The sequence below is a fragment of the Lotus japonicus genome, chromosome 2 (assembly GCF_012489685.1).
Source record: "Lotus japonicus ecotype B-129 chromosome 2, LjGifu_v1.2".
Taxonomy (NCBI): domain Eukaryota; kingdom Viridiplantae; phylum Streptophyta; class Magnoliopsida; order Fabales; family Fabaceae; genus Lotus; species Lotus japonicus.
Genome location: NC_080042.1, coordinates 68,652,825 through 68,797,003, shown reverse-complemented (window position 1 = coordinate 68,797,003; position 144,179 = coordinate 68,652,825). Strand labels below are relative to the sequence as shown.

Here is a 144,179-nt window from a genome sequence, read left to right as displayed (position 1 = left end):
GTAGGATACTATACTTCACGAATAAACTGAGCTTTAATTAATTTATCGATTTCTACTTGCACCGCCTTATCCTTTTCTTCACTCATTCGTCGCCTTGTCTGCATGACTGGTTTCGCTCTTGCTCGTATAGCCAACTTGTGAGTGATTATACTAGGATCAATTCCGGGTACATCATTAATCGTCCAAGCAAATAGATCCAAGTTATCACCTAACAAGGCGATCAACCGTTTCTCTTGATCCTTTGACAAGCTACTGCCGATCTTCAATACCTTATCTTTGACTTTTGCGGATTTAGTATCTTCCAAAGGCTGCGGGCGGAAATCATCAACATCGTCTCTTGGGTCCAGAGTAAACCCTTCCTGTGGGAAAATTTCTGTAGTTCGATGACTCTCCTTGGCGGCCTTTCTCCCATAGAGAGCCACACTCCTAAGATAGCATTCCCTTGCTGCATTCTGATCCACATGCAAAATTCCAATTTTCCCGTTGCACACCGGATATTTTATGGTTAAGTGGGCGGTTGATATCACAGCACATAACTTGTTGAGAGTGTCTTGCCCCAAGAGAGCGTTATAATTTGCACGACATGCTAATACCAAATACTTGACTTGGAATTTTTTTGACAAATTCCCCTCTCCAAAAGTAGTTGGGATTTCCACATAGCCTCGCACATTGACACGATCGCCGGTGAATCCAACCAAAGTCCCTGAATATGGTTTTAGATCTGATTCTTTTAGACACAGGCGATCGAATGCATCACCATAAATAATGTCAGCCAAGGATCCCTGGTCCAAAAATACTTTCTCTGTTTTGTAATTGTTGAATCTGATTGTTACCACTATCGGATCATTGTCATGTGGGATTACATGAGCAAAATCTTGAGGGGAGAATGTGATCGGTGAGTGATTCAACCAGCATGCTCCTCCATATGCCTCGTGCACCGAGTGCATCGCCGCTACATATCTTTTTCTGGCTTTGCTGGAGATCTCGCCGCCACCAAATCCGCCTGCGATAGATGAACATTCACCCACAGGATCGCCTAATTCTTCCACCACTTCCTTGCCTTTTCCTCTGTCACTCTGAGTCGCCTTGGCGGGCTCTTGTGATGAAGCATCCTTAACAAAATTTGCCAAATGTCCTACTTTAATCAATTGATCGATCTCTCGCCGCAAGGTCCAACAGTTATCAGTGGTGTGTCCTAAAACTTTGTGAAATTCACACCACCTGTTAGTATCGACATTAGATGGGGGTCGCCTTGGCGGTGGTGGATATTGCACAACATTCGTTTGACCCACAACCCTCAGTATTGTGCTCAACGACGCATTTAGTTTGGTGACTGAGGCTGCATTTGGTGAGGCAGCTGGCTGAGTCGCCTAAGTTGGGGAAGCTCCTTGGGAATTCCTGTGCCAAGTGTTGCTTTGGAATCCCGGTTTTGAATTCTGATATGGGCCAGGTCTTGGTTGGCGTGGAGTGAATGATGGCCTTGCGTTTTTTCCCATCTTGGGCTTTTCTAGTGGAACAGTGCCTGGCTGGGCACCTTTTCTCCAATCTTCTCTCTCCTTCTTGTTTTAATCATTTTGCTCTATCAAGATAAATTCTTGAACTCTGGCTCGGAAGTCCATCATATCACGCGCCGAGCGCCTTGTCAAATCGCGATTCAAAGGTCTTGCCCGAAGTCCATTTTTGAAGGACGCCACACATACATCTGGTGTAACACCCCGATTTCGGTGGCGTCACTTTAGTAACTCAAAAATAAAATAAAGCGGAAAAGCAGGTATATTTTTTTTTCTCGTTTTGTTTAAATAAAATGACTTGTCGAAATAAAGACTCAATCCAATCGCGATTAACAACGACTAATATACAATATAAGTACAGTCCTCGCTGTAACTAAAAACATCGTCACGAGTGTCCTCAAGTGACAGAAAGTAACACCAAGTAACTGAAAGTAATGCCCGTAGGAAAATAAGTGCGACCCATAGTTAGAGTCATAAGTTTTATAAATACAATCCTCCAAGAAAGTAAGTCAGCCCAAAACGGCCTCCAAAAGACTTCCTACGTCCGACAAACTCCCTGTGATCCTCATGGAAGGGAATCACACAAAAAAGCTAATAGTCGGGGACCTACCCTAACCCAAAATAAGAAATGACCATCAGAGCTATGACACTAACACCCAACCTTAGTAGGCTCTAAACACCCATACCCTATACTTCCATCATCGACCCTCATCCGGTCATGCATTCAGTCCGAGTCCACGTCGAAGGCTCAATAGTAGTCATTCCGCTCCGGTTCCTCCCCGAATGATGAAGCATCACGAAACAGCTGTTGAGCGTCTGGCAGCAGGCAGACCGCCCAAACACAAACATACACACAAAGCCAAGGCGCGAGGGTCAAATCACAGAATATAATTGATAATACAAACAACATGTGAAGAGTAAGGGGGTATATATATGTTGTATATATACATATAACTTATGTATTGCCTACCCTAAGGTATATACATAGCATATTTATCAACATCAAATCATCAAGATATATCACGATGTTTATCAACATCAAATCACAAATGACAATTGGATCTTCAACACATCAACAAATATAGTTAGGTGCATGGCGTGTCAATGCAATGTCATGCTCAAAAGATGATCCGGATAAAATGTCACCATCTCGATGGATGGGACGAGCCAAGCATCTCGCTCCGCTAAATCATCTCGCTTTTATGAAGCATCTCGCTCCTGTGAAGCAACACGCTCCTGTGAAGCACCTCGCTTCAATAAAGCATCTCGCTCCGATGAAGTCCGATCTGAGATCGTCCTTCGGAAAGCAGCACACTTCCCAAGAAATGTATGCATGAATGCAATATGGTTAGCCAAACAACGAATCTTCCTCACCAAGGTACGCGTGTCTAGCTAGAGTACATTGTCTCTACATACCCTAAGGTACACAAGGAAGTGCTAGTCGCACTTGGTAACTTCCCTAGTCACTTTGGCTCACTGTCTCGATGGCCAACCAAACTGCTCCACGAGCAAAAGAATGCATCTCGCACTCAGTGACCTTTCAGGTTACCCTGGCTCACCATCTCGATGGCCAAACAACTCATCAACGATTAGAGAGAATGCTGCTCGCATTCTGTGACCTCTCGTCACAACAGCTCATCCTCTTGAAGACTTAACCAAATGCTCAAGAAGCAAGGAGTGTCATCCGCACTCAGTGACTGTCCCAATCACAACGCTAGGATCGCCGACACTTCCCGTTTTCAAACTTATTTCAGATCCTAAGTCTTTTCCAAGAAATTGTTATTACTATTTGAAGATGTTCTATCTTTGGTTAATGCATTATGAATTTCATTTATGAAGTCAAGTTTCGTTTCTCTTTTGTTCCAAAACTCTATAAGTAAAAAGATCCCAATAAACCCAAGTAATTCCCCGGGAAGGTCTCGATCCTAAAATGACTATGGCTTAGACCTCCGGTCAAAGCCTGCCTAACATTTCCCAAACCTCGTCATTAGCATAGCATAACATCACGTTTTCCCCACACTTCGAAATCATATAATCAAGTACTATCTCAAATCAGTACAATTCAATAGAGCATATGCAAAACATCATAAACTCAGCAGAAATAATGGCATATAGCTCAGTTCAATAACAATATCAAAATAACAATAATTCGGTGCGGAAATCATAAGACGGAAACCAGTAAACGGCCGAAGCCTCTCAGAAAACGGAGACACACGTATCATATAAGTTCACTCGGCCGAAGCCTCCAGAAAACATTTTCCAGTTCAAAGCGATAAACAACATTCAATGCAATCTTCAAGATCAAGCAGTATTCAAGTTGAAGTTATCAACGCCTACAACACAAATAGCTAGTAAGTAAGTTGCCCTAACCTCTAGTTCCTCCAGAATCACGGTGTAAGTCACGCTCACAAGCTTGCTCAGTCAAGCCCAATGTTTCCTCAACCGAACCTTAGAGCGAAAACCACAGAATTCAATCACAATCAGTCAGAAAATCAGTAAACAATAATTACTAAGGTTACACGAAGCATCATAAACTCCGAAGTACGATAATCTAACGCGATAAGACAAGTTTTCGAAAAAGAGAAATTCCCCCCCCCCCCTAAAGGGTGCTCTCGGCCACACACATGCAAATGTGTTCGCCGCTTTTTCTTCGATCAAACTTGGTTCCTAGGTTATCATTAGTCGTAACTAAGGCGAATTAAAGCTCGGAAAAATTATCGGATCGAAAACTGTCGCAGGGGTATTTTGGTTAGTGTTTTTAGCTCGGAATTTCAAAATTGGAATTTCGAAAAACAAATTAGATGGGGACGCCACCAACGACGTTTATGACAACTAATCCTACTGGCGCTAAGCTCAGTCGAGAGTTTTGAGTCTAAAGGACGAAGCTTTGGTCAAAAATGGGTTTTTCGAGCAGAATTGAAACTCGGCGGCAATTCGGCGAGATTCGGCAAAATGTAATCCGCTAAACATGCTCTTGGGCACGCAGGGAATAAGTTTAGACAGAGAAATCAAGTTATTTGGACAGTTTTACAAAAAGCTCAAAACTTTGAGCACGGAAAGACATAGAGAAAAATGACAGAATTGACGATCAGAAGTAAGGAATAGCATCTATACCTCGAGGTCTACGCGTAGCAACGAACGGTGCAGCGATCAGGCAAGAAACGGTGAAAATATTTTCTCCCCTCCTTCTCCTCTTGCTCACGGGTTTGGCAATGGTGGTGTGGAAGAATTTTGATTTTTTTTTTCAAGCTATTTATAGTTGATGGAAAATGCGGAAAAATGAAAATTTGGCGATTCCGATTTTTCCTGTGCCTTCCTCTGTGAATTCTAAGATAGGTTCTGGCGACAGAATTCCAGAACTCAAAATAGGTTTCTTGGAATTAAGACAAACGATCCAAAGTCGGTGTAAATTTATTTTACCCGAAAAACTACTTTTTGCTGTTGATGTCGGATGAGAAAACTTCTTTCTGAAGAAAGATTAGAAACCTCGAAAGAAATAGGTATACGCGTGTGGAATCTTCGTTTGAAGCTCCGAATAGAAAAGGTCTTCATCGACCGTTTATTTTAAGTTTCTTGAGCTATCCGGGATTTAGTTTCGGCAAACCTCCGAGAACTAGAATCGGACGTTCGTACATTCCAGGGTTTCGTATCGAAACACTTGTCATGGGAAGATTAAGAGAAGCTCTAACATTTCTCTGAAGATTTTTGGAATTAGTTTCCATCGTGTCTTTAAGTGCAAATTAGTCGTTTACTAACGCTCTCGTCCTAGGTATAAGCGAATACTACTTGCGCTATAACTTATATCGACTTTAATACTATCCTTAGCCTTTTTCTGAACTTTCTCCTTCATAAATTTATTCCATTTGATAAAAACTTGTTCAGGTTTTTCCTTCACGATACATCGAACCTAACCGTGAATAGGAATTTCATTCATTTATTCTAAGCTTAAAAACTTGGGTCTCACATCTGGGCTATCCTCCTCTATTTGAACAGCCATCTTGCTGAATCGTGCCATGTATGTTTTAAGTTTCTCACCTGATTGTTGATGTATATTAATTAGATAAAAAATAGTTGCTTTTGTGGTCTTGTTGGCTGAGAATTGAGTTAAGAACTTAGTAGATAAATCGGTGAAATTGTCAATTGAGAAAGGTGGCTGCTTAATAAACCATTACCATTGCATCTCCATGCCCTTAAATGTTGATGGCAACAATCTACATTTCACCTCACCTGTCACCCCGCCAATAACCATTTTGGTGTTGAAGTACCTCAAATGCTCCATGGGATCAGAGTCGCCCGAATAGGTTGCAGATGTTCGGGTATTTCAACTGTTGTGACGACGAGTATGAAAGGTTGGAATTCAACTACATCCTCAGCTTCCAGACGTTTTCCACGCTTGAAATCTCTCATTTGGTTCAAATACTCCACCTAAGCTTCCAAATGTTCATACTGACGTTGAACATTTTGCAAAGTATCCAGCATATGCTTTAAAGCTACTGGCGTGATGCCTGTTATCACCTCTTGTTCTTTCACAGGGTTGCTAGCCTTTAAGTCATCCAGATTTATGTGTACGGGCGTCGCTGGCCGCCGCCGGACACCTGGATCTGACTTAGCCAGCAGATCTGAAGATTTGCCCGGAGTTGGTTCTGTCGCCGGTGACGGTTGTGACGGCGCCACCGAGTGAACACCCTCCGAGGAAGCCTCCTGCTCTGGTTAAGAATGTATGACATGGTTATCATCTCGATCGCCGTCGTGTCGGTCGTGACGACCTCCACCTCTACCGCGGAAGTAACGACGACCTACACCACACGAACGAGTCTCCATCAACTGTAGCCCTCACCTTCTACGTCACGTGTAGATCTAGGTCAGAGCCACAGACGACGCCAATGTTTTGTACTAGGATTATCTTAAGTAAGAAAGGTACAATGAGGAAACCCTAGCAGAGCACAAATATAGACATGATGTAATAAAAAGGAAATATTCTCATTAATGATAGTAAAGTTGTCAGATACAAGGTAAAAACCTCCCTTTTATAGAGGGTGTGGTCATCATCTAGATTGTTCCTATATTTGGGCCTTTACAAACAAGGCCCAAATCCCTATGCAGATAGGACAAACCCAAAAGGATCTTCCAGCTAGCAGATGGGACCACCGGTAAGACGGTTGACCCTCAGATCATCCATCGTCGCCCATGATCTTTGCCAGACCGATGTGTCGTCCTGTTCCGTGAGTGTCATGGGCGGGCATGAGGTTCTTTTCATGTCCCGCCCAGTCCAGTGCTTAATATTGTTGCCTGAGTTGTTTGTCTGAAGCTTACTTTAATTGCACTAAGGGGAAAAGTCGATCCAGGAGCTTCCGCTGAATTGTTATCTAATTATATTATTTGTCATCCTTCCCCAACAACTGGTATCAGAGCTCCTTGGTTGGAGTTATGTTTGGTTCTCGTAAAATGGGTGAAGGTGATGTTGCTTGTACTATGCTGAAATTGGACTCTTCCAATTATTCTATCTGGAAATCCCGAATGGAAGACTTATTGTTCTGTAAAGACTTGTATGGTCCCATTAACGGAGATGGTACTAAACCAGCAGATAAATCTGATGCAAAATGGACAAAGACAAACAAAAATACTATTGGTATGATCAGGCAATGGATAGACCAGAGTTTCTATCATCATGTGTCTAGTGAGACTAGTGCCCACAGTTTGTGGAAGAAATTGAAGGACATGTTTGAGTCCAAAAATGCACAGAACAAGGTATTTCTATTTCGAACACTGGTTAATCTAAAGTACAGGGATGGTTCTTCAGTGGCTGAGCATATGAGCAATTTCCAGAATATTGTGAATCAGTTGACTACTATAGAGATTGATTTATCTGATGAGATATTTGCATTGTTGTTTCTTAGTTCATTGCCAGAGAATTGGGAAACACCGGTTGTATCTTTGAATAACTCCACTAATGGGAAGATGAGTCTTAGCACTGTAAAAGAAGCTCTTCTGAATGAAGAAATCAGAAGAAAGGGACACAAGAAGTCTAGTTCATCGGCTCAAACAGAAGCTTTAGTTGTTGAGTCACAAGGGAGAAGCCAACATAGAAATTTTCATCAGTCACATGACCGGAGCAAGTCAAGAGGAAGTTCAAGGACCATAAAAGACATCAAGTTCTTCAGTTGTAATAGAATTGAACATATGCAAAAGGAGTGCATATTTCTGAAAAGAGGTAAATCAAGGGAAAGAGGCAATGTCAAGAAATAAGATAAAGAGACTACTGCAGTTGTATCTAATGGTGAAGTTGTTGTTGTTTTTCAAGATGATTATGTTAATCTCACATGCCAAGATAATGAATGGGTTGTTGATTCTGCTGCCTCATTTCATGTTACTCCTCATCGTGAGTATTTTACATCCTACACTACTGGAGACTTTGGGCAGGTGAAGATGGGTAATCAAGGGGTAAGCAAGGTTGCTGGCATTAGAGATATTTGGATAGAAACTAATATTGGATGCAAGATGCACTTGAAGAACGTCAGGCACATTCCTAACATGCGCCTGAGCTTGATTTCTGTACAAGTGCTTGATGAAAATGGTTACCATAATTTCTTTGGTGATGTTAAATGGAAGTGCACCAAGGGGAATTTGGTGGTAGTAAAAGGAGTGAAGAAAAACACTCTTTATTGGACTTACACAAAGATGACATCACCTCAGGTGAATGCAATTGAGGATTGTTCTACATAACTATGACATAAGCGGCTCGGTCACTTGAGTGAGAAGGGACTTGCTACTCTTGTAAGGAAAAATCTGTTTCTAGTGAAAGGTACATCTCTTAATACTTGCTCTGATTGTATTGTTGGTAAACAACATAGAGTTTCTTTTCACACACACCCTCCTCACACGAAGCCATATATCTTGGATTTTGTTCACACTGATGTTTTCTCTATAGATGCTAAATCCCTTAGTGGTTATTCATATTATGTTACATTTCTTGATGATCACTCTAGAAAAGTGTGGGCTTTTGTTTTGAAATCCAAAGACCAGGTACTTGATGTGTTCAAACACTTCCATGCAAGTGTGGAAAGAGAAACATGTAAATTGTTGAAATGTGTCAAACTAGATAATGGTGGTAAGTACAGGGGGCCATTTGAGCATTATTGCAGGGAACATGGAATCAAGCTTGAGAAGACAGTTCCAAAGACTCCACATCACAATGGAGTTGCAGAGAGAATGAACCGCACAATTAATGATAGAATCACGTGCATGCTCTCTCATGCCAAATTGTCTATAACCTTATGGGGTGAAGCATTGAGAACCGCAGTAGATCTTATCAACCTTTTCCCTTCAATTCCTCTTGATGGTGATGTTCCTAAGAGGGTATGGCGAGGGAAAGATGTCTCATACAATCATTTGAGAGTATTTGGCTGCAAAACATTTGTTCATATTCCCAGAGATGAAAGGTCAAAGCTTGATGGTAAGTCTAAGCAATGTATCTTCTTGGGTTATGGTCGTCATGATTTTGGTTAAGGTTTTGGGATCCAGTTGACAAGAAAGTTATCAGAAGCATATATGTTGTTTTTCTTAAAGACAAAAACCATTGAAGATATTGACAAGAATGAGAAGTAGAAACAAGTTGTCAACAAGTACATTGATGTTGAGTCAGAGCCTCTTACCAATCTCACTAATGATGGGGTAGATGTAAATGCAGATGTGGGCAATGTAGTTGATGTTTCTGAGCCCCAGGTTGATGAACCTGTTGAGAAAAATCCACCACAGGAATCTCCAGAGCCTCAGGTGACAAGATCCACTAGAAAGTGTCATCCTTCACTGAGATATCATCCTCATGAATATGTGATGCTAACTGATCGATGGGGGAGAACCGGAAAGCTATGAAGAAGTAATGTCACATGAAGAGAAAGAGAAGTGGACCAAAGTCATGCAAGAAGAGATGAAATCCTTGCATGAGAGCCACACATTTGAGTTAGTGAAGTTGTCTCATGGTAAGAAAGCTCTCAAGAACAAGTGGGTGTTTAAGTTGAAATCAGAAGAAAATAGCTCACAGCCAAGGTACAAGGCAAGGTTGGTTGTGAAAGGTTTCAGTCAGAAGAAAGGTATTGATTTTGAAGAAAGGTATTGGAGAGGCTTAATATGAGCATTCCAATTCAGTTGGTACTCCACTTGCAGGTCACTTCAAGTTAAGCTCTAAGCAGTATCCTACAAGTGAGAAAGAGAAAGAAGAAATGCAGAAAATTATGCATGCATCTGTAGTTGGCAGTTTAATGTATGCGATGGTATGCACACGACCAGATATTGCTCATGCAGTTGGCGTGGGAAGTAGTTTCCTCTCTAATCCTGGTAAAGAGCATTGGAAAGTTGTGAAGTGGATACTCAGGTATCTTAAAGGTACTTCTGGATTATGTTTGTGCTTTGGAAGTGGTAAGCCTGCACTAGATGGTTTCACAAATGCAGATATGGCTGGTGATGTTGATTCCAGGAAGTCTACTTCTGTATATATGGTGACTTTTATAGGAGGAGCAGTGTCATGGAAATCCAGATTCCAGAAATGTGTTGCTTTGTCTACTACAGGAGCAGTGTATATTGTTACAACAGACGCTACAAAGGAACTCTTGTGGATGCATAAATTCCTACAAGAGTTGGGTCTCTCTTATGAGAAATATGTTTTATACTGTGACAGTCAGAGTGCAATCCATCTTTGCAAGAACTCGACTTTTCATTCAAGGTCGAAGCATATTGAGGTTCGGTGTCATTGAATACGTGAAGCGCTGGAGATGAAGCAATTTTCATTAGAGAAAATACATACTGATGAGAATGGTTCAGATATGATAACAAAGATCTTACCTATGGATAAGTTTTCTACTTGCAGAAAGAAAGCTGGTTTGGTTTCTTATGGCCTCACTTGATTGGTGAGGGGGAGAATTGTTGTATGTGGGTCACCAATAAGTGAGTCCACAATTACATCAATATATATTAGAAAAGAAGAACTCCTATCAGACTGATTTAGTGACGTGTCATTATCACGTTGATTCTCGGTGACGTGTCATTCCCACGTTAATTCTCATAAAAAAAATTCCACGTGTCATTCTCAGGTTAATTCTCATAAAAAAATATATTTTTAAATTTTAGATTTGATTAGGATTTAGGTTGTTTATTTCTTGATTTTATCTTAATTTATTTTGAGATTATTGATTAATTTTTATTGAATTTTCGGATTTTTAATTAATTCAGGATTTTATGAGTTTTTATTGTGATTTGCTAGATTTTGATAGTTTTTATTAATTAATTTTTATGGTATTTTTATTGAATTTTCGGATTTTTAATTAATTCAGGATTTTATGAGTTTTTTATTGTGATTTACTAGATTTTTGTAGTTTTTATCTATCTTTATTTATTACCTTTTTAAATTTTAGATTTGATTAGAATTTAAGTTGTTTCAGAAAAAACTAAAAAGATATTCAATGGGTAAATATTTTACATCTTCTTTTATTTTAACCTTTAAATTTCCTTTAAAACTAGCAATTTTAAATAAAAATAAAATTTATGATAAGTGATTTAAATCAATAATACATCCATCAGCAAAAACCCTCTTAAAACCCTGCCTACCCCCACCATCTCCTCCATGGAATTCTCATCCCACAACCTCTCATACCTTGCCCAGCTCCACCACTTCCGGTTCACACTTTTCTCAGCCTCTCTCTTTAACACATTCCATTCTACACACACACAGTGTCTATTGACTCAGTTCGTTAGCCGCATTTCATACCATTAAAAACCCTTTCTCTGCCTCCTCTGTCGACTCACCATGTCCACCGTCGACTACCACGACGCCACCGCGCTCCCCTAGACCTCCGTCGTTACCCCAGGTGCACCATCTCCTCCATGCAATTCTCATCCCATCTCTCCACCGAACGGAACCACTTTGTCATCGACTTGCAATCCTCATTCCTCTGCCACATATTTGCCATCGACTTGCAATCCCCATCCCTCCGATTTGCTGCCTTGGATTGATTGGGAATGTTTCAGATGGAGGTAATTTCAAATTATTTTCTTCCATTGCTTGAATAGCTAATTGTACTTTGTTTTGGAGTTGTTTCTGTTTGGCTTTGATTCGCTGATGTGTATATATTAGAAAAGAAGAACTCCCATCAGGCTGATTTAGTGACGTGTCATTCTCACGTTAATTCTCATAAAAAAAATTCCACGTGTCATTCTCAGGTTAATTCCCATAAAAAAATACATTTTTAAATTTTATATTTGATTAGGATTTAGGTTGTTTATTTCTTGATTTTATCTTAATTTATTTTTGATTTATTTTTAGAGTATTAATTAATTTTAATGGTATTTTTATTGAATTTTCGGATTTTTAATTAATTCAGGATTTTATGAGTTTTTATTGTGATTTTCTAGAGTTTGATAGTTTTTTATCTATATTTATTTAGTACCTTTTAAAATTTTAGATTTGATTAGGGCTTATGTTGTTTATTTCAGGATTTTATCTTAATTTATCTTATTATTTATTTTTAGAGTAAATAAATAAATTAGATAGCAAATTTCACATGTCAATTTGTTATATAGCTATATAATATTTTTTACAATGTATTTAATATTTGATTGGTTGTAAAAGGTGTATGATGGGCAAATAAATATTGATTTTTTTAGTTAAAAACATCATTATTAGTTTTATTTTTATTTTTTATTTTTTTTATTTCTAAATCAAATAGATATGATTTTTTAAAAAATTTATAGCATCAATATTTTTTTATTCAAAAAAAATATCATCAAATTTAATTAATACTCTACAAATAAACTTTTTCTTCATCTAAAATTTATTTCCATAACAAATCTTGAAACCGATTTTTTAAAGGTAATTTTGAAGAAAATTTTCAAACCCAATATGGAAGCTGATCACATTTTATCCCGGTTGAAGGCATTCAAGGTTATGCATGTTTCTCTTAGTAGCTTATAGCTTTACCCAACTTTAATTTTGTAGTTGATAGGGTGTATATACCATAAAATTTAATTAATACTTTAAAAAAAACTTTTTCTTCACCTAAAATTTATTTCCATAACAAATCTTGAAACCAATTTTTTAAAGGTAATTTTAAATCTGAGAAACTTTTTCATAAAATATTAAAATTTTAAAAGATTTGCCCTAATTATCTAAGATTTACCTAGATTAAATAAAAAACTAAAAATTCAATAAAAATACCAAAACAATTAATTAATAAAAAGTACCAAATCACAATAAAAACTCATAAAATCCTTAATTAAATAAAAATTCGAAAATTCAATAAAAATAACTAAAAATTTAATTAATACTCTAAAAATAAACTTTTTCTTCACCTAAAATTTATTTCCATAACAAATCTTGAAACCGATTTTTTTAAGGTAATTTTAAATCTGAGAAACTTTTTCATAAAATATTAAAATTTTAAAAGATTTGTCTTATTTATCTAAGATTTACCTAGATTACTCCTTACTAATACTGCATCAGTCATCTCCTCCCCTATGTGCCTCTGCTGTGAAGCGGTTGGCATGGAGGAAAAATGACGAAGATCACTCGAGTATGCAACTTGCTTCATGTGGTGCTAATAATTGTGTAAGTTGATAATTGTGTAAGTGTTTGACATAAATGTGGTTGAGTTATTAGATTATTTTCATCATCCTCTTTTGATATATTTGTTAGAATGATTTTCTATTCTTATAGCTATGGCTAAGGAAAATATATCCGTACTTCCGTTGGTCTTCAAAAAAAATATATACCCATCAAACACTCATCCTAAATCATCTTTTCTCCACCTGAAACTCTCATCACCGCTACTCACAGCCACACTGAGTCGCCGCCATGGTTCTTCAGTGCCATTGTCAGTCACGTGTTCTGTTACCTGCCTCCCGTCCCACCAATTAGGTAATTTATCCTTAAATTTCTCTTCAAATTATGTAATCTATTTATCCCTTAAATTTCTCTTTAAATTAGGTATTTTATTTATATTCTATACTTCATATTTGTTGTGCGAATTGTATTGATATTAGGCAAGATATATGTGATCTGCAATTCAATTCAAAATTTGAATACAAGATTGAATAATTACTGAGCATAAAATCAAAACCGAATTTTTCAGAGCTTCAAAATTTAATCAGCCAAACTATTAATCAATGGAGTTATAATGGATTTACTTTAATGGTGAACCAGAGGCGTTCTCAAACTTCATTGACTAGCTGTCTCTATCAACTTATTTCTTTGTTGTTGTTGTTGTTATTGGTTATTTGTAGTGTGACTTTACATGTCAACAAGAAAAGCAGGAGGTATGGAAGAAAAGAAGTGAAGAAAGGAAAGGAATGACAAATTATGGACATTAAGAACTCCAATGGAAAATTTTATAAAGGTCGGTATTATTTTTTTTCAAAATTAATTATTCATTGCCCTCTATTTTAAGCATTAGACTTTCTTTCGAATCCTTTCTACTGCAAATTTTAGCACAATTTTCTCTTGACTTTTTCTACTTCCAGTTCTCTCATGAAAGTTGATGCATGCTTTGACTATACAATGAAGGCAACTATATGCTTTTCTAGAAATTCAGTTCACACCAAACAATTTGCTAAATCTCACTAATTCTATTTATGAAGAAAATACTCTTTTATATCATTTCTGGATCTCTTGAGCCAAAATCGCCACTAAATGGAGTTTACTTTTAGAATTTTGCAGGAGGCATTGGTATTAAGCGAAGTGCAGAATGATTGGTGGAAGTTATGTAGAGTTTACCATTCCTATTCCAAAGACCAATAAAGGTACTACAAAGTACAAATAAGTTGTTATACATAGAGTGGTTGGCATGAACAATATTTAGCAGCTTTCAGGATAAATCACTCACATTTGTTGTTAAAAATAGTTAGTCTTACAGTCAATACAATTTCTTTTGAGTGTTTTCAGATGTAGAATCCATACGGTATTCGAGCTACCATTTCAGATAACGAGAGGGAGAAGGATATGAAGTTTGAATATTTGTGAGTCTTTATCACGCCCAAGGAAATAATTGAGCTGGATTTTTTGCAGGTATTGGTAATTTTGAATTTATAGGTAAATCAAATGTAAAACAAGCAATGAAAATTTTGTTTTTGATAATCTTGGTCTCCCTCAATGAGTTTATAAACACGATTAGTAAGTACTCATGGGTAAGTTTAAATCTGATATCCTGCATTGCCTAAGGATGAAGTATTTAACTTTGCAGTTTTTATTGTAATTAGAATTTGTTTTATGAAACTGCAGACTCAGAGGCTTGAGACTCCATTAAAGTGATGCCAAACTGTTGAAGAATAAGCCAGGACAACAGTTGAGCCCAAGTGTTTGCTAACCAAAATCGTTGTGATGACTAAATTTTCTTTTGCGTATAGTGTATTGTAGTGCTTAAGATAGAAGAGAGCTCTTAGAATCCCTCTTATGTGAGTGTAAGAAAGAGGAAGCTGCACCTATATATTTAAACAACTTTAGTCATTTTACTTATTAATTGGTGTGTACAAATTTTCAGATGGCTTTTTGTCTATAAATAATTGTTCAGGAATTTTTACTTATATGGATCATAATACTTTCAACTCTAGCATTTTTTGGTGATGCTAGAAGATTCATATATAATCTATTTTTATTTTATTTTGTTCAAATTACAGGGCAAAAAGCTCCTACGGAAAAGAACATTTTAGCATGAAAATGCTTTAATGTCAAACATAATAAGAAAATAACATTTCATATATGATTTAAGTACATTGTTCATAGTTTTTCTAATGATTTTAGGAGTAAATATACATAAAAATTATGTGAGATTTCACGAGGTCTGTGGTATTTCATTTGTGTTATGGAGTTGTTTTATTGAATGATTATCTTTGTTAGTTTCTTAATTCCATCAGGTAAGAATCTCAACAAATAGTGTTTTCAGCATGTCAAATTTGTATACACCAAGGTATTGATTCATGCCTCAAACACAAGAGAAAATTTCACTGTAAAAACCCTAGAAGGATTTGTTCTGGGGATGCACACAATTTTCTACTGCTTATCCTATTAAAGGGACAGTTCCTACCACTTGAGCTATCATACGGGGATACGAATTTCAATCTATGCGACAAAATTTTCAATTTAAGACTTTTTGTCCACTTTACTCATCATTTCTGACTCTTCTATTTCATTTGTTGTTTATTATATTTTTAATAATCAATGAATTGATTGATGTATTATATACAATAAACATATTCCCCGTGCAACGCGCGGGTAAAAAACACTAGTATATTAGAAAAGAAAAAAAAAAAAAGGAGACAAGAGCAGGTGGGTCGTAGCCCATGTTTTGGTAAAAGGGGTTAATACCCTTATTTCTAGGGGTGATCACCGGTCGGATTTGGTCGGTTTCGGGGCCAAAATGTCAAACCGATCACTAACATTTCAGCCCTTTCCATTTCCAACTTTGGTGGCTTGTCTCTGTTGAACGATGGAACAACACAGCTGAACAGAGGTTTGTAAGATCAAGATTTGGTCATGTGGTACAACTCTATGTTTTGATGATAACAAGTATTTATTTGTGGATGAAAAATTATGGTACTCTAACATTTGTCTTAAGTGTTTTGACAAACAGGTTCTGATTCTGACACCAGAAGATATATTCATCAGAAGATCTGAAGATCAGAAGTTCTGAAGATCTGAAGACCAGAAGATCTGAGGATCAGAAGTTCTGAGGATTAGAAGATCTGAAGACCAGAAGCTCTGAAGGATCAGAAGCTCTAAAGGTCCAGAAGATCTGAAGGTCCAGAAGCTCTGAAGGTCCAGAAGCAGAAGTTACGAAGGTCAAAGGATCCAAGCTTCCCTCTGACTCTGATCACCAAGCTTCACAAGTTCCAACATGAAGCGTCGTCAGATCAGAAGTAATTGGTTAAAGGCAAATGTCACTATCAAGAAGTACAAGAGCAGTATACTATTCTGACAAGCCTACCTACCAAGGTTCAGCCACAACGGGTTCTGGAAGTTCCAGAAATGCCCTCCAACGGTCATATTCTCTCAACAGAAATATCCTTTGCACCTTGGACTATTTAAGGCTGAAGAAAAGAAGAAAGCTAAGTGAGAGAAACCAAGAGCTGCAATACAAGAAAAGATTCAAGCCTCCACTTTCTTCATATGTTCTTATTTAGTTTACACTCAGCTTATTCAGAAGCAAACCTTTGTAAACACTAACCTCAAACAGTTGTTTGATTTTCCTTAAGGGACCGGGTAGGTCAGTATCCTTAAGAAGACTAGGATCTGTGTATCTTAGTGGGGATTCCTTAAGGGACCAGTTAGGTCAGTATCCTTGAGAAGACTAAGAGAGTGAATCTTAGTGTTTACTAAGTCAGTGTATTGTTAGTCACTTGTAGGTTTCAAGTGCAGTTGTAACAATTATCTGATTTGTGGATTGCCTTCATTCTAAGAAGGAAGAAATCACCTTAACGGGTGGACTGGACTAGCTTGAGTGATTCATCAAGTGAACCAGGATAAAATACTTGTGTGCTTTTCTCTTCTGTCAATCTTTATCCGCTGCCCGCTGCACCTTCTATCTCAGAGAAACCGAAAAGATTTACTTTAAATCTTAAGGGGAAAGTTTTTATATTCAAAACTCTATTCAACCCCCCCTCTTCTAGTCGTTTTTCACACCTTCAATTGGTATCAGAGCGCAAGTTCTGATTACCACACTTAACAGTGTTCAGTAGATCCGGGCTAGTGTGAAAAACTCATGGATTCCACTACTACTACAAGCAAATATCAATACAGTGCAAGACCACCTATCTTTGATGGTCAGAGATTTGATTTCTGGAAAGACAGAATTAAAAGCTTCTTTCTTGGCTTTGATCCTGATCTTTGGGATTTTGTTGTTGATGGCTACACCCCTCCTGTTGATGAACATGGTGTAAAGATCCCAAGGGAGAAGATGAGTGACTATCAAAAGAAGGAGTTCAGAGATCATCACTGATCAAGAGCTATTCTGCAAAGTGCCATTTCATATGAAGAATATGAGAAAATTACTGATCGTGATTCTGCTAAGTGTATCCTTGACTCCTTGAAGATGAAGGAATCAAAGGCGTTGGCCTTAATCAGAAAGTATGAATCCTTCCAAATGGAGTCCAGTGAGTCCATTGAGGACATGTTCTCCAGATTTCAACTACTCATTGCTGGAATTATACCTCTCAACAAGAGCTACACAACAGTTGATTATGTCATGAGAATTCTGAGAGGCCTTCCTGAAAGCTGGATGCCTCTGATAACTTCTTTGGAGCTCACAAGAGATGTTGATCAGATGAGTCTGGAAGAACTCATAAGCATACTGAAGTGTCATGAACTGAAGCGTTCTGAACATTAGGATCAGAAGAAGAAGTCTATAGCCTTGAAATCCAAATCTGAAAAGGCTAAAGCTCTCCAAGCAGCTGCAGAAGAATCTGAAGAAACCTCTGAAGATTCTGATCAGGATGAGCTAACCCTGATATCCAAAAAGCTCAACTGCATCTGGAAGCACAGACAGAGCAAATACAAAGGCTCATCAAAGGACAAAAAGTCAAAGAAGCATTTCAAAGCAAAGAAAGGCCTCATGGTGACTTTTGATGAATCAGAGTCAGAGGATGTTGACTCTGATGGAGAAGTTGTTGAAGGACTCATGGCTATTGTCAAGAACAAAGATGCAGAGTCTAAGGATGCACCTAATGTTGAATCTGCATCAGAGGAAGAGCCAGACTCTGACGATGAAAATGAGGTATTTGCCTCTTTCTCAACTTCTGAACTTAAAGATGCTTTGTCTGAAATTATGGATAAATATAACTCTCTCGTGACTAAGCATAAAAAGTTGAAAAAGAATTTCTCTGCTGCCTCTGAAACTTCTTTTGAACATGAGAAAAAGATTTCTGAATTAAATGTGAGTAATCATGCTTTAGTTAACTCTAACTATGTGCTTAAAAACCAAATTATCAAGTTAGAAGAAGTTGTTGCATGTGATGCCTCTGATATAAAGAATGAATCTAATTATGAAAAATCCTTTCAAAGATTCCTGGCTAAAAGCGTAGACAGAAGCTTAATGGCTTCAATGATCTATGGCGTAAGCAGAAATGGAATATATGACATTGGCTATTCTAAACCTTCTGAAGTTTCTCCATCATCTCTTAAGAAAGGAACTTTCTCTATGTCAAAATATCATGCCCAAATTCCTTTATATTATCCTGCTGAAAGACCCAAAGTTGTCAGAACTTCTGGGCTAACTAACAAGAAAGGACCCAGAAAGTGGGTACCTAGGGATAAGATTATATATGTTGCAGATATCTTCAATAGGTCCATCGAAACTCCAACCATGGAACCTGGACATTGGATGCAGGCAACACATGACGGGAGAAAGGCATATGTCCCAAGATCCAAAACTTGAACCTGAAGGTGAAGTTGATCTTGGAGGCATCAGTAGAGTAAGATTTGGTCAAGGAATCATTGGTTTTTTTATAAGAACCCCTCTGTTGATATTCTGAACTCTATTCATGTTAGAATTAATGATAAGATTGACTCTGACAAGTCAAAGCTAGCTGAAAAAGCTTGCAGAGATGAGCATGACCGTTTCGGAAAGAAACAAAGACTCAGAACTTGACAAACCAGAGCAACAACATCAGAAGATGCTACTACAACTTCTGACTTGCGTCATCAGAAGAAGAGTAGGTTCATAGCTTCTCATTCTGAAGCATCTGAAGATGGAATTTTGTCCAGAATGGAGATGTCACCAGAACCTCTGGACTTTGACTCTTCTGCTCTCATCAGAAGATATACTAATCAGAAGCCAAGTGTCACTTGGTATTCCTTCTGAGGGGGAGTATTTCGTTTTATGCTCTTACTAATTTTTTCCCACCTTCATTCTTTTTGCTTATGACAAAAAAGGGGAGAACTAATAGTATCTTGACAACTCTCTTATGTGATTAATTTCTATGCTCTGACGATACATTCTGATTGATGTCATCTCTTTCAATGCTATGATACATCTTATGACTCAATTAACTCTGATCACATACTTCAAATATAGCTCAGAATCTAGATACTTCTAACGTGGTTGATATTAAGTATTAGATTCAGGGGGAGCTTAGCTCAGAATCAAGCTCGAGTCTTGGATTTAGAAGGAGCAAGATAAATTATACACATCAGGATAAGTTTTAACTCTGATACCTTATACTCTGAGTGTATTTAGTTTATTTGTTTAGAGTTGTTCATCAAAATACATGGTTTTGTCATCATCAAAAAGGGGGAGATTGTAAGATCAAGATTTGGTCATGTGGTACAACTCTATGTTTTGATGATAACAAGTATTTATTTGTGGATGAACAATTATGGTACTCTAACATTTGTCTTAAGTGTTTTGACAAACAGGTTCTGATTCTGACACCAGAAGATATATTCATCAGAAGATCTGAAGATTAGAAGATCTGAAGACCAGGATAAGTTTTAACTCTGATACCTTATACTCTGAGTGTATTCAGTTTATTTGTTTAGAGTTGTTCATCAAAATACATGGTTTTGTCATCATCAAAAAGGAGGAGATTGTAAGATCAAGATTTGGTCATGTGGTACAACTCTATGTTTTGATGATAACAAGTATTTATTTGTGGATGAACAATTATGGTACTCTAACATTTGTCTTAAGTGTTTTGACAAACAGGTTCTGATTCTGACACCAGAAGATATATTCACCAGAAGATCTGAGGATCAGAAGTTCTGAAGATCTGAAGATCTGAAGACCAGAAGATCTGAGGATCAGAAGTTCTGAGGATCAGAAGATCTGAAGACCAGAAGCTCTGAAGGATCAGAAGCTCTGAAGGTCCAGAAGATCTGAAGGTCCAGAAGCTCTGAAGGTCCAGAAGCAGAAGTTACGAAGGTCAGAGGATCCAAGCTTCCCTCTGACTCTGATCACCAAGCTTCACAAGTTCCAACATGAAGCGTCGTCAGATCAGAAGTAATTGGTTAAAGGCAAATGTCACTATCAAGAAGTACAAGAGCAGTGTACTATTCTGACAAACCTACCTACCAAGATTCAGCCACAACGGGTTCTGGAAGTTCCAGAAATGCCCTCCAACGGTCATATTCTCTCAACAAAAATATCCTTTGCACCTTGGACTATTTAAGGCTGAAGAAAAGAAGAAAGCTAAGTGAGAGAAACCAAGAGCTGCAATACAAGAAAAGATTCAAGCCTCCACTTTCTTCATATGTTCTTATTTAGTTTATACTCAGCTTATTCAGAAGCAAACCTTTGTAAACACCAACCTCAAACAGTTGTTTGATTTTCCTTAAGGGACCGGGTAGGTCAGTATCCTTAAGAAGACTAGGATCTGTGTATCTTAGTGGGGATTCCTTAACAGACCAGTTAGGTCAGTATCCTTGAGAAGACTAAGAGAGTGAATCTTAGTGTTTACTAAGTCAGTGTATTGTTAGTCACTTGTAGATTTCAAGTGCAGTTGTAACAATTATTTGATTAGTGGATTGCCTTCATTCTAAGAAGGAAGAAATCACCTTAACGGGTGGACTGGACTAGCTTGAGTGATTCATCAAGTGAACCAGGATAAAATACTTGTGTGCTTTTCTCTTCTCTCAATCTTTATCCGCTGCACCTTCTATCTCAGAGAAACCGAAAAAATTTACTTTAAATCTTAAGGGGAAAGTTTTTATATTCAAAACTCTATTCAACCCCCCCTTCTAGTCGTTTTTCACACTTTCAAGGTTCGTAAATGGAGAGACGGTGAAGATGCATATAGCAGCGGGGTGGAGGAGACGATGACTCTGCTAAACTTTGAGAAGAAATGAGATGAACTACCAAAAATATATGTTTCATATATACTTTTAGGAATTAGAACCGGTGAAGTTAGTATACATATCCATTTAATATTTTATAATTATTTTTCATATTAATATATTGACAAGACAAACCACTGAAGCCTATTGCCTATGCTGCAAAATTTGTCATGCCTATTGCGTAAGCCACTAAGCAACATATGTGCCCAAAGTAAAGGCTAGTGCAACGTGGAAGAACCATAAGCCACAATTTCAAAATTTGCATTTTGTACTATATATATATATACTACGGTCGGTTTCGGATACCACGAGAATAAAAATTCTCAAACCGCACCCGCCCGTGTGTAACCGTCCAAACTCTATTTTTCTAACTGTCCAGCCCGAAGCCCGTTTCTACTTGACCGAAAGCCTTAAATTCACTTCGGATTTCTCGGGTTGTGGTCGGTTCAGTTATTTTGCCCAGGCCTACTTATTTCCTTGTCTGCTGATATAGTCACGTGGTGATGAGAATTTATAATTCTCTAGATTGGAGAAAATTGAAGAGTGAGACACAGTAGCCGAGAGTGTGCATTCTCAAGGAATTGATTAGCCGCTGGATAGTACCGTTGAGAGGAATTTAGAATTCTCTATAAAAAGAGAATTGTGAGAGACTCTGTAGTAAGCGAGAGACAGAGAGAGAAAAAGAAGCCTCGCAGAAAAAGAAAAAAAGGGACGACACAGTGTGTGACGGAGAGGAGAAGAAAAGAAGTACTGGTTACTTGACATAAGAGTGGTACTGCTAACGTGCTCTGATTTGGCTGATTTTTGAGTGGGTGGATCCTGTTAGTGAGCTAGTAATATTAATATTTTTCTTCTGGTGTTTTGCCTTCTCTTTGTATTATTTCAGTGTATCCTTAGGGTGAGATTTATTTTGTTGTTATCCACCTTATTGGTCAGAATTGTATTTGCTTGTTGATCCCTGGTGATTACAGGGGAACTTGTGGTGTATCTCATTCATTTATTAGTGGAGAATTTTACTGGCTTGGTCCCATGAGTTTTTTTACCTCTTTGAGGGTTTTTCCCACGTTAATAATTCTGATGTCTCTGTCTTATTATTTGTTATGTTATGTGCTTAATATTGTTGCCTGAGTTGTTTGTCTGAAGCTTATTTTAATTGCACTAAGGGGAAAAGTCGATCCAGGAGCTTCTGCTGAATTGTTGTCTATTTATATAATTTGTCATCTTTCCCCAACAAAAGTAAAGGAAATTAAAAGAGTAAAGAAAATTCACTGAAATAAAATGAGGAACACATACTCCACTTCTCTTATCTGTTTGTTTGTCACACTTGTTTGAGATATAAGCTTATGATATTTTTCGAGCAAAGTAAACTTCCTTACAACAAGATATAGCCTTTCTATTTATATGTCGGAGGCAAGATGTGGAGGATGGGTTGTCGGGGGTGATGATGTTGGTGATGGTGATGGGGCACTGGTGGTGAGAAGTGGTGGAGAAGTTGTTGGACAAAACCTGTTTGCAAATTACAAAATCCTTAAATACCGATGAAATTTAAAATATACCACTAAGTATTATCAATTTGATGTACCAGTATGCTTCCTACTTTGATGTTCTTGTTATCTAGTTGGAGACTTAGTCAAAGCTTTATACTTACTCAAAGGGTTGCCAAATCACATTTATTCATGTGAAAATAAATCTCAAAGAGCGATACCGGAATGCAAACATATCTCGCTTGAACATGATGCAAAACTTCAAAGGTCAGCAAAAGAATATAAAAACCTGAAAATTAACAGAGAAACCAATCAACTTCTGAGAAGAAAGAACTTTAATCTTAGTTTTTAATCAGCGCTCTAATTTTAACAACTCATCCAACTCTGCTGGAGTTGCATCCTCGGGGACCATAAACGATAGAGGCATGCAAGATTGATGAGCTAGTGGTTTCCTTTGAAGGACGCGACTTTCGTAAGGGAAAAATGGCATCTAGACCGAGTTTGGAGCCACGACCAAGTCTGTAGGCTTCCTCACAAAACATCTCTAAAGCCTCCACGTGCACGATACCTCGCCCAAGTTTTCCACAACCACTTATGTCATTTGTCATTACGGCCAGAGGGAAGCTTCCAGTATTTTTCTAAATTTATTTTTGTGATTCTATGAAGAATGAAAGCAAATCATCCCATAATTTCTAAAAGAAATAAGAAAATTATCAAGGAAGCCCAAAACGTGGCTTTAGTGGCACCAATGAGGGTCCATCCAACACTGACAACATAGAGAGAAGAGGTCTGAAAATTCGAAACAAACAGAGGCAGAGAGGTGGAAGCAGCAAGGACGACATCAACTGGTACGACAGCGAAGTTGGAGGCCCGTGAGAGAAGGTCGTAATATGGGACTAGAGCGATAGTAGAAGGTGGCGATAAGAAAAAGGAGAAGTTGTAATGGATGGGGTTGATGGTCACAAGGGTGTATATCGGTGGCCACAATGCTGAAGGAGGTGCTGTGGTGGTAGCAAGGGAGTGGAAAAAAGAAAATAAACCTACAATACAAAAAATAAAAGGAAAAAAACTACTTATTTAAGCAGTAAGCCCACCTAAAAGTGAAAGCGAATTTGTTTTATCTGTTGTGGTTATGTAACTGTGTCCAAGATGGGCTATTTGTTGAGCCTTTGGCTCTTGGGGTATGATTATTCTATATATATAATGTTGTATTAATTACAAATTTTAAAACAAAGCTAAAAAGGATTCAAAGAAGGCAAGGACGATTAGTAACAACAAAAAGCTAATAATTGGTAAATCCGCAAGTGTACGAAACCACCCGATTTTAAATATCGAACCACAGGGATTGTGAGTAAATAGATTCAGCTTAAGCCTTGAGTTTGAAGGTTGGTTTTATTGAAACAGAGATATGTCGAAGTAGTAATAAGTAAAAATAAACATAAACTCAGAAAAGAACATGCTTTGGGTCCTTGCTCAACTAGTCAATTTAAGCACATCATTCTAAGCACATGAACTCATGAATCTCTCCTTGATGTTATAGCCTAAGCAACTACCTATCGATGCCTCACATAGATAATCCTGCAAACCAAAAGATAAGCCAAATTCCTTGTGTACTTAAACATTTGTTAGAAGCATAAAGATTACAAAGTTCAGGCCAACAAACCCCAACCATTCCTCTATTCCTAGTAGCCAAGATAGAAGGGGTAATCTCATATCAGTTCCCTAATCTATAACAAACTTCCATTCTGATTATAGAAAAGCATAAAGCAAGCATGCATACAAGCTTAGATTGAAATTCAAAAAATGAGATTCAAGGGAAGAAGAAGAACATGTGGGAAAGAACTTAAGATTATAACTTAAAGATGAAAAGTCTTACAAGAAAACCAAAGCAATAGAAAAGAGATTAGCCAAGCAGGGCTCTAAGAACCTGAATTACAAGCTTGAAAGCCTTATCACACTCTCCTAGATGCTCCTCTACCTCTGAACTTATGTAAAAATGGAATGAGTATCAAAAATTACAAAAGAAAACCACTAAAATCCTATTTATAGGCAAAAGGGGCGAGTTTTCTGCCACCAGGGCGCTCAAGCGCCAGCATCAAATGTTGGCAGAAAACACCTACTGTTTAGCTGGTGCTCAGGCCTGAGCGCCCTTGCTCGCCCAAAAACCTCTTGAGCTTCATTTTTACTCCACTTTAAAGCATCCTTCAAGTCTCCAAGCCTCTATACCTTCCCTCTTCAACCGTTACAACCTGAAAATTTGATGACAAAGCTTGAGGAAAATATCAAGAAACTTAAAGGTCAGTTTTGCACAAAGGCTCCAAAACAAGTGGAAATTGCCTAAGACTCCTAAACTCTAATAAAATGCAACTAAAGTCCCTATAAAACTACAATATTACCAAAACAAAGTAAAAACACAAAGAAAGGTAAACATGCATGCGAATGCATGAAACACTACATGAAACACAAGAAAAAGACTCAAAACCTACAAAGAAATGACCCTAAAAACAAGACTAAATCCGGATCATCACTAATCACCCCTCGACATAAGGTGGTCCCCAAAAGACAACAAGCCAAAAAGTTACACAACAACAAAAAAAACCCCAAAACCAACCAAAAACAAAGAAAATTCAATACATCAAAAGCCATCCCAGAAACTTGAAGACCAAAACTAAAGATCGGAAGAACTCAAATGCTAAAAAACAACCCGCCACATCATAACTATAGGATAAATCACTCAACTCTGATTAGAAATGCCAAGCCACCTACAAATTCCTTAAGGAGGCCTTCGTGCATCAATCCGTGCCGCAATTTGATTCAAAGCAGGGGTGGAGCCACCGCCTGGCTAGCTTGGGCGCATGTTCGGGCTCCGCCACAAAAAAAAATCGATTTGGGCCGCAAGGCCCTTTTTGGGCAAAACAAAATTGGCAACCTGGGCAAAAATAATTGTCGCTCATTCTCTCTAGCGTTCAAGCACTTGCTCGATTGCTCTTTCTCTCTCGTTCAAGCACTTGCACGGCGGCACCGCAGAGAAAGAGAGACATAGGGAGGACAGGACCGTTCGGCGGGATAACAGTTTGCACTTGTGTTGTCTCGTTTTTCTTCAGATGGTGATTTTCTAACTAAAATTTGCACCTTTTTGGTTTTTCTATTTCTGGGTTGTTGTGCAGAAGAGAACAGAGACAAAGTGGACGAAGAAGGGAGGAGGAGATAACACTCTGACTCTGTTGCTGCAAGCCACCCACATCGCGAGCCTCCTATATTCTTTGGCTGTATCCATGCTTTGGTCTGTTCCATCGCCAGTGACCCGTCCCACACCATGAGTCTCCGCCGGTCTTCAGCTGCATTTGTGCTTTCATGCTTCACAGTTCTAGAAAGTAGATCAAGAGAAGAAGATGAAGCATTTTTCTTCTAATAGATTTACAACAAGGCCGAATGAAAAAATGAAATTAACTTGGGATGGGGATGAGCTGGTTTGCTCGAATGGAAGAGTGTAGAAGTTTTTCTATAGCTGATAAGACTAAAGAGTGTTGAGAAGATTGAGATAGAGGTGGCAGGCTCAAGTTTCAACTTTGAATTCAAGTATATATGATATTATATTGTAAAATTGTGAACTATGTTGGTGGGGAACGAAACATTTTCCTTGATCTTCCGCATCAAGACAAAAAAATGTATTTTTCCTCTATTCAAGCTTGAAACTTTTTGGTTTTCCCCTTTACATAGATTTTCTAATGTTGATTTTGGTTGTAAAGTTTGGTGCCATTTTACAGTATCTAAATATTTTATTAAGAATTTTAAATTCGACACTTATGCTCAGTGATGTATCCAATGATTTCTTAGTTGTGGAAGCAAAATACACACACATACATATAAAAAATTTAGTGGGAGCAAATAATATAAATAACATACATTTTTTTGCTATACTAGCAAAAAATATAGTATAAAATATTTAAAAGGAACTTAGAGAACAATAAAAAATTTGTGGGGGCATTTGCCCCCAAAACCACCAATGTTGATCCGTCCTTATTGATGTCTAATCTTGCCAATGCTCAAAACAAATTTTGGCTTCGCCACTGGTTTAAAGCAACCTCATCCGCACAATCATACCTCATGCCAAAGTATTTTCCTATCAGTAGAGCACTCCTCGCCCTAGTCATAACACCATGTGGTTCCAAAAACTCTACTGGCAGAAGCATCAGCTGACTCCCTTCGTGAGACCTTAGAGAGGTTGGGGCTTCTACTACATCTAAGCCCTTATATATATAATTAACGTTCGCAAAAAAAAAACAAAGAAATAAGGGTTAAATAAGTTTTTGGTCCCTAAACTATGGCGAGAATTTGGTTTCCGTCCCTGAATTAAATTTTTGATGGTTTCCATCCCTTTACTTATAAATCTTTTTATTTTAGTTATTTGACCATTTTGACCGCTGATGTGTGCTGCGACCATGTAGGACCGCAAACATGTCAGTAAATTAGCAGGTTTAGTCAGTTTTTAATATTTTTTGATAACACATCTACAATGACTTGGAAAATAATTTAAATTTTTAATTAAAATGCATAAAAAATAACCATTTTGCAAGTTTTCATCACCATTTCAAACATCATGTGTTGGTCTCCCTCATCATTGTTTTCATCATCTAAAACAACAAAACATCAAACATTAACCCAACTTGGAAGAGCTTATTTAGATTATTTTATAGCATAAACGCTTATACATGTGCTAGAGAAAGTTTATGTAAGTAACTCATACTTATCTATAAACCTTTTTGAGCTTATTTTCATTAGTTGCTCAGAATACCTTATGAATAAAAATTTATATTTATCTATAACATATAAAACTAATATAAATATGTTTTCAAATTCGCATATGAATAATCATTTATGCGATAAACCATTATTTTTATTAGTGTTCAATAACCTGTTTACCCAAACATACTTTTAATATAGGCTTAATTGCACTTTTGGTCCTCCATGTTTGGCGTATGTGTGGAAATTGTGAGACCCAAGTTTTTAAGCTTAGAATAAACCGAATAAAATTCCTACTCACGATTAGTTTCGATGTAACGTGAAGGAAAACCTGAACAAGTGTTTATCAAATGGAATTAATTTATGAAGGAGAAAGTTCAGGAAAAGGCTAAGGATAGTAATAAAGTCGATATAAGTTATAGCGCAAGTAGTATTCGCTTATACCTAGGACGAGAGCGTTAGTAAACGACTAATTTGCACTTAAAGACACGATGGAAACTAATTCCAAAAATCTTTAGAGAAATGTGAGAACTTCTCTTAATCCTTTCCATAACAAGCATTTCGATACGAAACCCTGAAATGGACGAACATCCGATTCCAATTCTCGGAGGTTTGCCAAAACTAAATCCCTGATAACTCAAGAAACCTAAAATAAACGGTCGATGAAGACTTTTTCTATTCGGAGCTTCAAATGAAGATTCCACACTCATATACCTATTTCTTTCGAGGTTTCTAATCTTTCTTCAGAAAGAAGTTTTCTCATCCGACATCAACTGCAAAAAGTAGTTTTTCGGGTAAAATAGATTTATACCGACTTTGGATCGTTTGTCTTAATTCCAAGAAACCTATTCTGAGTTTTGGAATTTTGTCACCAGAACCTATCTTAGAATTCACAGAGGAAGGCACAGGAAAAATCGGAATCGCGAAATTTTCATTTTTCCGCATTTTCCATAAACTATAAATAGCTTGAAAAAAATCAAAAAAATTATCCAACACCATAGCCAAACCCGCGAGCTTGAGGGAAGAAGGAGAGATAAGAGATTTTCGCCGTTTCTTGCCTGATCGCTGCACCGGCAGTTGCTATTCGAAGACCTCGAGGTATAGATGCTATTTCTTACTTCTGATCGTCAATTCTGTCGTTTTTCTCTATGTCTTTCTGTGCTCAAAGTTTTGAGCTTTTCGTAAAACTGTCCAAATAACTCGATTTCTCTGTCTAAACTTATTCCCTGCATGCCCAAGAGCATGTTTAGCGGATTACATTTTGCCGAATGTCGCCGAATCGCCGCCGAGTTTCAATTCTGCTCGAAAAACCCATTTTTGATCAAAGTTTCGTCCTTTAGACTTAAAACTCTCGACTGAGCTTAGCTGAAGGTATGAAAAACGGTAGAAAGGGGGGGGGGGTTTGAATAACGTTTTTAAGATAAAACTTCCACCTTAAAGATTTTAACAAATCTTTCGAGAACTTAAGTGCTAAAGATAAGAGATAGAAAAGCACACAAGGATTTTTATCCTGGTTCACTTGATAAATCCCTCAAGCTAATCCAGTCCACCCGTTAAGGTGATTTCTTCCTTCTTAGAATGAAGGCAATCCACTAATCAGGTAAACTGTTACAACTGCACTTGAAACCTACAAGTGACTAACAATTACACTGACTTAGCTCACACTAAGATTCACTCTCTTAGTCTTCTCTAGGATCCGATCAACCTTGATCTCCTAAAGGTAACTAAACAAATTGTTTAATGAAGAATGTTTACAAGAGATTTGCTTCTGAAAAGCTAATAGTAAACACAATGAATTCAGATGAAAGAATGCTTAGAAAGTTTGAGTATAGCTTGCGCGTGTGTAATTCTTCCAACCGCATCTTTCAATCTTCAGCCTCTATTTATACTCCAAGGATTAGGTTTTGAACGCTGCATGGAAATGCTACCGTTGGAGGGCAGTTCTGGAAATTCCAGCTTCTGCTGTGGCTGATACAGTTAGGTAGGTCGTCAGGATAGTACTGTTGCTTTTGTACTTTGAAAGTGACTTGACCTTTAAACCTAGGAGACTTCTGATCAGGGGAATGCTTCATGTTGGAACTTGTGAAGCCAGTTGATCAGAGTCAGAGGGAAAGCACAGATCCTCTGACCGTTGTATCTTCTGATTCTGAACTCAGAGGGAAGTACATGGTCTACAGAGTTTCTTGCTTCTGGACATCAGAGTTTCCACTATTCAGCTTCTGGATCTTCAGAGTCTTCTACACCATCAGAACATCTGAACCTTCAGAGTTTCTTGGTTGTCAGAACTTCTGGATCTTCAGAACTTCTAGTGACTGAGTCCATATCAGAGCTTGTGTAACTTCAGATCTTCTGAAGCATTTCTACTGTTCATCGCGAACATAGATGTTGCGAAAGCGTTGCTTGGGTCACTCTTTATGCACAGTGCTTCTGATTTGTGTGAGATTGAATTGAGGTCAGAGCCTGTAAATAGCACACTCAGAAAAACACGTTAGAGTACCATAATTGTTCATTCATACTCAAATGTTAACTTGTAATCATCAAAACATAGAGTTGTACTACTCAATCAAAACTTGATCTTACAAGCGCCAGTAGGATTAGTTGTCATAAACGTCGTTGGTGACGTCCCCATCTAATTTTTTTTTCGAAATTCCAATTTTGAAATTCCGAGCTAAAAACACTGACCAAAATACCCCTGCGACAGTTTTCTATCCGATAATTTTTCCGAGCTTTAATTCGCCTTAGTTACGACTAATGATAACCTAGGAACCAAGTTTGATCGAAGAAAAATCGGTGCACACAATTAGTGTGTGTGGCCGAGAGCACCTCCAAGGGGGGAGGAAAAATTCTTTTTTCGGAAACTCGTCTTATCGCGTTAGATTATCGTACTTCGGAGTTTATGATGCTTCGTGTAATTTTAGTAATTGTTGTCTGCTGAGTTTCTGACTGATTGTGATTGAATTATGTGGTTTTCGCTCTAAGGTTCGTTTGAGGAATTCCAAGGAGCGGAAGGAGGAGATTGTGAAGGAATGCTTCAGGATCACACTGGAGGAGCAAAAGGTGAGGGCTACTCACTGAATACTAGATAATGCTTTAGTTGTCGACGAATTCGACTTGATTTATTGTTTATGCACTTGATTGTGATTGACTGGGAAATGTTTTCTGAGGCTTTGGCTGACAATGATGATTATTTATCGCTGGATTTGTTTTTGATATTGATTCACATGCTATGTGCTAAATGGTTAATCTAGGATGTGTTGATATTGATTTACATGCTATGTGCTAAATGGTTAATCTAGGATGTGTTGATATATGTGCCATGACTGTTGGATTGTTTTATTTTGATTATGCAATTACACATATATCTGTTGTACGTCAGAGTGAGGATAACGGGCAGTTATGCCACACTCATCATGAGATTTGGGAAAGTTTGACGGGACGAACGGAGGTTCGGGACTTGTTATTGTTTTAGTGGATCGAGACCTTCTCTGGGAGTTACATGGGATTATGGGATCTTTTAAACTCATAAGATTAGAGACAAAACTAAATGGAAACTATTTTACAAGGAAAATTCATAAGACACTAAACAACCTCTGAACCCTTTAAATTATGATAACAACCTCAGATGGAAGCTTAGGGTACGGATATTAGTTTTGAAAAATGAGAAGTGTCGTCGAATCCAAGTTTTGGGAAAACGGATAAGTTTCTGAGTATGTTAATACTCTTTTGCTCGAGGAGCAGTTTTATTGTTTGGCTATCTAAAAGATAAGCCGGGAAATTAATAAATTTCTGAGTACGTTGATGCTCTTTTGCCCGATGAGCAGTTTATTGTTTGGCTATCTAAAAGATAAGCCGAGAAACGGATAGTTTTCGAGTATGTCGATACTCTTTGCTCGCTGAGCAGTTTTTGACCATCAGATGGATATGAGTCGGATGATTCGAGAAGTCATCATGAGATAATACACTTTTTATAATTAATTGTCTTTTGTCGCAGAATCGACATTTACCTTAGGGTATTCCTTTTAAAGACAATAAGTTAGCTAGAACACGTGACGACGTGACGAGTGAGGTCGGAGACGTTGTTTGGCTAATCACTTTGCATTTCATGCACACATTTCTGGGGTTCATACACGGTGGGATGCCGGACCTCGGTGGATTCCAAAATGGTCATAAGACCCGGATTTCCACATAAGAACACTGCGGTGATTCTTAGTAGCAGACGGAAATGGCAGGCCTGCGGGTATACTGCTGATCTGACTACATTTTGTTTGGTATAAGAGACACCCGAGCGGAAATGGTCCCACTTTGGCCGGTGCTAGGATTGACTCGATGGTGCCCATCCTTCCGGATTGCATCTTGTTCTTCGTCATCTCATTCATGCACCATGCGTACTGACTTAGTTGCCGAGTGTGATTGATACTTGTTAATCTTACTTGATATACGTTAATTGTGATTATTTGTTATTCATATTAATTGGAAGATATACAATTTACAATGCTATCACAAACTTCTAAGCCTAAGTAGCTATCCTTTAAACTTTATCTACTGGGTGTATTACTTATGTAATTCTTTGGAGTTGACCCTCGCGCCTTCTGTTTGTGTTTTGGCGGACTACGCCCATTGTCAGATGTCCATGGCGGATTGGTTCACGATTGTCCACCCTTCGGGGGGGACTAGGTTTGAGATGCTTGATCAGGAGATCCCCGGCTCATTGGTGGTCGACCCTGCTGGCCACAGAGCGATCTACTCGGGGAGAATAATGGAAGATCGTGTCGACAGTCTGGGACACTTGACGGAGGGAGTTCTGAGGCATTACACTATCAGCTTCAACCTGCCACCCGGCGTGCACTGTGGACCCGGTGTTGGAGTACCACCACCACCGTCGTCTTCCGACGACGAGGACCCCTCGGAGGAGGAGCCTATGGGAGGGACTTCATCGGACTCTAGCTCACCTACTGTTGCTGTTGCTGATGACCTTGGTTCGGGTCCTGGACCCGTGAGACCAGCACAAGAGCATGTTGCAGTAGCGAGAGGAAGGATGGTTGCAGACATTGACCTAGTCGTCCTGGATTCTAATTCGGACGATGACCACGCCAGTATGTAGTCGTGAGTGCTGGGGTGTACTCCTCTGGACAGGATTAGGGTAGGAGTAGAGTTATAGCTCTGGTCGTCATGTTCGTATTTTGGGGCAGGGTAGGTTCCCGACCGTTAGCTTTTGTGTGGTTTTCTTTATGGAAATCACAGAGAGTTGGTTGGACTAGGAGGTCTTATTCAGGCCGTTTTGGGCTGACCTACTTTCATTTTGGAGGACTGTATTGCGAACACTTGACCTTTCGATTGGTTTGTACATATTGCCCACGGGCACTACTTTCGGTTACTTCCCGTCACTGGAGGTTACTCGTGACGTGGTTCTCTACTTACAGCGGGGGCTGTAAATATATTGTACATTAATTATGTTTATCTTTCGTTGTAGAGTCTTTATGTCGTCGAGTCTTTAAATTTATTATCTAAACAAATCGGAAAAAAAAATATTCACGTTTTTCCGCTTTATTTTCTTTTTTGGTTACTAAAGTGACGCCACCGAAATCGGGGTGTTACATTGTGGTAACAGAGCCTGGTTGAGTCTTTCGGGAGTCCTTGGGGAATAGGTCTTCTTTGCTAGGTTGTGTGACTCTGCCAAGAGTGAAAATTGATTGTCTGCAAGCGATTTTTCGCTTAGAATTGATTGAAGTTATTGCTTAATCATAATGTATAGTTATGCCAGATACTGTCTTGTGATGAGTACTAACTGTTTGTTTGACTTAACAGAATATGGTGAACTCTAACCAACTAGCTGAGATGATGGCCACTATGGCCCAAGCTGTGACTGCACAGGCTAATGATAATGCGATCAGGCGTGCGACTGAGGAAGCACGTGACCAACATCAGCATCAGAGAGAAGTGACACTAGATCATAACAAGGGACTGAATGATTTCAGGAGACAGGATCCACCCGAGTTCTCGGGTGGTACTGACCCGGACAAAGCGGATCTTTGGATCCAAGAGATTGAGAAGATTTTCGGTGTTCTGCAGACTATTGAAGGTGCCAAGGTGGGCATGGCAACTTATCTACTACTTGGTGATGCTGAGTAATGGTGGAGGGGCACCAGAGGAATTATGGAAGCCAATAATGAGGAGATCAACTGGAACTCTTTTCGAACTGCATTCCTGGAAAAGTATTTTCCAACTAGTGCTCGGGACGAGCGGGAGGCACAGTTTCTGACACTTCGTCAAGGGGGTATGTCTGTACCTGAATTTGCTTCTAAGTTGGAGTCTCTGGCGAAACACTTCCAATTCTTCAACGATCATGTTGACGAGCGCTACATGTGTAAGCGTTTTGTCAATGGACTGAGACCTGATATCGAGGACTCTGTGAGGCCATTAGGAATCATGCGCTTTCAGTCACTAGTTGAGAAAGCCACAGAGGTGGAACTGATGAAGAATAAGAGGTTGAACCGTGTTGGGACTGGAGGACCAGTGAGGTCAGGTTCTCAAAACTATCAAGGTAGAGGAAAATTTCAAAACAGGAAGCCGTATCAACGTCCTACTGGGAGGGGATTTACCTCAGGATCTTATAGACCCATGACTGGTACTGCTAGTGGTTCTGGAAATCAGACTTCGAACAGGGAGGTGACTTGCTTCAAATGTGGAAAGCTGGGGCACTATGCTAATACTTGTCCAGATACGAGACCTCAGTGCTTTAATTACAACAGATTGGGACACACTGCCAGTCAGTGCAAGGCACCCAAGACTGAACCGACTGTTAACACTGCTCGAGGGAAGCGCCCTGCTGCCAAAGCAAGAGTTTACACCATGGATGGTGAAGGGGCTGAAGGAGTCGACGGTCTGATCAGAGGAAATTGCGAGATCGACGGTAATCTCCTAACTGTACTTTTCGATTCCGGTGCAACGCATTCGTTTATCTCTAGGGAATGTGTGACCAGATTGAAACTTCCTGTTACTGCTTTGAGCTTTGATCTTATTGTTACAACACCTGCTAAAACCCTACTTGCTAATGCTGCATGCATGTGCTGTCTGGTGACATATAGAGAAAGAGTCTTTCATGCTAACCTAGTATGCATAACTCTCAAGAACTTAGATGTAATCCTAGGAATGGATTGGTTATCTCATTATCATTGTCTTTTGGACTGCAACCGAAAGAAAGTGGTATTTCCTGACTCGGATCTTTTCGAGTATCTATCTGCCAACCATATTAGTGTCTCTTTGAACGAGGGATCTCAAGAGTACTCTGTATTGCTAAACTTAGAGAGTAAAGGGGACCCGGAAGTGAACAATATTCTAGTCGTGAGAGACTTCACTGATGTTTTTCCTGACGATGTACCTGGTTTTCCGCCTGTACACGACGTCGAGTTTGCTATTGACATCGTACCGGGAACAGGGCCGATTTCGATTGCACCATATTCTATGGCACCTGCAGAGCTAGTGGAATTGAAGTCTCAGATAGAGGATCTTCTGTCGAAAGGATTTATCCGTCCAAGCGTTTCGCCTTGGGGAGCGCCAGTTTTATTGGTAAAGAAGAAGGATGGAAGGTCTAGATTGTGTGTCGACTACCGACAACTTAACAAAGCAACCGTCAAGAATAGGTATCCGTTACCTAGAATTGATGATTTGATGGATCAACTTCGAGGAGCTGCGGTATTCTCAAAAATAGACCTGAAGTCGGGTTACCATCAGATCTGATGAAAAACTGAGGATATCCAGAAGACGGCATTCAGAACTCGCTACGGACATTATGAATATTTAGTGATGCCATTTGGGGTGACAAACGCACCTGCTATTTTCATGGACTACATGAACAGGACTTTTCATACATTCTTAGATCGATTCGTCGTGGTTTTTATTGACGACATTCTAATTTACTCAAAGGATGCTAAGGATCATGAGGAGCACCTGCGTCAGGTTTTACAAGTGGTGAGGGAAAAGGAGTTGTACGCCAACCCTTCCAAGTGCGAATTCTGGCTTGAAGAAGTCAAATTCTTAGGCCACGTGATCTCTAAAGAGGGTATAGTTGTGGACCCAGCGAAGGTAGAGACCGTGTTGAACTGGGAACAGCCAAGGACTGTGACTGAAATCAGAAGTTTTGTTGGTTTGGCGGGATACTATTGTCGTTTCATCGAGAACTTCGCCAAGATTGTTGGACCTTTGACTCAACTTACGAGGAAGGATCAACCTTTTGCATGGACCGAAGCGTGCGAAACTAGCTTCCAGACGATGAAGGAATGTTTGACGACGTCACCTGTACTCGTTCTGCCACAACCAGAGGAACCGTATGAGGTTTACTGTGATGCTTCGCATCAAGGTTTGGGATGTGTGCTGATGCAACATCGAAAAGTAGTGGCTTATGCTTCACGATAACTGAAGGTTCACGAGAAGAATTATCCGACTCATGACTTGGAGCTAGCTGCTATAGTATTTTCACTGAAAATCTGGAGACATTACTTATATGGATGCATCTTTACCATATTTAGTGATCATAAGAGTCTGAAGTACTTGTTTGAGCAGAAGGAACTGAACATGAGACAACGACGATGGATGAAATTTATCAAGGATTATGAATTTACTCTGCAGTATCATCCTGGAAAGGCTAATGTTGTTGCTGATGCCTTGAGCAGGAAGATGCATATCTCATCGATGATGGTTAAAGAGCTGCAACTGCTGGAACAATTTCGAGATTTGTGATTAGATGTGAGATCGTCCGAGGGAGAACTGATGTTCGGTATGATCAGGATCGCCAATGGATTGATGGAAGAAATCCGAGAACAACAGTTACAAGATGAATTTCTACTCGGGAAAAGGAATTTGGTAATTCAGGGTAAGGACCCGGAATTCAAGGTAGGAAGTGACAATATCCTGCGGTGTAAGGATAGAGTTTGCGTACCTAACAACCCTGACTTGAGGAGGTTGATTATGGACGAAGGTCACAAGAGCAAGTTGAGCATTCATCCTGGAATGAAAAAGATGTACCAAGACTTGAAGATGAATTTTTGGTGGCCAGGAATGAAAAGACAAGTGGCTGAGTAAGTAGCTGCGTGTTTAACATGTCAGAAGGCTAAAGTGGAACATCAGAAACCTTCGGGTATGCTACAAAGTTTGGATGTACAAGAATGGAAATGGGAAAGCATATCGATGGATTTTGTCGTGGCTTTGCCAAGAACTCAGAAGGGATATGATTCAATTTGGGTAATAGTGGATCGATTAACCAAGTCGGCTCACTTTATACCTGTGAGGACTACCTACAACGTGGAGAAACTGTCGGAGATTTACATAGCTGAGATTGTACGCCTGCATGGGGTACCGACTAGTATTGTTTCCGATCGAGACCCAAAGTTTACTTCACATCTTTGGGAAGCTCTTCAGGAGGCATTGGGAACAAGGCTGAGATTAAGTTCTGCTTATCACCCACAGACTGATGGACAGACTGAGAGAACTATCCAATCATTGGAAGACTTACTACGAGCTTGCGTATTAGACAACAAGGGCAGTTGGGATGATCTACTGCCATTGATTGAGTTCACTTACAACAACAGTTTTCATACGAGCATAGGTATGGCACCGTATGAAGCTTTGTATGGTCGCAAGTGTAGAACACCTTTGTGTTGGTATCAAGATGGAGAGAATTTGTTAGTTGGACCAGAACTTCTGCAACAGACAACCGAGAAGATCAAACAGATTAGAGAGAAAATGAAGACTTCTCAAAGTAGACAAAAAAGTTATGCCGATCAAAGGCGCAGAACTCTAGAATTTGAAGAAGGAGACCATGTATTTCTGCGAGTTACACAGACTACGGGAGTTGGATGAGCGATTAAGTCAAGGAAGCTTACGCCAAAGTTCATTGGACCTTATCAAATTACCCGTCGAGTAGGACCAGTTGCTTATCAGATTGCACTACCACCCTTTTTATCAAACATTCACGATGTATTTCATGTGTCACAACTGAGGAAGTATATTGCGGATCCGACGCATGTTATCGAACTTGATGATATCGAGTTGAAGGATGACCTGTCATTCAAGACGCCGCCAATTAGCATCGGTGACACAAGGATAAAACAGGTGAGGGGAAAAGAGATTGTGTTGGTGAAAGTCATTTGGAACAAGGACACTGGTGATGCGACATGGGAGCTGAAGGAAAAGATCAAGGAACAGTATCCGGAACTTTTTGCTGAACCTTAAGTTTCGAGGTCGAAACTTTCTTTTTGGAGGGTAGTAATGTGAGACCCAAGTTTTTAAGCTTAACCGAATAAAATTCCTATTCACGATTAGTTTCGATGTAACGTGAAGGAAAACCTGAACAAGTGTTTATCAAATTGAATTAATTTATGAAGGAGAAAGTTCAGGAAAAGGCTAAGGATAGTAATAAAGTCGATATAAGTTATAGCGCAAGTAGTATTCGCTTATACCTAGGACGAGAGCGTTAGTAAACGACTAATTTGCACTTAAAGACACGATGGAAACTAATTCCAAAAATCTTTAGAGAAATGTGAGAACTTCTCTTAATCCTTTCCATAACAAGCATTTCGATACGAAACCCTGAAATGGACGAACATCCGATTCCAATTCTCGGAGGTTTGCCGAAACTAAATCCCAGATAACTCAAGAAACCTAAAATAAACGGTCGATGAAGACTTTTTCAATTCGGAGCTTCAAATGAAGATTCCACACGCGTACACCTATTTCTTTCGAGGTTTCTAATCTTTCTTCATAAAGAAGTTTTCTCATCCGACATCAACTGCAAAAAGTAGTTTTTCGTGTAAAATAGATTTATACCGACTTTGGATCGTTTGTCTTAATTCCAAGAAACCTATTCTGAGTTTGGGAATTCTGTCACCAGAACCTATCTTAGAATTCACAGAGGAAGGCACAGGAAAAATCGGAATCGCGCAATTTTCATTTTTCCGCATTTTCCATAAACTATAAATAGCTTGAAAAAAATCAAAAAAATTATCCAACACCATAGCCAAACCCGCGAGCTTGAGGGAAGAAGGAGAGATAAGAGATTTTCGCCGTTTCTTGCCTGATCGCTGCACCGGCAGTTGCTATTCGAAGACCTCGAGGTATAGATGCTATTTCTTACTTCTGATCGTCAATTCTGTCGTTTTTCTCTATGTCTTTCTGTGCTCAAAGTTTTGAGCTTTTCGTAAAACTTTCCAAATAACTCGATTTCTCTGTCTAAACTTATTCCCTGCATGCCCAAGAGTATGTTTAGCCGATTACATTTTGCCGAATGTCGCCGAATCGCCGCCTAGTTTCAATTCTGCTCGAAAAACCCATTTTTGATCAAAGTTTCGTCCTTTAGACTTAAAACTCTCGACTGAGCTTAGCGCCAGTAGGAATAGTTGTCATAAACGTCGTTGGTGACGTCCCCATCTAATTTGTTTTTCGAAATTCCAATTTTGAAATTCCGAGCTAAAAACACTGACCAAAATACCCTTGCGACAGTTTTCGATCCGATAATTTTTCCGAGCTTTAATTCGCCTTAGTTACGACTAATGATAACCTAGGAACCAAGTTTGATCGAAGAAAAATCGGCGCACACAATTAGTGTGTGTGGCCGAGAGCACCTCCAAGGGGGGAGGAAAAATTCTTTTTTCAGAAACTCGTCTTATCGCGTTAGATTATCGTACTTCGGAGTTTATGATGCTTCGTGTAACTTTAGTAATTGTTGTCTGCTGAGTTTCTGACTGATTGTGATTGAATTCTGTGGTTTTCGCTCTAAGGTTCGTTTGAGGAATTCCAAGGAGCGGAAGGAGGAGATTGTGAAGGAACGCTTCAGGATCACACTGGAGGAGCTACAGGTGAGGGCTACTCACTGAATACTAGATAATGCTTTAGTTGTCGACGAATTCGACTTGATTTATTGTTTATGCACTTAATTGTGATTGACTGGGAAATGTTTTCTGAGGCTTTGGCTGACAATGATGATTATTTATCGCTGGATTTGTTTTTGATATTGATTCACATGCTATGTGCTAAATGGTTAATCTAGGATGTGTTGATATTGATTTACATGCTATGTGCTAAATGGTTAATCTAGGATGTGTGGATATATGTGCCATGACTGTTGGATTGTGTTATTTTGATTATGCAATTACACATATATCTGTTGTACGTCAGAGTGAGGATAACGGGCAGTTATGCCACACTCATCATGAGATTTGGGAAAGTTTGACGGGACGAACGGAGGTTCGGGCCTTGTTATTGCTTTAGTGGATCGAGACCTTCTCTGGGAGTTACTTGGGATTATGGGATCTTTTAAACTCATAAGATTAGAGACAAAACTAAATGAAAACTATTTTACAAGGAAAATTCATAAGACACTAAACAACCTCTGAACCCTTTAAATTATGATAACAACCTCAGATGGAAGCTTAGGGTCTGGATATTAGTTTTGAAAAATGAGAAGTGTCGTCGAATCCAAGTTTTGGGAAAACGGATAAGTTTCTGAGTATTTTAATAATCTTTTGCTCGAGGAGCAGTTTTATTGTTTGGCTATCTAAAAGATAAGCCGGGAAATTAATAAATTTCTGAGTACGTTGATGCTCTTTTGCCCGATGAGCAGTTTATTGTTTGGCTATCTAAAAGATAAGCCGGGAAACGGATAGTTTCCGAGTATGTCGATACTCTTTGCTCGCTGAGCAGTTTTTGACCATCGGATGGAAATGAGTCGGATGATTCGAGAAGTCATCATGAGATAATACACTTTTTATAATTAATTGTCTTTTGTCGCAGAATCGACATTTACCTTAGGGTATTCCTTTTAAAGACAATAAGTTAGCTAGAACACGTGAAGTTACCTAGAACACGTGACGATGTGACGAGTGAGGTCTGAGACGTTGTTTGGCTAATCACTTTGCATTTCATGCACACATTTCTGGGGTTCATACACGGTGGGATGCCGGACCTCGGTGGATTCCAAAATGGTCATAAGACCCGGATTTCCACATAAGAACACTGCGGTGATTCTTAGTAGCAGACGGAAATGGCAGGCCTGCGGGTATACTGCTGATCTGACTACATTTTGTTTGGTATAAGAGACACCCGAGCGGAAATGGTCCCACTTTGGCCGGTGCTAGGATTGACTCGATGGTGCCCATCCTTCCGGATTGCATCTTGTTCCTCGTCATCTCATTCATGCACCATGCATACTGACTTAGTTGCCGATTGTGATTGATACTTGTTAATCTTACTTGATATATGTTAATTGTGATTATTTGTTATTCATATTCATTGGAAGATATACAATTTACAATGCTATCACAAACTTCTAAGCCTAAGTAGCTATCCCTTAAACGTTATCTACTGGGTGTATTACTTATGTAATTCTTTGGAGTTGACCCTCGCGCCTTCTGTTTGTGTTTTGGCGGACTACGCCCATTGTCAGATGTCCATGGCGGATTGGTTCACGATGGTCCACCCTTCGGGGGGGACTAAGTTTGAGATGCTTGATCAGGAGATCCCCGGCTCATGGGTGGTCGACCCCGCTGGCCACAGAGCGATCTACTCGGGGAGAATAATGGAAGATCGTGTCGACAGTCTGGGACACTTGACGGAGGGAGTTATGAGGCATTACACTATCAACTTCAACCTGCCACCCGGCGTGCACTGCGGACCCGGTGTAGGAGTACCACCACCACTGTCGTCTTCCGACGATGAGGACCCCTCGGAGGAGGAGCCTGTGGGAGGGACTTCATCGGACTCTAGCTCACCTACTGTTGTCGTTGCTGATGACCTTGGTTCGGGTCCTGGACCCGTGAGACCAGCACAGGAGCATGTTGTAGTAGCGAGAGGAGGGATGGTTGCAGACATTGACCTAGTCGTCCTGGATTCTGATTCGGACGATGACCACGCCAGTATGTAGTCGTGAGTGCTGGGGTGTACTCCCCAAGACAGGATTAGGGTAGGAGTAGAGTTATAGCTCTGGTCGTCATGTTCGTATTTTGGGGCAGGGTAGGTTCCCGACCGTTAGCTTTTGTGTGGTTTTCTTTATGGAAATCACAGAGAGTTGGTTGGACTAGGAGGTCTTATTCAGGCCGTTTTGGGCTGACCTACTTTCATTTTGGAGGACTGTATTGCGAACACTTGACCTTTCACTTGGTTTGTACATATTGCCCACGGGCACTACTTTCGGTTACTTCCCGTCACTGGAGGTTACTCGTGACGTGGTTCTCTACTTACAGCGGGGGCTGTAAATATATTGTACATTAGTTATGTTTATCTTTCGTTGTAGAGTCTTTATGTCGACGAGTCTTTAAATTTATTATCTAAACAAATCGAAAAAAAAGAAAAATATTCATGTTTTTCCGCTTTATTTTCTTTTTTGGTTACTAAAGTGACGCCACCGAAATCGGGGTGTTACAGAAATTGTCCCTAAAGTTAGATATTAGCAGAACACGTCCCTCACGTTATGGAATGACAGCACTTTTGGTCCCTCGCCCCTCTTCTGTTCATATTTTAACGGTTACTGTCAAATTTTAACGGGCTTTTGAAAAAATATATATCAATAAAAAATACTAACAATGAAAGTCTGAAAAATTTATTATAATCTTCATATTCAACATGTTCTCCCCATCTTCCACTGTAAAAAAAACATGTTCTTCATCTTCTTCAATTATTCCAGAAAAAATAAGAACAAATTCATCATCAACAAGCCACCAAAATATTCATTCTCCCTCCCTCACTCTTTCCCCTCCACTATAAGAATAAACTCATAAGAAAGTTTTGAACTTTTTCTGTGCCAAGATCCGCGTCTGGTTGGTCGGGTCACGGATCTGAGTGGTCCACCGCCCCCAAGGTCTATGGCGAACTCCCATGATGTTGCTTCAGCGGTGAGAGGCGGTGGGTTTTCTGGGTCTCTTGAAACAGGTCTGTAACACCCCGATTTCGGTGGCGTCACTTTAATAACCAAAAAGAATTTCGGAAAAAAACGTGAATATTTTTTTTTTGATAAGTTTAACTGATAAAACAACGAACTTAATGAAATAAAACTCAAGATAAAAGACAGCATGACTAATGTACAATATATAATTACAGCCCCCGCTGTAAGTAGCGAACCACGTCACGAGTATCCTCCAGTGACGGGAAGTAACAGAAAGTAACGCCCGTAGGCAATATGTACAATCCAAAAGGAAAGGTCAAGTGTCCGCAACACAATCCCTCAAAAATGAGGATGAGTCAGCCCAAACGGCCTAAAAAAAGACCCTCTAGTCCAACCAACTCTCTATGATTTCCGTAGAGAAACCACACAAAAAGATATCGGTCAGGAAACTACCCTGTCCCCAAATGAAACATGACGGTCAGAGCTATGACTCTACTCCTACACTAATCCTGTCTAGAGGAGCTCACACCAGCACTCACAACTACATGCTAGCATGATCATCGTCCGAATCGGAATCCAGAACGACTAAGTCAATGTACACCATCCTCCCTCCTCTCGCTACCGCGACACGCTCCTGTGCTGGCCTCACGGGCTTAGGGCCCGAGCCATGGTCATCAATGACAGCAACAGTGGGTGAGCTAGACTCCGCAGAAGTCCCTCCCACAGGCTCCTCCTCTGAGGGGTCCTCATCATCCGAAGATGACGGTGGTGGTGGTGCTCCTACACTGGGTCCGCAGTGCACGCCGGGTGGCAAGTTGAAGCTCACAGTGTATCTCCTCAGCATTCCTTCCGTCAAGTGTCCCAGACGGTCGACACGGTCCTCCATAATCCTCCCCGAGTAAGTCTCTCGGTGGCCAGCGGGGTCGACCACCCATGAGCCGGGGTCATCCTGATCGAGCATCTCGAATCTAGTCCCCCCCACAGAAGACGCGAGGGTCAACTCCAAGGAATTATGTAAGTAATAACTCCAATAGATACAGTTTAAGGGATAGCTACTTAGGCTTAGTAGTTAGTGATAGCATCATAACATTGTATATCTCCCAATGAATATAAATGACAATAATAACAATTAACATGCATCAAGTAAGATTAACTAGTATCAATCACACTCGGCAACTAAGTCAGTATGCATGTTGCATGAATGAGATGCCGGTTGACAAGATGCATTCCGGAGGGATGGACATCAACGGATCAGCCCTAACACCAGCCACGGTGGGACCATTTCGGCTCGCGTGCCTCTTACACCAACAACAACGGTAGTCAGATCAGCAGTAAACCCGAAGGTCTGCCATTTCGGTCTGCGACTAAGAATCACCGCAGTGTTCTTACGTGGAAATCCGGGTCTTATGACCATTTTGGAATCCATCGAGGTCCGGCATCCCACCGTGTATTAACCTCTTAATGTGTGCATGAATGCAAAGTGATTAGCCAAACAACGTCTCCGACCTCACTCGACACGTCGCCACGTGTTCTAGCTAACTTATTGTCTCTAAAAGCATACCCTAAGGCAAATGTCGATTCTGCAACAAAAGACAATTAATTATAAACACATTATCTCATGATGATTTCTCGAATCATCCGACTCATCTCCATCCGATGGTCAAAACTGCTCAGCGAGCAAAGAGTATCAACATACTCGGAAACTACCCGTTTCCCGGCTTATCTTTTAGATAGCCCAACAACAAAACTGCACCTCGAGCAAAAGAGTATCAACATACTCAGAACTTATTAGTTTCCTCAACACTTGGACTCGACGACACTTCTCATTTTCCAAACTAAGATTTGAATCCTAAGCTTTCCTTCGAGATTGTTATCATTTTTTTAAAGATTTAGAGGTTGTTTAATGTCTTATGAATTTTCCTTGTACAATAGTTTCCATTTAGTTTTATCGCAAATCTTATGAGTTTCCAAGATCTCATAATCCCAAATAACTCTCAGAGAATGTCTCGATCCACAAAAACAATAACAAGGCCGGAATCTCCGTTCGTCCCGTCAAACTTCCCAAAATCTCATAACAAATTTGGCATAACATGCCTGTTATCCTCACTCTGAAGCATAACAGATATATGTGTAATAGCATAGTCAAATTAGCACAATCCAACAGTCATGGCACATATATCAACACCTGCTAGATTAACCATGTAGCACTTAGCATATAGATCAAATATCACACATCCTAGATTAACCACTTAGCACATAGCATGTGAATCAATCTCAAAAACAGTTCAGAGATGAATAATCATCATTGTCAACCGAAGCCTCAGAAAACATTTTCCCAGTCAAACATAAACAAGTGCATAAACAGTAAATCAAGTCGAATTCGTCGACACCTAAAGCATTAACTAATAGTTCAGTAAGTAGCCCTCACCTGTAGTTCCTCCAGCGTTATCCTCAAGCGTTCCTTCACACTCTACGCCTTCCTCTTCTTGAAACTCCTCAAATGAACCTTAGAGCAAAAACCACAGAATTCCATCATAATCAGTTAGAAACTCAGCACTCAATACTCACTAAGGTTACATGAAGTAGCATATACTCTGAAGTACGATAATCTAACGCGATCGGACAAGTTTTCGAAAAAGGAATTTTTTCCCCTCCCTTGGAGAGCTCACAGCCACACACTTTAATTGTGTGCGCCGATTTTTCTTCGATCAAACTTGGTTCCTAGGTTATCATTGGTCGTAACTAAGGCGAATCTAAACTCGGAAAAATTATCGGATCGAAAACTGTCGTAGAAGTATTTTGGTCAATATTTTTAGCTCAAAATTTCAAAATTGGAAATTCGAAAAACAAATTGGATGGGGACGTAACCAAAGACGTTTATGACAACTAATCCTACTAGCGCTAAGCTAAGTCGAGAGTTTTTAGTATAAAGGATGAAACTTTGTCTAAAAATGGGTATTTGGAGCAGAATTGAAACTCGGCGGAAATTCGGCGAGAATCGGCGAAATGTAATCCGCTAAACATGCTATTGGGCACGTAGGGAAGAGGTTTAGATAGAAAGATGAAGTTATTTGGACAGTTTTGCAAAAACCTCAAAACTTAGAGCACAGAAAGACATAGTGAAAAACGACGGAATTGACGATCAGAAGTAAGGATTAGCATCTATGCCTCGATACCTTCAAGTAGCAATTGTCAGAGCAACGATCAAGCAAGAAACGGAGAAAATCTTCTCTTCCTCCTCCTCCTTGAAGCTCGCGGGTTTGGGTATGGAAATGGTGAAGGTTTTGCATTTTTTTCTCCTATTTATAGGGGATGGGAAAAAGCGGGAAAATGAAAATTTCGCGATTTCGATTTTTCCGGCGCCATCCTCCGTGAATTGTAAGATAGGTTTTGGCGACAGAATTCCAAAACTCAAAAGAGGTTTCTTGGAATTAAGGTAAACAATCCAAAGTCGGTGTAAATCTATTTTACCCGAAAAACTACTTTTTGCAGTGGATGTCGGAAGAAAAAACTTCCTTCTGAAGAAAGATTGGAAACATCAAGAGAAATGGGTGTACGCGTGTGGAATCTTCATTTGAAGCTCTGAATAGAAAAAGTCTTCATCAACCGTTCATTCTAGGTTTCTTGAACTATCAGGGTTTTAGTTTCGGCAAACCTCCGAGGATTGGAATCGGACGTTCGTATATCTCAGGATTTCGCATCGAAACGCTTGTCATGGAAGGATTAAGAGAAGTTCTAACATTTCTCTGAAGATTTTTGGAATTAGTTTCCATCGTGTCTTTAAGTGCAAATTAGCTATTTACTAGCGCTCTTGCCCTAGGTTTAAGCGTATACTAATCGTGCTATAACTTTTATCGACTTTGATACAATCCTTAGCCTTTTCCTGAACTTTCTCCTTCATAAATTTATTCCATTCAATAAACACTTGTTCAGGTTTTCCTTCACGATACATCAAACCTAATCGTGAATAGGAATTTTATTCCCTTATTCTAAACTTAAAAACTTGGGTCTTACATTACTACCCTCCAAAAAGAAAGTTTCGACCTCGAAACTTAAGGTTCAGTAAAAAGTTCCGGATACTGTTCCTTGATCTTTTCCTTCAGCTCCCATGTCGCATCACCGGTGTCTTGGTTCCAAATGACCTTCACTAACACAATCTCTTTTCCTCTCAACTGTTTTATCCTTGTGTCACCAATGCTAATTGGCGGTGTCTCGAAAGACAGATCATCCTTCAACTCAATGTTATCAAGTTCGATAACATGCGTCGGATCCGCAATATACTTCCTCAGTTGTGACACATGGAATACGTCATGAATGTTCGATAGAAATGGTGGTAGTGCAATCTGATAAGCTACTGGTCCTACTCGACGAGTAATCTGATAAGGTCCAATGAACTTTGGCGTAAGCTTCCTTGACTTAATTGCTCGACCAACTCCCGTAGTCTGTGTAACTCGCAGAAATACATGATCTCCTTCTTCAAATTCTAGAGTTCTGCGCCTCTGATCGGCATAACTCTTCTGTCTACTCTGAGAAGTCTTCATTTTCTCTCTGATCTGCTTGATCTTCTCGGTTGTCTGTGTAGAAGTTCTGGTCCTACTAACAGATTCTCTCCATTTTGATACCAACACAAAGGGGTTCGACACTTGCGACCTTACAAAGCTTCATACGGTGTCATACCTATGCTCGTATGAAAACTGTTGTTGTAAGTGAACTCAATCAATGGCAATAGGTTATCCCAACTGCCCTTGTTGTCTAATACGCAAGCTCGTAGTAAATCTTCCAATGATTGGATAGTTCTCTCAGTCTGTCCATGAGTCTGTGGATGATAAGCATAACTTAATCTCAGCCTTGTCCCCAACGCCTCCTGAAGAGCTCCCCAAAAATGTGAAGTAAGCTTTGGGTCTCGATCGGAAACAATACTGGTCGGTACTCCATGAAGGCGTACAATCTCAGCTATATAAATCTCTGATAGTTTCTCCACGTTGTATGTAGTTCTCACAGGTATAAAGTGAGCCGACTTAGTCAATCGATCCACTATTACCCAAATCGAATCATATCCCTTCTGAGTTCTTGGCAAAGCCATGACGAAATCCATCGATATGCTATCCCATTTCCATTCTGGTACATCCAAGCTTTGTAGCATACCTGAATATTTCTGATGTTCCACCTTTGCTTTCTGACAGGTTAAACACGCAGCTACATACTCAGCCACTTGTCTTTTCATTCCTGGCCACCAAAAATTCATCTTCAAGTCTTGGTACATCTTTTTCATTCCAGGATGAATGCTCAACTTGCTCTTATGACCTTCGTCCATAATCAACCTCCTCAAGTCAGGGTTGTTAGGTACGCAAACTCTATCCTTACACCGTAGGATATTGTCACTTCCTATCTTGAATTCCGAGTCCTTACCCTGAATTACCAAACTCCTTTTTCCAAGTAGAATTTCATCTTGTAACTGTTGGTCTCGGATTTCTTCCATCAATCCATTGGCGATTCTGATCATTCTGAACTTTAGTTCTCCCTCGGACAATCTCACATCCAAGCTCAAATCTCGAAATTGTTCCAGCAGTTGCAGCTCTTTAACCATCATTGACGAGATATGCATATTCCTGCTCAAGGCATCAGCAACAACATTAGCCTTTCCAGGATGATATTGTAGGGTAAACTCGTAATCCTTGAGAAATTCCATCCACCGTCGTTGTCTCGTGTTCAGCTCCTTCTGCTCAAACAAGTACTTCAAACTCTTATGATCACTGAATATGGTGAAATTGCATCCATATAAGTGATGTCTCCATATTTTCAGTGAGAATACGATGGTAGCTAGTTCTAAGTCATGAGTCGGATAATTCTTCTCGTGAACCTTCAGTTGTCGTGAGGCATAAGCCACTACTTTCCGATGTTGCATCAGCACACATCCCAAACCTTGATGCGAAGCATCACAATACACCTCATACGGTTCCTCTGGTTGCGGTAGAACTAGTACAGGTGACGTCGTCAAACGTTCCTTCATCGTCTGAAAGCTAGTTTCGCACGCTTCGGTCCATGCAAAAGGTTGATCCTTCCTCGTAAGTTGAGTCAAAGGTCCAACAATCTTGGCGAAGTTCTCGATGAAACGACGATAATATCCTGCCAAACCGACAAAACTCCTGATCTCAGTCACAGTCCTTGGCCGTTCCCATGCCAATACGGTCTCTACCTTTTTCTGGGTCCACAGCTATACCCTCTTTAGAGATCACATGGCCTAAGAATTTGACTTCTTCGAGCCAAAATTCGCACTTGGAAGGGTTGGCGTATAACTCCTTCTCCCTCAGCACTTGTAAAACCTGACGCAAGTGCCCCTCATGATCCTCAGCATTCTTTGAGTAAATCAGAATGTCGTCGATAAACACCACGACGAATCGGTCTAAGAATGTATGGAAGGTCCTGTTCATGTAGTCCATGAATATAGCAGGTGCGTTTGTCACCCCAAATGGCATTACCAGATATTCATAGTGTCCATAACGAGTTCTGAATGCTGTCTTCTGGATATCCTCAGTCTTTACTCTGATCTGATGGTAACCCGACTTCAGGTCTATCTTTGAGAATATCGCAGCTCCTCGAAGTTGATCCATCAAATCATCAATTCTAGGTAACGGATACCTATTCTTGACGGTTACTTTGTTTAGTTGTCGGTAGTCGACACATAATCTAGATCTCCCGTCCTTCTTCTTCACCAATAAGACTGGCGCTCCCCAAGGTGAAACGCTTGGTCGGATAAATCCCTTCGACAAAAGATCCTCTAGTTGAGACTTCAATTCCACTAACTCCGCAGGTGCCATACGATATGGTGCAATCGAAATCGGCCTTGTTCCCGGTACGATGTCAATAGCAAACTCAATGTCGCGTACAGGCGGCAATCCAGGTACATCACCAGGAAAAACATCCGTGAAGTCTCTCACCACTGGAATATTGTTCACTTCCGGGTTCCCTTTACTCTCTAAGCTTAGCAATACGGAGTACTCTTGAGATCCTTCGTTCAAAGAGACACTAATGTGATTGGCAGATAGATACTCAGAAAGATCCGAGTCAGGAAATACCACTCTCTTTCTGTTGCAGTCCAAAAGACAATGATAGTGGGACAACCAATCCATTCCTAGGATAACATCTAGGTTCTTGAGAGTTAGGCATACTAGGTTAGCATGATAGACTCTATCTCTATATGTTACCGGACAATACATACATGCTGCATTAGCAAGTAAAGTTTTGGCAGGGGTGGTAACTATAAGATCGAAGCTCAAAGCAGTAATAGGAAGTTTCAATCTGGTCACACATTCTCTAGAGATAAATGAGTGCGTTGCACCGGAATCGAAAAGTACAGTTAGGAGATTACCGTCAATCTCGCGGTCTCCTCTGATCAGACCGTCGACTCCTTCCGTATCTTCACCATCCATGGTGCAGACTCTCGCTTTAGCAGCAGGACGCTTTCCACGAGCAGTGTTAACGGTTGGTTCCGTCTTGGGTGCCCTGCACTGAGCGGCAGTGTGCCCCAATTTGTTACAATTAAAGCATTGGGGTCTCGTGTCGGGACAAGCACGAGCGTAGTGCCCCGACTTTCCACACTTGAAGCAGGTCACCTCCCTGTTCACGGTCTGGTTCCCAGAACCACCAGCAGTACCCGCCATGGGTCTATAAGATCCTGAGGCAAACACTCTCCCAGCAGGACGTTGATACGGCCTCCTGCTCTGAAATTTCCCTTTGCCTTGAAAATTTTGAGAGTCTGACCTCATCGGCCCTCCAGTTCCAGCACGGTTCAACCTCCTATTCTTCATCAGCTCCACTTCTGTGGCTTTCTCAACCAACGAATGAAAACGCATGATTCCTAATGGCCTCACCGAGTCCACGATATCAGGCCTCAGTCCATTAACAAAACGCTTACACATGCAGCGCTCATCAACGTGATCGTTGAAAAATTGGAAATGCTTCGCTAGAGATTCCAACTTGGAAGCAAATTCAGGTACAGACATACCTCCTTGACGCAGTGTCAGAAACTGTGCCTCCCGCTCATCCCGAGCACTAGTTGGAAAATACTTTTCCAAGAATGCAGTTCGAAAGGAGTTCCAGTTGATCTCCTCATGATTGGCTTCCATAATCCCCCTGGTGCCTCTCCACCAGTACTCAGCATCACCAAGCAGCAGGTAAGTTGCCATGCCCAACTTGGCACCCTCAACAGTTTGCAATACACCGAATATCTTCTCGATCTCCTGGATCCAGAGATCCGCTTTGTCCGGGTCAGTACCACCCGAGAACTTTGGTGGATCTTGTCTCCTGAAATCATTCAGGCCCTTGTTCTGGTCCAGTGTCACTTCTCTCTGACGCTGATGCTGATCACGTGCCTCCTCAGCAGCACGCCTCATAGCATTGTCATTTGCCTGTGCAATCACAACTTGGGCCATAGTGGCCATCATCTCAGCTAGTTGGTTAGTGTTCACCATGTTCTGTTAAGTCAAACAAACAGTTAGTACTCATCATAAGATAGCATCTAACATAACTATACAATATGATTAAGCAATAACTTCAATCAATTCTAAGCGAAAAATCGCTTGCAGACAATCAATTTTCACTCTTTGCAGAGTCACACAACCTAGCACAGAAGACCTATTCCCCAAAGACTCCCGAAAGACTCGACAAGCTCTGATACCACAATGTAACACCCCGATTTCGGTGGCGTCACTTTAGTAACCAAAAAGAAATTAAAGCGGAAAAAAACGTGAATATATATATTTATTTTTTTTAACTGATAAAACTACGAACTTAATGAAATAAAACTCAAGATAAAAGACAGCATGACTAATGTACAATATATAATTACAGCCCCCGCTGTAAGTAGCGAACCACGTCACGAGTATCCTTCAGTGACAAGAAGTAACAGAAAGTAACGCCCGTAGGCAATATGTACAATCCAAAAGGAAAGGTCAAGTGTTCGCAACACAATCCCTCAAAAATGAGGATAAGTCAGCCCAAACGGCCTAAAACAAGACCCCCTAGTCCAACCAACTCTCTGTGATTTCCGTAGAGAAACCACACAAAAATCTATCGGTCAGGAAACTACCCTGTCCCCAAATGAAACATGACGGTCAGAGCTATGACTCTACTCCTACACTAATCCTGTCTAGAGGAGCTCACACCAGCACTCACAACTACATGCTAGCATGATCATCGTCCGAATCAGAATCCAGAACGACTAAGTCAATGTACACCATCCTCCCTCCTCTCGCTACCGCGACATGCTCCTGTGCTGGCCTCACGGGCTTAGGGCCCGAGCCATGGTCATCAATGACAGCAACAGTGGGTGAGCTAGACTCTGCAGAAGTCCCTCCCACAGGCTCCTCCTCTGAGCGGTCCTCATCATCCGAAGATGACGGTGGTGGTGGTGCTCCTACACCGGGTCCACAGTGCACGTCGGGTGGCAGGTTGAAGCTCACAGTGTATCTCCTCAGCACTCCTTCTGTCAAGTGTCCTAGACGGTCGACACGGTCCTCCATAATCCTCCCCGAGTAAGTCGCTCGGTGGCCAGCGGGGTCGACCACCCATGAGTCGAGGTCATCCTGATCGAGCATCTCGAATCTAGTCCCCCCCGAAGGGTGAACCATCGTGAACCAGTCCGCCATGGACATCTGACAAAGGGGCGTAGTCCGCCAAAACACACACAGAAGACGCGAGGGTCAACTCCAAGGAATTATGTAAGTAATAACACCAATAGATACAGTTTAAGGGATAGCTACTTAGGCTTAGTAGTTAGTGATAGCATCATAACATTGTATATCTCCCGATGAATATAAATGACAGTAATAACAATTAACATGCATCAAGTAAGATTAACAAGTATCAATCACACTCGGCAACTAAGTCAGTATGCATGTTGCATGAATGAGATGCCGGTTGACAAGATGCATTCCGGAGGGATGGGCATCAACGGATCAGCCCTAACACCAGCCACGGTGGGACCATTTCGGCCCGCGTGCCTCTTACACCAACAACAACGGTAGTCAGATCAACAGTAAACCCGAAGGTCTGCCATTTCGGTCTGCGACTAAGAATCACCGCAGTGTTCTTACGTGGAAATCCGGGTCTTATGACCATTTTGGAATCCACCGAGGTCCGGCATCCCACCGTGTATTAACCTCTTAATGTGTGCATTAATGCAAAGTGATTAGCCAAACAACGTCTCCGACCTCACTCGACACGTCGCCACGTGTTCTAGCTAACTTATTGTCTCTAAAAGCATACCCTAAGGCAAATGTCGATTCTGCGACAAAAGACAATTAATTATAAACACATTATCTCATGATGATTTCTCGAATCATCCGACTCATCTCCATCCGATGGTCAAAACTGCTCAACGAGCAAAGAGTATCAACATACTCGGAAACTACCCGTTTCCCGGCTTATCTTTTAGATAGCCCAACAACAAAACTGTTCCTCGAGCAAAAGAGTATCAACATACTCAGAACTTATTAGTTTCCTCAACACTTGGACTCGACGACACTTCTCATATTCCAAACTAAGATTTGAATCCTAAGCTTTCCTTCGAGATTGTTATCATTTTTTTAAAGATTTAGAGGTTGTTTAATGTCATATGAATTTTCCTTGTACAATAGTTTCCATTTAGTTTTATCGCAAATCTTATGAGTTTCCAAGATCTCATAATCCCAAATAACTCTCAGAGAATGTCTCGATCCATTAAAACAATAACAAGGCCGGAATCTCCGTTCGTCCCGTCAAACTTCCCAAAATCTCATAACAAATTTGGTATAACATGCCCGTTATCCTCACTCTGTAGCATAACAGATATATGTGTAATAGCATAGTCAAATTAGCACAATCCAACAGTCATGGCACATATATCAACACATCCTAGATTAACCATGTAGCACTTAGCATATAGATCAAATATCACACATCCTAGATTAACCACTTAGCACATAGCATGTGAATCAATCTCAAAAACAGTTCAGAGATGAATAATCATCATTGTCAACCGAAGCCTCAGAAAACATTTTCCCAGTCAAACACAAACAAGTGCATAAACAGTAAGTCAAGTCGAATTCGTCGACACCTAAAGCATTAACTAATAGTTCAGTAAGTAGCCCTCACCTGTAGTTCCTCCAGCGTTATCCTCAAGCGTTCCTTCACACTCTACGCCTTCCTCTTCTTGAAACTCCTCAAATGAACCTTAGAGCAAAAACCACAGAATTCCATCATAATCAGTCAGAAACTCAGCACTCAATACTCACTAAGGTTACACGAAGTAGCATATACTCTGAAGTACGATAATCTAACGCGATCGGACAAATTTTCGAAAAAGGAATTTTTTTCCCCTCCCTTGGAGAGCTCACAGCCACACACTTTAATTGTGTGCGCCGATTTTTCTTCGAACAAACTTGGTTCCTAGGTTATCATTAGTCGTAACTAAGGCGTATCTAAACTCGGAAAAATTATCGGATCGAAAACAGTCGCAGGGGTATTTTGGTCAATATTTTTAGCTCAGAATTTCAAAATTTGAAATTCGAAAAACAAATTGGATGGGCACGTCACCAACGACGTTTATGACAACTAATCCTACTAGCGCTAAGCTAAGTCGAGAGTTTTCAGTATAAAGGATGAAACTTTGTCTAAAAATGGGTATTTGGAGCAGAATTGAAACTCGGCGGCAATTCGGCGAGAATCGGCGAAATGTAATCCGCTAAACATGCTCTTGGGCACGTAGGGAAGATGTTTAGATAGAAAGATGAAGTTATTTGGACAGTTTTGCAAAAACCTCAAAACTTAGAGCACAGAAAGACATAGTGAAAAACGACGGAATTGACGATCAGAAGTAAGGATTAGCATCTATACCTCGATACCTTCAAGTAGCAATTGTCAGAGCAACGATCTAGCAAGAAACGGCGAAAATCTTCTCTTTCTCCTCCTCCTTGAAGCTCGCGGGTTTGGGTATGGAAATGGTGAAGGTTTTGCATTTTTTTTTTTCTCCTATTTATAGGGGATGGGAAAAAGCGGGAAAATGAAAATTTCGCGATTTCGATTTTTCCAGCGCCATCCTCCGTGAATCTAAGATAGGTTTTGGCGACAGAATTCCAAAACTCAAAAGAGGTTTCTTGGAATTAAGCTAAACAATCCAAAGTCGGTGTAAATCTATTTTACCCGAAAAAACTACTTTTTGCAGTGGATGTCGGAAGAGAAAACTTCATTCTGAAGAAAGATTGGAAACATCAAGAGAAATGGGTGCACGCGTGTGGAATCTTCATTTGAAGCTCTGAATAGAAAATGTCTTCATCAACCGTTCATTCTAGGTTTCTTGAACTATCAGGGTTTTAGTTTCGGCAAACCTCCGAGGATTGGAATCGGACGTTCGTATATCTCAGGGTTTCGCATCGAAATGCTTGTCATGGAAGGATTAAGAGAAGTTCTAACATTTCTCTGAAGATTTTTGGAATTAGTTTCCATCGTGTCTTTAAGTGCAAATTAGCTATTTACTAGCGATCTTGCCCTAGGTTTAAGCGTATACTAATCGTGCTATAACTTTTATCGACTATGATACAATCCTTAGCCTTTTCCTGAACTTTCTCCTTCATAAATTTATTCCATTCAATAAACACTTGTTCAGGTTTTCCTTCACGATACATCAAACCTAATCGTGAATAGGAATTTTATTCCCTTATTCTAAACTTAAAAGCTTGGGTCTTACAAGGTCGGGCAAGGTGTGGGTGACGAAGAAAGTGAAGGGGTTTGAAAATCTAACAAGGGAGGAAGATGCATGGTGATTTGGGTGGTTTCCCTCTTCATACTTCAAAGCTTGGATGAGTTTTGTGGCGGTTCATTGTCGCCGGAAGAGTCAGAATTCGTGGCGTTGTGGTCAGTGAGAATGACTCAGTAGCTTTTTTCCGGTTTCGTGTTTTCCAAGCGGATTGGCATGGTGGGTCACCCTCAAAATTGGAACTTGCAGTGGATGGTTTCAGATGCTTGTACGGACATGGAAGTGAAAAGCATAAGAAAATGGAGAAGGTGAATATGATGGTGGGGTATTATATTTGAGTTCATTTTTATTTTTCTGGGTTTTTGGTTTGAATATGATGAAAATGATAAAGGAAGAAGATGAATATTCAACGTTTTCTGAATTTTTTATTTTTTAATTTATTTTTTGAGCTAAATTACTTACTTACCCTCACAATCGTTAAAATTTGGACGGAATATGGACGAGGGACTAAAAGTGTTGTCGTTCGACAACGTGGACGCGTTTTGCTATTGTTTTACTTTAGGGGCGATAACCACAAAAAGGGCAAACATGAGGGATCAAAAGTGCAATTAAGCCTTTAATATACTCCAAATGGACATGTAAATTAGACGCTTTTTGGAGGGCCACCCCGAAAACCTGGACGGTGAGGGGCTTTTCAAGTAGGATATCGGGTTGAAGGCAAGCATCCTATTATTTCCTTGCCCAATTAAAGATGGCAATAGTATTGACCAACAAAACTGGCAATAGCCGCTTTTGGGCTGTCCTCAATTGCAGCAAAGATTGAGTAAAGGGCCCTTGAAAAGATTATAGATCAAAAACTTATGAGATAAAGAAGGGTGAGAAAATTATAGTACGGGGAAAATGCATTGAAGCACAGTTTCCTGCATGTATGTGATGGCAATGAATTTGGCTCCTTTAGGTGAAAGAATCATTTTAGATATTAAAGATTTAAAGTAGGTCATCACAATTATTTATTGAGTTCTTATATTAATTTTTTAAAATAAATAATTATTATTAATGATCATCAATATATATTAGAAAAGAACAACTTCTAGCATGACGTGTCGCTCTCACAGGCCAAGTTAGTGACGTGTCGCTCCCAGATTAATTCTCACCTAATATTTTACATGTAAGCTCTTTCTCCTTGGCCCCACTTGCCACATGTGCCCTGATTTTTCCTTACCTTATTTCTCCTTAATAAAAAAATGCATTTTTAAATTTTAGATTTGATTAGGATTTAGGTTTTTTATTTCTTGATTTTATCTTAATTTATTTTTGATTTATTTTTAGAGTATTAATTAATTTTTATGGTATTTTTATTGAATTTTCGGATTTTTAATTAATTCCGGATTTTATGAGTTTTTATTGTGATTTGCTAGATTTTGATAGTTTTTATCTATTTTTATTTAGTACATTTTTAAATTTTAGATTTGATTGGATTTATGTTGTTTATTTATGTATTTTATCTTAATTTATATTATTATTTATTTTTAGAGTATTAATTATTTTTATGGTATTTTTATTGTATTTTTATTGAATTTTCGGATTTTTAATTAATTCCGGATTTTATGAGTTTTTATTGTGATTTGCTAGATTTTGATAGTTTTTATCTATATTTATTTAGTACATTTTTTAATTTTAGATTTGATTAGGATTTATGTTGTTTATTTCATGATTTTATCTTAATATAAAATCTGTGATAAGTGATTTAAATCAATAATACATCCCATCAGCAAAAACCTCTTAAAACCATGCCTACCTCCACTATCTCCTCCATGGAATTCATCTCCTCCATGCAATTTTCATCTCATCTCTCCAGTGAACGGAACCACCCCCACAAAATCGTCTAATCTCTCAACGGAACCACTTTGCCATCGACTTGCAATCGCATCCCTTCGATTTGCTGCCTTGGACTGATTGGGAAGGTTGCAGATAAAGGTTTCAAATTATTTTCTTCCTTTGCTTGCATAATATGTTATGGTTTTTTTCAATTTTATTTTACTTTACCTTTAACTTTCATTCACTCATGTTTGACTTCAAGGTCAATTTCGTTCATCACTTGCCATGCTAATTTCAAATTCTTTTCTTCAGGTTTTTTTTTATAGATATTCCACCAAAAGAGGTTCTTTGGAAGCCATGGATGGTGAGTCCATTTTATATTCTATATGGAATTTTACAATATTTTGATTTGTTTTTTATGTTTTCTGATTCTCCTTTGTATGCGATTCTATTTTATTCGTTTTTCTTAATATGCATCTAAAATTTGTGTCCTATGTTATAGGAGGTGAAACATTGATCTGTGTATGTTTTGATTAACCTAATCATTGTCAGTGAAGTGGATTGAGGGAGTGAAAGAATTGAGGGGAGAGAAAGGAGAAGTCGTAGATTTTTTTCCTTGCAACTTTTTTATTTGGTAATTTTTTCTTTTTGCCTGCTTCTTGCACCGAGGAAATTAATTATTATTGTTGGTGCTTGCCGTTACAACTACAGAACTACATATCATGGATGAGATTTTACTGCTTATCTTTGTTAGCTCAAGCTATACTATTGAGGTTAGACTTTTAAAACTGGTGTTATCCTTTCTAATATGCTAAACGCCTAAGCCAATGTTCTAACAATAAATTGATTTCCTTGGCTTCCCTGGAAACATTTGACATGAATTTATCCGTAGGTACATAACGACAATGAGGTGCATACCTCTTTCTGACTACGCTCTCTGATTCTCAGCTAGCTGAAGATGAAACATGATTGATGACTCAAGATCTTATCTTGCTCTCATTTCAAGTAAGCCACGAAACATGTGAGACCAGTACTCATGGAGGTTTTTCTCAGTCCATTATATGTATATATTCACCAGATAAGAGATAGAGATGTGTGTTTGGTGTTGCACTGCTGTGATGCATATGTATATATTCACCAGATAAGAGATAGAGATGTGTGTTTGGTGTTGCACTGCTGTGATGCATATATAGTTTTACTGACTTAGTTCATCAATTATACATCTATCTACCATCATTACATATATTAAAAGTCACTTCTCGAAGGCAATATTAGATTTTATAATTAATCATTGTTCTACTATGGTTCAATTAATCAAACTTTAGTGTGATTGAAAGTCTTGCTTGCATGAGTGTGTATTTATGACATTACGATTTAGTATCAGCATATGTTTTTGATTTGGTTATTGTACTTTTAACAACAGTGCTACATAAAGCAAAGAGTTGTTTTAGCCGTTCAACAAATATAATGGGTCTAAAATTTCTAGAGGGGTTTTCTTCCATTCATCTTCTTTAGTAGCATGTGATTAGTTTCCCCTTACAAATATATCTGATTGGTTATGGAAACCACTGGAAGGCCATAGCCAAAAAGTGGCTTCAATTCATTCTTTGGCTTTCATATCTGTCTGCAAATTTGATTGCTATCTTTGCACTATCATAGCTAGATTGATGTTGCACATATTGCTATTATGTTTGGTGGTCTTTAGTCTATCCTACTCTAACATGTCTATCAATCTCACTTCATGAGTTCTTGATTTTCTGTTACTTAGAATGCAGATACGGCTGGAAGCTGCTGATTTGGAAGCAAGTTTCATTTGAATTAGCATGAGTTCATATTAATTCATGTTAAAGTTGGACAACAATCAGGAATAGCACCTAGGATTGCTGCTGATTTAGCAGCAAGTTTCATTTGATTTTTTAATTAGAAATAAATATTTTAATGATTTAAATTCAAAATGTGATACCTTCTTACTTTATGAAGTGCTTTTTTATGCCAGAGAACAGACTCTGATTGCAGTGAAAACAAAATTTGCATATGATGTTAGGTACTGTGTGGAATTTGTGAGTGTGTTTGTGGATAATTTATAAGAAAAACGGTGGTGATAGTGAGGTAGAGAAATCTGAGAGAGATTTTGATGTAAATGGAGATTTTTCTTTCTTATGAGATTGAACTTTTAACCCTTATCCACACCATTCGAAATTTCCATTACTATTATTTTCGACACTTATGTCACTGACAAATAATAATTAGGTTCTGATGTAATGTATATTCTTTGTAATGGAGAATTAAGTAGTTGTTTTTAAGAGTCTTTTATATATAATTCAGATGCAAACAGTATGCACTCAGCTATCACTTGAGCACTAGAGCAAGTAAAGGGAGCATACTACGACTGCTTTACTATTCTGAATTTTTTTATCGCAGAAATGCTCCGGTAAGTACAACAAGCTCAAAAGCAGAATAGCATGATGAAACTACTAGATATTATTAATGAACCAAACATTTCAGTTCCAAACTGTCAAGACCTTCGCTAGAAATTTGTTCTACAGTACGCCCATTAGTACTACTATAAGAGCAAAGCAACATGCTTCTTATATTGGGAAATAGACAAAAGCAGAGGTTGCCTTAGTAAGCTTTCTCACCTGGATCAACAGAAAAAGCAACTGAAACTCGATCGATGAAAGTTGGAATGGCAAGGTTTACTCTTAAAGTCTTCGGCAGGAGGAGGATACAAGAGATCGACCTTGAAGCAAGCAAGGTATGGTGGGTGTCATCATCTTCATCGATATTACCCACCAGATAGACTTGAGAAAAGACTTTCAGGCATCCTGAGAGTAAGGAGAAGATGGATCTAAATGTATTAGAAAGAGCCTAAAAGCTTTTATATATAGGAAGAATATTTTACATGAAAATACTTCTACCTAAAAATAAATGTTAATAAGATTTCATCGGAATTTTTTTTTGTTACAAGAAAAACATAATATAATATAGTTTGATGTTAATTTTTTACTACATAATAATATAGTCCACTTTAATTTTTTTGTACAAATTATTATAGGAGTTAAATTCTCCTACGGGAAGAAATATATTTTAACAAGAAAGTACCTTCATTAAGTATTAATTAATGTATCAAATACAATAACAAATTTCGCGGTACATTCTTTTTTTTCTAAGATTAAAATGTGTTCTGAATGCTTTATTGGTGATTCTTCATATCTATAATTTGTGTTATTGTCTTTAGGCTCATGAAGAATGTGAAACGACTTCATGTTGATATGGGTCAAACTTAGTTTATTTTATTGTGTAAAAAATGAACTCACATAATCACGTACATAAAGAATCTTTTCTCTTTTTTTCATTGTAGATTAAATCAGCTATTGTTAATTAGCCATCATTAAACCACATCCCCTAATATGTTTTGCATGATTTGAGATTTGGTTAACCAATTTTTTTATTAGTTATTCAATTGTATGAAGTTCAATCTATGCAACAAGGGTTTTAATTTAAGACTTTTTGTCCACTTTGCTCATCATTTCATACTCTTCTATTTCATCAGTTGTTTATTATATTTTTAATGATCAAGGTATTAATTGACCTATCAAATATAATAGATGTATTCCCCGTGCAACCACTACTACAGAAAAGGCCTTTCGTCACGGTTAAAACCGCCCATTCGTCACAGTTTAACCGTGACAATAGAAGGCGTGACAATTGCTCAATTGTCACGGTTAAAGGCGGAACCGTGACAATTGATACGCCTGTTATCACGGTTTGCAAAACGTAACCGTGGCAATAGAGGCCACATATTGTCACGGTTACCTACTTAACCGTGACAATTGATTAGCCTGTTATCACGGTTTGTAAAGCGTAACCGTGACAATAAGTTCCCTCTATTGCCACGGTTGAGTAAGTAACCGTGGCAATAGGTGGCCTCTATTGCCACGGTTATAACCGTGACAATAGGTCATACACCTGGTCTGTGAAATTGCTACAGAATTTTTGATTTTTTTTTTACCTGGTGTGTGCATAAATTTAGTACGTTTATATTGAAAAATAAATTGCATAAAATCACCAACATTCACATATTCTAGCCAAATTACTCAAATATTCCAACCTTGAATAAGAAAACAATACATTTACACTAATTTATCCAAAACAATACTAATTGTTGTTGAGAACATACTCTCACAAGGAATTAAACCAAATAGCCCACACTAGCCAGTACAGTACACTGTTACAAATAAATGAAAACACACATAAAGAACCGTGGCTCCAAATGTTATTTCTAATGCTTATGGACATCTAACTTGTATCACATACTTCAACTTGCAGTGCTTACAGATAAAGTATTCACTATGAGTTAACTGCTGAAAAAAGTAGGGTGTAGAGGAAAGAGTGAAACCTAGATATTTAGAATCAGACTGGTCCTCTAAGTCAGTGGCAACCAGCTTGGCTCTTCGATCTTCAACTTCGAATAAATCTATTCAAACAGAGCCAAAAGCAATAATTAAAGAGAACCCAACGAGATTGTACTGGCAAAATGTACAGAAAAAACCAACCAGATTGCCTAATCCAGCAGGCCAATATAACCCCAAATACATGAATAAAATATCATGAAACAGCAGCCAAAACAGCACAGCGCCAGGAAATTAATTTCTCATGATAACAGTAACAACATAACTAAATTCTCAGCACCAAAACCAGCCCACAAGACCTCAGCAAAACACAAAACAACAGCCAATTTCCCCAGCAAAAAAGGCTTAAATCACTTCCTACAGCAGCCCAAACTGCAATAGCAAAGATATCTCAACAGAAACAGCAGCCCAAACAGCAACAGCAAAGTTAATTTCACAACAGAAACAACAACAGCACATCAAAATACCACTCTTTTGTTAGTTTTTTGGGTATCATAGCTATAGAGTATTGTCATCAGCTTAAATTAGAGTTGACAGGCACTGAAAAGTCTTCAAACGATAAGGGAAAATTACAAGTTAGAGCAGATAAATATTTTTCATAATTTGAAAGAAATAACAATCTCTAAATTCCACAGCTGTATTTAGTTTCTACAATTTCCTTGTCAGCAATGACATAATCCCACAACTTAATCTTTACATTTTCATGATCATCGATGGACACTAGCTGTGCAATAAATTATAACTACAAGTAGCTATTCATATAACTGATACAATGATGATAGCACACTATAATAGATACATACATGTATATAGAGAGAGAAAGGTACATGTGCTCTGCACGGTGCTCGAGAGAGAGAGAGAGAGAAGTGCGCACGGTAGCGAGTAACGGCTTCTCACGGCAAGGTTAACGTTCCCTCTATATCCTGAATAAAAAGGTAATTGTAGATAATTTTTACTCAAATAAGCCATGTTTCTTAATCAAAAGGGTAATCAAAAATATAAGCTCCAATTTAATCTAAAGGGTGATCAAAATATAATTGCAGAGAAAATAAACGGCTAAAACTAAAGATTACAAGGGCATATCCAAAGGAACACGGGCAAGCCACCAATTGACATTCCATAGTAGACAGATATATCAGCACTTAATTTTCCTAGATATACAACTCCCTGATTGAAAAAGTAAGTACCTGAAGATGAGAAGTATTTCACATCAATCCACTGCCAAATATGTTAAAAGTGTTGTCAGAGTACATCATAGTCATGATTGGAATTTTTTTATCCATTTAAATACTAACCTTGGACTTCAAACATCTATCACAGACACCAGTAAGCCTAGACCAAGTAGCCGGCCTGATAAAAACCACTGTTAGTAAGCTGCCAAGATAACAATCGAACAGAGAGGGAAGAAGGATGGACTAAAGAGAATGATGTGATATTCATGTGATCTGTCTAATGAAGAGAGTGTCAATCCTGCCACCAGTCCCTAAAATTGATTTCTGGATAATGTTTGGTGAACCAAAGGAGTCCAGAGCTGAATTAATGGATCAGAAACAGATTGTACAACATGGTGCTAATACTTGAATTGATATATTGGTTTGGTTTAACAATTTCATTTCAGAGGCTCAAGCCTGACAATTTGGATTTAAAGAGAAATAAACTGGTCATCTGATTCATGATAGTGATCGGGTGGTCAAAAGGGGGAGAAAGTTTCTACCCTGATAATCATAATAAGATATTTCCCTATCTTTTGTTTAAACTAAAACTCCCTATCCTCAAAGTTCGAACTAATTCCATAAATAATAATGGATATAAGATTTAAGAAATAGAAAACTGGATTTACAAATAATTAGAAAAGCTGCAGATTTATGGATAGTGAAACAAACCTTAGATTCTCATTACCACCCACAGAAAAATTCCATGAATTGGAATTTCTGTTCCAAGAAGATAAGCCAAAATAATATGTTAGAAGCTTATAATAGAAAAGATTCTATGGACATTAAAAGCTTAGCATTCTTTCAAAAAGTAACCAACACAATTCAGAAATGACAACATGACGAAAGGGTGCCACAAAATGATACTTTATGCATAATAAATCTGTATGGATGAATCAAACACAAATAACAAGCATAAAAGGTAGAATGCCAACACTAAGTGTTAGAAATCCTAAGTTAGAACCACACAACACCACAAAACCTTAGGCTTAAGGCAATGGGTGTGTGTGTTCAATACTATATAGATCCTACATATACAACTCCCTGGTTGAAATAAAGATCAAATTTTAAACACTAACTAAATAAGCCCAGGATTTGAAATAACTTGGAATGATTTTAGATATTACAATTGAATGTTTCTTCCCCCTTGATCTCTAACCCAATTTCTTTTCTGTGATTTTGCAGTTGGAACAATCAATTTTACCTTTCAGTCTTAAAAGGGCACAATTCAAATGATACTCACCAAATGAAAGAAAATTGGAAAAATAATGACACTTTCAAATCATTTACTAATAACTAAAAAAATATCAAATAAACAAAGGGAAAAAAATGAAATCAAAAGATACAACTCAAAAAGTTAGAAACAATTATGACTGATAAAACAAGTAAATTGAAGGGGATCATAAGATTTCTAAGTTCTGAGAATGTTACCCCCTCGCTAGAATTTTCCTGAGACAGTTTTTTGGCCACATGAGGGACAGTTTAAAAGAAGCCCCAAATAACTAGAGGTAATGCAGGACCAAGAAAAACTCTAAGTGAAACTTAGCTACAGATGAACTATTTGAGTTGGTTTACGGGGGAAGCAGAGATGAATATTACAGCAGCAAGCACTAATTAGGGAGTAGCAGAGATGAATATTAGAGAGAAAGGTACCTAGGCTTTGCAATGGTGCCCGAGAGAGAGAAGTGCGCGTGACAGAGAACGGCGTGAACGGAGAACGGCGTGACGGAGAACGGCGAACGGCGTGACAGCGAACAGCGAATGAGAGGGAGCAGGAGAGAGAGACCGATTGAGAAGCCAGATATTGGAGAGAGACCGATTGAGAGCGAGAAGAGGTTAGGGTGGTAGAGTTTTTCTCAGGAAAAATTGGAGGGGGAGGGAAAAATAAGAGCCAGATATTGTCTGTGTTTAAAAAAAACTTCTGTTGTCACGGTTCCAAAAAAATAATAATAAAATATTATTTCCTTTTGTCACGGTTCCGTTTATAACCGTGATAATTGACCTTTTGTCACGGTTCCGCCTATAACCGTGACAATTGGGGCGTGGTAAAAGGTCAAATCTGTAGTAGTGAACACGCGGGTAAAAAACACTAGTAATGATTTATTTTATCTTTTAAAATAACTCTTTAACTTTAAAAGAGCCGAACCCGGTCGTAATAATGCATGATAACGTAACCCATCTTTCTCAAACCATGTAGCTTTTTCCAAGGCTGCCCTCTTCTAGAACAACCATATCCACCCTTCTCATTAGAGCTGGGTATGCGGTTAGACCGTCCCGCATAGGCCCGCCCCGCGTAAGCCCGCACCGCGTAGGCCCGCACCGTGTAGGCCCGCATTTAAACGGGCCTCTATTACGCTGGTCCGCCCCCGCCCCGCGGATAAGCGGGCTGGCCCGCGGGCAACAAGCCAAATTAAAAAATAATAAAAATGAAATTTAAAACTAAATTAAAAATATTTTTTTCATTAAAAACCTTATAAACGCCTAAATTAAAAAATAAACTGATTTTTTTTCCAAAGTTGTCAATTTTTTTCTCAAAAGTTGTCAAATAAATGACTTAAATTTTTTTCTTTTGTAATGCGGTCCAGCCCGCAAAACCGCAGTTCAACCCGCCTGAACTCGCGGGTTAAGCGGGCCAGACCGTGTAGGCCCGCTTTTAAACGGGCAACCAATCACCGGGCCACAGCCCGCGCGGGCTGCGGGTTAAGCGGGCCGGCCCGCGGGCGCGGGCCAATTCGCCCAGCTCTACTTCTCATACACGGTACAGGTGATGTGTTATGCTTCTAGATTGATTGGGAGGATCGCAATTAATTTCCATAGCAACTTGGATCTTTCTTAACTACCCTCTCATTCTTATCACAAGAAATCAAATATTGTCCCTTCCAAATTAGAGAAATATCTTCTTTTTGCTTTGAAAAATATTACTATTATATTTCATTTCAGTCGTCACTGTAAATTTTGGTACGAAATTAAAAAATAAAATTTTCATTTTTATTTTATTAATATAAGAATCAATATTTTGTTCATTTTATTTATATTTTTAATATCTTGTTTAAAATATTTTTAGAGCGATATTCCCCCGGATAATTTCTAACCAATTTATTATAATGGTCACAATTTTTCAGTAAACTGAGAAATAGAATGAATAAAAAATTATTTCAATGCAAGTTTATCAAAGTTTATTAGAGTTTATCTTCCATAAAATGCACTAAATAAACTCTAATACAAACTCTTTTTTTGCATCCAACAGTAGTATAATCTCAAAGGTTTTTACAAAAAACAACTTTTTATAGTAGTTTCTTTGTGCATCATTTCTCCCCTAGAAAGCTACTGATTTTCAAAAAACACAATTAACAATACAATTCGAGATAATTAATTGGCATTGGTACGTACGTAGAATAATTTGAGTGATGTCAGATTAGGATGCTGATAATTTCATTTTTAATCACAAATATATTAACATTTACGAAGAAAGAAAAGGAATAAACATAAAATTTTCTCTTAAGATCATTATGCTGTACACAACTCGCAGAATATCCTGAACAGCTCAATTCCATTTCAACCGCATAAATACAAAGGCGCTCAACGCAGTTAGAGAGTTGTAGTTTTACCACAAAAAAATATAGAAAAAGAAAAACCAATACTTCAAATAACAAAATGAAAAGAAAATATCTCAGTGTGTATGTTAGCCGCCATCCAGTCAAACCACATGCTCTGACCCAAACAAAAGTTTCTTTAATATTTTTCAAAAAGGGAAAAACTTATTCACACCATAAATTCATCTTAAACTTGAGGAAAACAAAAAGAAAATGAGAAATGTAATTATGTCCAGCGAGCTACTTATATGGAATAATTATATTTTCACACCTCATTTTTGAGGTGTGGAGAGGTGGAGGAAGAGAAAGATATAAAAAAATAATACAGAAAGTAAAGATGTGATAGGTGATTGACTAATACAAAAAAGAGAAATAGATAGAAAATGAAGATATAAAATGAGTGGAGAAGTGTGTATATATCATAACTCACTCTTAGGGTAGCCCAACCTAAACAATCAGACCACACACTTAAAGCTAAAACCAGAATAGTTAAGGACTTGTCGGATTGTGTATTCACCTTACCACTTGGGTAGCCAAGCCTAAACAATGAGACATACTCCATGAATCATGCCCAATCAGAAGACTTAAGAGTTTGAGAGGATGTGTGTCTACCGAGTTTATCCGCTATCGTTAGCGGTTAGCCTGATTTGAATGGTGACCTTAACATTCACAAATTAAAGAAATACACATAACCCATTGATTAAGTAATCATATGTAATTTCGATTCGTATCATTTTTTTTGTTACAAGAGGAAAATATTAAACCAATCATTTAATAACTCATTAAATCACATTACATATAACCACAAAATAACTAAAATCCAAGAGGCTATTTTAAAGCCTATAAAAGCCTTAGGAATTAAAGGTATCTTCACTCAAACGCTAATACTAGAAGTTAGACTATGTGTGTTATTACTGAGTCAAAACACGTTAATTTTGAGCGAACAACAACCTTGATATAAAAGTAAGAAAATGAAAAAATGAATAAAAATGATCCCCTAAATTCATGTACAACAGAATAGTGTTAGACACTGCACATCAACCATTTGTGATCGCTATATATTGCTAGTGTATGATATTTAAGATAAAGAAAAAAAATGAGATATCCAATAAGTGATATGATAGAAGAAAATATAAAAAATGAAAGTTAGTGAAAATGAAATTGTGAGAAATATAAATATATATTAAAATCCATATAAAAAAGAAAATGGCAACAAGTTACAAATATACACTTTCTCATACACATTCCAAGAAATCTCTTCTCATCCTTTCTTCCACACGTAACCATCTTCTTCTTCCCCTCCTCCTTTCTGCTTCTCCCTCTCCCTTTCATGTTTTAATCCAAGCCCTTCCATTCTTAACCCCTCCCTCCCATATTGCTTCTTCTTCTTCTGGTATCTCAAATTTGACTACTCTGCTAGCTGCATCCTTTTAATCCGCCAACTTGATGACCACTTCCTTCTCTGACCGCCGCCGCACTTCTCCCGCCGACCACAACCTCGGAGGCTCCGAAAGGCCTCATCAGCTGTTGTTGTCGGATCCAACAGGTTCTGGTGCGCCCAAATTCAAGTCCACACCTCCTCCACTTCCCATTTCTCCTTCTTACTTTTCACTCCCTCCTGGGTTGAGCTTTGCAGAGCTGCTTGATTCCCCTGTTCTCCTCAACTCCAATTCTCACGTAAGTCCCACATCAAAAGTTCCTAGCTTTTTTCTCCCAAGATCCTTGAACAAATGAAGCATAGTTTTATAAAAGAAACTTTAAAAACAAAAGCACAAGTTGACCTGAGGCTTCAGTTGACTTGATATTTTTTTTTGTTCAAAGATTCTGAATTGGTTTGGTTTTGGACATTATATTGTATCCTTGTTGTATGCTTGTCTGGCTTATTTTTGTCATCATTTCCTATTGCATTTCATAACTTTGTTTTGATAACTTTCTTGTTCGACTTAATTTTTGTATTCTTGTCATAACTTTGTATTGATTAGAGGGTTTTTTTTTTTGTGGTTTTGTGAATTCAGATTTTGCCATCTCCAACAACTGGAACATTTGGCTTCAATTGGAAGATCAGTTCTGGGGAAAACCATCAGAATAATGTCAAGGAAGAAGATAAAAGCTTCTCAAATTTCTCCTTCCAAACCCAATCACAGCCTCCTATTCCTTCCACAGCAGGGTTTCAATCTTCAAACAGCATAGTTCAAAATGTGAGTGACCAATTTCAATGCACAAACTCGTTCTATGATTTTCTCTTGTAGGTTTATAAAATAAGAACTCGTTTGAATGCAAACCAAAAAGTACTTATGGAGAGCTTAATGTGCTTTTTTATAGATCATTTTTGGATTGAAGTTGAACTCGCATTTTCTCAATGGACCAATTCACCCTCATTGATGTTTATCTTGAAAACCGTGTATTTCTCGGTTAAATTTGCTAATTTTGCATCGAAACTCGCCCAAATGGATCAAAATGTGAACCGAACATACTTAGTAGATAAGCTCCAATAAGTCTATATACAAATGAGCTCTAAGTTCAATTCGCTAACTTGTTTCAAACTTTCAACAGGGATGGGCTAAACAAGATGAATTTTCTTCTGGAATGAGTATGGGGATGGTGAAAACTGAAGCCTCTTCTTCTATACAGAGTTATAATAACATTAACAACAATTACCATCCACAACAAGTTCAGACCCTGAGTAGAAGGTCAGATGATGGGTACAGCTGGAGGAAATATGGGCAAAAGCAAGTGAAAGGAAGTGAGAATCCAAGAAGCTACTACAAATGCACATACCCCAAATGCCCAACAAAGAAAAAAGTTGAGAGGGCTTTAGATGGACAAGTTACTGAGATTGTTTACAAAGGCACTCATAACCATCCCAAGCCTCAGGCTCCTCATAAGAGGAACAGCTCATTCACTACCTCAAATCATGTCAGCACTGAAATACAAGGCGCCACTCATGGCAGTGGACAAATGGATTCTGTTGCAACCCCTGAAAACTCATCATTGTCAATGGGGGGTGATGATTTTGAACAGAGTTCTATGAGTAAATCAGGAGGAGAGGAGCTTGATGAAGATGAACCTCATGGCAAAAAATGGTGAGTGTTTAGTTTTTAATGTGATCACTTCCTTGACATATCATTTCATTCCTTGGTTAATTTTTCCATGAATGTTCCAGGAGAATGGAGGGTGAAAATGAGGGCATGTCAGCAGCAGGAAGCAGAACGGTGAAAGAATCCAGAGTTGTGGTTCAAACAACCAGTGACATTGATATTCTTGATGATGGATACCGATGGAGGAAATATGGGCAGAAAGTAGTAAAGGGAAATCCAAATCCAAGGTAAAAACCACTATTAATTCTTCTATTAACTTGCAAAAGTCATTGTCCAACTTATAAAATTTATAAGGTCACATTTTAATACCGGTTGACACGAGTGTATGTAGACGCTAGCATACACTTCTAAATAAAGGTGAATGGAACACTTCTTAGTGTGTGTTTATATAAATGTTGGATTAAGCTTTTGCCCAATCCAATCCTTCACATTCATTAACTTTTACGCCTGGAAATGTGAGCGAATGTGTTGGAATAGGTGTTTGCCCAATTCATAACCCTTCTCATCTGCTGACTTTTATGCCTTGATATGTGCTTTGTGCGCAAATGTACATTATAGAAGGAACTAACACAATAAATCACATTGCGTTTAACTGATATCCAAACATATTAAATTTAAAAGTGGTTCGACTTTCAAGTTCTATTTCGAACCCCTTAAGTTTACCGTTAAAAAATATGAAAATAGGCAAATAACACATTCAAAGACATTTTTTTTTTGTTAAAGTAGCAAGTTGGTACCGTAACAAAAAGTACATCATAACGTGTTATTTTCCTGTTTTCATACTTTTTTAAAACCAAACTTACTAACTAGTTTTAGAATTTCATGATAGATTTTCAGTTTTTCACTTTATAGTGCTAGTAATTAATAGTAGAAAATCATGACACTCCTTGATTGCTCAAATGTGGTATGTACACACTACACACCATAAATACATGACTGCTAGTTGTTACTCTTTGTTGGAATTCTACTATATGCATGTATCTGCAATCTGCGTTGCTCTGTCTTAATTTCCTTGGTCAAATTTGGCAACCCTTGTTTCTGTGTGCATGCATTGTACTTAAAATCTTCTAGGCCATGTGAACTTTAAGAAATAAACAGTATTCCTATCTATACTGTGTTATCTTAGTTTCTGTTGAAATTGTGACTGTTATAGGAGTTACTACAAGTGCACAAGCCGTGGATGCCCAGTGAGGAAGCACGTGGAGCGAGCCTCACAGGATCTAAAAGCAGTGATCACAACCTATGAGGGAAAGCACAACCATGAAGTCCCTCCACCACGTGGCAGTGGTGGTGGTAGCTACTCTTCTATCAATAGACCAGTGCAAACCAATACCACAAACAACACAGCAACAAGCGTAGCCTCTGCTATGACTCTGAGTTCTCAACACAATAATAAAACTTCCTCCATCAACAATTCTCTTCAAGGACAAGCAGTGTTCACTTCTGAGATGCCTCAGAGCCAGAGCCAGGGAAACATTGGATTCCAAGGGTTTGGTGGGAATGCGATAGAATCTTATTATATGAACTTGAATCAGCAGCAATCTGAGGATATTTTTTCTTCCGGGGCCAAGGAGGAGCCTGTAGATGACTCGTTTTTTGAATCTTTGCTATGTTAATAGGAATACTTTTTCTCATTTTGCATAGTTTTGGATGGTTGGAATTTTTGGAAGGGGGTTTGGTTTAGGATTTTATACTTCACTAATAAAATCAGCTTCATTCCATTAATTATCTTTTTATTATTTTTTTATTGTATATTTCCACACCCACAGGATTGTAACTAATACTGTATATTTATTCATAATAATGGTTCATTACTTCATTGTTCATTTTAAGGGAATTTCAATTTCTTTCAAATGACATAGTTGCTATCTTTACGTGGTTTGCAAGTTTTAAGTCATTTTAATTTATTTATTCTAATTGTGAGTTATTTATTATTTCTTTTACTCTACATATACTTTAAATTGCAGGTTGTAAATTTTTGTCATTTAGTACCTTAGAGATGACACTAAAGAACTCCTTTATTTAAATCTTTGCAGAATAACTTCTTTTTCACGTTTGTTTTCGTGATTGATCAAAGAGAAAAAGTGGGTTTTCAAAGTTAGGCAATCCCTTCAAGGGGAGCAAAAGTAGAGAAGTGTCTACAACAATGTTGTTTTACGCCGATGGGTTAAATGGCGAGTTTGTTCCGGTTATCCCGGTTTCAATGTGTTGTACCTATTGTGGTTTCTTTCGACAATGTATATTCTGGTTTCAGTGTTTTGTCACAAGATGAGTCAATGGGGACAATGGTATGGTTTGGTGGAGTCTGAACCTTTTGGGTCTTCAAGCCGTAAAGGCAGTGGGCGGCCTAGGAAAAAAGCACAGAGGGAGGGGTAGGCTCAAGAAGAAGAAGGGTCTTCAAACCTTGATAGTAGAGGATAGTGAAGTCCGATTGTGGCATATTCTTCTTTAGCTGATGAGGTTCTTGAGCTTCCGTTAAAAATCATAACTGTGTTTATGAATGGGTGAGAGGCATGCTAGAAGCTAGAAAATTCTATGGTGTGTTGTGTTTTCCGGTACTGATGATGAGGCTTTCCAAGTTTGTATGGAGCGTCTCAGACTCTGCATTAATTTCGTGCTTTTGAGGTGTGGTTTTCATTATGCGTTCTGTGATTTTGCTTTTGTATTTTCTTGTAGGATTGCATTGTTTTTTTGATACATTGGAAATTTGTAGGATTGCATTGTTGATTTTGTTTTTTTGCTTTCGTTGTTTTAAACTATTTATTTATGGATTGTACTGATAGGATATATCTCTGTATATGTCCTGCTATATTAAATTTCCATATTAATTCTTTTGTGTGCGGTCAAATTTTGCCATCTTATAATAACATGGAGGACCCAGCGATCCCTTAGTTCCCCCCCCACTGATCTTGCTTGTAAAATGAGTTGAAGTATTTGATTAATTAAGGGCGTAATCAAAGATGTTGAGCTGAGGATGGATTACTTGTTGAGTAAGTATGGTGGTAAAGGTCAACTTTTGTTTCTTTCTATTAAACAAATAAAATGGTTATGCAAGTAGGGTCATACTATGTGAATCTTATCCACATGGACCTACAGACTGCCCCAGCTTGTCCGGATTCCTTGTTCAAGGGGTTAGAGGCGCAAAGCAAAGTTGTGGAAATTGAGGGTTGGGAGACAGAAATATGTTCTTCCAGAAATGAGATTTTTTCATGGTATCATTGAGCAGGTTTAAGAATATTATATTAGAATATTTATTTTTGATTTATTATAATTAATTATGCATGTAATTTAGCTTATATTTATTCTTCATGGTATCATTGAGCAGGTTTAGATCCACTTTTGTGACCTAATTTTTTTTAACTTTTCCTAGTTTTTTTTTTCCTTTCCTCTTCGTTCTCCTACTGTTGCAGCCGCCGCAGCCTATCGTGCAGTCGCCGCCGCCAGCCAAGCCCTGCAGCGCCTCCCGTCGCGCCGCCGGCCACGCCACAGCCACCGCGCTCCTTCCCTGAGCGTCGTCGCTCTCTTCCGCGTGCTATTTCAGAGCCGCTCGCGTTCGTTCTAAACGAACCATTGCCGCGCCTACTCCTGCGACCGCCGCACCTCCGGCCTCTTCACACAGCCGCCGCCTACCCGCGCCGACGCCTTCTTCATGGTATCATTGAGCAGGTTTAGATCCACTTTTGTGACCTAATTTTTTTTAACTTTTCCTAGTTTTTTTTTTCCTTTCCTCTTCGTTCTCCTACTGTTGCAGCCGCCGCAGCCTATCGTGCAGTCGCCGCCGCCAGCCAAGCCCTGCAGCGCCTCCCGTCGCGCCGCCGGCCACGCCACAGCCACCGCGCTCCTTCCCTGAGCGTCGTCGCTCTCTTCCGCGTGCTATTTCAGAGCCGCTCGCGTTCGTTCTAAACGAACCATTGCCGCGCCTACTCCTGCGACCGCCGCACCTCCGGCCTCTTCACACAGCCGCCGCCTACCCGCGCCGACGCCGGATCTGCATTCCTTGATCGCCGGTCGCGTTCGTGCCGCGTCGTCACTCCATTCCTCCTTGTTGTGCTCCAAACGGGCGTCTGCGACCCAAATCCGTAATTAATCATAATAAATCAAGAACAAATATTCTAATATTATATTCTAACACTAGGGTAGCGTTTGGTAGACAGATGGGAAGGGAACGGAATAGGACATATGGGTTCTGTTCTGTGTTTGTCGTGTTTTTAAGATGGAACGGAACGGGACAAAATGCTCCAGGAATGGGACACTTTGGTTCCCTGGAAAAGGGTGGAACGGAAGGGAACGGAACGGAACACTCTCTTAAAACTTTTGCAAGTTCAAAAATACCCCTAATTTATATTTGAAATTTTATGTATCTAAACAGTTTAAAATCACTTATAAAATTGAAAGCACTTATTATATTTGTAGACAAAGTTAAATAAAAATCTACTTTTTCAAAAAAATCACTTAAAAAAAATCAATTATTTTTTTCAAAAGTAAAATCACTTTTTGTAAGCAATGATAAATGAGTCAATTAGAGTGCGTTTGACTTATTTTGGAAAAATCACTTATTAATCAAAAAATCACATTTAAAATCAAAAAATCACTTTTAAAATCAAAAAAATCACTTTTTTAATCAAATATAACTTTTTGTGTATGTTTCAGCTGAAGCTGAAAACAGATATTTTGATTATTTGAAACAGTTACTTTAGCTTATCATGAAAACCTATGATGATAGATGAGAGCAGATAAAAAAAGTGATTTTAATTAGAGTAATCAAACACGAATCAACTTAATTAAAATAAAATCAATTATTTTTTCAAAAGTAAAATCAGTTTTTGTAAGCAATGATAAACGAGTCAATTAAAATGCGTTTAATTCAACTTATTTTGGAAAAATCACTTTTTAATCAAAAAATCACTTTTTGTGTTTGTTTCAGCTGAAGCTGAAAACAAATTATTTGAAACAGTTACTTTATCTTATAATGAAAATCTATGATGATAGATGAGGGGAGATAAAAAAAAAGTTATTTTAATTAGAGTAGTCGAACACGAATCAATTTATGTTTTTCTCAAAATCTCTTAAAAAAATTATAGTTAAAAATCAATATTTTTATTCTAAATAAACGCACTTAAAATAGCTTAAATAGATAATTAGGTTTCTGCTTTTTTCAATAGCATACTGAAACAACTTAAACAATATATAAGTGATTATTTTAAAGAAATAAATGATTATTTCATGAAGTAAGCAATAACAAACGGTTTCTATGCAAAATGTTCAATTGAGTTCAATTTGTTTTTCTCAATCAAATATTAAACATGCAGGGTTATATAAGTAATTAAAATCATGGTTCTGTTCTATTGACTTGGAGTTACCAAACACACCACATAGAACATTATTGTCCTGTTCCATCCTGTTCTGTTCTGTTCTGTTCCATCACCAAACGCTACCTAGGTCTCCGTTGCACGGCTTAAAATGGCTCCTCTGGCACACCGGAGTTGCATTGACATGATAGAGATATATTGTGGAAGACATTTAAACGCTTAAGTCAGTGAAAGAGTAAAGAGATAATTTCAGAAGTAAAAAAAGAATTCTAAGTTTGCATAAGAATAATTCATACATAAATGAATGACTATACCTATATTTATCAGTTCGGTGACTGTCGTATTCGTCTCTCAAAATCTTAAGGAAGACTTGTATAAAATCTTCTGAGATATTAACCGTTCATGAGTTCATGAGTAGAATTGCACAATTGTTATTAAATGTATTTGAGTTGTGGCACTAAGCCTTGGCTGACACGAGATGTTTTTTAACTAAGTCATCTTGTGCAAGTGCTTTCTTTGGTCGCAAGACCTTTTGGGACGGCTAAGGTGCTATTGGGCTTTATGGCCTTTTGGGCCAGTCAGAACATGAAGCCCTCGAGCTTGGCTTGTAATACAATACAAAAGATAAATTGCTCCCTCCAGTGATTGATTCATGGACCTTCCTCACCCAACCCATATGTCCCCTAACTCTTATCACTTTTGCTATCATTTGGGGACAACTTATTTGAATATTAGTTGCTCGGTAAATGTTCTCTTATTTAAGATGATTCTTAAACATTCTTTATTCTCTCTGGTTGTCTGCAAACCATTCAATCGTTTGATCTTGTCTTTAAAAGTCTTCTGAACTGAACTCGTTCGTTCAATTTAAATTCTGAACCTTGTAATTAATGAGTAATCACTCTCTAAACAGTTATATCTTCAAGGAATGATGACCAAACAAGAAAAGAAAACATGTAAAATAGAAAATAATAATTAATTCTGTAGTTATTTCCTAGCCATAGAAATTTTCAATCATGAACAAAATTCAAGCATTAATTTATTTCATGAAAGCATAATGGTACGTTAGAGGATCCATTCCTGTGGACATATTATGTTTTTTTTTTCTTGAACAGTTCTTTAAAAAAATTATCTGCATGTCATAAAGGTTTTGAAAGCAAAATGGTTTGAAATTTATCTGCATTTCACATGTAGTTATTTTCAAATTTCCATGTTTTACTCTAGGTTACACAACTTTTCACATTCTTTCCAACTTTTCGAATTTCTTAATTCTTTTTCGGGGAAAAAAAAGTTTTTGATGGTTTTCCTTATCCTGCTTGGTAATGTCCACATCCCAATGCCAGCTATCACTAGTCAAGGGCAAAAGTCACAAAAAGCTTCTTCTCCAACCTCAAAAAGAAGGTTAAGAAAAAGTTTCATCAGCTGAAATGATTATGATGAAAGTGAAGAACAGAAAATTCAATTGAAGGAAACAGTTGTATTGGATAACTAGCTCTTGATTTCCAGTGAAGAATCAGAGCTCAAGTACAAAAATGCAGAGAAGAAGATTCAGAAACAGAGAAGAAGATTCAGAAACAGAAGGAGAAATCAGAGACAAAAGAAGAAGCAAACATCATAACATTCATGCCTAATACACTGCACTATTTCCCTATTTATTCCCCTCCTTCAATTAGCTTCCAGCTGGGCCTTTTCTCTCTCTTCCCGCGACCCCTTTCCCCTTTTTCAGCAAGTTTGTTATTGATACCCTCCATTATGCGTGACTCATCATTCTTGGCCTCACTTCCATCACGTGACTTGCTTTTCATTACATTACCTTCCCCTTTGAAATCAACCTTGTCCTCAAGGTTGAAAGAAGGGTAGCTTACCATAATATCATCAATGTCCTCCCAGGTGGCTTCTTCTTGTAAACCATTCTCCCATTGAACCAAAATCTGCCCAATATGACTTGTACCTCTTATGATCTTTTGTGTTGCAAGTACTTTCACTGGTATCATAAATGGTCCCAGTTCAGTAACTGTTAATGGTAATGGTATGTAAGGTTCAGAAGCAGTCCCCTTGAACAATTTCAGCTGAGATACATGGAAAATTGGGTGAATCCTTGCAGTGGGAGGAAGCTCCAGCTTATAGGCTATTGTCCCTATTTTCTCTTTAACAGTGAAGGGACCAAAATACTTCATTGACAGCTTGTGATTTCTTCTTAACACTGCAGAATGTTGTCTGTATGGTTGCAGTTTAACCAGAACTTAGTCACCCATCTCCAAAGTTAATTGTTGTCTCTTCCTATTAGCCTGAGTCTTCATCACTTGTTGCGCCCTTGTTAGATTGACTTTTAGCTTGGCTATCAAGTTATCTTTGTCTGTCAATTGTTCCTTCAGTTCTATAGGATCTGAAGTAGTATATGGTTGTCTAGTCAGAGTTGGAGGCTCCCTTCCATATAATGCTCTGAATGGAGTCATGCCCAAACTAGTGTGAAAGGATGTGTTATACCAGAATTCAGACCATGGCAGAGCTTTCAGCCAAACTTTTGGATTCTCATAAGTGAAGCATCTAAGATACATTTCCAAGCATTTGTTTAATATTTCCAACTGGCCATCTGTTTGTGGATGGTATGCCGAGGACATAGCTAGTGTAGTGCCATGTAATTTGAATAAGTGTTGCCAAAACGAACTAGTGAAAACCTTATCCCTGTCTGACACAATGGATTTTGGAATCCCATGCAGTTTCACTATATTATTCATGAAAGCTTCAGCCACTGATTTGCTACTGTAGTCAGCATTCAATGGTAGGAAATGAGCATATTTAGTCAGTCGATCTATCACTACCATGATAACAGAAAACCCATTCACAGTAGGCAAACCTGTTATAAAATCCATGGCAATATCTTCCCAGACTTAATTAGGAATAGGTAAAGGTTGTAGTAATCCTGAGGGCAATGTATTACTGACTTTTGCTTGCTGACATATTATACAATGTTGAATAAATTCCTTGACACTTTCTTGCATCTTTGGCCAATAAAACTGAGCCTTCAGCCTTGCCATGGTTCTAGTGATCCCAACATGACCACCAATAGGGAAACTATGATATTCTTGCAAAAATTTATGTATTATGTCCTCCTCCACTGGAATTACCAATCTATCTTTCCAAAACAAGAGGCCTTCTTTGACTGTATACTGATAAGAGTCCTCTGAACTCTTGTAATCTATCATCAGTTGCTTTAGATGGGGATTGGCAATTAAATTTCTTCTCAGTTCTTCTAAAAACAAAGAGTGAGGCTCAGACCAGGATAGCATGAACATTCTGGATAAGGCATCTGCTGCTTGGTTGTCTTTCCCTGGTTTGTATTCAATCTTGAAGTCATAACCCAAGAATTTATGTACCCATGCTTGCTGTTCAGGGGTCTGTAGTGATTGCTCCATCAAGCTCTTCAAACTCCTCTGATCAGTTCTAATAATAAATTTGTTCCCTAACAAATAGTGCCTGAACTTAGCCAAAGCCTCTGTGATAGCTAATAACTCTCTGATGTAAGCAGATTGTTTCTGCATTCGAGGTGCTAATTTTTTTTGAAAAGTATGCTATGGGATGTCCCCCTGCCCCAACACTGCTCCTATCCCAATTCCAGATGCATCAGTCTCTAGAATGAATGGTTGTGTAAAATTGGGTAATGCCAATACTGGTGCCACTGTCATTGCTGTTTTGAGCTGATTAAATGCAGTTTCTGCTTCTGCCTTCCAAGCAAAATTGTCTTTCTTTAACATATGAGTTAAGGGTGCAGCAATGTGTGGATATCCCTTGATGAATCTTCTATAGTATCCCGTTAAAACCAGGAATCCCCTCAACTGTTTAAATGTTTGTTGGAGTAGGCCAATCCAGCACTGCTTGGACCTTAGTTGCCTCCATGGAAACCCCTTTCCAAGATACCTTGTGTCCTAAATAATCTACTTCTGTAGCTCCAAAAGAACATTTTGACAACTTTGCATATAACTCTTGTTGTTGCAAAATAAGTAATACTGCCTCCATATGCCTGAGATGCTCACTCCAAGAAGGACTATAAATAAGTATGTCATCAAAGAAAACTAGAATCAATTTCCTTATGCAAATTGGAAAATCTTGTTCATCAAGGATTGGAATGTTGCTGGAGCGTTAGTAAGGTCGAATGGCATGACCAACCATTCATAATGGCCAAGGTGTGTTATGAATGCAGTTTTGGCTCTGTCCTCAGACTTAAGCATAATTTGATGGTATCCAGACCTCAAATCAAGCTTAGAAAAATATTGTGCTCCATATAACTTGATGTAGGAGCTTTTTAGGATATTTTCAGTATTTTAGTAATTTTATTTATTTGTGGTTAGGATCTTTTTATTCTGTGAATAGGGTGTTTTAATTTGTAAATTTTATTAACTTTTGATTAGGATCTTTTTATTTTCATATTAGGATCTTTTTATTTTCAGAATAGGATCTTTTTATTTTCTTTAGGGTTTTTCTATTTCTCTATTCAAGCAGTTGTAAGGCATGAGCCATAGGAAGTTTTTGATAATAAAATTCAAGAGATTTCTCTCAAACTCTGGTGGATTCCAGTTTATCAACTCTAGTGTATTCCAGTGTATTTTCTAGGGTTAGCGCTGGCTAACTCTGTAACGCCCCGAATTTCAGGGGTTACGGTAACAACCTGATAAAGTAAATATGCAATGTTTTCCAAAAGGATTTATAAAAAATGAGTATTAATTTTTTTCCTTTTCAAATTATTTCCAAAACATGTCATGCATACTCCCAACTGTAAATCTAACTACAACGAGCCTTAAACAAGGCAAGTACCCGAAGGTAAGAACAGAAGAAACACCACCTACGACGCCTAGCAAGCGGTACCAGATTCAACAGGAACCTGTTATGCAATGACGCCCTAAGTCCGACATACTCCCTACGATTTCCTCATCGGAGAACTGTAGAAAAGCAAAGCACCGGAAACTACCCGAAAACTCAAATATAAATTCCCATAAAATCAGTAGCCAAGCTTAAACCAATAACGGTAAGCTTTCTATCCCAAGGCTCTAGCCTTAAACACGACTCTACTCTTCAGGTCTTCCACAATTCTTCAAGTCCTTATCTCTGACTCGTACAAGTGTCAAGTTTCATCGACAGTCCTTCATCGCCTAATAGCATTAAGCGCCCAAACAACAAATAACAAATAGAAAGGGTTAACTCCATGCAATTACCACGTATAAAAGAAAAAAGCATGCTATTCAAATTTAAGTGCATAACATAGCACATAAGCTAGCAACTTAATCTCAATATAGATGACAACATATATCTAACAACATGAAATCAAATCATATATCAACAACGCCAACAACATCGATTTAAATCAACTATCAACAACATAGATTTAATCAGGTATCAGTAACATAATAACAAAGATTTAAATCAGATAACAATAACCTCAACAATATGACATCCAATCAGATATCAACAACCTCCACAATAAAATCAATCCATATAACCCAATATATAAGTGCCCTGTAGTACAACTATGTGCTACTACCGAGACAAGTCAAATAAAAAAAATGTCTCGCAAGACGGGACAGTCACTGGAACGAAAACCATTGATCTGCCACTTAATAACGCCACGAAGGCAATACAGTACGCCACGAAGGCCACACAGTCGGTCAAATCAAAAGCGTCTCGCAAGACGGGACAATCACGTGGAACGAAAACTACAGATATGCCACTTAACGCCACTATGGACGAGACAATTACGTGGAACCATCGCCACTACATTGTCACTTTAGGACATCTCGAAAGATGGGATAGTCATGTGAAAATATCCACTCCACTACCACTTGATAACGCCTCGAAAGACGGGACAGTCATGTGAAAATATCCACTCCACCGCCACTAAGTAATGCCTCGAAAGACGGGATAGTCATGTGAAAATTTTCACTCCACTACCACTTGATAACGCCTCGAAAGACGAGACAGTCATGTGAAAATATCCACTCCATCGCCACTTCAAGCAAGTCAAACATCTAATCCAACTCAGTAGTCACTCAAACAACAATCTCAAATTCAATAACCAAATCAGCATAATCACATGTTATTCATAATCACAACATTCACACAAACACATCAAGCTCTATTGAGCGATGAAACAATAATTCAGTGCTATAAAACATAATCATGTCCTATCCACTAGAAAGCAATAATGACGGAAACCAGTAAACGGCCGAAGCCTCTCAGAAAACGGAGACACACGTCTCAATAAGTTCACTCGGCCGAAGCCTCCAGAAAACATTTTCCCAGTTCAGTACAACAGTCATAATCAAATGCCAATCAAATTTAAACATCTTCATCTCAAACGCATGCAGTGCGATAAAAGCAGGCAAGACTCGGAGACACGCTAAAACTGAGTTACCCTTACCTTAGCCAATTTCCTGCCTAAACTGCAACTACAATCCAATCACATCCTTGCTTTCCCGTGTCGGCTCGCTTCTTTTTGTCCTTTGGCTTCGGCTTCGTCGCCAAGCGCTTCCGTTATTCATACCCTTCATAAGTACACAAAGCGTAATTACTAACTGAGCTACCTACTTTCCAAGTCTAATTCCTCACTCGGGAATCCAAACCTAACTGCTCTATCTCTAACCAAATATGTTATCCCTGAAACATTCATTAACAAAAGAGATAATATCCAAACTCTTATTCCCTAACACTCCAACGACTTGTTCGACTTTCAAAACCTTTCGCAATCGCTTTTTAACGAATAAATCCGCGTAAAACTCAACGCTCATTATTTTCATAAACGAATCAACAACGTATGTAAGTAAGGTCCAAAAGGGGTTTTCCTACTCCAAAGCATTGTAACATCTTTTTTAAAATAAAAGGTTTTCTCATCTATTTTCCAAAGCAACTCTTTGCACTTGAAATAACTAATTTTGTCAAACAATTATAAACTGTACAGCGACTTGGCTAATTTTTAAATATGTCAAATGCACTCCGAAAAATCTAATATTTTTATTATGGGTTCTTTAACATGTTTTCTAAAACCCTGTAAATTTTCAAGTCGAAATTCGAAGTACAAAATTCAGGAAAAATAAAATACTAACAGCATCTCCAATGCAAGGTTCTTAGTTCTTATTTTAGAGTTAAGAACTAAGAACTAAGAACTTTACCATTGGAGGTGCTGACATGGAATCCTTAGTTCTTAAAAATAAGAACTCAGTTCTTATATAAGGAGTTTTGCTTTTTGAGTTCTTAGCTTAAAATATTAATTATTTCTCTCTCATCCAAATTACTTTATTACTTTATGAGTTTTGTTTTTTACTTTATGAAAATAAAAAGTATAAATAATGTGGTTGGTGGGACCAAATGAATAGTGGTAAGAACTAAGAACTCATGGTTGGAGCAAAATTGCTTGAGAGTTGCTTAAACACATGTGACAATACGGGCCCACATGAATAGTGCTAAGAACTAAGAAATAAGAACTAGCATTGGAGATGCTTTAACAGCAGTTCGCGAGAAACGGGACAGCTTAACCCGTGCTCACTAAAATGCGCATAACATGAGCTACACAAGTCGGAACGACATGAAACCAGCGGCAAACGTTTTCTAACGAAAAGATCTACAATTCTTTTGAAGACAACTTCTTCAAATTCGTTTGTTAACACAGTCTAAGAAAGAGTTCAATAGTTCGTAAATTATGACGAGTTTGTGATTCTATAAACCTTAAAACTTTTTATCCACTCAAATCAATAAGTTCGCAAAACTCAACAAGTACAGCAGTAGCATAAGGTTTGAAATGATACAAATACATCTTGGTACATGAAAGCATATATATATATTTTCCTAGGGCTATCCCCAAAACTATCCAGGGCAAGGCCATGATCAATTTAAGCACTTTGATACATTTGCTAAAATTGAATTCCAATTTCTATTTTCTAATTCAGAAAACCCATTAACCCTGGACTAACATTGAACAAAAGCTATACACTAAAGATGCAATAGGGTGGTCCTCTACTGTCACATAATTTCTAAGTACAGTGTTCAAGTCTTTCTCCCACTACCTCAGTTCTCAAGGCTGTGGGGCTAATCTGAACTCCTCCATCTTCTCTGGTCGTGGTCTCCCCTCTCTCTGAAGGCTAACAAAACTGAACAGCAAAGGCACAACATTCAGGGCATGAAACTCATGAGGTGAACAAGAGAAAGTTAGGTTTTTGAAAGGGGAATTTGAAATTGGAAGGAATGAGAGTTCCTTACCAAAAATTGACCATCAATTCGGCCAGAGGAGGAGAAGAGCTTCTCAGTGAGTCCTCCGGCGAAGGTTGGCCGGAGAAGACGGTGGTTGGCGGCGGCTAGCGGCGGTTTCCAGTGGAGGTTGTCGGATTGGAGAATTTCTTTAGGGGTTTTGTAGCGGACGGTGAGAGGAGTTCAGTGGTGGTGTTGATTTCTCCAAAAGCTCAGTGGTTCGCCGGAGATCGGAGCTTGAAGGTGGCTGAAATTAGGGTTTCACTCTCTGTGCTTTTCGCATCCATGGTGGCTGAAGCTCGTGGTGGTGCTGTGGTCGTTTGCGTGAGGATGAGGGCGTGGAGATGGTGGTGCTCGCGTCTGGCTCGCCGGAGCAGAGGAGGAAAATGCGTGGTGGCGGCGTTTTGGGACGCGGTGGTGGCGGTGGTTGGCCGTGGGAAGGGAGTGAAGAAGCATGGTGATGATGGTTCTCTTGTGTGAAGGAGAAAGAAGAAGGATGGTGATGATCCTTGTTGATGTACCAGAAGAAGAAGAAAATGGGTATTGGAGGGGAAGAGAGAAAGAGTCGAGAGTTTGAGGGAGAGAATGGGTGAGGCGTGAGGGAGAGAGAGAAGAGAGTGAATTGAATTGAATTCTGATTGGGTGTGGGTGGGACCCACGCAGGAGAGAGAAAGTGATAGGAAAAAGAAATAGATATTTTTTATGAGTGATTGGAAGGAAAAATGAATAAAGGATATTTCTTTGTGATAGACTATCACAAGTAACTAGGGAGGATGACCTCTTAGTGCAGGTCACCTCTGCAAAGAAGAAAGAGATAGTTTGGGAATATAATTTCCTAAATTTAAAATAGAATAATACACACAAAATAAATAATACATCAAAAATAAATCAATAATCTAATTATTTATTTTAGGGTCTTACAAACTCCCTTTCTGGTGGATTCCAGAAACCTTCTTTTTAGGATTTGCGCTTGCAATCCTGGTACGACTTCCGCTGCATCAAGTGGTATCAGAGCAGGTTTCTCCTGTCTCTTTTCTTTGCTTGATCAACCATGGAAGATCAACCAGTGACCAAAGCAGATTTGAAGGATGTTACCGCGGCTCTTACTGTGGCTCTTACCGCGACTCTAACTGCTATGACACAACAGATGACGCAACAAATGGCGACGTTCATGACGGTTATATCGGCGCATTTCAACAATACCAACAACGATAACCGGCGACGAGACAGGAGAGGAAAACCACATAGGTTTCCGCGCGACAACAACAACAATCGTTCCGCTATATACTTACCTTCCCAATCCTTACCTTCACCATCCGTATCTCATCCTTATTACCAAGTTCAGTACCCAACCTCTAAAACCACCGAAACTCCACACCACCAACCTTCTAAACCCAACCTTATCAATCCTCACCCCCAACATATCACCGACTGCATATCCAATTTCCTTGCCACAACCCCTACCAAAACCCACATCTAATTCATGTCCATCTGCCAGACCTGTCCACGCAACTTATTCGGAATCGGATTCTCAAATTTCATTTGCGCCATCCTTTGTTGTTGGCCTGGAAGATGAGGCAAAAATGTTGATGAATGATTTGTGCAGCGAGAGCACACCAGCACACAGTTCTCTTCTATCTAGATATGACAACATCTCAGAGGTTGCACAACATGTTATATCTGAGGCAGACACCTCTGTCAATTTGGGCATCGAGGCAGTAGTCACACCTTACAATCCAACACTTATGGTTGTGCCTCAGGTTCGATTTGTCCTTGTTCCCAAGTTTGCACCCCATATGTTTGGTAATATGTTTGAGCAAGAGGAAGTGCAATCCAACTTATCTAACTCGCAATTCAGACAATTGATTCCATGCCATTGGAAGTTGGTTCAATCACTGCTTTTTTCGTCCAGTAAACACACTCTTTCAATTTCATGGTATTCGGCGAAAACAATTTGATCCTGACATCAACAAGATGGACGCAAGTGTTTCAAAATTGGAGTCTCCACACTCTTTTCCATGTACTTTAATTAGATATTCAACACTCACTCTCCTTGGTTTAATTTGGAAGCCTTTTGATCCTGGTATTTTGAGGCAGCTGAAGTCCTTTATCGTGATGAGAACTCGGGGTCGAGTTCTTCACAAGAAGAGGAGACTGATGTAGGAGCTTTTTAGGATATTTTTAGTATTTTAGTAATTTTATTTATTTGTGGTTAAGATCTTTTTATTCTGTGAATAGGGTCTTTTAATTTGTAAATTTTATTAACTTTTGATTAGGATCTTTTTATTTTCAGAATAGGATCTTTTAATTTTAGAATATAATATTTTTAGTTTCATTAGGGTTTTCCTATTTCTCTATTTAAGCAGTTGTAAGGCATGAGCCATAGGAAGTTTTTGATAATAAAATTCAAGAGATTTCTCTCAAACTCTGGTGGATTCCAGTTTATCAACTCTGGTGGATTCCAGTGTATTTTCTAGGGTTTTAGCGCTGGCTAACTCCCTTTCTGGTGGATTCCAGAAACCTTCTTTTTAGGATTTGCGCTTGCAATTCTAGTACGACTTCCGCTGTATCATAACTCATCCAACAATTCATCCACAGTTCGCATCGGGAAGCTGTCCTTAATGGTAATGGTATTGAGAGCCCGATAGTCAGTACAAAATCTCCAGCTGCCATCCTTCTTCTTAACCAACTTAATTGGTGAGGAAAATGGACTGTTACTTGGTTGAATTATCCCCTGATCCAACATTTCTTGAACCATCTTTTCTATCTGCTCTTTCTGTGCGTGAGGATATCGATATGGTTTCACTTTGACTGGTCCTGCACTCGGTTGTAATGGAATAGCATGATCCTGATCTCGCTGTGGTGGTAATGCTGATGGAACTTTGAAAACTTGGGCATAATTGTGCAATAGCAAAGCTATTTCAGGGTCCACATCTATTGGCAATTCCTTAAATATATCCTCAGGTACCTCTTTCTGCAGCAATTGAATTGTAAAATGTAACACCCCGTTTTCGGTGGCGTCACTTTAGTAACCAAAAAGAAAATAAAAGCGGAAAAACGTGAATATTTTTTTTTCGATATTTGTTTTCAGTAAATAAAAGACTTGTCGAATTTAAAGACGTATCGACGAAAAATAAATAAGACTAATATACAATATTAATACACTCCCCACCGTAAACAGCATGCCACGTCACGAGTAACCTCCAGTGACGGGAAGGTAGTGCCTGTCGGCAATATGTACGGAGACAAAATATAAGGTCAGTATTCTGAATACAGTCCTCCAAAAGAAAGTAGGTCAGCTCAAAACAGCCCGAAGACCTCCTAATCCGACCAACTCCCTGTGACTCCCGTAAAGAGAACCACACAAAAAGCTAAAGGTCGGGGACCTACCCTGCCCCAAAATGAGAAAAACTGAAGATCAGAGCCACGACGCTACTCCTACCCTAATCCTGACTAGAGGAGTACTACACACCACTCCGAGCTACGCATCACCATGATCGTCGTCTGAATCTGAATCCAAGACGATCAGGTCAATGACTGCATCGGTCCTCACAGTGGGTCCCACGGGTACTGTACCCGATCCCAAAACAGCAGCAGCCGCGACGGTAGGTGACCTAGACTCAGACGAAGCCCCTCCTACAGGCAACTCCTCCGAAGGGTCCTCCTCGTCCTCAGGCGACGATGGTGGTGGTACTACAACTTCAGGGCCACAGTGCACGCCCGGTGGTAGGTTGAAGCTAACGGTGTGACGTCTCAAGACTCCGTGCGTCAGGTTTCCCATTCTGTCGACATGGTCCTCCATTATTCGCCCCGTGTAAATAGCTCGGTGACCGGCGGGGTCAACCACCCAAGAGCCCGGGGTGTCCGTATCCAGCAACTCAAACCTGGTCCCCCCCGAAGGGACGACCATCTCGAACCAGTCGGCCTTCGACATCTGACAAAAAGGGCATACAAAGCCCCCCATACACAGGTAGCACGCGCAAGGGTCAACTCAAAGAATTACATAATAGTACATCCAATAGGCAAAGTTTAAGTAGTAGCCACATAGGCTTAGTTATGAATGACAACATTATAAATTGTATATCCTGTCAACGAAAATAAATAACATTTACTGGCAATTAACATATCTCAAACAATGTTAACAGGTAACAAATACCATCAGCGGCTAAATCAGCATGAATGGTGCATGAAATGCAAATGCAAAGGAACAAGATGCAATCCGGAGGGATGGGCACCAACGAGTCAGCCCTAACACCAGCCACGGTGGGACCATTTCTGCTCGCGTGTCTCTTATACCAAACAAAATGTAGTCAGATCAGCAGTAAACCCGCAGGCCTGCCATTTCCGTCTGCTACTAAGAATCACCGCAGTGTTCTTATGTGGAAATCCGGGTCTTATGACCATTTTAGAATCCACCAAGGTCCGGCATCCCACCGTGTATTAACCTCAAAATGAGTGCATGAATGCAACGTGATTAGCCAAACAACGTCTCCGACCTCATTCGTCACGTCGTCACGTGTTCTAGCTAACTTATTGTCTCTAAAAAGAATACCCTAAGGTAAATGTCGATTCTGCGACAAAAGACAATTAATTATAAAAAGTATCTCATGATGATTTCTCGAATCATCCGACTCATCTCCATCCGATGGTCAAAAACTGCTCAGCGAGCAAAGAGTACCAATGTACTTGGAAACTATCCGTTTCCCGGCTTATCTTTTAGATAGCCCAACAACAGATCAGCTCATCGAGCGAAAGAGCAACAACGTACTCAGAAACTTATTGATTTCCCGGCTAATCCTTTAGATAGCCCCAACAACAAAACTACTCATCGAGTAAAAGAGTATCAACATACTCGGAAACTCATCAGTTTCCTTGGACTCGGTGACACTTCTCTTTTTTTCCAAAAACTAATGTTCAAGTCTTAAGCTCTTATCTGAGTTTGTAATCATTAATTAAAGATTTAGAGGTTGTTTAATGTCTTATGAATTTTCCTTGTAAAATAGTTTCCATTTAGTTTTATCTCAAATCTTATAAGTTTGAAAGTTCCCATAATCCCAAGTAATTCCCAGAGAAGGTCTCGATCCATCAAAACAATAACAAGGACCGAATCTCTGTTCGTCCTGTCAAACTTCCCAAAATCTCACGATAAAACTTGGCATAACTGCTCGTTATCCTCACTCTGTCGAATAACAGAAATATGTGTATTTGCATAATCAAAGCAACACAATCCAATAGTCATGGCACATATATCCACACATTGAAGAATAACCATGTAGCACATAGCATATAGGGCAAATATCACACATCCTAGATTAACCAGGTAGCATTTAGCATGTGAATCAATCTCAACAACAATCAAGCGATAAATGATTATAAATCGTCAGCTGTAGCCTCAGAAAACATTTTTCCCAGTCAAACACAATCAAGCGCATAAAAAATAAATCAAGTCGAATTCGTCGACACCTAAATCATTATCTAGTATTCAGTGAGTAGCCCTCACCTGTAGGCTCTCCAGCTCGCTCTCCAAGTTTTCCTTCACAAACTTCCTCTTCGAATCCACAAAGTTCCTCAAACGAACCTTAGGACAAATTCACAGAAATCAATCACAATGAGTCAGAAACTCAGCAAACAATACGTACTAGGGTTACACGAAACATTACAAACTCCGAAGTACGACAATCTAACGCGTTAAGACAAGTTTTCGAAAAACGAAATTCCCCCCCCCCTTGATGAGGAGCTCTCGGCCACTTTTCACAATTGGGTGGGCCGATTTTTCTTCGATCAAACTTGGTTCCTAGGTTATCATTTTCCGTAACTAAGACGAATCTAAGCTCAGAAAAATTTTCGGATCGAAAGCTGTCGCAGGGGTATTTTGGTCATTATTTTCAGCTCAGAATTTCAAAACTAGATTTTCGAAAAAAAAATTGGATGGGGACGTCACCAACGATGTTTATGACGATTAATCCTACTAGCGCTAAGCTAAGTCGTGAATTTTCAGCTTAAAGAACGAAACTTTGTCCAGAAATGAGTTTTTCCAACAGAAATGGATCCCGGCGGCATTTCGGCGACATTCGGCAAAATGTAATCCGTGAAACACGCTCAGGGGCATGCAGAGAATAAGTTTAGACAGAGAAATCGAGTTATTTGGACAGTTTTACAAAAACCTCAAAACTTTGAGCACAGAAAGACATCGAGAAAGTCGACAAAATTGACGATCAGAAGTGAGATATAGTATCCCTACCTCGAGGTCTTCGATTAGCAACGAATTGTGCAGCAATCGGGCAAGAAACGGCGAAAATCACTTTCTCCTCCTCCTTCTCCTATGCTCGCGGGTTCAAGGAAAGAAAATGGTGTGTTTTTGAAATTTTTTTCATTTTCTCGCTATTTATAGGTTTTGGAAAATTTGGAAAAATGAAAATTTCGCGATTCCGATTTTTCCTGCGTATTCCCCGGAGAATTCTAAGATAGGTTATGGCGATAGAATTCCAGAACTCAAAACAGGTTTCTTGGAATTAAATCAAACGATCAAAAGTCAGTGTAAATCAATTTTACCCGAAAAACTACTTTTTGCAGTTAATGTCGGATGAGAAAACTTCGTTCTGAAGAAAGATTAGAAATATCGAGAGAAATAGGCCTACGCATGTGGAATCTTCTTTTGAAGCTCCGAATAGAAAAAGTCTTCATCGTCCGTTGATTTTAGGTTTCTTGAACTATCAGGGATTCGGTTTCGGCAAACTTCCGAGTATTGGAATTTGACGTTTGTACATTCTAGGGTTTCGTATCGAAACACTTGTTTATAGACGAATAAGAGAAGTTCTAACATTTCTCTGAAGATTTTTGGAATTAGCTTCCATCGTGTCTTAAAGTGTAAATTAGCTATTTATTAGCGTTCTTGACCTAGGTTTAAGCGAATACTAATCGTGCTATAACTTTTATCGACTTTGATACAATCTTTAGCTTTTCCCTGAACTTTCTCCTTGATAAATTAATTCCATTCGATAAACTTGTTCAGGTTTTTCCTTCACGTCACATCAAATTAATCGTGAAAAGGAAATTTATTCGATTTATTCTAAACTTAAAAACTTGGGTCTCACATTACTACCCTCCAAAAAGAAAGTTTCGTCCTCGAAACTTAAGGTTCAGCAAAAAGTTCCGGATACTGTTCCTTGATCTTTTCCTTCAGCTCCCATGTCGCATCCCCAGTGTCCTTGTTCCAAATAACTTTCACCAGCACAATCTCTTTTCCCCTCAACTGTTTTATCCTTGTGTCTCCAATGCTAATTGGCGGCGTCTCGAGAGACAGGTCATCCTTCAATTCGATGTCATCAAGTTCGATAACATGCGTTGGATCCGCAATATACTTTCTCAGTTGCGACACATGAAACACATCGTGAATGTTGGATAGAAATGGTGGTAGTGCAATCCGGTAAGCAACAGGTCCTATACGACGAGTAATCTGATAAGGTCCAATAAACTTTGGCGTAAGTTTCCTTGACTTAATCGCTCGTCCAACTCCTGTAGTCTGTGTAACTCGCAGAAACACATGATCTCCTTCTTCAAATTCTAGAGTTCTGCGCCTCTGATCGGCATAACTTTTCTGTCTACTTTGAGAAGTCTTCATTTTCTCTCTGATCAGCTTGATCTTCTCTGTTGTCTGTTGTAGAAGTTCCGGTCCAACTAACAAATTCTCCCCATCCTGATACCAACACAATGGTGCTCGACACTTGCGGCCATACAAAGCTTCATACGGTGCCATACCTATGCTCGTATGAAAACTGTTGTTGTAAGTGAACTCAATCAATGGCAGTAGATTATCCCAACTACCCTTGTTGTCCAAAATGCAAGCTCGTAGTAAATCTTCCAATGATTGGATAGTTCTCTCAGTCTGTCCATCAGTCTGTGGGTGATAAGCAGAACTTAATCTCAACCTTGTTCCCAATGCCTCTTGAAGAGCTCCCCAAAAATGTGAAGTAAACTTTGGGTCTCGGTCAGAAACAATACTAGTCGGTACCCCATGAAGGCCTACAATCTCAGCTATGTAAATCTCCGACAATTTCTCCACGTTGTAGGTAGTTCTCACAGGTATAAAATGAGCCAACTTGGTTAATCGATCCACTATTACCCAAATCGAATCATAACCTTTCTGAGTTCTTGGAAAATCTACAACAAAATCCATCGATATGCTGTCCCATTTCCATTCTGGTACATCCAAACTCTGTAACATACCCGAAGGCTTCTGATGTTCCACTTTAGCTTTCTGGCATGTCAAACACGCAGTTACATACTCGCCACTTGTCTCTTCATTCCTGGCCACCAAAAATTCAATTTCAAGTCTTGGTACATCTTTTTCATTCCAGGATGAATGCTCAACTTGCTCCTGTGACCTTCGTCCATAATCAACCTTCTCAAATCAGGGTTGTTAGGTACGCAAAATCTATCCTTACACCGCATAATATTATCATTTCCCACCTTGAATTCCGGGTCCTTACCCCGAATTACCAAATTCCTTTTCCCGAGTAGAAATTCATCTTGTAATTGTTGGTCTCGGATTTCTTCCATCAATCCATTGGCGATCCTGATCATACCGAACTTCAGTTCTCCCTCGGATGATCTCACGTCTAAGCACAAATCTCAAAATTGTTCCAGCAATTGCAGCTCCTTAATCATCATTGACGAGATATGCATCTTCCTGCTCAAGGCATCAGCAACAACGTTAGCCTTTCCAGGATGATATTGCAACGTAAATTCATAATCCTTGATGAATTCCATCCATCTTCGCTGTCTCATGTTCAGCTCCTTCTGGTCAAACAAGTATTTCAGACTCTTATGATCACTGAATATGGTAAAAGTGCATCCATATAAGTAATGTCTCCAGATCTTTAGTGCAAATACGATAGCAGCTAACTCTAAGTCATGAGTTGGGTAATTCTTCTCGTGAACCTTCAGTTGTCGTGAAGCATAAGCTACAACTTTCCGATGTTGCATCAGCACACATCCCAAACCTTGATGCGAAGCATCACAGTAGACCTCATACGGTTCCTCTGGTTGTGGCAGAACTAGTACAGGTGACGTTGTCAAACGTTCCTTCATCGTCTGGAAACTAGTTTCGCACGCTTCGGTCCATGCAAAAGGTTGATCCTTCCTCATAAGTTGAGTCAAAGGTCCAACAATCTTGGCAAAGTTCTCGATGAAACGACGATAGTATCTAGCTAAACCAACAAAACTTCTGATTTCCGTCACAGTCTTTGGCTGTTCCCATGCCAATACCGTCTCTACCTTTGTTGGATCCACAGCTATACCTTCCTTAGAAATTACATGACCTAGGAATTTAACCTCTTCAAGCCAAAATTCACACTTGGAAGGATTAGCGTACAGCTTCTTCTCCCTCAGCACTTGCAAAACTTGGCGCAGGTGCTCCTCATGGTCCTTAGCATCCTTTGAGTAAATCAGAATGTCGTCGATAAACACTACAACAAATCGATCTAAGAATGCATGAAAAGTTCTGTTCATGTAGTCCATGAAAATAGCAGGTGCATTTGTCACTCCAAATGGCATCACCAAATACTCATAGTGTCCATAGCGAGTTCTGAATGCAGTCTTCTGAATATCCTCAGTCTTCACTCTAATCTGATGATAGCCCGACTTCAGGTCTATCTTTGAGAATACCGCAGCTCCTCTAAGTTGGTCCATCAAATCATCAATTCTAGGTAAAATATACCTATTCTTGACGGTTGCTTTGTTAAGTTGTCGGTAGTCGACACACAGTCTAGACCTTCCATCCTTCTTCTTTACCAATAAAACTGGCGCTCCCCAAGGCGAAACACTTGGACGAATAAATCCTTTTGACAAAAGATCTTCTATCTGAGACTTTAATTCCACTAACTCTGCAGGTGCCATACGATATGGTGCAATCAAAATTGGCCCTGTTCCTGGTACAATGTCAATAGCAAACTCGATGTCGCGTACAGGCGGCAATCCAGGTACATCGTCAGGAAAAACATCAGTGAAGTCTCTCACAATTGGAATATCATTCACATTCGGGTTCCCTTTACCCTCTAGGTTCAGCAATGAAGAATACTCTTGAGATCCTTCGTTCAAAGAGACACTAATATGGTTCGCAGATAGATACTCGAAAAGATCCGAGTCAGGAAAAACCACTCTCTTTCGGTTGCAGTCCAAAAGACAATGATAATGAGATAACCAATCCATTCCTAGGATAACATCTAAGTTCTTGAGAGTTAAGCATACCAGATTAGTATGAAAGACTCTATCTCTATATGTCACCGGACAGTACATGCATGCAGCATTAGCAAGTAGGGTTTTAGCAGGTGTAGTGACGATAAGATCAAAGCTCAAAGCAGTAACAGGTAGTTTCAGTCTGGTCACGCACTCCCTAGAAATAAACGAATGCGTTGCACCGGAATCGAAAAGTACAGATAGAAGATTACTGTCAATCTCGCAATTCCCTCTGATCAGACCATCAACTCCTTCAGCCTCTTCACCATCCATGGTGTAAACTCTTACTTTGGCAGCAGGTCGCTTTCCTCGAGCAGTGTTGACAGACGGTTCAGTCTTGGGTGCCCTACACTGACTGGCAGTGTGTCCAAACTTGTCATAGTTAAAGCACTTAGGCCTCGTGTCTGTACACGCATTAGCATAGTGCCCCAACTTTCCACACTTGAAACAACTCACATTTCGGTTCACAGCCTGATTACCAGAACCACCAGCAGTACCAGCCATAGGTCTGTAAGATCCTGGGGTAAACCCTCTCCTAGCAGGACGTTGATACAGTTTCTTGTTCTGAAATCTCCCTTTTCCTTGGTAGTTTTGAGAACCTGATCTCACCGGTCCTCCCATTCCAGCACGGTTCAACCTCTTATTCTTCATCAGTTCAACTTCGGTGACTTTCTCAACAAGCGACTGAAAACGCATGATTCCCAGTGGCCTCACAGAATCCTCAATATCTGGCCTCAGTCCATTGACAAAACGCTTACACATGTAGCGCTCATCCACATGATCATGGAAAAATTGAAAATGCTTGGCCAAAGACTCCAGCTTAGCAGCGAATTCAGGTACAGACATGTTTCCTTGACGAAGTGTCAGAAACTGTGCCTCTCGCTCATCCCGAGCACTAGTTGGAAAATACTTCTCCAGAAATGCAGTTCGGAAAGAATTCCAGTTGATCTCTTCATTGTTGGCTTCCATGATTCCCCTGGCGCCTCTCCACCAGTACTCAGCATCACCAAGCAGCAGATAAGTAGCCATGCCAACCTTGGCACCTTCAGCAGTTTGTAATACACCGAATATCTTCTCAATCTCTTGGATCCAAAGATCCGCTTTGTCAGGGTCGGTTCCACCAGTGAACTTAGGAGGATCTTGTCTCCTAAAGTCATTTAGTCCCTTATTCTGATCCAGAGTTACTTCTCTCTGACGCTGATGCTGATCACGTGCTTCCTCAGCCGCACGTCTCATAGCACTTTCATTAGCCTGTGCAGTCACAACTTGGGCCATAGTGGCCATCATCTCCGCTAGTTGGTTAGTGTTCACCATGTTCTGTTAAGTCAAACAAACAGTTAGTACTCATCATAAGATAGCATCTAACATAACTATACAATATGATTAAGCAATAACTTCAATCAATTCTAAGCGAAAAATCGCTTGCAGACACTCAATTTTCACTCTTTGCAGAGTCACACAACCTAGCATAGAAGACCTATTCCCCAAAGACTCCCGAAAGACTCGACAAGCTCTGATACCACAAATGTAACACCCCATTTTCGGTGGCGTCACTTTAGTAACCAAAAAGAAAATAAAAGCGGAAAAGCGTGAATATTTTTTTTTCGATATTTGTTTTCAGTAAATAAAAGACTTGTCGAATTTAAAGACGTATCGACGAAAAATAAACAAGACTAATATACAATATATATACACTCCCCACCGTAAACAGCATGTCACGTCACGAGTAACCTCCAGTGACGGGAAGGTAGTGCCTGTCGGCAATATGTACAGAGACAAAATATAAGGTCAGTATTCTGAATACAGTCCTCCAAAAGAAAGTAGGTCAGCTCAAAACAGCCCCAAGACCTCCTAATCCGACCAACTCCCTGTGACTCCCGTAAAGAGAACCACACAAAAAGCTAAAGCTCGGGGACCTACCCTGCCCCAAAATGAGAAAAACTGAAGATCAGAGCCACGACGCTACTCCTACCCTAATCCTGACTAGAGGAGTACTACACACCACTCCCAGCTACGCATCACCATGATCGTCGTCTGAATCTGAATCCAAGACGATCAGGTCAATGACTGCATCGGTCCTCACAGTGGGTCCCACGGGTACTGTACCCGATCCCAAAACAGCAGCAGCCGCGACGGTAGGTGACCTAGACTCAGACGAAGCCCCTCCTACAGGCAACTCCTCTGAAGGGTCCTCCTCGTCCTCAGGCGACGATGGTGGTGGTACTACAACTTCAGGGCCACAGTGCACGCCCGGTGGTAGGTTGAAGCTAACGGTGTGACGTCTCAAGACTCCGTGCGTCAGGTTTCCCATTCTGTCGACATGGTCCTCCATTATTCGCCCCGTGTAAATAGCTCGGTGACCGGCGGGGTCAACCACCCAAGAGCCCGGGGTGTCCGTATCCAGCAACTCAAACCTGGTCCCCCCCGAAGGGACGACCATCTCGAACCAGTCGGCCTTCGACATCTGACAAAAAGGGCATACAAAGCCCCCCATACACAGGTAGCACGCGCAAGGGTCAACTCAAAGAATTACATAATAGTACATCCAATAGGCAAAGTTTAAGTAGTAGCCACATAGGCTTAGTTATGAATGACAACATTATAAATTGTATATCCTGTCAACGAAAATAAATAACATTTACTGGCAATTAACATATCTCAAACAATGTTAACAGGTAACAAATACCATCAGCGGCTAAATCAGCATGAATGGTGCATGAAATGCAAATGCAAAGGAACAAGATGCAATCCGGAGGGATGGGCACCAACGAGTCAGCCCTAACACCAGCCACGGTGGGACCATTTCTGCTCGCGTGTCTCTTATACCAAACAAAATGTAGTCAGATCAGCAGTAAACCCGCAGGCCTGCCATTTCCGTCTGCTACTAAGAATCACCGCAGTGTTCTTATGTGGAAATCCGGGTCTTATGACCATTTTAGAATCCACCAAGGTCCGGCATCCCACCGTGTATTAACCTCAAAATGAGTGCATGAATGCAACGTGATTAGCCAAACAACGTCTCCGACCTCATTCGTCACGTCGTCACGTGTTCTAGCTAACTTATTGTCTCTAAAAAGAATACCCTAAGGTAAATGTCGATTCTGCGACAAAAGACAATTAATTATAAAAAGTATCTCATGATGATTTCTCGAATCATCCGACTCATCTCCATCCGATGGTCAAAAACTGCTCAGCGAGCAAAGAGTACCAATGTACTTGGAAACTATCCGTTTCCCGGCTTATCTTTTAGATAGCCCAACAACAGATCAGCTCATCGAGCGAAAGAGCAACAACGTACTCAGAAACTTATTGATTTCCCGGCTTATCCTTTAGATAGCCCCAACAACAAAACTGCTCATCGAGTAAAAGAGTATCAACATACTCGGAAACTCATCAGTTTCCCCAAAACTTGGACTCGGCGACACTTCTCTTTTTTTCCAAAAACTAATGTTCAAGTCTTAAGCTCTTATCTGAGTTTGTAATCATTAATTAAAGATTTAGAGGTTGTTTAATGTCTTATGAATTTTCCTTGTAAAAGAGTTTCCATTTAGTTTTATCTCAAATCTTATAAGTTTGAAAGTTCCCATAATCCCAAGTAATTCCCAGAGAAGGTCTCGATCCATCAAAACAATAACAAGGACCGAATCTCTGTTCGTCCTGTCAAACTTCCCAAAATCTCACGATAAAACTTGGCATAACTGCCCGTTATCCTCACTCTGTCGAATAACAGATATATGTGTATTTGCATAATCAAAGCAACACAATCCAATAGTCATGGCACATATATCAACACATTGAAGAATAACCATGTAGCACATAGCATATAGGGCAAATATCACACATCCTAGATTAACCAGGTATCATTTAGCATGTGAATCAATCTCAACAACATTCAAACACAATCAACATAACTGCCCGTTTCCCAGTCAAACACAATCAAGCGAATAAACAATAAATCAAGTCGAGTTCGTCGACACCTAAATCATTATCTAGTATTCAGTGAGTAGCCCTCACCTGTAGGTTCTCCAGCTCGCTCTCCAAGTTTTCCTTCACAAACTTCCTCTTCGAATCCACAAAGTTCCTCAAACGAACCTTAGGACAAATTCACAGAAATCAATCACAATGAGTCAGAAACTCAGCAAACAATACGTACTAGGGTTACACGAAACATTACAAACTCTGAAGTACGACAATCTAACGCGTTAAGACAAGTTTTCGAAAAACGAAATTCCCCCCCCCCCTAATGAGGAGCTCTCGGCCACTTTTCACAATTGGGTGGGCCGATTTTTCTTCGATCAAACTTGGTTCCTAGGTTATCATTAGCCGTAACGAAGACGAATCTAAGCTCAGAAAAATTTTCGGATCGAAAACTGTCGCAGGGGTATTTTGGTCATTATTTTCAGCTCAGAATTTCAAAACTGGATTTTCGAAAAACAAATTGGATGGGGACGTCACCAACGACGTTTATGACGACTAATCCTACTAGCGCTAAGCTAAGTCGTGAATTTTCAGCTTAAAGAACGAAACTTTGTCCAGAAATGGGTTTTTCCAACAGAAATGGATCCCGGCGGCATTTCGGCGACATTCGGCAAAATGTAATCCGCGAAACACGCTCAGGGGCATGCAGAGAATAAGTTTAGACAGAGAAATCGAGTTATTTGGACAGTTTTACAAAAACCTCAAAACTTTGAGCACAGAAAGACATAGAGAAAGTCGACATAATTGACGATCAGAAGTGAGATATAGTATCCCTACCTCGAGGTCTTCGATTAGCAACGAACTGTGCAGCAATCGGGCAAGAAACGGCGAAAATCACTTTCTCCTCCTCCTTCTCCTATGCTCGCGGGTTCAAGGAAAGAAAATGGTGAGTTTTTGAAATTTTTTTCATTTTCTCGCTATTTATGTTTTGGAAAATTTTGAAAAATGAAAATTTCGCGATTCCGATTTTTCCTGCGTATTCCCCGGAGAATTCTAAGATAGGTTCTGGCGACAGAATTCCAGAACTCAAAACAGGTTTCTTGGAATTAAATCAAACGATCAAAAGTCGGTGTAAATCAATTTTACCCGAAAAACTACTTTTTGCAGTTGATGTCGGATGAGAAAACTTCGTTCTGAAGAAAGATTAGAAATATCGAGAGAAATAGGCTTACGCGTGTGGAATCTTCTTTTGAAGCTCCGAATAGAAAAAGTCTTCATCGTCCGTTGATTTTAGGTTTCTTGAACTATTAGGGATTCGGTTTCAGCAAACTTCCGAGTATTGGAATTTGACGGTCGTACATTCTAGGGTTTCGTATCAAAACGCTTGTTTATAGACGAATAAGAGAAGTTCTAACATTTCTCTGAAGATTTTTTGAATTAGCTTCCATCGTGTCTTAAAGTGTAAATTAGCTATTTATTAGCGTTCTTGACCTAGGTTTAAGCGAATACTAATCGTGCTATAACTTTTATCGACTTTGATACAATCCTTAGCTTTTCCCTGAACTTTCTCCTTCATAAATTAATTCCATTCGATAAACTTGTTCAGGTTTTTCCTTCACGTCACATCAAATTAATCGTGAAAAGGAATTTTATTCGATTTATTCTAAACTTAAAAACTTGGGTCTCACATAAAACCTTCTGCAATTGCATCAGTGTTATGCAACCGTCTGAGATGGTGAAATTGAGCCAAGCTAGGCTCCTGGACTTTTTCTCCTCGTAGTGTGATGAACTGGTCATTTTGGAAAAATTTCAAAGTCAATGCTGCATGATCAGCCACATGTGGTCCAAGTGTAGCTAGCTATTTGGATCCCAGAATAACATCAGCACCAGCAACTTTGCCACATACTCAGCTTCAGCTGTTGATTGTGCAACCGTAGCTTGCTTCTTAGATGCCCAAGAAAATATTCCCGATCCAAGTGATAAAGCATAGCCGGAAGTGCTTTTCATGTCATCTACCGAACCTGCCCAATCACTGTCGGTGTAGCCAAGCAACCTCGAGATGGTTGTGGTTTTGTACCATATTCCAAACTCTTTTGTTCCTTGCAAGTATCTTAGAATCCTTTTGCCTGCTCCAAAGTGTATCTTACTTGGACTCTGCATGAATCTTGCTAGAAGACTTGTAGCATACATGATGTCTGGTCGTGTAACTGTCAGATATAGAAGACTACCAATTAGACTCTTGTAGCGCGATGCATCAGCTTCTGGTGCTCCATCATCCTTATGTAGTTTCTCATTTATCACGAGTGGAGTGCTTACAGGCTTACAGTCGTACATCTTGAATTTCTTGAGTAAGCCTTCTGTGTATTTCTTTTGTGAAATAAATAGCCCATCATTTCTTTGACTTACCTCTATACCGAGGAAGTAGCTCATCAAGCCAAGGTCAGTCATCTCGAAGGTCTTCATCATGTCTTCCTTGAACTCCATCATCATCTTTGTATTATTTCCTGTGTAGATAAGATCATCTACATACAAGGAGAGTAAGAGAGTATGGTGACCTTGAGTCTTGATGTATAGTGTAGGCTCACTCTTGCTCCTCCTGAATCCTCGATCGATGAAGTACTAATTAATCCGACTATACCATGCTCGAGGAGCTTGTTTCAAGCCCTAGAGAGCTTTTCTAAGTCTTAGCACTTTGCTTTCATTTCCTTCTCACATGAACCCTTGTGGTTGCTCCACATAGATATCTTCTTCGAGTACACCGTTGAGGAATGCTGATTTGAAATCTAGTTGATGGATGCTCCAACCTTTTTGTGCTGCAAGAGCTATTAGAGCTCTTATTGTATCAAGACGAGCCACTGGTGCTGGTGCAAATGTCTCATTGTAGTCGATGCCAGGTTGTTGTGAGTAACCCTTCGCTACTAGCCTCGCCTTGTGCTTCTGTATAGTGCCATAAGGGTTGAGCTTTGTCTTATAGACCTACTTAACCCCAATGATATCTTTTCCATGTGGGCAATCTACTAACTCCCATGTGTTGTTTTTCTCTATCATCTTAATTTCTTCTTCCATTGCCTTGACCCATACTTCTTGCTTTGATGCTGCTTCAAAGCTTTCAGGCTCAAGTATGGCCAAGTTGCAGGTTTCGTATACATCCACCAAAGATCTTACTCTTCTGGGAGTAGATTCTGGTGATGAATCTTGTTGTTGTTCTTGTTGTTGCGGAGGTGAAGAAGGCTCACCTGGGTTTTCTTCTTCTTCTTCGACTTCTTCTTGAGGCCGTTGCGTTGGTATGAGAATGTTCTTCTCCACTTTTTCTTCATCCCAATTCCAAGAAGCATTCTCGTCGACTTCAACATCTCGACTGATGGTAAGCTTCTTTGTTTGTAAGTTGTAGACACGGTAGCCTTTAGACTTTGTGCTATACTCGAGGAAGATACATCGTACAGTCTTCTCTTCTAGTTTGTGTCTCTTCACATCTCGCACATGAATGTAGCATATAGATCCGAAGACCCTTAGGTGCTTTGTCGATGGCTTCTTGCCGCACCAAGCTTCAATTGGAGTCTTATTTTGTACTGCATTTGTTGGACATCTGTTGAGTATATAGACAGCAGTGTAGACTGCTTCTGCCTAGAAAGTGTTAGGCATTCCCTTCTCCTTGAGCATTGATCTGGCCATCTCTATAACCGTATGATTCTTGCTTTCGGACACTCCATTTTGTTGTCGAGTATATGCGACTGTAAGTTGTCGCTCTATGCCTTCATCCTCGCAGAATTTGTCAAACTCGCGGGATGTATACTCTTTTCCACGATCACTTATAAGCACTTTTATATGTTTTCCACTTTGTTTCTCGACAAGGGCCTTGAACTTTTTGAATACTCTAAAAACTTCTGATTTTGCTTTTAGGAAATAGACCCATGTCATTCTAGAGAAGTCATCGGTGAAGAGAATAAAATACATGTTGTTATCATGTGATGGCGTCCTCATCGGTCCACACACGTCTGTATGGATCAACTCTAGCACGTCTTTTGCTCTCCATGCTTTGCCTGTTGAGAACGACACTCTGTGTTGCTTTCCTAGGAGACATCCTTCGCAGGCTTCATTACTCTCCTTTAAGGATGGAAGGTCTCTCATCATATTCTTCTGATATAGCAGCTTCAAGGCTTGTGTATTGAAGTGGCCAAATCTTCGATGCCAAAGCCATGAATCATCAACTTGCGCTTTCATGGCAATGTTAGCTACATATTTGAAATTTAGCGGGAAGCTTCGGTTGCTCTTCTGCATCTTCACTTGGGCTATCTCAACCCTTTTATCATGCTTATCATAGATCCGACATACATCTCCTTCAAAGTGAAGAGTGTAGCCTCTTTCTATCATTTGGCCAATGCTTAAGAGATTCTCCTTTAGATTGGGAACTAGTAAGACATCACTGATGAGTCTCATACCTTTCTTTGTCTCCACCATGACGGTGCCTTTACCTTTTGACTCCACCACAACGCCATTTCCCAGACGAACTTTCACTTTGACAGAGTCATCAATGTTTTTGACGATACTCTCATCCTTGGCCATATGATTGCTGCAACCACTATCCAAGTACCAGCTTCCTCAAGTTTCTCCGGCTGAGTCTTGGGTGGCATAGAGAAGATATTGATCTTGCTCTTGCTCTTCTGCAAGGTTAGCTTGATGTATATTCTTACTGTAACAATATTTCTCCACGTGCCCAAACTTCTTGCAGTAGTTGCATTGTGGCTAATCACGGTACCAACAATCTGCCTCGGTGTGACCTAGCCTTTTGCATATGCTGCATGGAGGATTTTTATCTTGACTTCTCTTGGAGAAATATCTAGAACTTTCTCTTCTTCTAGAAGTTTCTCCATAATTCCTCTTCCCTCCATATCCTTTATTCTGTTGTTGAAATTTGAGCTTTGATTGAAAGACATTTTCAAGTGTATCTTCATCATGCCTACACAATCTTTGCTCATATGCTTCAAGAGAGCCCATTAGTTCTGTCACTGATAGAGTGGACAGATCTTTGGTTTGTTCAATCGTTGTCACGATTGAGTCATATTTCCGGGGAACAGTAATTAGAATTTTCTCGACAATTTTCTTGTCAAGAATATCTTCCCCAAAGGCTCTCATTTGATTTACAATTTCTTTAGTTCTAGAGTAGTAGTCTTTAACATTTTCATACTCTTTCATCTTTAACAATTCAAAATCTTGTCTTAGAGTCTATAGTTTGATGGCACGTACCTTGTCGCTACCTTGGAACTCCTCCTTTAACATATCCCAAGCCTCTTTTGCACTTGTAGCACCCAATATTCTTGGAAAAATTGCGTCGGTCACTGCCTGTTGCAAAGTGAATAGCGCCTTTGAATCTTTAAGCTTATTCTCCTTCAGCTCTTTCTTTTGTGTTGTAGTGAGAGCTGAAGTATCTGCAGGAGCAGTATATCCTTCTTCTACGACATCCCAACAGTCTTGAAAGCAAAAATATGTCTTCATTTTTGCACTCCAATAATCATAGTTTTCCCCATTGAAAATAGGGACAGTGGTAGATGAAGGTTGGGTGGCGTTAGCCATAGCTTAGAAAAAATTATAGATGTGGATTAAAAGTGCAAGGTAATTTTGAATAGAAATTGGGATAGTTTTGAAATAGTAGAGAGGTAATATAACTACGCCCAATGTATGATCGAACGTATCTCTGGTACCACTGTTAGTATTTGAATAGTGGTATTTGGTGTAAATAGTTTTGAAGCAATTAATGGAAGAGTGGTAAACTTAGGAAGGAAGTAGCCGAGTAGTTTGATTTAGTATTCTGAACAGATAGTTGAGGGAGGAGCTGAATTTAGAAGGACTAGTTCATTGATTTCCTTGATCTCAAACTCACATAGGCACTGGCTATTTATAGCCATCATTTGACCGACTTATCATTGTCGGTTGCACATGTATGAAATTACTAGATCATTATAGTATACTATAGCTATACATAGTTCTTTAACATTCTAGAAAGTTTGTGATAGATAGAGATTTTAATTGTCTAAATAGTTCTAGAAATTTCCATCACATTTCTATGATGCAACATTCTAGAACTTTATAGAAAGTGTGAAAACTAATACTTGTATCTATCAAGAAAATTCTAGAACTTTAGAGAAAAGATTACTAACCATGTATACTAGAGAATTATCTAGAACATGCAAACCGACTACTCAAGCCTATAAATAGGCATGTAGTGCATCATTTGTAGTGTGTGGAGAACACTAATCACCTCTCCACAATGTACTACTAGCTAGCCTTGTATACCATTGGAACTACACGTTTCCAACCAGTGCCACACTTTTCAAGTGTTTATTTCTAAGAATATTTTCTATATATTTTAAATTCTAACACTCTTGCATCTCCATTATTTCGTCCTTTTGCTGCAGCGGAGGTCATCAGGGGACAGTGTTGGGGCTGGTTCAGCTGGCACCAGTGGCTGGGCTGGTTTAGCCGGCACCAGTGGTGGGGCTGGTTCAGCTGGCAGTGGCTGGACTGGCAGTGGCTGGGCTGGTTTAGCTGGCAGTGGTTGTGCTCGTCTAGGCACTGGTGGAATGTGGTAGTTCTCGGGCACATCTTCATCCTCAGTGTTTAAAAGAGAAAAACTGTCCAATGTGTCTAGGGTTCTGGTAAACCTTGCCCATAAGCGAGTTCTGAAACTTGCTGAAAAGCAAAAAGGAAACATAATGAAATATAGGTGGTGAGAGAAAAAGTTGTGCAGAGGTTAGATGGATCCAAGCCCAAGAAACAAGGCAAAATGCAAATACAAACAAAGGGAGAGGAACTACTAGATCAATAAAAGCATTTCAACCCAAAAAAACTCAATAACTATATAAATCAAGAAAAACTTATAAGAAGATATGAATCATGTATAAATTTATCCACTTAATTTTATTATTTCATATCATAATAAATTTACTAAATAATGTAATTAAAAGATAAAGTAGAAAATTTTAGTCAATCAGACTATTGAATCACAATTGAATTGGCATAATTCCAAAAATAGCATGATCTATTTACAATATATGGTTAATAAAAGATGACCACGAACTTATCAATTTTGCCACAAACTTATCCCAGTCAAAATGCTCACGTGGTATTTCCATAAATAAAAAATAGACAATAGAGAAAAATAATCTTTTTCAGCTCCGTTGTTGTCAGTTTCAATTTGTGTCTGCAATATTGCAGGAGGAACAAAATCCTGCAATATAGATAAACAACAAATTATTGTCTTCTTGATATAAGTAATTAAGTGGGTTAAATTCATGCATGTTATCGTTATAGTAACCAGCTCTATCACATGCAATTCAATTGAGCTATGATATATTGGCACTTCATTTTTATTCACTTTTTATTTTTTTCTTATCACATCATCTTTTATTCTCTCATTTTTTTTCTTTTCTCTTCTTATTTCTCTCTATTAAATATAAGTGGAAGAGTGTGGAAAAACATTTTTAAATTTGATACCTTGTTAAATTCCAATATTGTTGGGGACTTCACAAAGGATTAAACCCCATATTACTAGACCAGAATTAATGTGACGAGAACAAGAACACATTTTCTCACATACTATTTAAGATTCCTTTATTTTAAAAATAGTCAATCTATTTTCTCACATTTATTACAAATAGTGTTGATTTTTGCAAAAATAAACCAACCGCATGAAATATTTGTGAGTGTATTGCTATAGCCTTTATCTTAATCAAAATAAAGGATTAATCATAATTAAGTCTTGACCAAGAAGATTAATTAAAATAAAAGTGATTAAAGTCTAAGTGTGTGTTTGTATTAAAGTTGGGTTAAAATTAAAAGTCATCTTTATATTTTTTTTTTACCAAAATAAATTTATACATACATACATACACTACATAAAATCTAAGAGCTAAGTAGAGTTGATTCATTTTTCTTCATAAAAAATAGAAAACAAATGTATTTAGAATAAAAACATTTTTTCAAGTCTTTTTTGTTAATTGTTGAATTCAAAAAAAAAATGTAGATCTCTGAATGCAAACACCAAACAATTGAAGTTAATTTGAAACTTACATTCGAAGTTGAACCAAGCTCTTCGTTGAATTTTTGCTGAACAAACCACAAACACAAAGAATTGAGGTTTGAAAATCAAGTGCTATGGCACATTTTGATTGGATGCAAAGTAAATGAACATTACTAAATATACCTTTTCTTTGGTTTGATGACTTGGATCCATGAAACTTACACTCAAAGTTGAATCATGTTCTTGGTTCAATTCTTGCTGCACAAACTAAAAGCACAAAGATCAATTGAGGTTTGAAAATCCAGCACTAAGGCACATTTTGATTGGATGCAAATTGGAAATGAAGATTACATAAAAAAAAATATATGTAGATCGATCATCGATGAATGCAAACAGCAAATAATTGAAACTTACACTCAAAGTTGAACCATCATCTTCGTTGAATTCTTGCTGCACAAACCACAAACACAAAGAATTGAGGTTTGAAAATCCAGCGCTATGTCACATTTTGATCGGATGCAAAGGAAATGAATATTACATATACCTTTTCTTTGATTTGATGACTTGGATCCATGGAGTGTACTTTTGCTCCAGAATGAGATAACGTAAGCAAGAGAGAGAGAGAGAGAGAGTAGATGAAATGTTGATTGGTGAGGAGGATGTGAATGGTTTATTTGCTTTTGGTTATATATCATACTACCCGCGTGTGACAAATTTGAACAGAGTTGAACATGATTGCATTTTTGTTAGTTACGTCACATGGTACCAGTCAGCAGTTAGTTACGGGGAAAAAACACTTTATGATCACTTTATGGGGAGGTGCGTTTGGCTTCTGACTTTGCGCTTGAAGGTTATTTGGTGCGCTTGGGTGGGCATCTCTACTGCTATGACTGGAGTATTGATCACCTTGGCTGTGCAATTTATTATGTTTTCCTCTGTACTCCCCTGCCCTCCTATTCTCCCTGTTTTGTTTCTCACTTTCCAGTGATCTTTATTTTAACTTTCACTCTGTATTGACTCTTGTTTGCACACCTTGTGCCATTTCCTCGGTTTCTAGTTGGGAGTTTCCAGGCTTGGATCAAATACTAGGTGTGTGGTCCTCATGGTTCCTTGTTTGCTACAGCTCTTTTGGGGAATTTGGCGGTGGCGTAACAATGCAATCTTGGGTGATAAGTCTTGGAACGATATTAGTACTGTGAATTGGATTTCTACAGAGCATCATGACTATTCCTCCTTCCTTTCTAGTGATCTGTCCACGACATTGGGCATGGGTGGAGGTGCGTTTTGGAGAGCTCCTCCCGCAGGTGAATTCAAGCTCAACACTGATGGTGCCTTTGACTTGACCGGAGCCAGGATGGGTATGGGAGGCTTAGTGAGGGATGGAACCGGTAATTGGGTAACCGGGTTTTATGCTGGCAGCAGTGGGGGGAATCCCATTACAGCGGAGATTGGAGCTCTTAAGCATGGTTTGGTTTTATTATGGAACGCCAACATTCGAATAGCGATATGTGAAGTCGATTGTCTTGAGATTGTGAAGGCTTTATCTGAGAATAGGTATCAGTTTCATGAGTTGGCCTCAGAGCTCCTTGATCTTAAACTCTTGTTGGATCGAGATTGGTGCATAGAGCTTACCCATATTTCTAGGGATGCAAATGCAGCAGCGGATTGTCTTGCTGGCATGGGGGGAGGGCTCCAATGTCCTATAGAGTATCTTGAGGCTCCGCCTCAGCAGTTAGCTCCCATCTTGGCTAGGGACTTGTTAGCCTTGTAGTTTCTTTCTGTTATTTTTAATTTTTCGATGTACCAAAAAAAAAACCTTGTGCCATTTAGTATAATTTGTGGCTTATCCAAAAAAAATTATATACAGAAAAGAAAGATAAATTATCTATAATAGGTGTTGTCCTAAAAAATTCAAAGAGATAGAGAACATATATATATATATATATATATATATCCAAATAAATAATTTCCTTTAAAACAATTACATATTTTCTTTTATCTCATTTTCATAATTCTTTATTTTTGAACCAAATCCGGTTTTTTAATCAAATTCAGTTTTAAAAAATGGTTCTGAACTAAATCCGGATTTTAAAACCGGTTGGTTTTAAACATAACCGGTTTAAAACTGGTTAAAATCGGTTAAATTCGGATCCATATTAAAATCTGATTTTATAATCGGTTTGAGATATTAAAACTGAATCGGTTAAAAAAATCCAAATTGTAGAACTAATTTTTAAGTGGATATGGTTTGGTTTTAACCATATCCAGTTTTTGAACACCCCTAGTGAAATGCAGCTCCAGATAGATAAGAGGGGGCGTTAATAACAACTACGTATACCCAATTATAATTATTGAAATTTTAATTTGGTGCCAAACAATCTATGCACAACGAGTTGCGAGAAGAATAGATATTCACTAATTGTTCTTACACGACGTAATACCCTTCCGATCAAGGGTTCTTAGTCCTAGGGTTCACGCCGCACAACACCTTCCATATAGAGTAAAATGGAACATGATTTATTCATTGGAGACTTAGCCTTTTATAGTGGGGCTAAAGTCATTACCTAAACCTATTACATTTGGGCCTTGTTCTCAATCTACTGGACCTTGAGGGTAACAACTCAGTAGTCATATTCTCAACATGTGTGCAATTATAGTCTCGACACTCATACATTTATGACGACACACGTACAAGTATCTCAATCTGTCGTTTCCCACATAGGGGTATACATCAGAGGTCCCGCCAAGACCACCTAGGGCGGGTCCGGTCCACATACCCGCAAGACGTCGAGTCCTTAATGCCTAAGGATGAAGCGCGTCTTCTTTATGTTCTTTCTAGGGCGGGTCTGGTCCACATGCCCGCAAGACGTCGAGTCCTTGTGCAGAAGGATGAAGCGCGTCTTTAGCACTAGGTCCCGACCCACCAAGGTCGCCATCCACTGAGTAGAGGTCGAGTCGCCCTTATGGGGCGAGACCTGTCCACATGCTTGCAAGACGCCGAGTCCTTGAGCAGAAGGACAAAGCGCGTCTTTAGCACTAGGTCACGTCTATTACATATGACTCGCCAAAATAGGCGACTAGAAAACATTTGCAACCATCGATGCCTGAAGAGGTCATCCACGAAATGACGACATCATATGTGGGGAGTATCTGACCAGTTCACATGCCCGCAAGACGTCGAGTCTGAAGCATGAGGACGAAGTGTGTCTTTACTCCAAGGTAACAACGATAAAGATTGCGAGATCAAACCGCCAAAAACTCTGAAAATCAAAAAGACAGTAAAAACTTTGTTATGGTCAACACCCATACTTTATCCATAAAAATTCCAACATGTTTGGTGTAACGCGTGTCACATGAGCGGCGCATATGCCGTCATTTTAATTTGTACAGCTTGTGTTTGATCGTGTGACGGGTATCACGTGTGCAATTGTGTGACAGGTGTCACGTAAGGGGTGCTTTAACCATCAATAACGGCATGTGTTCTTCATCTAAAAATGTGTCAGTTTGAACACGTGTATTTTGGCGTGACGAGTCGTGCCTTCGGCGACTCATTTCCGTTATTGTGACGAGTGTCACGTAAGTGGTTCTTTGACCATCAATAACGGCATGATGTTCTTCATCTGAAATGTGTCAGCTTGAAGAACCATTGAGTTAATGTGACAAGTGTCACGTAAGTGGTGCTTTGACCATCAGTAACGGCGTGATGTTCTTCATCTAAAATGTGTCAGCTTGAACATCACGTTGGCGATTTCATTCCGTTATTGTGACGAGTGTCACGTAAGTGGTGCTTTGACCATCAATAACGGCGTGATGTTCTTCATCTAAAATGTGTCAGCTTGAATATCACGTTGACGATTTCATTCCGTTATTGTGACAAGTGTCACATAAGTGGTGCTTTGACCATCAATAATGGTGTGATGTTCTTCATCTGAAATGTGTCAGCTTGAACATCACGTTGGCGATTTCATTCTGTTATTGTGACGAGTGTCACGTAAGTGGTGCTTTGACCATCAATAACGGCGTGATATTCTTCATATGAAATGTGCCAACTTGAACATCACGTTGGCGATTTTATTCCGTTATTGTGACGGGTGTCACGTCACGTAAGTGGTTCTTTGACCATCAATAACGGTGTGATGTTCTTCATCTGAAATATGTCAACTTGAACATCACGTTGGCGATTTCATTCCGTTATTGTGACGAGTGTCACGTAAGTGGTGCTTTGACCATCAATAACGGTGTGATGTTCTTCAACAGAAATGTGTCAGCTTGAACACCACGTTGGTGATTTCATTCTGTTATTGTGACGGGCGTCACGTAAATGATTCTTTAACCATCAATAACAGCGTGATGTTCTTCAACTGAAATGTGTCAGCTTGAACATCACGTTGGCAATTTCATTCTGTTATTGTGACGGGTGTCACGTAAGTGGTTCTTTGACCATCAATAATAGCGCGTACTCTTCATCTAAAAATGCATCAACTTGACATCACGTTGGCGATTTCATTTCGTTATTGCGACGGGTATCACGTAAGTGGTTCTTTGACCATCAATAACGGCGTGATGTTCTTCATCTGAAATGTGTCAGCTTGAACATCACGTTAGCGATTTCATTCCGTTGTTGCGACGGGTGTCACGTAAGTGGTCTTGGACCATCAATAACGGCGCGTGCTCTTCATCTGAAAATGCATTAGCTTGAACACACGTATTAAATGTTAATTATTATTATTTTATTTTATTTTGCAATAACCGCGCGTACTTTATTTTCGTAAGTGAAAATATGAAAATATGAATGTCAGCAACATGACCACTTGCTAGAAATTAATATTACATAAATGTTCTCATGTAAGAAATCAGATCATGTTTGCAGACTTCAAAATGCAATTCTATGGCAAACAAATGGTGGCTTTAAAAGGCATACATACCAAAATAAAGTAAAGTGCAATTCCAGTATGATTAGGATGAAAAAGATTTCAGCACAAGATAGTAAAATCAAATAAAAGACATCGAGTATAAAGCCCCGTTTGGAAAAACAGCTTAATTAAGCGCTTATGGTCATAAGCGCTTATGACATAAGCGCTTATTCATAAGTTATTTTTAAAAATTTATTGAAATAAATTAAAAATAAGCTGTATATAAGCATAAGCTGTTTTTCATAAGCTATCCTGAGTAGCTTATGAAAATAAGCTGAAAATAGCTTATGGCAGGCCATAAGCTGTTTGCATAAGCCCTCCCAAACACTGGCATAAGAGCTTATGCTGTCAGATAAGCTCAAATAAGCTCTTCCAAACTGGGCCTAAGTCTTCCTAGAGTGTTTGAACCAAGCTCATTCAGTTAAACTAGAAAACCAAGAAAGTGACCTCATTTACAACTGCAAGGACATGGATAATAGCTTAACTAACATTAGAGCTTAATTGTTCTAATGGACATTACATCAGGCAAGCTCACATCCATGTTTAGGTAAATGCAAATTATTAAGTGACAAAGCTTATCTATCCTTTTTGAATCCCAAAAGACATATCTGCAATATATGAGAAAGCAACAAGGCAAGGTTTGTATTAAGTCCAAGAACTATTATCTTAGTGTTGTTTTAAAATTTCAAGATTGTGTTTGTCTTTCTTTTATAAGCTATAGACAAGGGCCATTTTTCCTGCAATTTGCTTGCATCCAAATCATACACCCATGTTTGCGAATTTTGGAGCCACCACACAATATGGTCACTTTTGACAAAACGAAATTCATAATTTCATGTAATGCAATATTAAAAACATAAGCAAACTCATTTGGTTAGCAATTGTTCGGCACATTTGGATTGGTAGGAATGGGGTGGTTTTTAGGGAAGAAGAATTTGATGCTGTCATCGTTTTTTATCTTGCAAGGAAGAAGGCGTGGGAGTGGTTAAGGGCCAAGAATAGTCAATTTTGTCATGCTTTATCTGAGTGGTATATGGAACCTGTTGTGTGCCTTGGTGACATGTAATTTGGTCTCTTGTCTTAAGGTTTCTTTTCACGCATGGTGAGTATTGGTGTTTGAAACATGGTGTTGGGAGTCTTATTGGAAGCTGTTCTTTATTTTTGGGGTTCTACTAGAGCATTTGTATTTTGGATACATGCTTGGTGAAGGCTTTGGAGGTTTATTCTGTTGGCAGATTTGGAATGACTCTTGAACAGTGGGTTTTGGGCTTTGTTTATATTGTTTCTTTCTTGTATTTCTTGGTGGACCATTGGGGCTCTAGAAACTTGTTCTCTTTTTCCTTTCTAGGTTTTCCAAAGGGGGTTTTTCTTAATAAGGTTTTAATAAGGCATTTTTCTATTGTCTCTCCTCCAAGATATTCTCTTGGGTTATTGTAATTTTTTTCTTTCTTTTTATCACTTTTTGTATTGGGTTGAAGTACCTCTTGTACTTCTTTTCAATATAAAATTATTGCCTATAAAAAAAAAGCAATCTGCAATTGATTGTGTACCACTGAAAAATCAGTTCACTTAAACCAGAGAGATATATTTCGAGAGACATTCAGTCATGCCCATCAAACAAATTATAAGATTAAATTGCAATCAATAATGCAAATTCTAGAACCGGTCAATGAAAACGTGTTTGATAACATGTGATGGAAGCATAGGTGCGCGCAATTGGAACGATGCAATCCAACTCATTGACATTCAAGTTCTTTGTGGGAACCAAAGCAACTGGAATGCCAAGAAAATATAAATCACTTGAGAATCAAACATTGGGTAGCGACAAATTTTAGGGTGTATGTTAGTTGAACAACTTCCAAGTGGCCAAGTCGGAAAAAAACTAATCAGTGAACAAAGAAATAAAGTTCTTGAGGTTGTTGCTTGGAAACCCCAATTCAAAATATATACTTTTCTTGCCATAAAAACAAAATGTGAAGGTATCAAGAAATCAATAAATCACACTACAAAGCCTTCTTAAAGCAAGCAACCCCTACTTCAATCAAGAGATGGGAACCCAAAAAATAGGTAGTAAAAGATAATACTAGTATATCTATACTCGATGAAACACGGATACATGAGACAAAGATACAACACGACACGATTTTTAAAAGAGACATATCTACTGTTTTGAAGTTTCTGTGCTTCCAAATATACTGCAACTGCAAGCTAAAATATCATGACAGCAAGAATGAACAAGAAAGAGAAAACAACAAGACATTTCTCTATGTATGAGGATGTCATTAGCAATACTAACTTTTAGATTTTAATTATCGGTGCTTGAGAGAAGCACGGCAGCCAGTACTGCGCCTTCAGATAGGCTAAGTAATTAATCAGCAACTGCTTTGAGGAGAACAGGTGCTAACTCCAAATAGTCAAAATCATCAGTTATACCGACCTGCATGGAGACACAAGGTGCAAGACACATAAGAAACAATAACAGATGGGAGCGGACAGCTTGATTGACATCAAGGATGGCTATATTTTAACCGAGAAGAATCACAAAAGCATATTTAATATGATAAGCTTGATAACTTTACCAAGTTATATCATTCCAAGAGTAAGAGTTGACAAATTTCACATTGACTAGAGATATGACCAAATGAGTCCTTATAAAGGGTAGAGCAATCAATACCATAAGCAATGAGGTAGAGTTAGACTTAGGTCCAACCCGAATTCTAATAGTAATTTTTCACAGCCAAAATAACTCCTAATAATTAGCGGTAGATTACACATAGTGCTTTGCAGATTGAGGCCTTAAAGTGAAATGACTAACCTCCTTGTACAAGTTTTCAAGTTGTTCCTTAGCCTGAGGGAAGTTGTTTGTACACCATTGCTTCAAAGTGAAAATGTTGTCTGCAAAGTTTTTTTTTGCCACAACAAATAGAGATTATTTGCATCCCAATCATGGTATGAACTGTGACATATTAAAATACCAGCCACTCCATTTCTCCCTCCTAGACACAACTCCATTCAGGGAAAAAATGAAAGGGAAAACATAGAAGGTAAACCTGTCCATCTGTTAGCTGATGCATGGGCAACTCCAATTGCATCCTCTGCCAATATTAATACCAAAATAAGTATCACATCTCCCAAATTGTAATAATGTATGAAGATTAGGATTTGATTCCTCCGAAGTAATTAGTAAGGAGTAATAGCCCTTGATTAAAAAATCAATTATTAAGATTATAACTATACTCATACATGTCTATACTGTATACATAAATCATCCAGTTGCTTAAATCTCATCATTGACTTTTCAACCAATGATTATTACTCCTTACTTCATTCTCTAAAGTAAAAACCCCTCACATCAAAAGAGACAAATCTTTCAGATTAACCATCAAAACCGTAAAAGCACTGTACAGAAAAATAAATAAATAAGCATCTATTAACTCATTGCTTCAAAGGCAGCCGGATCATTATCTCTAAACTTTGCCAGCTCATCCTGCAAATGTCAAATATTATTAGAGTGCTGCAAAGTTGATGTAACACAGATCATACTTAATACATTACCAAAAAATAATCCATATGCCAACCTTCAATTCTTTATGCTTCAGCTCAATGGCTTTTAGATCTGCTAGGGCCACCTCTCGTTCATCCTGACCAAAATACAATATAAGGATATATGATCACCTGGCATTTGATTGCTACAGAGAAGCAGGCTGAAATGAAATCTGGTAAGAGAGAGATTATAACTCACAGATTCCTCTCTCCCCTTCTTCAGTGTCTCACATTGTTCAACAAGTTGGGAATGCCGATTCTTACTGCCTTGCAGTTCAGAGTCGAGTTTGCAGGTCACGTTCCTCAGCTGTGCATCCAGTTTACAATGTTTTAGTTAGATTTCATCAGGTTACAGTAGAGTAAAGACCAACTTATCAACATAAAGATGGTATAACAGCAAAATGCAGTAGCCTTTTCAATAGAACTAACTTCACCTGATTTCCAGCACAGCTAGGAAGACTCCAAAAATACACCTGAGAGACAATTGTATGAACACTAATCAATTGGAGGAAGAAACCCAAACCACAAAAAACCTTCCCTCTTTTTGACAATTTTCCTTGACAAGTATCTCATACTAGGAAAATACTAAAGAGTACGAAACGAAACTCAAGAATAATGTTAACTCATTATGATTGGTCACCGAGTCCTGTAAAGTAGGGTACAACTTCTAATTGATTTGAAATAGTGATATTATATTGAAAGCAATTACTTCATCGTGAGTTTCGTTGAGCAATTCTCCTCATACTAATAATGTCCTAATCCTAACAATGTCGATAATAATACTAGAACAGGTAAGAAGCATTAATGGTATTAAGATGTTGTTAACTCACAGAAGTTCCAATCTTATCTTTGGAAACAAGGTCATCATCCACTAAACTCTGGATAACATCTTTCACAGATTGAGCTATAACACCCTTCCTAGGACCCATCTTCTCAAGCTCCTTAAGCTAAATAGAAAAATCAAAAACAGCATAAAATCAGTCAACAAAATTATAAAAAATCATCTTGTAATAGTAAGTAATAACAAAATGGTTCAATTTTGGGGGTAACCAGGTAGAAATCTTGAGACTCGTAAAAGATTTGAAGCATCTTCTCACGCTTCTCTTCCAATGAAAGACCCCTTTTCTTCGACTGCACCCAAAAACAAAACACATCAACCAGAAATGGCATTTTCATTTTCACTGTTTCGGAATTCAATTAGGGTTTCTAGTGAATCCTAATTCTGATGATTCCGTTTTGATAAAATCGAACGAGTTTACTTTTGAATGAAAATTACAGTGTCAGCTATTGAATCTAGCGATTCGCACGATAGGGTTCAGATTTGTGATGGAAACACTGTTAAACAATGAAATGAAACTGCGAAGAGAAGCCATTGCTGAATAATCGAAAACGAGAGAGAATATTTGGTCGGAGAGAGAGCGAGAGGGGAAGCGGATTACCATGGCGACGGCGGAGGAGTGGCGGAGAGGATTCCAGAATCACCGTTTCTCTGATTTTGGCGGGAAAATGGTTCAGGGAATTTTGCAGTTTATGGGTAAAATGACCCGGATAATGAATATATATCTATGATAATAGTCATTATTTATTTTTTGTTACAAATAATCAATTATTATTCACATGTACCTCATTTTCTGGATTGTTGATTTTGATAAAATAAAAAATTCCTTCAAATAGATTTTTGGAAGTAGCTAAAATAAAAATTTAGGGATTGCAAATACGATTTTGATTTTGAGGACTTGAAAATTACTAGGAAAGTGGTTCTTTCAAATTTCTTTTTCTTTTGATCAATTTAAGGAGGCGCACGGGTTGAATTTGACGGATTTTTTTGTTTAAACAGAATTTGCACCCATCAAAATTATTTAGGCTTGTTTGGATTGAATTTCACATATTTTACTTTTATATTCAAACCGAAGTAATCCGACAATGTTCGAGTTGGATAAGATGAATTGATTCGATTGTTATTAATAATAAATCTAAAATATGAAGAAAAACATTCCTAGAAATTTGAAAAATAATCACGAAAAGAGTTGGCAAATCTATTATGTCTTAAATAGCATAAAAATGAAGAAAATGGGTCATTTGTTCAAACATATATAAATGGCATTATGGTATTTTCATGTGGTAGCTCAAATGGTGGTTGAATGGGTGAATCGTACACTCCAACACTGATTAGAACAAAAATTGTTGTGGCCTGAACGAACGACTGCAACTGAGTGGGAGGTGATAATTGGTGGCTAGGACCCATGGAGGCTGCAAGTGAGAGTTCACAAATCGCTTCTAGTGGCTGGTAGGGTTTACCGGTTTAGGACAAATGGGGAAATAATGTTTAATTAACTTGATTTACATTAAGTGTATTTTACTGTTGGGAAAAATATTAAAAAAATATTAAAGAAAAGATTATAACATATTTAGATATCGAGTTGGTTCGGATGAATGTATACTCAACACGCAATCCATCTGATTAGACAGTATTCTCAAACATAATTTATTCCTAGTAAAGTTGATTACACACATTTTATCATGTTTTTATTCTAAAGTAAAGGATGTGAATCTTATATTCACATGAGAATGAAAGTTACGTTTTCTATTTTTAAATTTTTAAGTTATAAATTAAATAATGACAAAATTATTGCGAATATATAATAGCTACCGAACACATTTATATAATTTATGCGAGAATAAATCATGCTTGAGATAATAAAATTTCTAGAAGTATAATTTCATACGTACATTCACCATGCTCTGAAATTTAACCTTTTTTTAGAAAAATACGGGGCAATAATGATGAAACTCTTGACCACTAAGTCAATTTAATTTCATACATGAATTATGTGTTGAAATTCAATTTTTATTTATTTAAAGATTTGTGAGTGAAAATGATGGAATTATAAATCTAAACACTTCATTATAGAAGCCCTAATACTATATTATGAACCAATTATGTGAAAGGGGTAAATTGTCTTATAAAAAACAGATGAATTGTTATCATTATAACCGTAAACAAATGAGTAATGATTCATTTACACTTCATTTTCTTTACCATTTCATTTTCACTCATTTTAATTTCTATCTCTTTCTTAAGTTTTTATCACATCATATATTATATTACTCTTTTTTCTCACATTTCTTCCTTATTTCATAAGGTGGAAGTGTATTTAGTTTGTGAAAGAAACATCTTCCATTGTAACAAAAAATATTTGTGAAAGAAACATTATTCACTTAAATCCAGTGATGTGAAACTCGGCTCGAACCGGCCGGTTCGACCGGTTGAACCGGGAACCGGACCCTAGATCGGTTCGAGCCGAGCATCGGATCGGCCATGCAAGCCGCTCGGTGTGAACCAGTCAACTCGGCCGGTTTTTATGGTTGAACCGGCGAGTCTTTTTTTATTTTCAGCATTTTTTTTTGAAAGTTCCCAGCATTTATTACTTGTGAAAAAAATTTAGAAAAGGGGCCTAGCTTGGATTCGAATACACTCTCTCAAGGCTAGACACTGTTTTGTTATCATGAATACATTTCATTATATATATAAAGAGAAATAATAAATTATTTGACAAGTACCATAAATAATACTAATAAGCAACGAACAACTAATACTTCTAGCTACAGTATTTTTTTTGGTTACATGCTTGCTACAGTATATATATTAGTCTCAAACATTAGTACCAACAAATATAATAATAACTTTTATATATTATATTTAACAATAAATTATTTGTGTGTTTTTATTATGAAGTTATTAATTAATATAAGTTAGTATTATTAATTCATATAATTTTTTTAATATAGAATGAGTTAAGTATTGTAAAGTTTTCTTGTCCTTTCTTTGAGGACAAATTAAAAGGAATTATGATTTCTTCACACCTCATTTTGAGGTTGAAGGAGGTGGAGGAGGAGAGAGATAGGAAGAAAAAAAAAGTGTGAGAGAGAAAGTATGAAATGTGATGGATGATAAGAGGAGAGAGGTAGAAATAAAAATAGGTGGAAATGAAGTGTTTAAAAGATTAGGTGTGTATATATCATTACTCATTAAAGAATATGAAATACTAAGCTTTGGTAGTAAAAAATTGACAAATTGATAATCTTTTTAGTTAGCCTGAAGTGGAAACCAGATTATATACAAGTTGTTTCATGTGGATATATCATTTATTAGCTGATGGCGTATTTATTAGCTGATGGCGTAGCATTAGCAAAACCTCAATTATTGAATTATGTTTTAAACTTGTTTATATGCTAATCTAAATTTTCACTACACCACTTTGCTTCTTGTTAGGAAGAATGCATATTATTTTATATATATGATATACTAAGGTTATATTTTAAATTATTATAATTTTTTAATATAAATCGAGTCAAACAATCGAACCAATAACTCAGTGGTTGAACCATTGACTCATTGACCCAGTGCCTCGATCGAGTCGATCACCGAGTCTAATAACACTGCTTAAATCATTTCATTATTTTAAACGTGTTTGGTTATAACTTATAACACATAATTGGCCATACACAATTGGTCGTGTCCACTGTCGAGGGGGCCATGCACGTTACTGCATTCTATCTGCTACTGTCTTTTCATTCATAATTCTCTTGGAGCAAAATCAACACACATCACACATGAATAAATTAACATTAATTAACAACAGTCAAGGGCCGTGACATAATCCCTCACCGAACTTTAACTTCTAAATCCTAGACCACAGCCACAAAGGAAAAGATAAGGAAATTTAAATGAACATATGATTTCAACTTAACCTGTTTGAGATGAAATAACCAACAATCATATATACACACCTCATATGTTATATATTTCATTTTCACCTATTTTTATTTCTATCTCTCTCCTCTTATCATCTATCATATCTTATAATTTCTCTCTCTTATTTTTTCTTTTCTTCCTATCTCTCTCATCTTCCACCTCTTTCCACCTCAAAGATGAGGTGTGGATAAATAATTATCCTAAAATAACAGTTCTAGCTACCATTCAAACCCCACTTGATTATAAACAAACTCAAATCATATACGTAAGTCCCAATCCAATTGCTTCATGTAATTAAATTCCCTTTCTTAATTTCATTTTCATCCTAGTTAACACTGTCTATTTATCCTTTAGATTTATAATTAGAACCAACAAGTCTCAGCACAATTGATAAATAATTAGACTACTTAAGCATTTAATCGATAGCTCTATCCCTACACAGTATATATCGAAAAGATTTGTTAAAAGAATTTTACCAACTTAATGTAATATTCAAGTCTCAAGAGAATTAGTCTAATCACTACCGACTTTATGATGCAATCAGAATTACGTGGCATGGGTGTAACCCTGCAAATGCAATCATACTGCTAGCTGTCTCAGTTTTTTCTTCTTATTTCAAATCTCTTGCTTAGCTCATTACTCTATTATTTTATTCCTGAACTTACTGAAAACTTTATCTTGTCAGGCTCTTATCTTTTCTTCGCAATTCACACCTAATCTAAAGAATTGAAAGCTTTGTTCAACTTTGAATCAATCACCTATGAGAACCAATTTGTTGACCAAACATGTTTGTGCAGATTTTTCTGAGTTGGGAAAAGTCTTGAAAGCATGTTAATATGTAGACCTTGCAAGGCAAACTGTTTCTTCGGCTGTGTTAGCTCCTTTTCTATTATTTGATGTATTTTAGTGGTTGGTTTTGTCAAAAACCAGCAAAAAGCGTGTGCCATTTGACAATTGACCCACTGTTTTACTTTCATAGTTTAATGTAGTAGAAAGGGCACTACATGGTCTCAACTCAACCAATGAAAATGTCCCCTACATGTGTAGCCAAATTATAACACTATAGAATTTGATAAGGCTCAGTATTCTTAGCCTAGAGATATGGCTTTGGCAAGTTCTATTGGATTCATCATGTTACTGATGCTTTGCATTCATCTCTTAGTTTTAGTACATGCCCAGGAACAAAGAGGTTAGTATCTATTTACCACCAGCTGTGTTAGAGTGTGGATCTTGGTATTATTTTCACTGAGTCATTTATTCATACGTATAGTAAGAATGTTTGTTTGTTATTGTTATTCATTCATGGTATGTAAAGTTTTGTGCTGTATTTCTGAAGCAATTTTTTGCCTTTCTGTTCAGGCTATATAAGCATTGATTGTGGTAATTCAATGAATTTTGAGTACACAGATGATACTACTAAAATAAGGTACAACCCAGATGGGGCATACATACAAACAGGGGTTAACAAAAACATCTCCTCTGAGTATGCATACCCAAACAATCCCATTCTGCCACAACCACTCTCAGATCTCAGAAGTTTCCCTCAGGGATTGAGGAACTGTTACAGGTTAACTGCAGGAAGTAGAGGGAGTTTACATTTAATCAGGGCTTCCTTCTTGTATGGGAACTATGATGGAGAAAACAAGCTCCCAGAATTTGATCTGTATGTTGGTGCCAGATTCTGGTCATCAGTGAAATTCAGAAATGCTTCAGAGGAAGTTACAATGGAAACAATCAGCAAGGCAGAGTCAGAGGTGACAAGTGTTTGTCTGGTGGACAAGGGAACAGGAACTCCATTTATCTCAGGATTGGAACTTAGACCACTTAATAGTTCCATTTATGATACTGACTTTGGGGAATCTGCTTCACTTTTGCTTTATAAAAGATGGGATTTTGGGTCAACCAATGGAAGTGGTAGATATGAAGATGATATTTATGATAGAATTTGGTTCCCTTACAATTCCTCTACCTGGGAATCTGTCAGCACTTCTTCAGAGATAAATGTCAATGGTGATGGCTATAGAGCTCCATTTGAAGTCATCAGAACTGCTGCTAGACCAAGAAATGGCAGTGATACTTTGGAATTTTCATGGACCCCAGATGATCCAAGTTGGGAATTTTATGTCTACTTGTACTTTGCTGAAGTGGAGCATCTTCACAAAAACCAACTTAGAAAATTCAATATATCCTGGAATGGTTCTCCTTTAGTTGAATCCTTTGTACCACAGTACTTGCAAGCAACCACTCTTTCTAATTCAAAACCCTTGGTGGCGAATAAACATAGAATTTCTATACACAAAACAAAAGATTCAACCCTTCCACCCATTCTTAATGCAGTTGAGATTTATGTAGTAAGACAACGGGATGAACTTCCAACATTTGAACAAGATGGTATGACATTAATTTTTCTCTTGGCTAAACTGCCTACCAAGCTAGCAATTGAATAAGAACACACTTTGGTGCTACCTTGCCAAATTATTACAAATCTTTTCAGTTTGAATGATTATTCCTTTTTATGTGATTTTAACCATATTTAAACACAGTTGATGCTGTGGTGTGCATAAAAGAAAGTTATAGAATCCAAAGAAATTGGGTAGGTGATCCTTGTGAGCCAGAGAACTACAATTGGGAGGGCTTAAAATGCAACTATAGCACTTCACTTCCTGCCAGAATCATATCACTGTGAGTAATCTCTGCATAACCTTGGAAATAATTTGACATCATGAAATTCAATTTTAGAAGAAAGTAATTTCTTTTTATAGGAACCTGAGCTCAAGCAATTTGAATGGAGTGATTACTACTGCCATTTCCAATCTCTCCTCATTGGAATCTTTGTAAGTACACATTTAGAAATTTCTGAGTACATGCATTGTCATTATGCTTTTAAATGTACAAAATTTCGCCAATGCTAAATTAATATCAAAGAAACTACATTATTTTGACTCAGGGATTTATGCAACAATAGCTTAACTGGACCAGTGCCTCAGTTTCTGGAAGAATTGAGGTCCCTTAAATATTTGTAAGTCTTCTGATGATGGCGTTGCAGCCCGTATATATAGTGGTAAGTTTGTAGTGACTGATGCAAGAAAAATCAAATTATTTGTAGGAATTTAAAGGGCAACCAACTTTCAGGTTATGTCTCTGACACTCTTCTAGACAGATCAAATGCTGGATTACTTACACTGAGGTATGCCCTGCTATAACAGACTTAGAGATGCTTAGTCAAGTTAGTCTTATTTATCTAGAAAGTAACAAGAATTATGGGAAAGATGGTCTAAGTGTAAATATGAAGCATCTCAAGTAGATGCATGGATGGCCAAGTCAAGTGTAATTGTAAAACATGACCTGATGTCTTATTTTTACCATTTTCAGGGTGGATGATAAAAACCTGCATGTCGATAAGAGTGATAAAAAGAAAATTGTTGCTGCCGTAGTCGCACCAATATCATTGGTTTTAGTTCTTTTGGTTATTATCATTCTCTATCGGAAGATTAGAAGAAATGAACAATCAGGTACTTCTTGCTTTAATAATATGTAACTCCTTCCATCTGATTTTAAAAACCAGATAGACACCAAAAAGAAGGAAGCAAATATTATCCAGACATTGATTAGCTTTTCAATGTTAAGGGCTTAATCTCAATATTTCTTTTTGAACTTAGATAAGGAGATGAATAAGCCCAACAAAGGAGGAACAACTGTAGCATCAAAGAAGTGGCAATACACTTATGCTGAGGTGTTGAACATCACAAGCAACTTTGAAGTGGTTATTGGGAAAGGAGGATTTGGAACTGTGTTCAGTGGTCAGATGAAAGATGGCAACAAAGTTGCAGTCAAGATGCTCTCTCCATCATCAGCTCAAGGGCCAAAGGAATTTCAGACTGAGGTAATTAGCACCATGTTACTGCATTGCACAACTTAAATTCAGTGGAAATGCTGTTCAATATAAGAAACATCAATATTTAGCAGAAAAGAGTGATGGCTTGCAGGCTGAGCTCTTGATGACAGTTCATCACAAAAATTTGGTTTCCTTTGTTGGTTATTGCGATGAAGATAACAAGATGGCACTCATATATGAGTACATGGCCAATGGCAACCTGAAAGAGTGTCTCTCAGGTATATACACACACCTATACACTGCTCCGGACTCGATTTATTTCCTGTAATTTTTATGGCATCACCGAATATTTGAAGAAAGAGAGCATGTTGCAATGTGATATATCATTGTTGCAGATAAAAGTTCACATTGCCTGAGTTGGGAAAGGAGACTCCAGATAGCAATTGATGCCGCAGAGGGTCAGTAGTCCCCTTCTTGTAACTTTTTCACATTTTGCTATCAAATTATCTTATTTTTTATCTTTACTTATGTCCACCACAGAAGCCAATGTTTGTAGTTTCATATTAGAATTGAATTTGGAGTTAGAACAACCTTAAAATTGATACTGACAATTATAACATTTGCAATTATGAAACCAAATATGCTAATCAAATGTGGTCTAAAGATGGTCTGGTAGGATTAAATGATATCCCGCTATTGAACATGTTTTAGTATCCAACAAAATGAATAAATGTTTTGGTCACTTTTCTCCTTTTATTTTGGATAAAATGTGACTCCACCCTGTTCAATTATTTCTATATTGTTTAACCGCTCTAAGTGTTTGTTTATACATTTCATCTAGAGGATCATGTTACTTGAAAACTTGTTGCCCTGTAAAAGCATAAATCATTTTTGCGCAACTATTATTCTCTTGCAATTTGTAGTGATGTTTGATGTGTTTGGCCTTGAAGGATTGGATTACCTGCACCATGGATGCAAGCCACCTATAATACATAGGGATGTGAAGTCAGCCAACATTCTTTTGAGTCAAGACTTAGAAGCTAAGATAGCAGATTTTGGCCTCTCCAAGGTGTTTAGGATTGACAACCAAAATGCAGAATCACCATTGATTAATTCTAATGGTGATAGAAGTCCAAAATCTACACCCATGGGCACAACAGGGTACCTTGACCCAGAGTGAGTCCCCATCCAGTGGATTCATTTTAACTAACGGTGCTAAGAATAGTCAGCAATCATTAGCACATTCACATCACAAAAATGTTCATGCAAAAATCAGTCTAATAACTTCTAGTCAGATAGATTACTGGCACATGAGAACCAAACACAAATTGAGTTTTCTCTTTTCTGTTGTCATGGATTTGCCACATGAAACTAACCACATTGTTATTTATTCAGGTACTTCAAATTACGGAACTTGAATGAGAAAAGTGATGTATTTAGCTTTGGAATTGTTCTATTGGAATTAATCACTGGTCGACATGCAGTACTAAAAGGTAACCCATGTATGCACATACTTGAGTGGCTAACACCTGAGCTTGAAGGAGGTGATGTGAGCAGAATTTTGGACCCAAGGCTACAAGGAAAATTCGATGCAAGTTCTGGATGGAAAGCTTTAGGAATAGCAATGTCATGCACTGCACCATCCTCCATTCAGAGACCTACCATGAGTGTTGTGTTAGCAGAGCTAAGACAGTGTTTTAGAATGGAGTCGCCTAGTGATAGGGAAATATTTGTGGCCCCAAGACCGGTCTGTAATGAATTTTACAGTTCAACTGAAGCATGTTCCTTAGATAGTGAATCTTTCACCTATCCTTTCCCAAGGTAAAATGTATATTGAGCCACTGGAAGGTCTTTAATTAAATTGTAAATCTTATGAAACAATAAGATGAAAGATATTTTCGTTTACTGTAAATTGCACTCTATAGGAATTGTGTGTGAGAGTGTATTCAAAAGAAGGGAGTGTTCTAGCACTAGTCTTGGTGCTAAAATTCCACATTCCTTTTGTCTTTTTCATTCCTTTTATCTTATGATTATGAATGGTTAACTCTAAAACCAAACATGCTTGAAGTAGCAAGTAACTGTAACTTGTGGGGAAGAGAGTGTAAGAAGTGATTCTTGAATGTTTAGCCGTGAATGCATTATGCAAAACCAACTTCTACAGAAAAAAACTAAGGTTGCGTGAAAGAAATAAGCCTTTCTTGTTCACCTTACATTTTACTTAGTGTGATAATATAGGGCCTGAAACAAATCACTGTAGAGTGAAAACAGACACAAGTTCTGAAGAAAGGGACACACACACACACAGTCATGCATGTAGTTGTTATTAAGAACTAACACACTAGTTTCATGACCAGAACACTAAGAAGCCAACAAAGTTTGCTGACCGTTGTTGGAATTTTGAGGCCCCCACACTAAACATTATAGAACAAACTATATTCCATAAAGAGCAAGCTATCAGTGAGAATCCTCTAAGACTATCAGCAATGGTGTGTAAAGGGGGGAGTTGAATGTTGAAATGGGTGATTAATGGTGTTGAAATGTGGTGTTGAAAGTTGAAAGGAGGAGAGAGGTGTTGAAAATTTTCAACACAGCTTAAACCTGAACGCGGTGACACGTGGCAGCGCCTGGTTGGTGAATGCCAGGCGCGTGCCACACACGCGCCAACAAGACGCGTTTGTTGCAGAAATGGCAGGGCTGTGGGACCCAGGCGGACCGTGGTGGGACGCGTGGCACGCGTCGGTTGGGCACCGACAGGCGCGTGCGTGCCACGCGTCAGAGGAGAGAGGGACGTTCTGATGTTGGACGCGTGTCGCGTTTTAATTCGTCCGGGCGATTTTCTTTTATCCTAATCTTTCCAACTCAATTATTTCATTAAAAAAAAAATTAAAAAAATATAAAAAAATTACCAAAATTCATGATTTTTTTTCTCTATAAATAGAGACTTGGTTCGTTTGATTTGGACACAGAAAAAAAACCAAGTTTTTCATCATCTTATTCATCTTATTATCTTTCAACTATCCCTTTTGCTTTGAAATGGATCCCAACAACTACCATTTCAACACCCAGAATTCTTCTAACCAAATTCCCAACAATTATCAACATCCAAATCAGTTTCCCAACAATTATCAACATCCAAATCAGTTTCCCAACAACCAAATTTCCAACAATTATCAACATCCAAATCAGTTTCCCAACTACCAAAATCCCAACATTTATCAACATCCAAATCAAATTTCCAACTACCAAAATCACAACAATTATCAAGATCCAAATCAATCCAACTACCAAAATCACAACAATTTTCAAGATCCAACTCAATTTCTCAACCAACGTCCTCATCCCCATCATGGATCTATGTTCAGATATCCATCTCCAACACCGTCGTCTAATGATGGTGCACCTGAATTTCCCGAGTTTTCAACACAAATGAATCTTACTGGCATGACAGCTGGTAATGAAGCCACTCCAAATGAAGAGGATTCAACTCCTACGAGCAGGAGAAGTCACTTACCAGCATGGAACACTGATCAAAATAAGGTGTTAATTAGTGGGTGGCTTAAATATGGAACAAACAGTGTTGTCGGGAGAAACCAAAAAGGAGAAACATTTTGGGGTCAAATTGCTGAGTATTGTAATCAACATTGCTCATTCAATCCTCCGCGGGATGGAAATGCATGCCGAAACCGTTATAATTATATGAGCAAGCAAATAAATAAATGGATTGGCGCTTATGAAGGCGCTAAGCGTATGCAACGAAGCGGTTGGTCGGAGAATGATATTTTGACCCAAGCGCAAGAATTATACGCAGATGGGAAGAAGGGTCAATTTAATTTGATGGCAGAATGGGAGGCTCTCCGCGATCAACCACGTTACAGTAGTCAAGCAGGAGGAAGTGTTGGCTCAGGAAGTAGTGGATCTAAGAGATCTCGCGAGAGTGATGCATGTGGCTCAAACTCTATAGGATCGATTCCCCGCCCAATGGGTAGGGATGCAGCTAAAAAAAAGGGTAAAAAGAAGAGCACAACAGCTACCTTGGAGGCGATGGAGAAAGATTGGACTGCATACAAACAAGTCAAGGAGATAGAGGTTGAACAATTGAAGCAGATGGCGGCGATGCAACAAGAGACTAATAGATTGAGGAAAGAGGAGACTGAAGCTAAGAAAATGGAATTATTTCTAAAGTTAAGTGAAGAGGAGCATCTCAGTGACCACAAGAAAGAGCTGTTGAAGCGGTTGTCCCAAGAGCTCTTTGGAAATTAATTTTCTGTAGTGTTTGCTTTATTATTTTTCATGTGGTGTCAAGTCTGTAGTGTTTGCTTTAATAATTTGTCAGTGTTGTCGAGTCTGTAGTGTTTGCTTTAATAATTTGTCAGTGTTTTGTCAAGCCTGTACTGTTTACTTTAATAATTTGTCGGTGTTGTCAGTGGCTTTAATGTATGGGTTACCGAGTTTGAATATGCATCACTCAATTCGAATCTAGTCCTTATCCGATAATTACTATAGTTCATATTATTTCGAATCCGTCAATGTCCACCATTCAAGTTATCTATATATATGGACTCATAGATCCACCATTCAATGTATCTCTTCCCATCTCTTCCCATCTACTTCCCATCTACTTCCCATCTCTTCCCATCTACTTCCCATCTTTTCCCATCTCTTCCCATCTACTTCAAATTTCACAAAAAAATGGATCCACCAGAGTTTGATCTCGAAGCTTACCTTGAAAAAAGCAAGAGAGAAGACACTTATGTACTCAACCACTTTAGGGAGCGTAGAAATCTAATATTGGAGGGTAGCGCACCTCGTGGTAGAAAATATCTCAGTAGAGATCATGCAGGGGAAAACCAAAGGCTAATTGACGACTACTTTGCCAATGAGCCTACATACGACGATGGAATATTCCGTCGCCGGTACCGGATGCAAAAACATGTGTTCCTTCGAATTGTTGCGGACCTTTCAAGTAGTGATAGCTACTTCACCCAGCGAGTCGATGCAGCGAAGAAAGAAGGTATATCGCCCTTAGCAAAATGCACCACAGCAATGCGAATGTTAGCATATGGTGTGGCAGCAGATGCAGTCGACGAGTACATCAAAATAGGAGAGACTACAGCATTGGAGTGTGTACGTAGATTCTGTAAAGGAATCATACGATTGTATGAGCAAGAGTACATGAGAGCACCAACCCAAGAGGACCTGCAAAGAATACTACAGGTTAGTGAAATGCGGGGGTTCCTAGGCATGATCGGGAGTATTGACTGCATGCACTGGGAGTGGAAAAATTGTCCTAAAGCATGGGAAGGTCAATTTGCTAGAGGGGATAAGGGAACCACCACAGTTATTCTTGAAGCAGTTGCATCTCCTGATCTTTGGATCTGGCATGCCTTTTTTGGATGTCCGGGAACCTTGAACGATATAAACGTTCTAGACCGGTCACCAGTGTTTGATGAATTGGAACAGGGAAACGCTCCACGTGTGAATTTCATCGTGAACCAACGTCCCTATAATATGGCATACTATCTAGCTGATGGTATCTACCCTTCTTATCCAACTTTTGTCAAGTCTATTAGACTTCCTCAAACTGAACCCGATAAGTGCTTTGCAAAACATCAGGAGGGATGTCGGAAGGACATCGAACGTGCATTTGGAGTGCTTCAAGCTCGTTTTAAAATCATCCGTGAACCAGCTCGCTTCTGGGACATAACTGATTTGGGTATCATCATGAGGTCATGCATCATATTACATAATATGATTGTTGAGGATGAACGAGATACATATGCTCAACGCTGGACCGATTTTGAGCAAGCTGAGGGAAGTGAATCTAGTACACCGCAACCATACTCGACCGAGGTGTTACCCGCTTTTACGGATCACGTGCGTGCTAGATTCGAGTTCCGTGATCCAAATGTCCATCACCAACTACAAGCAGATCTAGTGAAGCACATCTGGGCAAAGTTTGGAATGTATGATGATTAAATATGCTTTGTATCGTACTAATTACGTTATTTGTGTGTTGTGTGTTTAGTTTGTTGTCTTGCATTTTAAGTTAAGCAAATAAAATGTATTATTGTGTGCTTAGTTTCTTTTCTTCCATTTGAAGTTAATAAAATAAAATAAATTATTGTGTATATTTTATTTAAAAAATATTAAATTGTTAAGTTTTTAATTTAATTTACGTTAAAAAAATATTACGTTAATTTAATTTAATTTAAATAAAAAAAATTAAGTTAAATTAAATCGATAATAGTTTATTTAATTTAATTTTTATCGTAAATTTTAATTTTATGAAATCATAAAACGAAAAATATAAAATTAAATCAAAATATGAAATAAAAGTGGTGGGGTAGGGGGTAGGGTGTTGAATGAAAAACCATTGGAGTGGGTAAAAGTTGAATGAAGTGTTGAACTGGAGAGAGAAGGTGATGTGGAGTGTTGGGAAGAGAAAAAATGGTGTTGAATGTTGAAACCATTGTGGATAGTCTAATTTGTAAAAGGACAATAGAACTTTTGACTAAGATGTATATACCTTGAATAATAATAAGAACAATAAGTTTGAAAGTAACTCAGAAGCTAACACAATACCACATATAACAAACTACTTAAATCACAAATTCAAACACTAGTTAGAGGCATTTAATCACTAGTACTATTAATAATTTGATAAATCCACCCTAATTTTCCTTTGCTTCTCTGTAGCCTTTTTTTTCTCAAGATTTTGATGAGTAGCTGCAATCTTGGTTACCAGATGATGGAGCAACTTGGCTGCTTTTGTCTAGTGAAGCAAATCCATGATTCAGTAGATCCTCAAGCACAAACTCAAGAAAAACTCCATCATCTTCACCTTCATGGCCATTTTCATACCACTGAACATGACTGTTCTGCTCTGCCAAGGAAGGTGCACTTGAAAAAACTGAAACTTCCTTAAAGGGTGGTGTGTTACAATTGCTACCTAGGCTGCTCTCAGTGTAAGAAGAAGCTTCTGTCTCCAGAGGCATTGTTAAAGGAACTGGAATTGCTGCTGGCTCCAAATCCAGAACATTGTTGGGGACAAAACAAGCTGAGTTCCTTTTTTGATCAAGGAAAAAAGCTTGATCAACCTGAGGCTGAAAAGTAAAAGCAGAGAACTGATCTGGACAACTAGTCTTGCTGATAGTGTTGCCTGTGACAATAGTACTGGAGCTTGCTGCCAAAAACTTTTTCTTTAGCTTGGTGTTCCAGTGATTTTTCACATCATTGTCTGTTCTCCCAGGGAATTGAGCAGCTATAAGAGACCACCTGATAGCAAAAAGCAGTGCATATTCACATCGTGATAATTAATAAGGAATTCACAAGTACTAAAAAAAATCATCAAATTGTTGGATTGTGGAATCATGTATTAGTAAGTCTGCAATTAGTTGTCAAATTTGATCATATAATCTTATCACATGTTTTTTGCATATACACAGTGCATGTTTGGAGATTCTTCTACAATTGATTCTGAAGCCAAAATCAATTTTTCTGAGAAGCTTTTGTGAGTAGCTTCTGAATGCCAAAATTGATTAAGAGTAAAAAGAAGCAATTCCAAACATGCTAATAATCTCATATAGAATGAAAGGGAATGCACTTGCCTGCTTCCTATGGAGCTATAAAGGTTGTAGATAATTTCATCTTCCTCCTCAGTGAAACCTCCAAGCTTGATATGAGGCCTGAGATAGTTCAGCCATCTTAGACGACAACTCTTCCCACAACGGTTCAGGCCTAAAAAGGATTATTCAAAAATCAGAATGAGACTTTTCCTAAGAGTAATAATAAAAATAGAGATCATATTCATATAAGAGGAAGTGATGAATAAAGGGACCTGCTTTTGGTGGAAGTGCTATCCAATTACCACCTGTGCCATGTTTCTCAAGGTAACTTTTGAGGGTGGCATCTTCTTCAGGAGACCATGGCCCTCTTTTCACACTAGACTTGTCACAACATGGAGCCCTTCCCATTGGCCTACTCTGCCACTGAACAGAACAACACCACAAGAAGAAAGTGATTAACCAACACAGAGAAAGTGAAAAAAGAGTTCTAGACAAGATGTCAATCAAAGTGAGCACAAACTTTAAAATATTTGTGGATTTAAAAACACTTGAAAGCTTTGACTTCGTCTTGACTGAATAACTGATTTGGCACATTTTTTCTTTGTTTCCTGTTTTGGCTATCTTTCACCTGTGCTGTCCTTGCTTTGAACCAGTATGTTCAGTATTTCTAACCTACTTTAGCTGGCTTTTACTCTTCAGAGTTCAGAGAGAAAAAACTGAAGACTGAAGTGAGAGAAGAGAACTGGTCAATACTGATGGTGTTCAAACGTGACAAAGAAGTACTGGTATTCCCTTCCTCATTAAGGTATGGACATAATGCTCTATCTTGCTCAGTCTACATTGTCATAACTCTATGTGCTATTGCTAACAAAATCCGTGTTTGTTCAATGCTAAAGCCTTTGGCCATTTTAAGCTAAAGAACAATCTTCTGCTAATACTTTTGACTCGGTAGTATATGCTAAACTTAGTAAAAGTTGAAGTGGCTGTTTGTTTCTGCTACTTTTTCAGTTTCAGTTAGACTTTAGGATACAATGCACCGACCAAAATCTGGTTTAAAGATAAAATATCAAAGAAAATAATTTTAGCATAATTATATTGTAAATAATAAATAATATGTACTGAACATTAGTAGTAAAAATATGATTCATGAATCCCCTCCATCCACTGATGTGGTGACGGTTAACTCTAACCCAGCTAGGCGCGAGTCCGGAGAAGCTGGGCTTACGATTGGTTGCGCGTGACCAGAAGAGATATGCTTTGGCGGTGGGTTGTGGTCTATTGGCTCAAGTTTCATCACCTCTCTCAGTGGAAGTGGCGTGCTTTTGTTGGGCTCTTGCGAGGGCAAAGGATTTTAGTTACCGGTGGGTGGTCTTTGAGACGGATTGCCAAACTTTGTACAATATTTTGTTAAACTCTTAAGAGAATCTCCAATGCTAGTTCTTATTTCTTAATTCTTAGCACTATTCATGTGGGCTCGTATTGCCACATGTGTTTAAGCAACTCTCAAGTAATTTTGCTCCAACCATGAGTTCTTAGTTCTTAGTTCTTACTACTATTCATTTGGTCCCTCCAACCACATTATTTATACTTTTTTTTTTCCATAAAGTAATAAAACAAAACTCATAAAGTAATAAAGTAATTTGGATGAGAGAGAAATAATTAATATTTTAAGCTAAGAACTCAAAAAGCAAAACATCTTATATAAGAATTGAGTTCTTATTTTTAAGAACTAAGGAGTCCATGTCAGCACCTCCAATGGTAAAGTTCTTAGTTCTTAGTTCTTAACTCCAAAATAAGAACTAGGAACCTTGCATTGGAGATGCTCTTATATTGACGTGTTTTATTTAGGTTTTGTTTATAGCGATTGTCATTTATTAGTTTCTTATTTTGATTGCTTTAGCCTTTCCTTTGTTAGAAGAATTGGAAATGGAGCATTTGTTTGGAACTTAGATCTTTGTTTCCCGGATTCTAACTGGATTTTGTATTCTTAAAAAAACATGATTTATAAGTAGACCAACTTTTAACATGGTCCACAACATAATTACCCTTTCAGTTTATACTTCAACTTAGGTTATACTTGCATTGAGGTCTAGAATTTAATCAAACTTAACTTTATTAAACTAAATTTTAACCAAATTTTATAACAAATGCACGAAGTGTTGAATTGTTAAAGGTCTAGGCTTATATATTATTTTTCTATATGAAATAATTTTCTTATACAGATGGATAATTATAAGTTGAAGACAAGATTATGAAAAGCAAATTCTTTATTTGTTTTATCAAAGGCAATATACCACAAAATCCAAATGCTACAACTTGCATCACCTAACTATGCATCTCTTGAGTTTCAGCCTCTTGATTCTAACTTCTAAGGAGCAAACACTATTTGAGGGGATACATGAGCTTTGACTCATATATACTCATCATCATCTTATATATCAATGTCAATTTTTCACTCACATTCTCCTTTTATCGTTTTATCTTTTTTTATCATATCACATATTATATTTTTCTTTTGTTCCTATACAATATAAGTGTATTTAAAATGTGAAGACATTTTTTCGGGATACAAAACATAAGTCTGCTACTGAAGTCATTGTCCATGAGTGTCATTCACTTCATTGGGCCTCCCCTGGCCTAATTGGATAAAAAAAATGTCAAAACTGCACTGTTGTGAAAAAATAAGAAATCATTACAAGGGCCTCCATTGCCACAAGGTGTAGCCCATTACAAAAATGAACTGTTTATTCCTCTCTACAAGAAACAAGTTGAAAGCCCAAAAGTTCAGACCAGATGGAACTCGGTTCATAACCCCCAAAATAGGTACGGATTTGCTGACAAAGAAAAAATATGGAATTTTGCCAATGTAAAATTTCAAATGTGAGATACTCAAGAGGCGCAATTAAGTTCTTACATCTTAAGGCCAAGCAATATTTGCCTATTTTTTCTCTCAATTGGAGCACACTAACGTGGAGTTGCTTGTTGCTTGCTTGTTGCTTGCTTGTTGTTTGAAATTAAGCAATGGTTGTTCTAGGAAGTAACGGTTGTTTAGCTAGTTCCGTGTTTTTTATTTATCTATATCTCTTGTGTTATTAAATGAATGTATTTTTTACCAATTTGAACATAAACACAAACACACACAGAATTGTTCATGAATTGCAAGGATCAGCACATGTCAGTTATATAAATGATAGTTTCACTGATTGCAAGTTTAATTCCATCCAAGTAAAAGGGGAAAAAAACAGAAAATGGAGGAAGAAATAAACTATAAGTAAACGTGCAAGTTTATGTTATTGTTTAGGGTCCTATTGTTTATTACTTTATTCTTCTTATCTCAGAACAAATTTTTCCTGATTAGAAATTCGAAATTCCAAAACATCGCATCAGAAACCCAGAAAACAGAATACACAACACAAAGCAATATATATATATATATATATATAGAAATCAAGTTCAAATGAACAATTTTACAGAGATGGTGTTCTCACATCGGAAAATTTTCCATATCATATCCATGATAAGGAATTAATCATTCCAATCCCTAGATGACAAATAAAATAATGTAAAACAAGAAGGTGATGATTATTTAGTATTGCTAAGTAGTAACTAGCTTCACCACTAAGGCAACTTTTGAGCTTTAAAAAATGCTTTTCCACAGTAAATCTCAGTTCCATAGAGTGACATGATTATGAAGGCATCAATATAACTCAAAGCACAAAAAAGTGGTTTAGTTTATCATCTTTGTGGGATTCTTCATGTCTTAAGGGTCAAGGGATAAGGCCAAGATCGACATTAATATTCTCTTTTAAGAGATCAAAATGCAATGAACCATAACATAGACAAAAGCACTTTCCCTTCAATACAGTTTGTTCGTTAATTCCATCAACGTCGTATCTACAAGTTGCCACAAACTCATTGATCTTGTCTGTTGTTAAATAATTCAATTGGTATTATAATATATTTTTGAAGCCCCAACCTGTTGGCATAAAACCAACAGTTATGTACATCACTCAACTCGGGATTCTACAAATTAAAGGAAAACGCTTTTCCTTTGGAAAGTTTTAGGATCTAGCTGCCTCTTGAAAGTGGCCTCTTAATTCCTATATCCGTACACTAAGTGCATGTTTGCATTCTTATAGCAAAGTGTCTTATTACAATAATGTTACTTAAAAGTTAAAACAACTCGTCCATATGCTAAGTATGTTGGTTATAACGTTATAATATAAGTTTAATAACTACGAACGGAGAATGCAAACTTTTTTAAATGGACATTCACTCAAAATACTATTTTAATGTATAAAAAATGTACGTTATATTGTTATAATATAAGTTTAATAACTATGAATGGAGAATGCAAACTTTTTTAGATGGACATTCACTCAAAATACTATTTTGCCTATCCAAAAAAAACTCAAAATACTATTTTAATGTATAAAAAATAAATTAAATAAGAAATCACCAAAAAGGAAATAGGAATTAATGTATTTGCAGTGTAAAATTTTTTACACTAACATTCAATTGTTTTTTTCAATATCACACATTAAATTGAATTACAATAATAAATGATGAAACAATTTAGTTGATTTCGAATAAAAAGATTGCAGGTATGTTTGTTTGTCGGCCGTGAAAAATAAAATAAAAAAATAATACTCCTTAGACCTTAGTATGATAGGTCTTACTCCTTAGTATATAACTAAATAACAATTTAGTATGATAGTACAACATATACTCATTACACAATACATAATATTATAATTTAGTATGCAAGTAACAAAAAAGAAAATTCTATGTTTGTTTGTCTGTCTTTTTTTTTTTTGAAACTTATGTTTGTATGTCATACCATTGGCGTGTTTTTTTTTTAAAAGAATGTTTTATTTTTGTCAACATACATTTGTTTTTTTTCATATTTGTATACGGTATGGGCTGTTATGCAATGGGTGATGATATATTGTTTCCTACTTCTGATGGACTCAAATCAGAGCCGAAAACAAATTTAGAATGTTGTGCACCAATTCTTTGTGTTTTTTAATCACAGGAAAACTAGTTGGGTCATTGAATATTAATAAATCACATGAAGAAAAATATGTCATGGCTATAAAGCATATAAATGGGGAAAAGTTATTACAAAAAAATGAAGAAAATTGTATACGTCTCACTTTGTTTTTTGTAAAAAAAAATAAATTACATTAAAATGTGTTATAGTTTTTATTTTAATTTGAGGCGTAAAAATGTGTTATAGGTTAAAGTGAGAACATGCTGAATACTGTTTTTTCCCTATCATATGAAAATCAGGTAATTTTCCTATCATATGCTTGCCTTTGTATTTTAGTCCTTTGGAAGTTCCCTTTGATCCTAGCGAGGGGTACTCTTTTTCCTTACTAGGTTTTTCCAATGGGTTTTTCCTAGTAAGGTTTGAATGAGGCCTCTCTCTTTGATCTTGCTTCCAAGGTGGGGGTGGGTTCTCTTTGAGCATCAATATGGCTCTTTTGTTATTGTATTTATCTTTTTTCTTTTTATTTCTACTTTGTATTGGGTTGAAGTAACTCTTATACTTTCATTACAATATATATATTTCATTGCTTATAAAAAAAAAGTCCATTAAAAAAAATATCAGCATAACTAAGATTTCTCTTAGGCTGTGTGAGCCAGAACTAAACACAATTTTACCACTCTGGTAATCCGTGAACATACAGGATGGCTTGGATAGAGAGATGTTTTCTCTAAACAATGTGGATCTTGGCCCAAGGTGAGGTTGACGGTCCACACAGGCGACCCGTGTCATGGTGTACAAATCAGTAAATAAAAAAAAATATTATATTTTCTTCGTCAATTTCAGTGGTTAACCCAAATCCGGTGTTATTTTTCTTCATTTTTTTTTATATATGGAACCTTAGAAACAATGTAATCTTTAAAGCAAGGAGAGAGATCGACCGTAATTCTCAAAAACCCTAGCACACCTCTCATTAGCCATCACTTGATATTGTCTCTCCCTCTCCCTCTCCCTCTCCCGAGGCTTCTTTTTCTTTGTCTCTCCCTCTCCCGAGGTCATTCCATCAATATGTGGTGAAAATTTAAATGAAAGTGCTAATAAATTAACCTGGTGAAGTTTGACAGAAAATTTGGTGAAGCGAAGAAAATTATTTAGTTCATTATGATTTATCAATATTTATAAACAAAAACATGTTATGAATTTTTTTGTTTAAGCGTATATTTGTACTAGTTTGTTATAAACTTATAATTCATGTTAGATAAATTTGGTTGCTAAAATTGATTATAGTAACTGTGAGTTGAAAATAAAATGACTCGTATTTGTACATGTAGTCCCTAATTTAACGTTATGGTGTGAAGTAAGACCTCAATATTCGATTGAACTCTCTTGGTTCTAGATTTTATTGTCGTGAGCGATTTTGACCATTTTGTTTTTTTTTGTAGGAAAATGTTAGTTGTTAGAAATGTTAGTAACTTAGTCCATCCTCCGGGTTCTAACCCGTGACCCTTCACCCTTCATCTCACCCAACCCTTATGTCCCTAACTCTTACTACTTGAGCTATCATTCGAGGACGACCATTTTGTGTGTCATCCAAAAGTAGAGATGGCAATGGGTTTCACCCACAAATAATACTTACTATGGGTAGGATAAGAACCCGCTAAATGAGTATGAAATTGAATATGAGTAAATACCTGTAAAAAAATCACGGGTCTAAGTACAAAATATGGATATACACACATTTCGACCATTTTTTTTAAATTACATATATCATTACTAATTTAAGGTAACATTAATGTCATCTTTTATTTAGTTTCCAAGTTTTCTTTTCTAATATTAATTATTTATTATTTGTTTTACTTTACATATATATACTATACTTTAACTTTGAAAAAAAAAAGTTACAAGTGAAACATTTTTGTCTTTTAGTAGTATCTTAAAGATGGCATCAAATTAAGAAGCCCCTTAAAATATTAATAATTGGATATAATACTGGAGAGTACAAATGAAAGAAAAAAATTACACGTATAAAGGACAAGGACTTAAATTATCAGCATCCGAAGGACTTTATGTCCACAAATAGAAATGACTTACTGGGGCAAGATCTACTCTACCTTTCTTAATTTCTTTGCCGTTCCTGTCAATTCTCAATTCATCATTTTAAGGGATTGTGGTTCCCTTTGCCCTACATGTGTACCTCCATTAACACTAACACTGCCAAGTGTCCACACAACCAATACTCAGAAATCTCTGCCAATAATTCTGGATTTTACATTAAGATATGTTCCCCCAGTCCATTTCACTATGACACAACACAACCACAATAAGTGTGATAACTGATTTTTACTTAAAAAACTAATGATACTAATGTAATTTTTGACACATCCGAAAGATAAATTGAATCCGTCAGAAATCGATCCTTGAACCCCTAGCTACCCAACTCATATGTCCTTCAACTCCTACCACTTGAGCTATCCTACAGGGACTATACTAATGTATTTAAATTAACCTGAACTATTTAAACATTTCAATAACTTAGCTCAAAGTCCAATATAAGATCATTGTTAGTATTATATGTAACAATTTTACTATGAAAGAGTGCTACTCCAAGTACCTAGACTATGCCTATGCCACCATACTATGTTTAACAATATTGTATCACTAAGGGGCCTTTACCTGCAGCATCTCATCTTGGTAGAAGAGCACAGTGTTGGCCCAATATTTTGGCCCAAGAAAGAAAAACGCATTCAGCCTAAAACTCTCGAGGAAGTCGAATTCTGACTAAAGAAAGGAAGAGGAAGTTGCACCAAGTTAATGGGGCGGCAAAACTCGACAACAACAATTACTGCTAAACACAGGCACATGTAACACGTGCCACATTGACCAAGTCAAATTCCCCCCACGATGGTCGAAAACATGGCCAGGAAACGGTTGGAGCAGTTGAAGCACACGATCTCCACCACCATGCGCAGAACTTCTGGAGCAAGCATCAGATCGTGGGAGAAACCAGACCCACTAACCTATCCACTGAGAAAAAAAAAAACCGTCAAGGACACGCAGAGCACGAAACTCTATAAATAGGAGAATCCAATTCAGAAAGGGGGTTGGCAACTGAAAGTCTGAAAAATTCACCAGAAAGCTCTAATGTCCGCATCAATGAGACTCAAGGAGCAAAACGTGATGATGGAGGAGTACGTTGCAGAACCAACACTTTAGTTTCCATGCATTTCAGCTTGTTGATTTCCAGTTCTTTTGTGTAGTTTGTTTGTCGAAATCTGCAGTTCATGTAGTTTTCATGTTATTTTAGTTTGTTTGACTGTTTTGTAATCGACTCGTATTCAATAAAATCCAGTTTCATCTGAGCTGCTTGTTATTGTCGAAAACACATTCATGTACACACAACACTTTGGCAAAGCGTTTTCTCAAAAGGACCCTGAAATCTAAACTTCCTTTAGTCGAACTAAGAGGATATTTGTTTACCAAAAATCCGTGTAAACAAATTGGCACGCCCAGTTGGACCATTTTTGTGAAAACTAAGTTTTACAGAAGCGTTTTGTGTGTTTTGTTTGCTGCATGCTATTTGGTATTTGCTACTTGCCTTGATTGTGATTTATATGCACCTGAGAAGTGGTAAGACTATAAGTATGGCAAGCAATCGAGGGAGGACTTCCCCCCAAGGGTCTAACGTGGGCAATCAGGGTAGTCCCGGGGGAAGTAGTGGTAATAATAATGAAGAAGTGTCTACTGGAATGGGGCATGGCACCACTATGCCAACCCAGAATGTAGCAATTTCTGCAGTTGCAGAAATGCCTGTATCTACATCAGTACAGGCACAAATTGTTCCAACAGTTACGAGGGAAAACATGCCTTATGGTATGCTTACGTCTATGATGCAAGGCATACAAGGCACGTATTCGACGTTCCCTGAAAATGTTCCTCCATTCGGCATACCCCCTTTTGGGGCAAATGGAACAATGCTAAATTTGGGGAGTCGAGTTAGCCCTTCTATTCCTGGATCTAGTTCACAAATTTATTTATCTACAGGTATGAACACTGGTTCACTTCAAGCCATTAGGCAGCAAGTAGATGATAGTAACCATGAAATGGTTAACATGTTATCTCGACAGATAGGTGAGCTAATCAACCCTGTGCTCCAAAATAATAATGCCAATAATCAGCATTTGGCACGACAGATGGATCGTTTGGCGACAGCCCTGGGGGCACCAGTCGAGATCCAACCGGCGCCAGGGATTAACCAAATCCCGTTGCCTAACCATGTCCCTGCCCCTGTGCGCTATCAGGTGCCGCAACACCAAGAGATGAGGGCAAACCCTTTGTACGAGGCAGTGCAGCCGCCATTGCAAAATGTATATATGGTAAACAGAGAAGAACACGCTGATGGTGTGCTAGAAAGAATTCGACACCAGAACGCTGGGGGGCAACAAAATGTTGCTGTTGTGGTGGAGCAACTGTTGAACCAACATGGTTTCAACGTGGGTTTCGCGAATAGACCCCATTTTGTGTCAGCCTTTACAGAGGAGGTTCTCGAATCAGAACTTCCTCGAGGCTGGAAGGTCCCCAAATTCACTAAGTTCTCGGGGGATTCAGGAGAGTCCACTGTAGAACACATAGCCAGGTACCAAATCGAAGCAGGAGACCTAGCCATCAATGAAAATTTAAAAATGAAGTACTTCCCGAGTTCTTTAACCAAGAATGCATTTACCTGGTTCACCACCCTCGCTCCTAGGTCAGTCCATACATGGGCTCAGTTGGAAAGAATTTTCCATGAACAGTTCTTTAGGGGAGAGTGCAAAGTAAGTTTGAAGGATCTGGCTAGTGTTAAAAGAAAGCCAGCAGAGTCTATTGATGATTACCTAAACAGGTTTAGGATGCTTAAATCTCGATGTTTCACCCATGTCCCTGAACACGAGCTAGTTGTCTTAGCCGCTGGTGGTCTAGAGTATTCCATTAGAAAGAAAATCGACACTCAGTATATTCGAGATATGTCTTTACTCGCAGATAGAGTGAGGCACATCGAATTACTAAAGGCCGAAAAGTCCGAGGAAAGGGCCAAGACTACTAAGTGGCCAAAGAAGGAGAAGGTAGCGTACATAGACGCGGATTCAGTATGTCAAAATCCATGTGTCTATCGAGAAGTCCCTGCAGACGTCGATTTAAATGATGTCAATCTGGCTGAACTTCAGCCAGGGGATCCTTATGTTTGTAAAGCATTGAAACCACGTGAAAACAAACTTGGGGAGGAAAACCCCAAGAACACGATTCCTGCTGTGAAAACTTATACTTTTGATGTGACCAAATGTGATGCAATCTATGATATACTTGTGTCTGATGGTTTGCTTGTGGTCCCTAAAGACCAAAAACTTCCTTCTCCTGAACAAAGGAAGGGGAAGAAATATTGCAAATATCACAACTTTTTTGTTCATTGGACCTCACAATGTGTTCGTTTCAGGGATCTTGTGCAGGGGGCATTGGACTCGGGAAGGCTCAAGTATGACGAAAAAGCCAAAAGCCAAATGAAGATTGACTCCGACCCACTGCAGGTAGCTGAAGCCAACTACGTGGAACCTTTCTACATTGGCATGGTTGATATTTCTGAGAAGCTGAATCTGGGCCTGACACTCGAGGAGGCAAAGGAGGAAAACACGACTGTCGAAGAACCAGACGTCGTGAAAGAGGTGAGCCTAGAGGAGGTTTACCCCAAGGCAGGGGAAACTCTTGTCGAGTTTTTGTCACGAAGCAAAGATAGCGAGAAAGAGGTCATGCTTTGTCCTCGATGTAGTGCCGTTTTCGACAAGTCAGCAGCTAAAGCCTATCAAGATTCTGAGATGAAGAGGCATTACCAGAGCAAAATGCCTGTGTCTAGAAGGTTGAAGTATCCCCACGAGGAGTGGGTTGAGAGGGATCAAGAACTCGATGGCCACAAAGGCCAGAGGTCAAGAATCAAGGACAAGACTTATGTCCCTGATGCTGGTTTGCCAAAGAATCAATGGTTTAGGCCAGCACCCCCAAGACCAAAACCATACCCCAAGTGGCAGAAAATCGACTTAGGCCAGGGGTCATCTTACATCAACAATTCCCGTGTGTCGCGGAACTATTCCTATGGCTCTGGGAATTATTATGCTCCTGAGCAAATGACTAGAACTCAATTCAGACGTTTCCTGAGGAAAAGAAAAGCTGAGAGAGAAAGAGGTGGCAAGTTCCGTTCATTATGGGACATAAAGCCAGAAGACAACCCTCACAAGGAACCTAGTGTGGCGTCAATCATCAACCAGCTCGACCATGCTATCAAACAGGGAACAGTTGTGCCCCCAAACCCGGCCAAAGAAAAAGGGAAAGATGTGGCTGGGGACGAGGATGAAGACATGCTCGACGATTTCGATGATAGCGATGGGGAAGATCTCAACATCATCTGCATAGTGTCTATTTTACCCGCTGAATTCGACAGGATCTCGGAGGTCACCGAGAATGAAGAAGACTACTACGACGAGGAGGAGCCAGATGACAACCCCTTGTGCTACTACGTGATGCAAAAAGGATCCGTCGAAGACGAAAGAGCTATTTTCCAGAGGCCAACGGAGCAGATGAAAAGCCACTTGAAGCAGTTATTCGTTTGGGCCAAAGTCGACGAAAAAGGATTCAATAAAGTTCTTGTCGACGGAGGGGCCACGATCAATTTAATGCCTAAGTTTATGCTCAAGAAGCTAGGAAAAACTGAAGCAGACTTAATCCCTCACGACATGGTCCTTTCCGACTATGAAGGGAAGACAGGTTCTTCTTTAGGAGCAATTATGATGAACATAACCGTAGGAACGGTGGCCCGTTCCACATTGTTCATCGTGGTGCCCTCAAAAGCCAACTACAACCTGCTATTGGGGAGAGAATGGATCCACGGCGTGGGGGCAGTGCCCTCAACTCTGCACCAACGTATTTCCATTTGGAAAGCAGATGGAGTCGTCGAGAACGTGCAAGCAGATCAGAGCTACTACTTAGCGGAGACAGGTTACGTCAGCAAGAAAAATTTCGAAAAGAGTTTAGCCACAATTGCTCCTCTAGACACAGTGGCCTCTCAATATTTCAACCCGTATTCGGAGTACTCGGTGACGTTGGATCCCATCAGGGGTTTAAACCTTAATGAAGCATACAAACCTGATGCCATGAGTGGATGGCACAGCGATGAAGAAAAGGATGCAACAACTGAGTGGAAAAATGAGGTTAAAGATGATTAATTCGAGCCTAGCTCGAATTTCGGCTTACGCAGCCGAAAACAGAATAAGGACGGCCTTAGAGGCCGCAAGAATAGCCAAAGAAATGGCTACTGACGAAGCCAATGCCTCAATTCTTCCTGTCGAAATAACATCTCAGGAGGAGGCAAAAGCACAGAAGGATAACACGTGCATAAGGAAAAACGAGCAGAGTGTCGATGAATGCAAATTCGAGGACCTTTGCAATTTGAGGCTAGATTGCATCTACGATGACTGCCCATTAGGCTTCGAAAAGCCAGTGGTCGACATGTCCAAGAAAATGGAAGCACAAGACCCTTTGGAAGAAGTGGACCTGGGTGATGGCTCAGAAAAGAGGCCAACATACATCAGTGCTCTTATTGACCCAAAATTAAAGGATAAGATGGTGAAATTACTCAAGGAATTCAAAGACTGTTTCGCTTGGGATTACGATGAAATGCCTGGCCTCAGTCGAGAATTGGTGGAATTGAAGTTACCCATCAAAGAAGACAAGAAACCAGTCAAGCAATTACCCAGGAGGTTCCATCCAGATGTGTTGGTAAAAATCAAGGAAGAAATTGAAAGGCTCCTTAGGTGTAAGTTTATCAGAACGGCTCGATATGTGGACTGGTTAGCCAACGTGGTTCCAGTGATCAAAAAGAACGGCAAGATGAGAGTTTGCATTGATTTTCGAGATCTTAACGCTGCCACTCCAAAAGACGAGTATCACATGCCTATTGCTGAAATGATGGTGGATTCAGCTGCTGGTCATGAAGACTTAAGTTTGTTGGATGGTTACTCAGGCTACAATCAAATCTTCATAGCAGAAGAGGATGTGTCGAAAACAGCTTTTTGATGTCCTGGTGCCTTAGGGACATACGAGTGGGTGGTCATGCCATTCGGATTGAAAAACGCTGGCGCGACCTACCAAAGGGTAATGAATACCATTTTTCATGATTTTATTGAAACTTTCATGCAGGTTTACATTGATGATATTGTGGTAAAGTCCCCATCAAGGGATGACCATTTATCTCATCTGAGGAAATCCTTTGAGAGGATGAGGAAATATGGCTTAAAGATGAATCCCCTTAAATGTGCTTTTGGTGTTATTGCAGGTGATTTTTTGGGTTTTGTGGTGCACAAAAAGGGCATCGAGATCAACAAAAATAAAGATAAAGCCATTCTCGACACAAGTCCACCAACCAGCAAGAAGCAACTACAATCGTTATTGGGGAAGATTAACTTCCTAAGGAGATTCATTACCAACCTCAGTGAAAAGACCAAGTCATTTTCTCCGCTTCTTCGACTAAAAAAGGAAGATGTGTTCCGCTGGGAGGCAGAGCACCAAAAGGCATTCGATGAACTCAAGAAGTACTTGTCCAATCCACCTGTAATGGTACCACCCATCAAGGGGAGGCCAATGAAGCTGTATATTTCTGCCACAGATGAAACCATCGGGAGCATGCTGGCTCAGGAAGATGAAGATGGCAACGAAAGAGCCATATTTTATTTAAGTAGGGTGTTAAATAGCGCAGAAACTCGATACACTATGATCGAGAAATTGTGTCTATGCCTGTACTTCTCTTGTGTAAAGTTGAAATATTATATAAAGTCAATCGATGTAATGGTTTTTTCTCATTATGATATAATAAAGCACATGTTATCCAAACCAATCTTGCATAGTAGAATTGGTAAATGGGCTTTGGCCCTAACCGAATATTCATTAACTTACACCCCATTAAAAGCGATTAAAGGGCAGGCGGTTGCTGATTTCTTGGCAGATCACACCATGCCTAGAGAGATCATAACCTATGTGGGCATACAGCCTTGGAAGTTATATTTCGACGGTTCCAGCCATAAGAATGGAACTGGAATCGGGATGTTTATCATGTCCCCGCAGGGCATCCCCACTAAATTCAAATTTAGGATCAAGAGTAATTGCTCGAACAATGAGGTCGAGTATGAGGCACTGATATCAGGCCTCGAGATCTTGCTAGCTCTCGGGGCAAAGAATGTCGTCGTGAAAGGGGATTCTGAGTTGGTAGTAAAGCAGCTTACCAAAGAATACAAGTGCGTTAGTGAGCATCTAGCCAAATATTATGTGAAAGCAAGCAATTTGTTGGCTAAATTCGACGAAGCTGGAATAGGACATGTTCCTAGAATAGAGAACCAAGAAGCCAATGAATTGGCGCAGATTGCTTCTGGGTATATGATAGATAGACTAAAGTTAACAGAGTTAATCAAGATCAAAGAAAAACTGAGTCCTTCAGATCTCGACATTATGGTCATTGATAATCTAACTCCTGACGATTGGAGAAAGCCAATTGTCGAATACCTGCAGAACCCAGTGG

The 144,179-nt window shown here is 38.6% G+C and overlaps 7 protein-coding genes and 1 long non-coding RNA gene across 8 annotated transcripts; 3 read left to right on the top strand and 5 right to left on the bottom strand.

Moving 5' to 3' along the window:
• Window positions 1–67,409: 67,409 nt before the first annotated feature.
• On the top strand, window positions 67,410–71,105 carry LOC130739072 (probable WRKY transcription factor 26). Its single transcript, XM_057591295.1, has 5 exons — window positions 67,410–67,858; window positions 68,197–68,379; window positions 68,735–69,264; window positions 69,345–69,506; window positions 70,433–71,105. The coding sequence occupies exons 1-5, from the start codon at window positions 67,628–67,630 to the stop codon at window positions 70,893–70,895; spliced, it is 1,569 nt and encodes a 522-aa protein (XP_057447278.1). The 5' UTR covers window positions 67,410–67,627; the 3' UTR covers window positions 70,896–71,105.
• Window positions 71,106–78,157: 7,052 nt separating this feature from the next.
• Window positions 78,158–78,602, bottom strand: LOC130736929 (uncharacterized mitochondrial protein AtMg00860-like). The gene is made up of 2 exons (XM_057588701.1): window positions 78,504–78,602; window positions 78,158–78,421 (listed from the first exon to the last, which is right to left on the bottom strand). Exons 1-2 carry the CDS (start codon window positions 78,600–78,602, stop codon window positions 78,158–78,160), a joined length of 363 nt encoding a protein of 120 aa, XP_057444684.1.
• A 3,703-nt stretch (window positions 78,603–82,305) lies between these two features.
• LOC130739071 (uncharacterized) lies at window positions 82,306–83,526 on the bottom strand. The gene is made up of 2 exons (XR_009019758.1): window positions 82,830–83,526; window positions 82,306–82,720 (listed from the first exon to the last, which is right to left on the bottom strand). It is a non-coding gene; the product is annotated as an uncharacterized LOC130739071 (long non-coding RNA).
• A 15,299-nt stretch (window positions 83,527–98,825) lies between these two features.
• LOC130736928 (secreted RxLR effector protein 161-like) lies at window positions 98,826–99,461 on the bottom strand. The gene has a single exon (XM_057588700.1). It carries the CDS (start codon window positions 99,459–99,461, stop codon window positions 98,826–98,828), a length of 636 nt encoding a protein of 211 aa, XP_057444683.1.
• A 12,376-nt stretch (window positions 99,462–111,837) lies between these two features.
• Window positions 111,838–114,985, bottom strand: LOC130735590 (meiotic nuclear division protein 1 homolog). Its single transcript, XM_057587525.1, has 10 exons — window positions 114,884–114,985; window positions 114,495–114,575; window positions 114,275–114,391; window positions 113,879–113,917; window positions 113,644–113,751; window positions 113,480–113,542; window positions 113,337–113,388; window positions 112,952–112,996; window positions 112,717–112,796; window positions 111,838–112,338 (listed from the first exon to the last, which is right to left on the bottom strand). The coding sequence occupies exons 1-10, from the start codon at window positions 114,884–114,886 to the stop codon at window positions 112,270–112,272; spliced, it is 657 nt and encodes a 218-aa protein (XP_057443508.1). The 5' UTR covers window positions 114,887–114,985; the 3' UTR covers window positions 111,838–112,269.
• Window positions 114,986–118,856: 3,871 nt separating this feature from the next.
• Window positions 118,857–123,940, top strand: LOC130739070 (probable LRR receptor-like serine/threonine-protein kinase At4g29180). Its single transcript, XM_057591293.1, has 12 exons — window positions 118,857–119,389; window positions 119,560–120,591; window positions 120,744–120,882; window positions 120,963–121,034; window positions 121,148–121,219; window positions 121,307–121,387; window positions 121,573–121,712; window positions 121,860–122,083; window positions 122,187–122,313; window positions 122,431–122,493; window positions 122,986–123,211; window positions 123,431–123,940. The coding sequence occupies exons 1-12, from the start codon at window positions 119,302–119,304 to the stop codon at window positions 123,858–123,860; spliced, it is 2,694 nt and encodes an 897-aa protein (XP_057447276.1). The 5' UTR covers window positions 118,857–119,301; the 3' UTR covers window positions 123,861–123,940.
• A 2,784-nt stretch (window positions 123,941–126,724) lies between these two features.
• On the top strand, window positions 126,725–128,101 carry LOC130739067 (protein ALP1-like). The gene has a single exon (XM_057591291.1). It carries the CDS (start codon window positions 126,725–126,727, stop codon window positions 128,009–128,011), a length of 1,287 nt encoding a protein of 428 aa, XP_057447274.1. The 3' UTR covers window positions 128,012–128,101.
• A 428-nt stretch (window positions 128,102–128,529) lies between these two features.
• On the bottom strand, window positions 128,530–130,008 carry LOC130739069 (myb-related protein 308-like). The gene is made up of 3 exons (XM_057591292.1): window positions 129,873–130,008; window positions 129,643–129,772; window positions 128,530–129,310 (listed from the first exon to the last, which is right to left on the bottom strand). Exons 1-3 carry the CDS (start codon window positions 130,006–130,008, stop codon window positions 128,743–128,745), a joined length of 834 nt encoding a protein of 277 aa, XP_057447275.1. The 3' UTR covers window positions 128,530–128,742.
• Between the last annotated feature and the right edge of the window lie 14,171 nt (window positions 130,009–144,179).

Coding starts and splice junctions, on each gene's coding strand:
- LOC130736929 (XM_057588701.1), bottom strand. CDS start 78,602: ATGGAGGCAGTATTACTTATTTTGCAACAACAAGAGTTATATGCAAAG. Junction 78,422..78,503: donor TAGATTATTTAGGACACAAG/GTATCTTGGAAA, acceptor ACATTTAAACAG/TTGAGGGGATTCCTGGTTTT.
- LOC130739072 (XM_057591295.1), top strand. CDS start 67,628: ATGACCACTTCCTTCTCTGACCGCCGCCGCACTTCTCCCGCCGACCAC. Junction 68,380..68,734: donor CAAACAGCATAGTTCAAAAT/GTGAGTGACCAA, acceptor AACTTTCAACAG/GGATGGGCTAAACAAGATGA. Junction 69,507..70,432: donor AAGGGAAATCCAAATCCAAG/GTAAAAACCACT, acceptor TGACTGTTATAG/GAGTTACTACAAGTGCACAA.
- LOC130736928 (XM_057588700.1), bottom strand. CDS start 99,461: ATGATGATGGAGTTCAAGGAAGACATGATGAAGACCTTCGAGATGACT.
- LOC130739069 (XM_057591292.1), bottom strand. CDS start 130,008: ATGGGAAGGGCTCCATGTTGTGACAAGTCTAGTGTGAAAAGAGGGCCA. Junction 129,773..129,872: donor AGCACTTCCACCAAAAGCAG/GTCCCTTTATTC, acceptor AATCCTTTTTAG/GCCTGAACCGTTGTGGGAAG. Junction 129,311..129,642: donor TATAGCTCCATAGGAAGCAG/GCAAGTGCATTC, acceptor TTTTGCTATCAG/GTGGTCTCTTATAGCTGCTC.
- LOC130739070 (XM_057591293.1), top strand. CDS start 119,302: ATGGCTTTGGCAAGTTCTATTGGATTCATCATGTTACTGATGCTTTGC. Junction 121,388..121,572: donor GCTGGATTACTTACACTGAG/GTATGCCCTGCT, acceptor TACCATTTTCAG/GGTGGATGATAAAAACCTGC. Junction 121,713..121,859: donor TAGAAGAAATGAACAATCAG/GTACTTCTTGCT, acceptor TTTTGAACTTAG/ATAAGGAGATGAATAAGCCC.
- LOC130735590 (XM_057587525.1), bottom strand. Junction 114,392..114,494: donor AGTCTCAAGATTTCTACCTG/GTTACCCCCAAA, acceptor TTTTCTATTTAG/CTTAAGGAGCTTGAGAAGAT. Junction 112,797..112,951: donor ATCAGCTAACAGATGGACAG/GTTTACCTTCTA, acceptor AAAACTTTGCAG/ACAACATTTTCACTTTGAAG.
- LOC130739067 (XM_057591291.1), top strand. CDS start 126,725: ATGGATCCACCAGAGTTTGATCTCGAAGCTTACCTTGAAAAAAGCAAG.